General features: G+C 41.5%; 3 protein-coding genes and 2 long non-coding RNA genes across 14 annotated transcripts; 3 read left to right on the forward strand and 2 right to left on the reverse strand.

The window, feature by feature from the left end:
• The first annotated feature begins 15,378 nt into the window (after window positions 1–15,378).
• Window positions 15,379–28,826, forward strand: LOC115592051 (uncharacterized). Its single transcript, XR_003986056.1, has 2 exons — window positions 15,379–16,042; window positions 25,111–28,826. It is a non-coding gene; the product is annotated as an uncharacterized LOC115592051 (long non-coding RNA).
• Window positions 28,827–32,898: 4,072 nt separating this feature from the next.
• Window positions 32,899–48,417, reverse strand: LOC115592050 (uncharacterized). The gene is made up of 3 exons (XR_003986055.1): window positions 48,296–48,417; window positions 37,088–37,172; window positions 32,899–33,189 (listed from the first exon to the last, which is right to left on the reverse strand). It is a non-coding gene; the product is annotated as an uncharacterized LOC115592050 (long non-coding RNA).
• Window positions 39,124–41,710, reverse strand: s1pr4 (sphingosine-1-phosphate receptor 4). The gene is made up of 2 exons (XM_030434548.1): window positions 41,611–41,710; window positions 39,124–40,939 (listed from the first exon to the last, which is right to left on the reverse strand). Exon 2 carries the CDS (start codon window positions 40,782–40,784, stop codon window positions 39,540–39,542), a length of 1,245 nt encoding a protein of 414 aa, XP_030290408.1. The 5' UTR covers window positions 40,785–40,939; window positions 41,611–41,710; the 3' UTR covers window positions 39,124–39,539.
• A 297-nt stretch (window positions 48,418–48,714) lies between the features above and the next one.
• On the forward strand, window positions 48,715–111,966 carry myo9b (myosin IXB). 10 transcript variants are annotated; one of them, XR_003985914.1, is made up of 45 exons: window positions 48,715–49,140; window positions 73,395–73,615; window positions 73,721–73,940; window positions 74,280–74,789; window positions 86,606–86,700; window positions 89,741–89,803; window positions 91,833–91,932; window positions 92,274–92,374; window positions 92,770–92,899; window positions 92,985–93,074; window positions 93,404–93,520; window positions 93,645–93,779; window positions 94,253–94,374; window positions 94,520–94,661; window positions 94,780–94,975; window positions 95,498–95,573; window positions 96,112–96,204; window positions 97,673–97,786; window positions 98,586–98,625; window positions 98,742–98,864; window positions 98,973–99,053; window positions 99,445–99,555; window positions 99,668–99,793; window positions 99,926–100,075; window positions 100,202–100,362; window positions 100,446–101,648; window positions 101,874–101,949; window positions 102,103–102,212; window positions 102,988–103,106; window positions 103,672–103,865; window positions 103,970–104,077; window positions 104,189–104,359; window positions 104,459–104,500; window positions 104,605–104,716; window positions 104,856–104,929; window positions 105,531–105,723; window positions 105,819–105,947; window positions 106,588–106,693; window positions 106,828–106,959; window positions 107,521–107,644; window positions 107,895–107,945; window positions 108,643–108,758; window positions 108,843–108,994; window positions 109,104–109,155; window positions 110,271–110,416. XR_003985914.1 is itself a non-coding variant. In XM_030432912.1 (45 exons), the coding sequence occupies exons 2-44, from the start codon at window positions 73,458–73,460 to the stop codon at window positions 109,115–109,117; spliced, it is 6,468 nt and encodes a 2,155-aa protein (XP_030288772.1). In that variant the 5' UTR covers window positions 48,715–49,140; window positions 73,395–73,457; the 3' UTR covers window positions 109,118–109,155; window positions 110,271–110,454. The 10 variants fall into 10 exon arrangements, 8 of the variants coding, with proteins under 8 accessions (XP_030288772.1, XP_030288773.1, XP_030288767.1 ...); XM_030432912.1 differs by having other exon boundaries at window positions 108,843–108,982; window positions 110,271–110,454; XR_003985915.1 differs by lacking the exon at window positions 107,895–107,945.
• Window positions 111,967–114,971: 3,005 nt separating this feature from the next.
• Window positions 114,972–120,915, forward strand: use1 (unconventional SNARE in the ER 1 homolog (S. cerevisiae)). Its single transcript, XM_030434431.1, has 8 exons — window positions 114,972–115,130; window positions 115,975–116,024; window positions 116,176–116,254; window positions 116,450–116,602; window positions 116,852–116,867; window positions 117,010–117,040; window positions 117,245–117,407; window positions 118,794–120,915. The coding sequence occupies exons 1-8, from the start codon at window positions 115,032–115,034 to the stop codon at window positions 118,974–118,976; spliced, it is 774 nt and encodes a 257-aa protein (XP_030290291.1). The 5' UTR covers window positions 114,972–115,031; the 3' UTR covers window positions 118,977–120,915.
• Window positions 120,916–140,243: the final 19,328 nt, after the last annotated feature.

A 140,243-nucleotide genomic window follows, 5' to 3' on the forward strand; every position in this document is an offset into this window, starting at 1 on the left:
ATCGATTAAAGCAGCATGATTGTCTGTTGGCCTTTTGGGGGCAGCAGAATGAGCTGTAAGCACAACACTGACATATCAGAACCATGTAAAGCAAACATCTGCCTACTGAGTCATCCAGCAGACAAAAAGCGACATCAGCATTCATTTGGAGAGATGTTTTTGACAACTTGACAAATCTAAGTCTAATTTTGCTCTCTTTTAGCTCTTCCTTTGGTCTCTACCAACTCCTAAGGTAAATATTTGGCTCTTCGGCCTCTAAATGCTCCACTATGTTCATTGGCTGGTTGCTAACTTTGTTGTCTGATTCCTGCTGCCGTACAGATGGCGCACAGGGATTTAAGAGCTTATTTGAGCACTTAGATCTGCCTGATGCTGCTGTAAACAATGTTGATGAGAGCAGTGAAACCAAAACCAAAACAATCTGCTGAGCGATGCTAAAATGCTCAGTGGCGCTGTGGGGAACTGCAGAGTTTGGCGATAACTCTCTGTTGGTTTGTCACGGCAAGCAACCCCATTTACATTACATGTAGAAATTTGATTTGAAAGTACAAAGCATTAACCGTTGCAGCTCTTACATCTATATCAGCCGGTTATTACATAAAACATGCAAAGGCAACAAAAAGTTTATTTGTGACTGACTATGTTTACCTGTTTATATCAGTGACAATTTATTCTAAAAGTTTCCTCCATCCCTCTGAAAGTGATATTTACACTTTGAGTCATCACTGCCTCTGACCTTCCCCTCATCGTCTTGGCGTCCCCACCAGAGCGACCCTGATTTCTCCTCGACCGAGTAGGCCTTGCGTTCCTCGCCTGTACCTCCCTGTCATGTTTTTATCTGCCCGGCTGGTGCATCACAATGGACGCCTGTGCCTGCCGAGCTCCCTATGACCTTCTCCCTCACCCAGCTTCTCTCTCTCTCTCTCCCCCAGCTGAGCGGGAAGCTGCCTCTCTGGCAGCCTAATAAATACAAAAACAAATTGCGGCAGGTTAGAAGTATGCAGCGTTGGCCGGAGCTGTTAATGTAATGAACTTGGCTTCATGGAAATACGAGGCAATTAAACTCCCACGGTGCCTCCCTCTGGCCCAGACAGACAGACGGGGAGGGGGGGGGGGAGAGACCCTGAGTGAGAGAGAGAGAGACAGAGACAGAGAGAGAGAGAGAGAGAAAGAAATGTGAGTTTGACAGAGAGAATAGAGCCATTTAGCCGGCCCACAGGAGTAGGAAGTGTGCTGACTGTGATTGAGCCTAAACACCAATTAGTCATGAGGCCACCTCGTCCAGGGGTCAGGTCCAGCCTACAGGAGCACTGTCCGACCATCGCTCACCCTCCTGCTGTTTGTTTTGGTTGTTTGCCGGCCTGATTGGCCTGATTGCTGACTGATTGCCAGCCAGGTTCAAAGTTGTTCAGGTGCAGAGAGAGAAACAAGACTCAAGTGTCGTGTGCGTTCACATATTCAGAGCTCAATGTCTGATCAGATGTTCTTGGTGCAGTGGGCTGTTGCTTGTCTGACCATACGCTGAAAAGAAAAACACTTTATGATGCTACTTCTGTAATTATCCTGTTCTCACAACCTGATTATAAAACCCACAGCAGGATGTATCCAAACCATGTAGGTAAAGTGCATTTTATGCTGCAAACCAGTTACATCTACACGGTAGTATTCATCCTAATGTTACCACTTAAAGGGGTAGTATGAGGCCCATTTATTTCTTGCTTCATATTGATCAGTGGTGTTCAATATGAAGATTGAGCCAGCAGCTAGTTAGTCTTGCTTTGCATAAAGCCTGAAAACCAGGGGAAACCTTGTCTGGCTCTGTCCAAAGGAAACAAAATCTGCCCATCAGCATCATTTTATGGAGAGTTATGTGAACTTTTTTTTTGGCTGGCTGCAGTGACTTCCTGGAGTCACTGTGGGTTAGCCAAACATCCAGTTGGGACCCCAAGAAGTCACTGAACAAGACGAAAGCTGGCACAATACTCCCCACAAAACCACCAGTGGTTGTTTTTACACTCCAGTTTTTGTATGGATTAACCAAATGAGATATAATGTGCTAGTTAGCAGTGTTGTAGACAAGACCAACTGAAACCGAGACAAAGTCATGACAAAGACCAGTGTGTAATGAGACTGAGAAAAAAACAATACCACCACAATTCCCACTTCTCCAATACACATTAAAATGTGGAACATGCAAACCTTAGTCAGTCCTGAAACTAATCTGGAAAATCTACATTTGCATGAAAACACCCACAGAAGACAAATGACAATTCCTCTTCATTCCCCTTCTTGACTCAACTTGGTCATACCCCCCGAGTTTGGTTGGGTTCAGCCGAGGTAACTGTTGGTTTGGTTGTAGAAAACATTGTGGTTTGGCTTGAAGTAGCAGCATTACAAATGTACCGACATTGCTTACATGATTTTGCTTAAAACATTAAAATAAATAAGATTATCAACTCAATGTGAAGGAATACTAATTTTAATTTTAGGTCAACTATGTCTATGTATTGTTTTGAAGAGACATCTACAGAAGTTTGCACACTGACCAGCTAGCCTCCACAGTCCAAGGCCTCTGTGCTAGCAGTGTAAAACCAACCTCCCACCCACTGCTCTGAGCTCCCAATCTGGTCATACTCAAGTTAGCTAATTCCACCACTAGCTGCATGGCTAACTGAGCTAACGAGAACTGCCGTTAGCAGCAGTTAGCAGTTACTGTGGTGATATGCTGCCTATTTGTCTATTTGTTTTGAGTGTGAATTCAACAGGTTGCCAAGTTCTTACATTTTGCACTTTTCAGACAGATGTGACATAACTCAAATAAGTTAAAAACAAGTAACAATAAATTAATAAATGATCACAAAACTAGAGTAAGCAAGTTAAAAAAACCCTCAGCTATGAATTGTGGTTTCACACTGGACATAAACTGTGGTCTCCTGGATTAAAGTCCTGTTCTTGTCTGTTCCGACCGTCCCCCCCAGCCTCCTCCCTGCGCTATCTTTGTTGCTATTTATTCTCACTCACATGACTTCCTCCTCTGCTGCCGTAGTAATTACTTTGGCCACCAGAGGTCACTGCCTAACAACATCCATCAAAATTGGTCATAAAAGTGTTTCACAGTCGACCTAAATAGTTGTTTTCCTTATGACTCACTTATCAGCCACTTTCCACTCTATGTGCTAACTAGTTGCTTTCTCCAGCCATGGAGAATATGTGTGTATGAGTTACCCCTCTTCCACGGGCTTTAGATCCACTAAGCAGATCTCAAATCAGGATCCAGAATGAGATGTGGATCAGTCCTGTCAGGGAGGCCTGATCCTTGGGCTTTTGCCACATCTGGTTTGTAATTAGCTGTGCTGCTGCGAGGATGATGCAGAGGCTTGAGCGGACTGTTGGAGGCTTTATATTTATGAGGGAGGTCCAATATCTGCCAGCAGCCCATCACAGTCTGGTTGTTCCAGTGTGGTATCTGCCTCCTGAGCCACACTGTCTGAGATATTCTATATCATTCTCTCTTGGATGCATTGTTTGTTATGAATATAAATATCGGCCTGCGTTTGCCAGATGCACGAGAGTGTGGGAGGGAGAAGGAGGGGGGACATGATTGAAATTCTAGCAAACCTTCAGGAAGTAATCTGGACCGGGGCACGCAGGAGAGAGGGAATGGTTTCCGTCTGCTTCTGTTTGCTATAGCGCTGAGATTTGTGTGAAATGAGACTTTCTTGCCACATGGCTCTCTCTCTCTCTCTCTGAATATCTCAGCACTGACCCACAGTTTATCGATCTAGCTGCACACACGATATCAGCATTGGGCGTTAACCTGATCCCACCACACAAACACAGAACATCTGTGCTGCTGACTCTCCTAAAGCCAGCTGACCACCTCAGTGAGACACTGTGTTCACCAGCAGCATAAAGGCTATTTGGTCTGAAGGAGCTCAAAAGCTGCTGGCTTTGAAGCAACCAGGAAGCCGTTCTCTCACTCAGCACAGATAACACTCGAGCCTTAACCCAAACTCCGATCCATCTGCTTGCTGCACACAGGAAATTAAGAAAACGTGAGGAAATGAGTCAGGAGAGCAAAGAGTGTGAAGTTCAAACCAGAGCTGATGTGGTGTTTGAGTGAATCATGTCTTATTTTACACATAATAACCACAATATAGCTGCGCTTTATGTTTTCTGAAGTGTTGACAGAACTGACAATGTTGTTTTCGGTTAGGGATACATAGGAAACTTCACACATTTGCTGTATAATCCATTATTAGTGTGTATTCTTTTGTTTCTTTGCACTACCTCTGTCGCCTCATTGCACAATTTATACTGTTTACAACATAAGCAGACCTTTACACAGACTTACTGTGTGCACTGTAATGGTCTCTGCCAATTGTACACACAACTACCTCATTTCCAAATGCTACTGTGCAGAACAGTCCTAAACATTATATTGTTATTTACCACGCTTGTTCAGTTTTTTCTGTTTGTCCCTGTATTCGTGCTATTGTGTTGCATAAGAACAACATACATTGGAGTCAAATTTAGCATATGTGAACACATACTGGGCCAATAAAGATGATTCTGATACTGATCTACAATAAAAATAGATAAACAGAAAGCAATGACGATAGTATAATATATATATATAACAAAAAAGCTCAACTAAAGTTCACCTTCGAACTTATTACACAGTAAACTGTATCTTTAGTATGATGCTCATATCAAATTCCCCATGTGTATCCAGCAAAGTTTTTCTTTGTTTTTCCTTTTTAAGTGTGTTGTTTAACATATAAGATATGATATGTAAGAATTCTGCATTCAAATGTTGCAAAACAACTAGACCTTTGTTTTACATTCTGTTGAGTTGTGCACCTACACAACCCAAAATACCTCCAACAATGTACAAACAGAGAAATCCACAAGTTTACTCAAGGTAACGGCGTGTTTAGAGATTAAGATGTGACCTTACATAAATAAGATTAAAACAGCACCTTGTCCATGAACAGATGTTTCCATCAGCAATGAACTGCTCACCACCAGTGAAGTGAGTTTGATCATGAAGTCTTTATTCGCCCCAAACAGCTCGATTGCTTTACTGCACATCACCCATAAGGTAGCCAGTGAGGACACACAGAGGCATGTGTACCTGCGTGTTTACATACAGGTTAATCAGACTCAGATGTGACGGTGGCTGTTCATTCCTCCGGTAGGTCTGGCTCTGCAAATTCCAGAACTTGCCCCCAGTGAGGCCAAAACGTGTGCTGTGAACTCTTTGTTTTGAATTCACTTCCTAACTTCTGTAACATACTGATGTCATTATGCTACAGAAGTAAATTGGCACACCTACTGTATGAGCCCGCTTCACAGAATGAGTTCCTCCTATTTCGTCTCCTGTTTCCCATAAACATTTTTTGGATGATTTTGATTTTCATGTATATTATATATTCCACGGTTCAGTCAAACAATAGATTCCTTATAAAGTGGGTCGTGCAATACTTCACTTACAATTCAAATACATAAAATCCATCAACATCACGATAACAATAATCACACGTTAACATTCTTACTCTACTACATTATGATAATCATATTAAATGATAGGAGCCACTCTGTAATCATTCAAATCACACTGTGTGTTAATAATCATCTCGCCTCAGGGGATATGAGCTGTATTTTAAGGTATGCAGGGTGATGGTTATGCTCCTCTCTCCTTATGGCTGAATCCCAGATGAGGGTGTGTTGAGGGCCTGACAGCAGCCGATTCATCATCGCTCACAGATCATCCATCACCAGCGGCAGGCAGAGGAGCAGCGCTGGGCTGGGCGACAGCGCTGGAGCGTATGGGGAGCACTCTGCTCCAACTGCCCCACTGGGTGCTCAGCCCAACATGTGTTTCAGGGAGCTTCCTGTAGTGCAGCGCAGCGATAAGTTCAGTCTGTGCAATGCCCAAGTGTTGAAGTGATAGATTAAGGAAAACAGAAAATAGGCAGAGGTTAGAGGAGATCTAATAATGTCATCACACCAGCAGAAAGTTGGAAGTGCAATCGAAATCCAGAGTGTGAGAAATGAATTATCAAGTCACAATTTGTAGAACTGAGATTTCTGGAATATGTTTCAGTTTCCATCTGAGTTTTGAGTGTGTAACTTTACTAACTTTGGATCAAACAAGATAAGAAGGAACGTTTTTGGAAGAGGAATTGTAGTTATTGATGTTTGATCATGAAGCCCTTTTGTTCACTGGATGTTATTCTCAATTACATTTTTTTGTTGAACCTAAAAAAAATAAAAAAAAAAAACGCTTGAAAAGTTTAGTGACTTTGCCTCACAGTGAGGTTCAAAAGGCCTTTACCCCAGAGGTTATACCTCTACAAGACATACACCAGCTTTCACCCATCAGCCTCTTTATTTTCTCTTCTTCCATCCCTATTGGAAGTCTTCCGATAGCTGCACCAAATCTGTTGAATCTGTTGTGAATCTCCACTGTGCCCTGGCTTCAGTGCAACAACACGATTGGCTGATACGTTTCCCCGTCCCACCGTTATGAAGCAATAAAATACATTTTCTTTGGGGGGGGGGGGGGGGGGGGGGGGGGGGGGGGGGGGAAGAGGGGGAGCGGCATATTCATATACAACAGACTGTTCTATTCAAAAATCTGTAAGCGGTTTGACTCCTCTCTTATATTGTCTCAGACATAGTAGTAGTAACATTTTGCATATAAATAGAAACAAGACAGCTCGTGCTAGCAGCTTTGTGAGACTGTGCTTAGTCACAGCAGTGCTTTGAGCTCAAATGTGAATGTCAGCGTGCTAACATGCTCACAATGATAATAATAACATGCTGATGTTGAACCAGGTTTAATGTAGTTAAACATGCCAGCATTTGCTAATTCACAACGTACAGCTGAAGTTGATGCGAACACCTTTAGTTTTGCAGGTATTTCAACAAATAATTGGAAAAACGTATATACTGAGCTGATGAAGGCATTTTATGACAAAATACAGGAATCATCAGTTTATTCAAAACCAAACCGAGGAGAACACAAATGTCTGTAGGTTATATTAGATTTTATGGCAAGCCGTCCAACAGTTGCTCAACCTTTCACTCAAATACACAAGTGGTAACTTCTAGACGGTGATCATTAACATCAGAGAGCTCCATAAATGTCTCTACAGAACTTTATGGCAATCCATCAAAAAGCTGTTGAGCTATTTTAGTATGGACCAAAGTGGTAGACGGAGCATCACTGCCACCCCCAGAGCCATATCTCTAAAAGAGTCTGGTAATGTCCGTATTCATGCGTGCTTGTGTTTTACATCTTGTTTGTATAATATATATATAATATATTAAATATATATAAATATATACATATACTGCATGTGTGTGTCCCGGGCGTACTTCCCTGCCACCTGTCTGGCCGTCCGCTGCGTCCCCTCCTTTGATGCTGGGCGGTGGTGTGTCATCCAGATGTGGCAGCGGAGGAGCGAAGAGTTCACTTAGTCCCTGGAGATTTTCCCCCTGAGCCCCTCGCACAGGCAGGGCTGCTGGGAAAAACCATACAGCCAACATATGTGTGTGTCTTCTCTAGACTTGGTAGTGGTAGGGAAACCTTTTTGGATTCTCTGTGGTTCATTATCTTTTCTCTCCCCGTCTCCCTGGGCCTTTGTGTCCTGGTTCAAGAGTTGATTTTTATACATCTTTATTTCTTCATGCTGCCCGTTATCAACACCTCTTTTTTCATTTAGTTGTCATTAGTAACATTCATAATGCCCGGGGCAATGTTATTGTGCATGCTGCCTCCCTTTCCGTCCTGGAAATGAAACACTAAAATCTAACTGAACCTTGTTATTGTTATTAGTTTCACCTGTGCTTCTCGTGCTAGGACAAATCGAAACGGAACGATTGAACGAATCAGAAAAAGGTCTCGTATAATATGAAAAAGGTGTGTAATCTGTCGCATTAGGTGGAGCGGAGAAGTGAGCGTATTTGAAAAATGAACGCACGTTCGTGATAAGCCGTGCTACAGATGGCGTTGTGCTCGAGAAGTATGGGAAAGAACAGAGCGAGTACTCGAACAGAGCGCCCTCCAGGCAGCAAGCATCACACACAATCCCTCTCTTTAACAGCTTACAGCTAAAAGTCCCTGAGCTTTAGGGAACATATGTGTCTATTTTAACTCAAAAGAGTTGTGCGAGTGTGTGTATCTGTGTTTGTGTGTGTGTGTGTTGAGGGCAGCTGCAGAGAGGGTGTTCGAGCGGTCACCGAAGTCACCGACGCTACAAAAAGTGCAGCAATGACTGTATGATGTGCCTCTGCGGCAGGCGAGACTGCCCCCGGCTATATGATCTGAGTTCAAGCTCTGTCTCGGCAAGCCTCTGCCATGCTTCAAGTGCCCTTGAGCAACAAAATGAATCAACTGCGCTCACCTCCAGTGGTTAGGGAGAAGCGAAAGAAAAGAAATTCAGATAAATATCTCAAAGCCTATGAAGCCTCAGTCTCACAGAGACTGACACGCAGATATAAAGAAAAACAAGGTAAAAGGGAATGATCTACATTTCTGCATTGAGAAAGAAAAACAGAAGCAATTTAGATTTGAAAACCGTCTTTCATCAGTGTCGTTTTTCATCTGTGGCCATGTTGCTGCCCTGTGTGAAGAGGCGAGCTCTGGTTCGGTCTGGAAACAGGATGTGGGCAGGAGAGCTGGGCATTTGCCACATGCCATGGAGCCTCTGGAGCTCATTTGCATAGGTTATGTGTGTGTGTGCGTGTGTTTGGTTTGTAGCAATGAAATCCTTGTGTGCGCTGTGTGTCTGCGTAGTTGTCGATTGTCAGTTAGTGCGTGCGTATACTTGCAAATGTTGGGTTCATGCCCCCCTATGTTTGGTGAAATGCTTGTGTGAGTTTGTGTGTGTGTGTGTGTGTGTGCACATCAATGTGTGTGTGAATCAATGTGTGTCTGTGTATGCGCTCGTTCCCTCCCCCCTATTTCTTGCGTAGGCTTCTTTTCCCGGCACAGCACCATGCATGGCATCCCCGCTGGCACTGTCTTCAGCCCACCCTGGAAAAGTAAAAGACAGGCAGCCAGGCTGTCTATCTCCCTCCATCTGTCATCAGCTTCACCTCTCGATCTTTCCGCTCTGACAGTGTGTGGTTCGATATCAAAACATGAAGACAGTCAGGACAGGGGCGAGATCCTGCAAAAATATTTACCGTAACAAGTGAATAAATCATGTTCAAAAAATGCTCTTTTAGCAACGGATGGCAAAAATACACAGTCTGCTTGACATGGAGATGTGAGACTTTAATCAGCTTTAAGGCACAACAAGTAGACATTGAGAAATCTCACACTAGACTTTTATTATTTAATTATATGATCATATGAAAGGAAAGGTCTTTATCTTAGCTAGCATGTAAAGAAACACTTCAAAGGACAAGTACACCCAAATATGACAACTCAACTTTTCCAGAGCGTTTAGATCATTGATTGCAAGGTTTTTCTGCAAATATAAAAATAAATAAATAAATAGATACAAAATAAATAAAATGCCACTTCCAACTCTAGCTTTTAAACAAGTAGCCATCTGTGTCAGTTGTTTAGGCGAATGCTGCCATGATGTTTCACTGTGAAGCTCCAGAAACATCACCTTTGGGGTTGTAGATATTGACCTTGAAAACATCTTTTTACACAAAAATGTTCAAACTGAACCTAACAATAACAACCCGAAGACATGAAAATGGCTCTGCTTCGACTGTCATTTCAAGAATTTTTGCAATTACCATTAAAAAAAGCTGATCCCTCCTCCAGTATGAAACTAATATCACTCAACTGAAGTCACATTGGAAACATTACGTTTGCAAATGGAAAATGTTAATACAGAAGCATTTTCTTCCTTCAAACAACGCCACATCATTCAAACAGTGCGTGACATTGTTTATACACTATAACATAGTGGTATGTAACAAAACAGGATTCATTGCATGCAGTGAAACCACTCTTGCCTGGTGTTTCAGTGAATGTTCGGTTTTAGTCACTGAAAATGAAGGTTTGATCCCAGTCGGTCACCCTGCCGCTCTGCTTTATCCTGGCTCAGTGTGCTGGAAAGTCTGAATGATTCAGACCAGTTTAAACAAACAAATAAGCCCGAAGGGAAAATATGAGAAATACAGGCAAACATCAGCACCTCAGCTTGAGAAATGAGTCCTGATCGCAGCCTTGAAAGATGGCTTGTTTTGTGCTGAGACGGCAGCACCTACATGATCTATGATTAATGTTGTCATGCCACGTCTGTTTTCATCTTGTGAAGCTTTGCTCTCATAAGTGCTGATTAATTTTCTGTAGTTTTCAGAGTGGGCAGTTATTTCTTGCAGTCAGGCTCTATTTGCCCGAGGTTTGAGATATCCATCTGTGAGATTGGTCAGCACTTTAAATAAGTCCGGTGCTGCAAACATTGAAGGCTGTTGCCCCGGTTTGCAGGCCCCCCCCAGCAAATAAGATATTTGTAGGCGGTATTAAGAATGTGCACACAATCTCCCTGTGCCAGTGGCAGGAAAACTGTGACAGAAAAATCACCTCAAAACTGAAAAAACAAAGCTCAGAAATAATAACTCTACATCTGGCATATTTTTCCACCTTTAAAAACGGCCATATACGTCGTCAGTGCAAGCAGGTTAGTGTGACCCATATTTACTATTAATGTTAGGAGGCGACATCTAGTGGTCGTAGTAATTATGACATAATTAAAGGAGGAAATCAGGTGATGAAGCAGAGAAAGGGTGATGCAGCAAACGGCTCAAACAAACACAGGACCTCCTCCCAGTAAACCGCTGCTCATGTCCTGTGTAAAACCAAAAGTTAACTGGGAGTTATTTTAACTTAGTTAAGGTACTTAACTCACATCAGGAAGGTAATGTAACTTGTATGTAAATTATGTACCTATTTAATCCAACTACAGTCTCTTCTTGAACCTAACTAAAAGCCATTTTGGTGCCTAAACCTGAGCAAAAACTGATTTTCACAACGTTAACCACGTTAAGACAAAGTGTGATACGTCCAGCTGTTGTCGAGTTAAAATGAAGACAGATTCACCGACTACATTGCTCATGTCTTGCCTAAAAAATTGTTGAAACACATTTCAGTGAAATATTTTTGTTATAAACGAGAAAGTTTCCACACGAGCCTCCATGTTCATTCATTTCAAAATCACAGAGCAGAAAGCCCACGAGTGTCGCGTGTTGGTCGACATGCGTAGGTTGGAAGCGGTTCAAGCCCTGTGGACATGTGCCATCAGTCATATGTGTCGTTTTGAGACTCAATGGCAATCAGCGACTCCAGTCGTTTACTGAGGACATGTTCATTTGGGTTGTGTTCACCTGATGATTCACTTTCCTTTTATCTCTGTTTTTGGTCTCCACCAGCTCCTGGGAGAATTGTTTAATGCTGTTAAATGCTCCACTATATTCCCCAGCTAGTAGCTGGCCAACTTTCACTGCCAGTACAGGTTGCGTGGGCTTTCAGAGCTTTTTGTTTGTTTGTTGTTTGTTTTTTGCAGAAAACAACTGCCTGCTTCAGAAAATGGGCTCGATAAGAGCGGCAAGAGTGAACCAAAAGAATAAAGTCATGGAACCCAAAATGAAAACAATGATCTAAAAGACAGTGAAACACATCAAGTTGGATAATCTTTCTGTTTTGTAATATAAAAATATCAATTAATGTCGCTTTAAAGGTGCAACATGTAAGAATTGTAGTTGAAAACATTAAAAAACAAACAAAAAATATCAACAAAATGTAAAGAAATAACAGCTGTAATAACAACTTTATGTCAGATGCATCTACTATATGAATTGTGTTGCAGAGATAGCTACTGAAGTTAGCATGCTAACTAGCTAGAAGTCTCTATAACAACACTCCCCTGGTGGAGCTTATAGGACCAAAGCTAACTGAGCTAAATTAGCTTTCTAGCTAACGTCAGCTCCCGTCAGCAGCAGTTGGCATTCGCCTCCTTTGCATCTCAGAGACACATCTTATAACCACATTAAACCTACATTATCAGTATGGCTGGGCGCCATTGAAGTGAGAAAATACTGCCTTCCTAATTTGCCGTGCCTGTAGCAGGTCGTTTGTTCAGAGAGACTCGTGCATCAGTAGCCACCTTTGCTGTTGAGAAAGTAGTGGACCCATCCTGGAAGAAGACACTGAAGTCTAATTTCGTGCAGCGCTGTGAGTTATGAGACGGACAGACGGCTCCAAGAACATTGCAGGGGCTGCAGTTCTCGTCCCCCAAACTGCTTTTATAAGATATTATCTAACTTCAAAGAGAACACAAGAGTTTAATTAATGAATGTTATGTCTGGACATGTAATACTCTTTGATATACAGTCTAATCTCAGTTGCTGCCCTCTAATCATTTTAGATTTACAGCAGGGAGCAGCAGTTGGAGCCACTGGCGGCCATGACTGTACCTCAGAGCGGCATCATTTGGACGTCCCTGCTACTTTACTGTAAGTGTTTTGTTTTTAACTTTGTTGTTCGCATATTCTGGGGCACATTAATAGCATTAGATTTTACTTTTTAAGTGAAGTCATTTCACACAGCCTTTTCGCACAGGGTTCAGCAGTTTCTGAAGGCACTTCAGCAGGACAGGAAAGCTGTTTTGGACACACTGTTGTGGGGATAAAATTTGTGACATTCTACTTCCAAGACGCTTTCTCCGCTGGGCCTCCTGTCACTTTCCTGTGTCAAACTTAAAGGCCAAGTCCAAAACTGCTGCATCGTGCCTGCAGATGAAACACTGTCAGGCTTTGTTGACAGAGTGTTTTACTGGGCTGAACATATTGATGCCTGGGCTTTTGAGACACAAAGTGGATGTGACTGTGCAACCTCTTAAAGTTTACATAGTCAAGTATTTCTGTGCTGCAAAATCCTTTTCCTAAGAAAAATTACATACATGGTTTAATAATTTGACCTTAGTTTAATTGATCAGTTGCTCAATGGGCACAGATTGTCCAATCATAAGTTAGCAATCACAACAATTTCTGTTGAGCTTCTGAGTTCTCCACATGTTGAAGCGTTCCAAAAACTACATACAAGAGTCGCAATGTAAAAAATGGCTCAAACTGTATGTTCATCTGCTCTAATGTATGCCGCAATCGTTATTAATCTTGCTAACTAGCTTAATGAAGGACTGGGCTACATTTATTTATTTATTTATGTTGTTTATTTCGGGCATGTCAATTCATAAACATCACATTTCATCATTGTTCAAATAATACAAGACACATGGCCGAAAGGGAAAAGCGGGAGAAGCCAAAGCTTATCAAGTCCCGCCCCCATTACCCACAGGATAAAATCTTCATCCTGATCTTTTCTTGTCATTTGCATTTTACATTTTCTTTTTTTTTTTTTTTTTTTTCAACTTCTTTTGTTATGACCTTTGACAAAACATATTACAGCAGTAGCATACAGAGCTGAATTCAAGCTCTAGACAGTACATACAGAGTGTAACCTCCAAAGTGAAGGAGCACATCATTAACTAACTACATTTTTTTTGTGGCGTTGTAGGTTAGATTTAAAAAAGAACCCTTTAAAGATGAGCACATCCACAATGTAGTGTAGTAGTTCCCCACTGTGTGGAAGCCGATCATAATGCTACTACATAGGCTGTATTAGAAAGTAGGCCAACGTTAGCAGTTCAGTTGGGTTCGTTGTTCGAAATTAAAGTTGTAATTTGCAGAATATGGAATTTGAAGGTGGCTTCAAAAACAAAGTGCGCATCATATCTGACTGACAACTACTGCTCTTTGCTAGCTATCCTTGGCTGCAGCTAGCTACCATTAGCTAGTTAGCTCATTGCTCGATTAACCGTGGAACCAGTGCCCCGAGACTTTGAGGTGTCACCATCCTACCACCTTTCTCACATCTTACTTGGTGAACCGAGGATTTATTTTGAGCAGACCAGAGGCGATGTGGAAAGAAAAACCAAGACTGTGCTGGTGAGTTTTACAAAATCATTATATTGATAATGAGATAATCACTTCTTGCTGGTACAAAGTGGTATTACGAGACAGGATGGGCTGGAGCTCACTGGTTAGCGTGCTGACTTCAGTAGCTTTTTCCTGGGACCTGTTAGCTTTAACCTCAGTCATTTTATTGATACAATATCAAGTGCACATTTATGACCTGGTTTAAAATGAGCCTGCTTGACGAGGTAAAAAGTCAGTCAGAGACAATGAACCAAATGAATGTTAGCTTAAATAGCTAACTAGCTGCAGCTGATTAACTATGCTGAATCATTGCCTGAGACCTGTTGGCTTGAGCCTCTAATTTTATATGAATACAATATCAAGAAGACTGCACATTTATGAACTCTTTGATAAAGTGCTCACTTAAAAACACTTATATACAGTGAAAAGTTGGCCAGACACAAAGCTTTCATCAAAATCATGGAGCTAACCTTAGCTTAATTAGCTAGCTACCTGCAGCTGAGTTTAGCTGTCGTTTCCCTTGGCAAAATCGACGCAAAGGAATTAAATACCTGTTTGGAAAAAACAATGTTTAAAAGAAAAAAACCCAACAATTTCAAATGGTAAATCTGAAATTGTTTTAATTGAATCTTAAAAGGCTACCTGCTGAGCAATAGTAGCAACAGTAACTAGCTAGGAACTAGCAACATGCAGCCAATTTCAGTCGTGATATATTTTGAAAATATGTTTCCTACTATGTTATTATGGTTGTGAACTAAGTGGTCAAATGTTTTTTTCCTGCCTATTGTTGTTTAATTGATTCTCCTGCAGAGGCCCAGTAGACCATTAGCTCCGTAATAGCGGGTAAACATCTGAGACAATCACAAGGCAAACAGAGAAACACAATCGATGCCTCTCAGCCTCCGGAAATATGATCCTGCTGCACCTGGACTCCTTCAGAGCACCTCAGCACCTTTATGAAAGAGCCAAATAAGAGACAGTGTCCCTTTAAGGGATAACTCACAGAGGAAGAAGAAAAGCTGCAAAGAAGGAAGGAGAGGAGGTGTGTGTGTGTGTGTGTGTGTGTGTGTACGTGTACATGTCAAACTGATAGACACTTGTGAGAGATAGACAGAGGAAGAGAGAGAGAGAGAGAGAGAAAGGGGGGAAAGACAGATAAGGAGAAAGAGAGACAAAGACAGAGAGACACAACATTGCATTAGGCACTAAGAGCCATTCCTCGCTCGCTAAAGGCTAATGCAATTGCCACAATAAGAGTGTCTCAGCGGAGGCTGTAAAAAAAAAACTGGAGAGGGGAATGAAAGAGGAGAGGCAGGGAGAGAGGGAGGGAGGGAAGAATGGAGGGAGGTATAGAGAGGAGGGAGGGAGGAGAACTGGCAGCTCTGCCTCCAGACTCTCATATGGGCAGTGGATCTCTTGGGACAACTGGTTGAAAGTCTCTCTCTGTCTCCACTGTTACTCCTGGCTGTGTGAGTGGCTGAGTGGGTTGGTGCTCTGCTGTGTCTCCAGAGTGATTTATCAGGTTTGCAGGGAGGAGACAGAGGGAGAGAGGGGGAAACAACTCCGGTAGCAGGGCAGGCAGCAGTTACCAGCCTGCTGGCTGGCTGGGTGTGTTAACTCCACATCTGACCTCTATGGGAACAGAGCAGCCTCCAATCTTCTCCTCCCCTCCTGGCAGACTGTGGGAACAAGAGGGGGGGACAGATCTTGACTTTACCCCCTCTCTCTCTGCTTCTCGCCGGGCTGTCTGAGTCTGGGAAGCGGCCCTGGACATGACGAGAGAGGACAGCAGCTTTGGCAGCGAGACCTCAGCGGGAGACCCGGGCTCTGAGGATTGCACTGCCGACTGTTTCTTGGATCTGAAATGGCACAGTGGACACAGTCGTGCTGTCAGTCAGACAGCCGTGCAGTTGTCTAATCAGTCATTAGTCAGTCAGATGTTCAGTTAGTCAGCCAGTAAATTGGTCATAGGGGTCCTCCCTGTAGGGTCAACTCTTCCACTTTGTGCATATCCTCATCTGAACTCTGAAGTGACTCAGACTTACCGGGTAGCACAAACGGACCGGTGGGCATGGTGAGTGGCTAACACCCCTCTCAGTTTCTCACATGCTTTTTCTCACATTTTTTTCCTTTGACTCTTTTCTTTCTGTGGGTGTTGTGTTCCATTTCCCAATTTTATTAGTGTTGCTCTGTAGTGTGCTTCTCCTTAGTTTCCCATCCAATTTTTTTTTTCCTCTGGCAGCTGACTTGTGACAAACACAACATGAGACAACAGATACGATCAAAGCCTCGCTCTGATGTTATGGAGTTTGTTCAGTTTTCGTGGTCTAGCTTTGATCTTTCCGTGATGGCACTTGGGAGGACAGCGCATCTGTTTGTATGACAAACAAGTAGTTGGTTTTACAGCTTTCGCTGGCTCACTGCAGATATTTCAAATGGGTGGTTAATCTCGTTGTTTATGAGGGTCGAATGAAAAATAAATCTTTATTTACTCTAGGCTACTTTAGAGCGTAGCATAGTGGAATTTTGTTAAGCCAAACCAATAAAAACCTTGTAAAAGTGGAATGAACCTGCATTTGATTTTGATCTCTGTGAAAAAGAAAACAGATAATATTTCACACACACACAGACACACACACACACAGACACAGACACAGACACAGACACACACACACTCTCACACACACACACACACACACACACACACACAAACACACACACACACACCTGCATGACTCCTGGCTGCTGTACCAGCACTTTCTCTCTGCAAACTCATGACTGTGGGGGGTTTTGTACAATGCCATAATCTCACCACTGTTTGGAAAAGGAGTCTGATGTGATAAACTAACCCCTAAAGTCAAGTGCACGGAACATTTTTGGACAAATAGTTCAAATATTTGAGCGCGCTCCAAGGCTTTATCTGGGTCTGCTAAATCAGTGGAGTCGTTCCCATGTGTAAGAGACATGTGACACAAGGGCAAGGCTAATGCTTTAAGACAAGTTTGTACTTCTGGAAATACAGCATGTTTTATTTCAAATGCAGCAATATACAGGACAAAGCAACGACCCTGTAATAGTGAAACATAAAGGATTCTATAGATCTGCATTGAGTTGTGTTAATACAAATAATAAAGACTATCTTTTAGCTTCTTTTTGTGATTTTTTCGGCAGATAAGCTGTTTGAAAATGCAAACTTCGACTTGCAAAAATGCAAGCTTTGACGCGAAAGAGCTAAAATAAAAGACTGGCGGTTGACGAAGGCTAAACATTTGTCTTCCTCATGAGTCGGACATCTAAACCAACGCTAACACTGAATATAACTAATGAATAATCGCTCAAATTTGTCACATGGCCAGAAATACAATGCCAATGGGATGCACGTATTGCTGCATGTGTGAGAAGTTTAAAAAGACAATTCATAGAAACGAGTTAGCTGTAGCAATTTGACTAACCGACGTTATGTTGACGCTTAATTTCTGTTCATTTTGGGGGAGTTTTTCTGCCCCCTGGTGGTCAGATATCACTTAATTCAGCTTTAAAATCAGAACTCTGCTTCAGAACAGTCCAAACTCTGCATATTCACTCTCTGCGGCAGATGCTGACATGGGCGTTGTCTTGAGAACAATGAACAGATGTTTGCTATTTGGGTTCGGCTGCTAATTTTGCTGTCGTCGATAAGAGTTATGTGAGCATGAGCGCATGTCTCCATGTGGTGCATGTGCACCTGTGTGACTCCACAGTAGTTTGTGTGTGTGCAGCCACATGGCCTTCTCCTCTCTCATGGTTTGCCCTGCACTTTGTGTGTTCGCTGGTTCCCCTCAGATCAACTGTGGAGTGTTTAAGTGCACAGGACAGCATGGTCTCCCTCAGCCCTTTCAGCCCGGCCATGCGTCTACCACAGAGAATTTCTGTCTGAGCCGAGGCAATTACAGCACACATCCAAAGCCATCTTAGCCAGGGACCGAATGAAGGAGCCTTTGATAGGCCCCGACTGATGCATATTTACTTTTTACGACCAACCAAGTAGTAAACAGCTTGCCTTGTTGGCGCTGGAGCGAGACTTTAAATACAGGCCTGTTCACACACAAACACAAACGCAAATAGACAAATACTTTTCAAGAAATCACGAGAAACCCATACAGCCATCTCGTCACATCTCTGCCAGCGCACCACAGACATATCATATGTCTGAGTGACGCTGCCAGCTTGATTTTTGTTTGCAAGCGACTGATTTCATAATCAGGTTTGTCGAGCTATGCCTGGCTGTGGCTGGCTTTTTTTTTTTTTTTTTTTTTTTCAGAGCTGCAGACACAGCAGCAGTAGCCTCCAATTGAAGCCATGTGTGGTGGAAAAACAGGCCTCAGTTTGTGGAGAGATTGCATGCTTGGAGTGGGAGGGAGCCTGCCGGTTACAGAGGTCACAATCCGAACACGCCAACTCCTTTTGGTCTTCTCACACGCCATGCTGACGGATGCATCTCAATAGTCAGTCAGGAATCCCTCCCAATCCTCCTTCACGCCCCCCCCTCCTTATCTGAATTAAATATGACGCATCACCAGATCCTGCTGCAGCTCTCACCTGCTATTTTTAAAATTCAATTTTACAACTTTTGTGGCACCACTTTTGGATTCATGCACAACAAATAGAGGCGAGAAGGGAAGAACTCCTGATGAGCTTTTGTTCTCATAGATGATGCCTGAAACTGCCAGGACGCCGTGTTCAGGGTGTGCCACAAATAGAAAAAAAAAGTGGTTGGTTTAGTTGAGTCTGCTGTGAGACTTTACTAGAGTTAGCTCTACTGAAAGCAGCACTGGTAGAATCCAATGTCCTCGGATGAACCCAGCAGTCCAATGTTATTGTGTCTGTGTTTATTTCCATCACAGCTACGTCACCTCACAATCTTCTTTATCGTTCATACTTTCACCATCTCTTGTGTGTCGCTCTCTCTTTTCTCTACGCCTGTTTTCTTCTCAGGTCCTCTCTGAGAGTCTTTCCCCCCTCGTCAAAATCTTATCAGCTTAGCCACAGCTATTAGCTAATAGCTGAGATAGCCTCTACTATCAGATTCAGAGATAGCCTATGCCCGGCTTTAATGCAGCTGTGCCATTTCCCCTCATGGATTGTAATGGATTATGTTCCTGTCAGCGCAGGATTCTGGATCACTTTTTCATTTCTCCATTGTCCCTATAAGAGGTGAGTCAGTGCCTCTCTAAAGATAACACTCAAATGATTTAGCATCAAGTACTTTTTGACATAAAAAAAATCCCCTAATCTATTTAGTCTCTTATGTCTTGTTCTATTTCATTTCTAAGAAAAGGTCTGTAATGATTGATTTTGCATGAAATTACATCCAACAAATTGCATCAAGACTATGCAAAGTGGATTATTATTATTGGGACATGAGAAAAGGCTCCTGCTCCCTTCATCAGTTGCATGTGGGGGCCCGTTTATCTGGACTGAGTGATCTAATGAGCTAAATAATGAAGCTGGGGCCCAAAAAGCACTGGTAATTACTTTTTAATGCTCATGGGCTCCTTGGTTACCTGCAGAGGTGTGATTGGTTGAGACAGGGGTCTTGTTCTATCTCTCTGATCAATTCACTGTGTCCCAGGTAAAATATGGAGGTATACAAAGTCTCAGTGCTGTTTCTTCCTGATCAAACTGTAAGCTGGAAATGTCAAAGTCCACACCAACAGACCACCTCTATCAAACGGAAAACACTGCTCCTGAAATGTCTCGTCAGTAGTCTTTAATTCTGTTACTTAGTGACATCACTCTATGTCACCGTATCACACACTTGCGTAATATTTTGCCTAGCCAATAGTTTGGCACATAAGAATTGATTGAGCACAGCTGCTCTGTTGTTTGTAGCGCCGCTGGGTCAGACATGCGTGAGCTGACCAATCAGAGGCGACAGGGTTTCCCGGAGGGGGGCCTTAAAGAGACAGGAGAGTTTTATACGGAGGGGGAATGTAGAGCTGCTGTATGAGAAAACAGACGTGATTTTTGAGCATTAAAGCATGTGAACTTACTCTATGAGCACAATATGTCTCCTTTAAACAGGGGGAAATCGCACCCAATCGTGTCTTTTCATTAACTTCATTTGCAATTTCCTTAAAATTCACTTCATCTTCTGTCTGAAAACAATAAGAGATGAGATAAACTCTGCTTACTCACCTCCCAGTCTGAACTGTTACTGTATGAAATGGGAGTGCTTGTCAGAAAATCATCCGCTACAGAAATGCTCTCCTACTCTGACATCATAATCTGAGAAGTACTTTGAAGCATACTGACTCCTTTAAGGTGGGAGTATACTTGAAATGATCTGAGTAGTACCTCGGATGTGGAAAACTAAAGTTTGCGGGCTTCACTTGAAGGCAGGGTGAAAAGCGTGCTGTTACAGATGGGGTGGACACGATAATTGTTTAAATATGGAGATACTGCTGTCCATTTTTTAAAGGTCATCAAAACGTGACAGAGATCGTTATCTGAGAATAATACACCTGCCCAGCAATGGTTAAGAGGGCGTGAATGTTGGACTGTCAGTGTTGGAAAGTTACAGAAATGATCAGGAGAGGGTTTCAGACACTGCTCGATAATCCCTTGACGTCTGGTATGAAGGGTTCACTGTTCAAACCCGCTCCCTTTAAAAGACTGCGTCTCTGAAACAGCTTCATATTTCATCAGAGCTTTGCACGCTTTAAGGACTAGACAGTATGGCATCCATAAACCAGAGCTTTTCTAATGCAATTACACTTGATGACTTGCTCTCTGTCTCTCACATGCACCACCTTCTCACATGCCTCTATATTCTCTCCGTCTCTTGTTTCTCCTTCTCGCTCTCAACACTTTGCCTGCGTTTTGTGAGAGCAGTGTGACAAATCACAGTGGCACCGGTGTGCGAGATGCTGGGTGACGTCGGCGTTGGACGTCTGCGTTCACATGTGAATCTTACACTTGCGGTCGCCGTCACATATATCACAACATCTCCAGTGTACACACACGGCCAACTGCTGAGAGCAGAAATACATGTCAAACTGCTTTTCAGCAAATGGTGTGGCTTTGTCACCTTTGAGAGAAAGCGTAAGGCGAGCCAGTCACTGAAAACACAAAGAAGGTCAGATACGGTTAACGTTGCCTCTTTGTGCTCTGAGGATACCAAATGCCACTAGAGTTCGGTTTTATTTCCACTCTCCTCTCGGCCTTTTGCCCAACAAGCATTTCCTCCAGGCTGCGTGAATGAGGTCATTTTGTTCGGCTGCGAGTGCAAACGTAGCACTTTCTAAATGTGGTGACTTGTTCACACCTTCAGCCTCACGTACGATAATAACTTCCATCAGGCTCTAAAGTACGTTCATGTGGACTCACACAGTCCACGGACGTGACATTATGCTTTAACAAACCACAACCAAATGGCACTGACAGTCAAGTTGAGTCGCTATCGACGTATGGAAACCATATCAAACTGAGCAATCAGATTTTTCTTCCTTCTGCAGTGGAGTATTCATTTATAGCAGAGCTGAAACAATGAGTCAATTGACATAAAAACTGTTTTCAGAATTGATTAATCATTTTTTAAAGCAGCAAAGGCACAGTACTCGCCTTTCTTTGTCATTTTTGATAATTAAATGAATGTATTCGGGTTTCGGATTGTTGGGTGGCTAAAAAGTATGTTTTAATACGTCACATTTGGCTCTGTGAAATCATAATGGCCATTATGTCATTCTCATGACACCCTCGGCATGCATGTGAGTGAAATATTGCTCTCCGGCAGCAAACTTCAGTGGACAAGACACTGGAAAAGAAACAGACAGACATGTCATTTAGGAATGGAAAGAATCTGAAGATTACGTGATCAAAATAGTTAATGGGTCCAGTTCTTATCTACTGCACAGTATGCGTGTTTTGATGTTTTTTACATTTTTATTATCAGTACCACATCCTGCCTCCGTATGCCGCCATGCAATTCACCCTGCCTGCCAAAAACATGTCACATCACCTCACCATTCATTTAAACCTGACAGTAATGTCACCAATCAATTATTTCCTGTATCGAGCTTTCACACCCAGCAAACAAACACTGACTCACAGACATGTCAGAGGGCATGACCACTCCCTTTGATTCACTCACACTCTCACCATTTTGTTCTTTTCTTTCACACCTCAACTCATGCATATAAACGAACAACACACACACACACACACACAGGCATGGACACACAAGCATGGATACACACACACACACACACACACAGGCAGCAGGCTGGCGATCCCTCATTCCACTTCTCTACAACTGTTCAGCGAAGCACAACTTCACGTTCCACATCTCGCAACCTAGACAAACATATTTATTCATGATTCCTGTGCAGGGAGGGGCCGACTGTTATTGCTGGTTGACAGGCCCGACATATTTCTCTGTCTGGGAAGATTCTTCACGCCTTTGTTTGGTTATACAACTCTTACTGTGGCTCTACACATGAGCACCAGGGCTGTAGAAGACAGCCAGTGTCTTTATGAAATGAGGTAAAGATGCCACTGAGAGCGTGTCAGCGGACATGTGACATATTTATGTACCTGCAGGTATAGACAGGAGTAGGGCTTTGGCTTCTTAGACAGGCCTCGTGAATTTTCTTTGTAATTATGACTTCAAACTGAGCTGATGACAGTGCTCTCAGATGGGATCTATACTCCTGCAGTGTTGATTATAGACATTTGTCGCTCAGTCTCGGTCATGGATCTCACTGGAATTGGCACACACGTTCATAGTTCAGTCTGTTAGCAATCATTCCTGTATACATAATTAGAAAATTAGATAAAAAACACAAGTAATTCATCATTTTAGAAAATACACTACGTTTGCTTTCTGGCTGAGATATAAGAAGATCTACAGTATACCGCTCTCGTGTTTTGTCTGACAAATATTTGAGTCTACATCCTGCGGCCAGTTAGCTTAGCATATCAAAAAGACCGAAAACACGTGGGAAAAGTTTGCCTGGCTGCACCCACCCTAAGATGTTATATCATTTGTACAAAACCTGAAGTATAAAAACGACAAATCAGTTTTATTACCGCGTTGGGATTATGTGTTGGACCATTTTTTTTATGTTGCTCTGAGCAGTTCTCAGTTAAGCAGAGGAGACTGCCTTTAAACAGTGGAGCAGCAATGAGAGCTGGATACAGCGTCAGAGGTGCAGTCTTATCCATTATTATAAAAAGGTGCACGGTGGGGCATAAAGTTATTTTGGTCAGCCATGTTGTGGCCCATTGCTCACGCAAACTTCCACCATCTGAACACCGCTGCTGTTCGAATCATCTGCCTGCTGTTGTAGCTAATTCTGCTGATGCTAGCTAGCTGACGTTAACATCACTAATAACATCACTAGGTAGTTCATGTTAGGGCAGCACACTGTGCTGGGCACATACTATAGCAATAGGCCATTAAATAAAGAATAAAAAATGTCTTCCAAACTGGCAGCTGCCAAGAATATTGATCGCTGACAAAACACAGATATCAACATGTTACCAATGACAATATTGACAGTCACCAATCATCAGAATTCTTACACATAATAATGTATTTAAGTAAAAGAGATCATTTTATTCTTCGCCTCTCTAAAGCCTTTTGTATTATTTAAAAAAACCAAAACGATTTAAATTGTTATCAATATGACCTTTGCTGGGGATAGAATAATTTAATTGTGCTGCTCTTCTAGACTTTTTAAATGTTACCAGGGTCATTCTGATGCACTTAAACATTTATTCACCATTTTACAGCCGCTTAGGTCACAATGTCATCTTATGGGAAAACGCCTTTACGTCATGAGACTTTAAGTACACTGTTTGGCCACTGTTAATGTCAATTCAGATTCAAAGCTTGGCACTCTTCCTCAGGCCGTGCGTAACATGCAAGTCATGTCATTCCTGCCACTGTCAAAACAAAAGATGTTGGTAGTGTGGCATCATGGGAGTCGTGGTCTTCATTGTTAAACAACCGCCAGATTAAAATCTGTCTTTGTGACTCAGGCAGTTATGTTCACGGATGAGGTAATGCGTCTTGTTCACTTTCATCCTCACTCCTGGAAGTTACAGTGACAGGCGACCAAATGGAGCCTACCGTTACCTTGAATAAAGTTATGGATTCCTCTATGGAAATGTTAATTACACAGCACAACAACAAAGCTCATTTTCATGCAGAAATGTTACGTGTTATATCTTTACGTCCAAAAATGAGAGAGGAATGTAGTAGCTTAAGAAAAAATGATGACAGTGTTTTGAAGTATCGAAAGGAGCGACAGATTCAAGTACTTCCTAAGCTAATAAAAAAATCTGATCTGGATTTCCCTCCTGTGATGGAAGACAGATGTGGTTCCCCCATCATTCTGACTCTCAAATAAGTGCAAGGAGGCGATACGTAAAGTGATGAAGGAGAGACTGTTGAGACTCGGCCCTAACCTCCTCCTCACCGCTCAACAATCCTGTCATTATTCCTTTCCCACCAGGGTGGGCCGGGAATTTTCCTGCAAAACAGCATAAACAACAACAACAAAAGATAATAATACACGGTGACGTCCCAGTTTTTTTCAAGAAGGAAGTTGTAAAAAGTGCTCGAGTTTGTTTATCCTACGTGTCCCCTTGTGGACCCGCCCGACAACGTCATGCCATCTACAATGAGAGAACAACTCAAACGGACCTCTGTGACCTGAAACCACCCCGTTTAATGGGAACCAAAGACGAAACAGAACCATGTGCATTCGCAGACACAGATCTCCTCGGGGCACATGTACATTTAGAGTGGGAGTGATAATATGCAGGGGCGGCAGGCAGTTTGCCCTCGCCATTTTAAACAAGCAGTGTTTTCTTTTTGCTCCTGAGTTGCTTAAAACAAAACTGACCAAGTAGCTGGCTCTGCATGTTCTGACGAGACTCCTCATCTGCTGCATCCTGCTGGTCTGTGCAACAGAGAAGACTGCGGAGTCATTCTTCACATCCCACAAATGTGACGGTTTTTGTTACAGAGAGGAGTTGAATCATCTTTCAACCCACGGTAACCAGAGAGATCGGCCAGGGTGTAACGTAAAGGTTTTCTTTGGACTCTCTGACGAGTAATGTACCCTACATCTCTCTTTTTCCTCTCGCTTTCAGGTCACAGGTGCTCCACAGCTGCCATGGACGGAGACATCTGGAGCCCAGGAGGATGTTGGAGGGGACGCGGAGGGCATAGAAGGGCAAGGAGGTGCAGGGTGGATCCAGCCTCCGCCCCCGGCTGTGGTGGGGAGGGTTCCTGGCACCGTGATTTGATGCACAAAGAGAAACAAAAATCACATTGCCAGGGATTTCCACTCTTTCACAGCTCAGCAGGTGATCGTGTTATATTTCCAAAGCGGGATGCTTTTGTGTAGTCTTCTTGGCTGTTCTTATTGTTCAGTTGTGATTTGGACACTGGATGTTGCCATGGAGTCGGCGGGATAAATATTGGCGATGTTAGACGGATACTGTGATCTCAATGGACTGCGAGATTTTACTTGTGGAATCAGTTTTTCATACGGAAAACTGCAAAACAACATGTGCATCCCTTAAACACTGTCTAAATGCTTTTTAAGGCTGCAGTTACATTTTCAGCTGTCTAAAATTTAAACTGCCTTCAGTATTCTCCTCTTTCAAATCAGACAGGAAGTTGATGTAAACGCACCAGAGAGCCATACAGCTTTACACAATAGAACAAAGTTTAAGAGGGAGATCACGTTTCAGCTTGTGGAACTTAGATTTATAAACACAGACGTGGTTTTGATGTTTAAAAGATCCTCCATATGAAACACAATACGAAGCCTCGATACGGTAAGCGTCACTTGGCTTCGAAAGGAGCCAAACTTTACCAGTGAGCTGTCACGTAAAGGTCTGCGTGAGTCTCTGTTCCCTCAAAAGTCAGCCACCCACTTGCTAAAGGCACAGAGCTTAGCTAATTGGTGAGCATTGATCCCTGCTATGTGTTGTTCACAGTGGCTAAGTTCAGTGCCTGAGGTGAAATAGTTGATTCGACGGAGGGGATTTGTTCCAGTGAATGGAAAGAACTTGATGATCTTGGATATGAAAAAAAGGAGGAGGGAGGCGGAGAGGAGGAGAAGAATGAGGAGAGATTAGGAGGAGAGGGAGGGAAGGAGGCTGGGAGGAGGCGGGAAGACTAAATGTCCCATGTAGACACTGTGTCAAGATAAATATGTTGCTGTGGACCACATGCAGATCTTGTAGTGCAATACAGCGCAGACGCCTTCTTTTTTTCTTTTTCCTTCATTATTGTGTTTGCCTGAAGCGGCAACTGTCTTATCATTGCTCCTGCATCTGGCAAGAATCATCATGCATACCAAATGTGTTTTAAGGTGCTTCAGTGAGACAGTTTGACCCAGGTTTAATGTGGACCAGAAATTGCCAAAGGTTGTATTTCGATTTAAGGAATGTGGTGCTAAATGTCAGACCTGTTTGGGCATGCCCAGTTCATGTCCAACTGAGTTTGCTCAGGACTAGTATGCCAGTTTTTTGGTTGGCAGCCTGGATAAGAAGAAACCTCGATACACCGTGTTAGCTGTTTGATAGCTTAGCAACTAGCAGCTCTGTGTAGCTTCTCCAAAAAAAAACACCAGAAAAACACAAAAAAGCTCAAGCAGTGAGCATGGGCCTGTGGTAAAAGAGAAGCCTGCAATTTAAAGAGATGGAAGATTTGTGTGTCTTTAATGCTTTTTAAAACCCAAACATGAGTAAAAGACTAGAAAATTGACTCAACAGTGTGTTTATATTCTCTGATACATGCTACCACACTGAAGTTTGAACTCCAGCAGCCCCAGTCAGCATCACTCGAGCACGTTGGTTAGTCCTATACTCGCTTGTGAAAACAAAGTGATTGAAAATACCAACAAGTACGTTAGCTATACTTGCTAAAAAAAAAGGGTTAGCGTATGTTAGCAAAGTTTACATTTTTCCTTATCATACATTTACTTTGATGACCAAGCTACCTGGACATGCAGAGGGTACAGGCAGTGGAGCAAGAATATTTGAATAGTTATTGATGAATTATTATTATTGAAGTAATTAAGGTGATTAATTGAATACCCTTGAAAACTCAGATTTCTACTACACCTGATATGTCATGACCGCTCTTGAGTGGTTATGCTAGCTAGCTAGTACAGTATTATGATATATATACAATATTACAGTTCTCCATTCAAAATGTGGCAGATGGTCAAGTTTTTTTTCCTGTATTTCTTCTTTATCTGTTTCGGCTATTGTCGTAACCAAAGTCTAATATGAATAGCATTAACTTGGGGGCCTCTGTTTAACGTTGCATTTAAGATAGAAAAAAAAATGATGTTCAGATGGCAAGAAATGAGATGCTGCATTTTTCTTTTTCTGTCTAACAAATCACTAAGTTGACTAAATGTTAGTTGTTATTCCTCCACTTTGTAACCAACGTATGTGCCATGTGAGAAGAGAAAGAGAGAACGGTGTAGCAGCTGCTGGACTTAAAAAATTCACCTTGTTGTACATGTTTCAGATATTAGACCCTTTTGTTGGATATGAAAAAATAAAACAACTTAAGTATTAGCATGTAGATTGCACATTCCTTTGTCGAACGGAGGGATGTCCGGGCTGTGCCCTCCCGTGCCTACTGAACTGGTATCAGTGTTTTACCTGAAAACTGGCTCAGTTCAGCAGGAACAGGAGTGGAGCCCACTCACTAGCAGGATCCGTGCCCCATTTCTCGACCTCCACGGATCACACAGCGAGGCAACCCGGCTCAGATTCATTATCTCTTCGGCAGAGCTCTCCTGCTTAGTTGGCCACACCCTCCACAGAGCGGTGTGGGGCGTCAGCCTCGAGCCATTGGCCCTGATGAAAATCAAACCCGAGCCCTCCAACCTGTCAGATGACGGCACTGAACCCTGAAGCATATGCAAGGCGGTGCAGCTCCAGTCAGATGACTGTCCCCTTCTCTGCAAAGATATGAATGTTTCATAAGCAGATTTACCATTTTTTGCTTGATAGGTAGGCCCTGGCGTCCTGAGCCGCTGTGTGCATACTGTTACATACTAATGCAGCCGATCTTGTTGTTCTGCTCAGCCTTCATGTTTATTTCAGCATTCTCCCCTTGAAAAGGCTCCAAACACGTCCCTCACTCTTCGCCTATGTCTCTCTCCCTTCCCTCTGACTCTCTCTCTCTTTTCCTGCCTTTTCGGCACTGTCAAAGGACAGGCTGAATCGGGAGTTCATTGTCAGGTAATCCTGGTGAAATGTCTGCTATGCCTGTATAATTGATGTCACCAAGCAGTCCCCATTATCAGTGAATGGGAGTGTGTGCAACGCTGCTTCCTCCCCACTCTCCATTTAACTCGCAGCCACCAAAGGAAAAGTGCCTCATCTTGAAGATTTCATCCTCAGGGCAAAGTGGAAGCTCATTAGCAAGCATGATGAATCTGCTCTTATCCGGCAACTCCACTCATCACGGTTGGCACCACAAAATTATACTTCTGTTACTTTGAATGTCTGTGGATAAATGTTGCATTCAAACCTTCGAGGAGATCTCCCAAAAGAAAGGTTAGAGTGATGTTTTTTCATTCAATATTGACTTCAGGGCATTGTTTCAGCCAAGTGCTACCAAGGATAAGTTAGTTATGATAAGGATTAAGTATTTGATCTAACTGAATGTGGAAGACAGCGGTGCATGAAGTGCAATATTCTAAATGTCAGTACGTTTCAACCATTTGCAGCATGATTCATTTTGATTCTACAGGTGCAACCAGTGTTTCACTCCATTGCTAACCCAGCCATGATTATTAATGTAATAAAGTGTAAATGAGCCCCAGAAAGAATCCTAGCATTGTTTTCTATTCAAGATAGTATCACTTATCGCCCGGAGGGAAACATGTTGAAGCAGGAAAGAACAAAGGTGAAGACAAAGAAAGAAAAAAGGCAATCCAAGAGGCATGACGTAAAAGAGAGTGAATCAAAATAAATGGGAGATTATGTCTGTGGTGTCGGTGGGGTTATGTGTTTCCCAGTCATGATCAAAGCTTTCAATACTGAGATGTTATGAGGTCAATCTATGGAGTTAAGTAACCTGAGGGGAGTTTATATTTGTCATTGTGTATAGTCAGTAAAAAGAGTCAGTTCTCCATGAATGATTAAATGTTCATTTAGTGGTTGTTAGTTCCATTTTTGGACTAAATAAACATTTGAAAAAAACCTGTTGGGAGTATCTGAAAAATGCATTGTCAAAATGGGTAAAAAAAAAAAGGACTTTTAAGCTTATGAAATGTAGATTCATGGTTTCACCTAACACAGACCTTCCTGTCAGGAAATTAAAATCTCAGACAGTGCTACTAGCAATAGACACGTTTTTTTGTTGTTGTTGTTTACTACTGGACAATCACCTCTTGAGGTACAAAATTGCTAGGGGCTAGCTGGTTAGCATCCTCACTTCAACAGTAACACAATATCTGCAACACAATATATAGACGTATTTGTCAAAAACGTAATTTCTTCATATCCTTTACACTTTTGGATGTGTTAAACAAAATTTCCCATAAATATATTGCACCTTTGACGTGTCATTGTGAAGTAAATGTTTGCACAATGTAATGGCCATGGAGTAATGACACCATCTGTGTTTTAGATCGATTCCTTATAAACTTATCAATCACTATGCAATTTTGTCTGCCAGCTGGAAACGAAACCTCCAGAGACAATAATGGCTGACTGACTGCAGCCTGGCACCATTTCTACCTGCTTTCAAATCTCCAGTATAGAATAAATGAATGAATAAACTCACATTTTGACTGTTTTGTTGGTAATTCCTACTCCAAGGAAGGAAAATGGAAAACATTCCAGTTGTGTTTGTGACACTAGTAGTAAGTGGCTAATAATACCACTTGCTTAGGTGGGTCTTTTTCCATTTAAACTAAATCAGTAAAAGTTGTTTTTTAACATTAAAATAACATCATTTTGACTATTTACAGTATGCTGTCTGGAAAGAATGTTCAGGAGGGTGACTTGATTCATGATCTCAGTGTTTCTAAAATTTACTAGTGTGTAGATCGTGGTTTCCCTCCTGTCAGTGATGCAGCAGACGATTTCCGGCAAACTGCTCGAGGTTAAAGGTTCAACTTTCAATATGACTTTAACTTTTGCACTCGTCACACCCAGTTTCAGATGGCCTGTTTTGTACATTGAAATCAAAACCATGACAGCACACATTCTTGAGTTCTTGTAAAACAGACACACGTCCACAGAGCAGAGACGGGTACCCAGACCAGAGCCTCCAGCTCTCCTTTTAGTCTCCATAGCGATGTCAATATCCCTTTTATCTTCAGGCCTCAAAGGCTGACCAGATTTCATGATGTGGCTGCTTTATTGAGCCTGATCTCCTTTGGTTGCCCCCTCCACCATTCAATCAGCATCCGTGCGGTTCTGGCCCATGGCCGTGAGCTCGGCGGTGTAATTTGGTTTAGAGCTGAGCAGGAACATCTGTTCTACAAAGCTTTAGCTCCTTCCATTCCTCGGGCCTCATGGAAAAAAACAAGGCCGGCGGTGGGGCCTCTGCTGCAGCACAGGAGCTCCGAACCTGCAAGACACAACCTCGAATCGAAACCCTTTCAAGAATAATCTCAGCGCTGAGGGAAGATGAGTGACAGGCCTTCGAAATGCATGGTTCAAATGTGTGAGGTCATGTGGGATTCACAGTCGAACTGACAGTGATTAAGAAAATCCTTTATTGATTTCATATGTACAGTAGGAGGTTTTAAATACTGAGACAAAGTGTTTCATTCAGTCTGATGACTCGCATGGAAAAGATTTATTATGTGAATACAGGGTATGCACAGCTGTAGTGTTATTAGTATTATTTAGTCTGTGATCTGAGATCGCACTCAGAAGAGATGCGCATACATTTTGTGCCTGTGCCCAAATCCACATCAAGCTGGGATTTATGAAATACTGTCTGGAGCCAGTTTCCAAAAACAGTGGATTTATGTTTGTTTTTCAACTAATGGTGATATATAAACACCTTCAAACCCTGTCATTATTTCAAGGATTTCTTCAACACTTTGAGAAACATGCTCATTTGCTTTCGTGTTGTAAGAAGAACTAGAAGAATTTCACATCTTTTCAACCAAAACTTAAGCTGGAGCCAGGAGACGATTAGTTTAGCTTAGCAAAAAAGACTGGAGCCAAGAGGAAACGGCTATCCGGGCTCTGAAAATCACTTGTCAGCACTTCTAAAGCTCACTAGGTAAGTTAGTTAGCTTGTTTAATCTGTACAGAACCCCGAATGTTAAATGACTTGTGGTTTTTACTGAGTTATGAGCACCTGAAGTCTCTCTAACAGTCTCTTCTGTTACTGTCCTCTGACCTTTTCACCCATTCTGCATCAGGAATTCATTCAGCATCTCTCAGCAAGACAAGGTAAATAGAAACATACTTTGAATGTTGGTTATAGCAGCGTGGCTAGTAGATGTAAATATAAAGCCCGCTTTGCTGAAGCGTCATAAAGTCAAATTATAGACTGTCTAAAACATGGAATCTCACTGATGTCACCCAGAGGTATCTGAAGAGACACCGTGGAGCTCAGAGCGATGGCACCAGCTGTCACTGTCTTGGCAGTGCCCGACTCTTCTGCTGCATCGCATTGCACTCGTAACTTCTCTAACATAAACTCAAATCCCAGCGGTGTGGTGCCGCATATAGTGAACAATTGTCTTTTCTCTTTTCATCTCTTTTCACTTAATGTAGCTTTTGTGATGTAAAACGTTTTTTAAGTACCTTCGTTTGTTAAATCAGCTGCCTTAGATGCTTGTAATATTCACAGACTTGCCATACAAACATCCATTTGCTGTGGATAATATATTTTTTAAATCAGTGAGTTATATAAGAATTGTCATGAATGTGAAGACCAAAACTGTTTTCTTTTTGTACCAGGCTGTGATCATGTTTATCTCTCTGTAAAATGGGGCTCTATGGGGACTGGCACTTCCACACTGGCTTCATTTTTCAGCCCTGGAGGTTTCCATTCATGCTCACCTGGATCCACAATGTACCCTCTTCAAATTTAGCGGGGACCTTTGTAGCATTTTCTATTGCTCATTTCCTGTAATCTCTTCATTTTAGCTATAATAAAGGCAGAAAATGTCCAGATAATAACTGGGGATTACAGGATGTATTGCCATCATATTCTGGGCAGACAGTCATTATCTCCAGAGGATTTAGCCTGCTAACTTGAATGATTGATGAATTTAGGGCTTTGAAATATCTCAACTATTATTCAAACTGCCCTATACAGTAACTTGGTACAAATATGTATCCAATCAGCCTCTGTTGTATTTTGGCGGTATTGCTAATTAGCAAATGTTGGCATTTCTAACACTCTGAACCAAGATGATAAAGGCAGCAAAGATCATAGTCGCTTTTAGACATTTTAATGTGGAAATGTCACATCTTACTGTATATCTTTAGCATTTTAACACCTTCCTGCGAGCATGCTAGCATCGTGACGTTAGCATTTAGCTCAGAGCACTACTCTTCTTTATGTACAGTCTCACAGAGCTGCTAGCATGGCCGTGGTCTTATTTCTCAATGGGCCTCCTGCAGAGTCCCCCTTTTAAGAAAACCTGCATCCTCGCTTAAGAAACTTTTGGAAGCAGAATCATCACCCTTGGAACATCTTTCCCAACACAATTAGTTAAGTGGTCACGGTGCTCAGCCAAAGCACAGCACGAATTAGAGAGGGGATTAAGAAAAGAGAGGAAACCATGCTCACATATATTCCCAAGGTTGAGAGCAAAGTCACGGCAGATGGCCGTCATCCAGCCCACAAAAGAGAACTTGTGTTGTCTTTGGTAATTGTCTGCTACACTCAATGAAAAAAAAAAAAAAAACACTTCTGAGCGCTTGTGGAAATGTTTCATCATGTTGGAATAAGTCCTTTATTTAATATTTAAAAAAACAGAACTTGTATTGACAGTTTGTCTGCCGCCATCATTTTATGTTTCATAACTTCTGGCCTGTTGTCCTTTGTATCTGCTGTCCCACTGTCTCGCATCTGATCAAGAGGAAACCGCTGCGCCCAGAGATGGTGCAGATTGTAAGAGCCCGTCTTTCTCCACGTGTACCAACACCACTGGCATCAGAGTAAATCTCCCTCTGAGAACAGGCTCTTCTGCGCACCTCTGAGCTATTCTCCTGTTAAGATACAGAGGAAAAAATGCAGAACGAAGACAACGTGGCACTCCCCTTTAATTAAGGAACAACAGAACAGACTTCATCTTGCCCTGATCCCTCATCCTTCATTCCTCCTACTACTCTTCAGTTTAGAGAGTCTGTATAGGGAAAAACATCATTTTCAACTATGAATAAAAGCACATAAATCCTAAATCAGATCCACTAGCAACAGAGTAGAAGAGGATATTGTTCTCCAGCTGTCTTCAGCTGAGAGTTCTCATCCAGGTGCAGTCGACAAAAAACACACGTGACATAGAGTCTTGTGTGTGTGAGTGTTTGATTTTTTTTTTCATGGAGACATGCAGCCGTTACGCCCTTCCTGGTCTTTTGTTCTCCTTGTACGAGCATGATGTCAGCTGCCCAAAGGAATGGCAAACACATTGATTGATTGGGCATATTTGCACAGCAATTATTGATGTCTGACTGTGGAATTGGACGCTGTAAGGTAGCCAAAAAGGCAGGATCAGTTATGAGGAGGTTTTCTCAGGAGGTGAATCCGCCAGGTTATATAAGAGGAGAGTTTCCTGATGCGGCCCGTTGATGAAACCACCCTGTGTGTGTAAAATAAAAAAAGACTGAATAACGACTGAATTACCAAACGGACACCTGGATGTCACTGTCACTGTGGACACACAGATGAAATATAAACACCTGCACCTTGCACACACATAAACAAAGCTCTACTGTGCTCCCCCCTCCTGTGCACCATGTAAGCAAACAGGGTTTTTGCACTAAATCATGACAAGTGAAAGGTCATGAAAGATATAGATTGAATCTCTATGACCTAGAGGTAACAACAACAGTCACTTCCTGGTAGACAACCAGCTTTGATTTGCATTATAGAGATATGTGAAAACTCTGAACTTTTTAATTTCTGTGGTAATTTTCGGCTATAAAGATATTTGTTAAACATGGTGGTCCAAACTATATGACTTTTCTGCTGTTCTTTTTTGATGCAATGTGTTGTTTTTTTGTTTTTGTTTGGTAAATAAGTTATCCGATATAACGTAATTGTAAGTGTTGTATACAGTTGGCGGGTGTAGTTCGGTAGAAAGAAAATAATTCTTCTAAGGTCTGTGGATTATCTTGATTTCTGGATAGAGACGTTGCTGTCGAGTTCATTTTTTTGGCGCTTTGAGCCCCACAAGCCGAGTGCCGTCTAGGGGTAGACTGATTATCGGCCCTGGGTGATCATCATGGGCCGATGATGCCTATATATTGTGCTCTTTAAATGCTAATGTCTTAATGTAACAATACCCAATCAAACCATCTCTAACAGGATTTTCTCTATGTTTTTCTTTCCTCCATTAATCTGTGAGCAATCAGTAAAGAAGAACCCAGATCAAGTCGCAGGCTCTCTTGGACAGTGTTTCATTTGCATGTGACATGCATGCATGCGTGACAACATGTCAGCGAGACAGGAATGAAAATCTATCACCCTTTGTCTGAGACAAGACGCCCCTGTAATTTTAAACATTTATTACATTGTGGGAGTGTGTTGTCTTTACCTCAGCCCATACATTTTACTGTCAGTGTAGTGTAGTGAGCTTTGCCTCTGAGCTTGGCTTGTCTTATTAGTTTAGTGTCACTAACAGTTACGGTGCCTATATGTTTTTATAGATTGTCCATCCATTTCTGCCTGGTGTACACGAGTAAAGCCGTAGTGTTTAGATGAGTGGTTTAGACCACTCAAGTGGTTCGTTATCACTCTTTCCACAATGACTTAACGGCCACAATGAATAAAACCTTAAAGTTATTTTTTCCTTCAATCTGAGTGTAGCTGCTAAGCAGGGTGACTTTTCTTTTACTTAAGCTTTGCCTCATCATTATTTTGTTGCATTCTGCAGACTGAGCCAGGGTGAAAGTAGGCTAAGAGTGGACCTGGTTCTCATGTGATCTGTTCATTCAATTTAATGAGTGAGTCATCACCATGTTGTAAATCTCCAAATAAAGTCAGTGGACTGTTTCAAGAGCTGATGCATTTGTAGCGTCATTTAAGCTGAAAGGCCGGGAGCATATTTGTCTGGGGTTAATTTAACGTCCTGTGTTGCTGCTTAAGATCCATATTACCGTCTTACATTTTCTCATACCAGTATTTTGTATTGTATTTTCATGCATTTGCTATATTTTGTAATTTGTAACAAGATACTTTTGATGTATTTGTACCCATCTCAGACACTAGGAGCTCAGCTGAGGGGAGGGTAGGTTCAAATGAAGTTTTGGGGCCCAGAGATGGCCTGGAAAATCGCCTGAAACTCAGAAAAACGCACAGTGCTAAAACCTGTTCTGTCTTGTATCCCAAGAACATAAGGATGTGGTTATATCACAGAGAAGCAGATATTGCAGCAGGAATGGTTTAAGAGATCTCACTATTGACATTTTGATCCATATTTTTTCTACAAGAAACTGGGTCACTTGTTAAACAGCTTGACAGCTGCCCTGACAGAGCTGCAAGAAACTACAAACCACACACTCTGATGCTCACGAGAGGTTTTGGGTGGAGTATCCCTTTAAATCGATTGCTCGGTCTGTCAGCAATGCCACGTGGCATCTACTGTAAAGCTGTCTGAGTAAAATCTTTATATTACTGGCAAGAATGATGACGAAATTATAGGTAAGTTATAAAAGAGTGGAATTTCCCTTCACTAAATAAAAGAATACTTCAAACTGATTACAGTTTTTAACAAGCTGAGAAACAAAAACATTACTTTTCCATGATGATTAGAGATTAGGCAACACACATTTATCGACAGTTGTGTAAATGTGCCATCATTAGCCGGTTGGCTAACCTTTCCACTGCAGCCAGATTTTTAAAAACATATCCAAGTTGTTATGTTATACTCAGTTTTTGTGCAGCACACGTGCCATCGAGTTGTCGCAGTGCTGATGGCAACGTATCACTTTTCCCCCCGAGCAGCTTCTCTGCGGCTCACCCTCTGCCTTCCCCTCTCCTCAGACAGTACATCATTAGCTGTCTGCTGAACACCTGGAGGCAAAGCCAGCGAGGTAATTATTGAGGGCATAGCGACGTCTGCACGCAACCATCATTAACCCATCGTACCTCATTTAGAGCAGAGAAAAGGCCTTGTTGTTGTAAGGGGAGAAGGAGGGAGAGAGGCCTGGATTGGTGATCAGACCCTGACATGTCAAATATGATACAACAAATGTCTCTGAGCCTAAAGCTAATAAAGCCTGGAATTTGCTTTTGCTTTTTCATCAGGCACTGGACCTGGCTCTGCGCCAGGGCCTGGGATGAGGGAGGATTATCCCCAACTCTTAACTGTAAAGGTGCAGGAATTCATGAGAGGGGAACTCACACAAACACACACAAAACCAGCAATGACTTGTTTGCTTCCCCAGCCACTAAAAACAGGAAAAGATTTTGAGGAGAGCGGACCTCAGAAATCCTTACTTCTTAGAAGCCTCATGAACGACTGCAGAGACCGGATTTAGAGTAAAGAGTGTTTATGGGGCATATTTGTCTGAGTGTGTGCACATGCATCTACAGAACAGTGAGGTGTGCGTGTACATTTTAACTTACATATGAGTTTGTGTGTGTCTGTATATTATGTGCGCGCTTTCTGACCTCAGCTGCTGCATGGGCGGCATTTTCAGGTGAAAGGACAGAAGAAAAGTTTTTCTTCCTTTCACACCTCAACGCCTCATTTCCTTCGCCCCGTCATCACTGACGAGCCTGTGCAGCTCGCACACACGTCACAAGCGGGAATGCCTGCGTGACAGACTGACAGGATGCTGGAACGTCTCAAAAGCCATTACTGATAAACAAGTGAATTGTTTTTAAAGTCTGGATGGAGTTAGCGTGAAGTTGGGATAGAATCAAGATGAATATTTGACGTACCTTTCTGAGCAAATTGACCTTGTTGTTACTTGCTTGCATGAATATCAGATTGAGAAGACGTCCAGTTTTCCAGCTTCTGTTCGTTCTGAAACAACAATAAAAGACTGGTTATTTTCTTAGCTCACTAAAACTCACAGGATATGTTGTTTAAGAAGACGTTCAGCTGGTTTATCTAAGTGCAGTATTAACTAAGTGCTAATTAGACAACACAGAGAAAATCCCGATATCATGTCCGAGCTTTTTAAAAACACCCTCTTTAAGAAACTGCACCTCCTGGGGAGACGTGTGGAGCGGAGGCCATCTGAAAGAGAAAACTGGGCTCCAGCAGTCGATTCTCCGTGGACACTTTAGAGTAATGATCAGCAAATTATGCCAAAAGAAAGGAAGGATTAAGGACATTTTCACCATCTCACCATCTTGCTTAATCTCTTATCATCAGCATGGGCTTGTGAACATGACTCACACACACACACACACACACACACACACACACACACCAACCACAAAGTCTCTTACCACAGTACATCCGTTAACTATTATTTGTAATAATAAATAATTTCAGTTGTAAAAATACATTAGTCATTTATGCTGCTGACACACTATTATTTTGAGGGCTTTAAATGCGTTTCAGTTTTACACATAACGCATGCATTAAACTTGTGGGTTTTAGATTTTAATAGTTGCTCAAGTAAAAACAAAACTTTTCTTTTACATGCCATAAAACTGGTTTCCCGCTCGCCTGGGCCCTTCAGCGTTAAACGGCCTTAAAACATATTTTCTCAATCAGATCCTAACTCTGAACGCTTTAGTGCTAAAGGAGCACACGGTTTTCTGCACAAGAGGAATAAAAAAAATAAATTAACATGAAATATTCCTGTTCTTTGTGGGTTTCTGTGCATGCTTTTCTCACTGGTTTGAGGTGGGTGGAGTCAATGACACATATGGAAAATCTGAGCATTTAGCATCATTTGAATCAGAATCTGACAACGGTTGGTTGTTTGCTGATGTTTCCAGGCCATTGACAATCAAAATCAGATCAAACAGGCACCACCCTGCAACAAATTAGCCGAGATTTTCAACGGCGTTAAAAGCTTAGAAAAAATAATGTAGCTTAATGAGTCACGAAGCTCTAATTCTATACAGAAATGGGGTTTTTTGAATGTCATGAGATTTGAAATGAGAACCAGGCTACTACCCAAGTGTGAAAAAAGATTCTTCAGAAAGAAAAGCAAACCTGTTATACTGAAAGTGTGAACTTTCAAATCTTCAACCTTTAAATAGCACTCAGTATCAACTTCTCTCACCTAATGAGACTGCCTCTTCTTCCACCGATCTATAGCAGTGACTGTTTCATGAAATATATAAGGGTGAAACTTCCAGAGAGCACGCTCTGCAGAACGGCAGACATGATGGTTTTTGTTTTATGAAAATGCTACACAGTCTCACATCAAGACAAACAGTAGCAGAAGTACAGTATACTGAAGCTGTATAACTTACAGGTGCATGCTATCTGCTAAAGCTTATCTATCCACCCTGCCAGACTGTCATAATGAATTTATCAGTTAGCCCTGGCTTTGTGTGCCCTTGGGGCCGCACTCCGGGTCCTCCACTTCTCTGAGCTGAACTTTAATCAGTCATCTTGTCAGAAAAGCAGGGAGGGGAAGGAAGCCAGGAAAAAGCCTTTTTGGGAATCTGTTAGGAATAACAAAGATGAGCCTCTAAAACTAAAACCAAGAAAATGTTCTCTCACATGGTCACAAGTGTTTTGCAAAGCCTGCATTAAACTGATGAGTGAACAAAGATCAGAGATGAATATATGTCACTCTAATGTTGTTGAGTATGTAAAATTCAGATATCGTGAATTTAGGAATCTATCAAGCTTTTGTCTAGTAGTTACTGTAATGTTTACTTGCAGGATGGAAAAATCATGAGCACTATAAATCATCTGAACCATTGGCAGGAGCCAGTGAGGGCTTCAATGTTGTGTCTCCCTCCAGAGGGAGGCAGAGGTAGGTACTGAACAACATGACCTCAAGTAGAGAAAAATAAACTTTATTTATAATTTCATCAGTTGTACAAAACAGTAAAACATCAGACTTACACAAAATGTTAATGCAATACATGTTTATACATATGTCTACATAAATTTCCATGTTAACTCTTATATAAAAAAATAATTCTTGTAAATAAACTGCCAAAATATACACATTTTTATACACAAATATTTTTTTAAGTTTTATTTTGACAAGATAATAGAAACAAGAACAGTGCAACAACAGATCGATATGTTATAGAAAATCTGGCTATAGACAAAGTACTCACAGTGTGTAATCACTGGTGCAACTACCTGCAGGCAAAGCATCGAACAGTCAAACCAAAACTTGGAGGAAACGGTTAGACGTGTATCAGTGCACACAGGTTTTGTGTGCTTGGGAGGAGAGCACGTTGTGGTTTAACCACTTGAAACTGACAGGCAGCTGGTGGTGGAGCTCAGCCTGTATTTTTTGGGGGCCCTGCGAGGCTTGCTGGGCGTTGATGGTGGGGAGGCCACGCTCAGATTCCTGACCTTGTTAAAACTGTTTCTCAGGCTGTCCCTCCTGGTTTCAGAGGTGCTGCTGGTGTCCTTGGATGTGAATGTGTCTGGGTGACAGAGGCCAGACCTCAGGCAGCAGCAGCACAGCAGCTCTGCGATAGCCTTCCTCATGTCACTGCTGCCCAGGGCATAGATGATGGGGTTCAGGCCGGAGTTGAGGACAGCCAGTGCGATGCAAAAGTCTGCACTGAACAGCAGAGCACACTGGCGGGAGATACAGAAGAAATCCACCAGCAATAGCACAAAGAGTGGCCCCCAGCAGAGCATAAAGACTCCAACAATGGAGATCACAGTTTTAAGCAGGGCCAAGGAGCGCTTACGACTGCGCTGCGGGCCCAGCTGTGCACTCCTGTGTACGTGGCAGTAGATGGCACCATAGAGTACCCCAATAGCCAGGAGGATGATGAAGAATATGATGAGAGAGAAAAAGATGTAGGACTTTGAGTAGAGAGGGAGGAGGGTGGAGCATCCTTCCAGGCTGCACACACAGTTCCAGCCCATCAATGGGAGGAAGCCAATCACCATGGCCAAAAGCCAGCAGAGTACCACCAAGCCAAAGATCCTGTAGTAACTCTTCTTGGCTGACTTCTGGGGAAGCGGCTTCATCATGGTGGTGTAACGCTCCACAGCAATCAGTAGCAAGCTGAATATGGATGCTGCCAGTGCCACAAACAGCATCCCTTCCCTGAAGAGCCACAGAGCAGGGGTGAGGCGAAACGTCTGGCTGCCTGACAAACAGATGTTGACCACATAGGCAGCGCCGGTGATGAGGTCACTCAGCGTGATGTTGGCAATGCAGACATAAACCCAGCGTCGGCTGTTGCGGATGCGGGAGATGACGGCCACCAGCACCAGCAGATTCTCCAGGATGATGAATATACTGACGAAGAGGAAGACGGCCGCGGCGACACTGATGTGGTTCTGGCTGTTTGAGATGGTCCTGTTCTGCAGGCGGCCGGTGTGGTTGTAATGCCGCAGGATCACATGGCTGATCTCACTGGCTGAAGTGGTGGTGTCTGATGTGGTGGCGTTACTGGGAAAACTGGGTAAGTGGTACATGTGGGGGCAGGAGGAGGGGGAGGTGAGGGCGGAGAAGACATCCATACTGGGGAATGGGCTGGTCAAGATCAAGGCTGTGGGTGTGAACTGGCTGAACAGAGCTGGTACGAGCTGCAGGGGAATTAGTGTGAAACTCCTGTGATCAAACAGGCTATCGTCACACTCTAACCGCTGGAGCTCTGCCTGCGCACAACACACACCTGAGGAGGCGAAAGAAGAAGGAATAAGAAACAATTTCAACACAGAATCTACATGAAAGTAAAAAGAACACTCCCTTTCATAGCTGTGCTGTGCGCTTCCTCATTGAGGTGCTTTAAATCAATTTAAAGGGGCATCTTTTAAATGCCCCCACAGCACTCCACCCTCCTGTGGTTAACACAGGATGAGTGAGCAGCTGCATGGGGCATTTAAATCACCACATGGAGGACATGCGCACATTGTTTGTTACATGAATGCTGGAAAAATTCCTTCTTAATAGCTCCTTAAAAATGCTGACTAACTTAACACATTATATAATAATAAATAGTTGCAAAATAGGCAAAAATATCAGTTAGTTAGTTTTCCTATTTTTTCCCCAAAACTCACTAATTAATAAAAAAATGGCAACATGAATACAAAACTTTCTTTCAAGGTTCATATTTTTTTAAATCTAAATCTTAGACAAAAACTATATACTATATAGAAATATTTATTTTTCCACATCGAGGAACACAAGAGTTAAGTGGAAATTCTGAAAATCTGTTTAAAAGATAAAATAATTTACATTGCATTCAAATGTTATTCTATTATATGCTGATGAAATCCATTACGGATAATTATCATAGCTGTGGAGTGAAGTGCATGTGAAGTAAGTGCAGAGGAGGGTACTTACTCTGGCTGCTGGTGATGATGCTGAGTGTGTGAGAAGATACAGATTTTGGCAGCACATTTTGATGGGGAAGTGAGCCACACAAGGTTAGGTAGTAAACACCCCACCCAAAACACGCCACACACACACACACACACACACACACACACACACACACACACACACACACACACACACACACACACACGTGTAATGCAACAGAAAGATTGCAGTCACTTTTGTTCCATCACCTTTTAAACAGTGAGAACTTTTAGGATTTCACAGTTGCCTTCAACTATAAAATTTCCCAGTCGAAGAAATCAAAATTGCTAGATGAGCACCGTCTATTTCACAAAATCTGTTTTATTCTAAAGGATATTAAACCATTTTCGTCCAGTTTTCTTGTGCACGAACATCACGTTTTCGCAGCACATCCTGCAGAATTTCATACAACAGCACATTAAATCCAGTTGCTCAAGCTGCACTCTGGTAACCTATACGGGAAAAGGCTCTTTCAAAACACATGCTGCCGTACCCAGCCAGTATTAAAGGACGTGACTCAATGGACATGTGGCAATCTCACTTGCACCTCCGAGGCCTTGGCACCTCGTCAAGGTTATTACAAAAGCCTTAAATTAGAGTTTATTTTTCTCAATATTTCTGAGAAAGAACAAGTGCAAAAACAGGAACTCCCAATCAGATGGAAATGTGCCCCTCCCTGTAGATAGGAGGTTTCATACGTCTCATCGCACAGCTGTGGTTGTTGGTTTGTGCTGACAGGCCACGGTCACACTGTTCACTTCATGCTGTTGATGCCACCATGCATGGCACACTTTACAAACCTCCAAACACATGCCATAAGATAGGCATTGAGACCACGACCACTTTCAAATCAACCATGAACACATAATATACTGAGAGGCATCTTGTGAGGCATCTTGCAAGCACCAAGAAAGTGATGCCAGACCCCAAAATCAAGAAACCACTTACTTAAATATGAGTAAAACCAGAACACATTTGCCCTTCAGAGCAGAGTTTTCAAAGAGCCACAGTATGATTATATATTCAAAGCTTTCAGCAAAATAGGCTCTAATTGCATCACTGCACCATAATTATCATTTATCAAATGCTTCAAAAGCATGCTAAAAAGGGCCAAATGAAACCTTTGAGAAAACTACAATCATGCCAATACCTTATTTTTTCTCCATGAAAATATTGTTTTAATGCTCATAGAAAATATTAGTTTAGAAATAAGAAAAATTGCAAGTGGGTACTAGCTGTCATCTTCTATCTATGTCCATCACAGGTATGTTCCTGTGGTTTAACTCAACAGTTCTCCAGTGTGCATGGTTTCTCCATTTAAGCAAGAAAGGAGAACACGTGTAAAGACAGAAACCCTACATAGGTTAAATATAACTTTGAGGGACTTGACCTACATTATTTAGAAGCAACGAGATGTGACATTCATGGGCCGTTCCCATGAAATCTATGGAGATCATTTCTAGCACAACTTCTGCTTTTCAGTCCTGACATGTAAAACAAACTCAGACATGCATACATAATCTATACAGAAAATACTGAATATGAGATAGATGATACGATCGAATTATGCTGTTGCGTGCCTGCACTTGTAAATACAATGAGGAAAAAGGAAAACACAGTTTTCAACAACAAGCCATTGCAACTTGAAGTGTTAACAACACCCACGACAACTGTTGAAAACGCCCTTACTCTGAAAATACAACTTCAAACAGCACTGTAACCACAAAGTGCGTATTCTAAACCACAAGTGTGTGTGTGTGTGTGTGTGCACATGCGTCTGTTTGTGCCTTAACCGATAAGCAGAGTCAGCCCTGTAGACTTTTACTGTAGTGGCTCTAAACAACGTCTTGCTTGTGCCCCTGAGACAGTTGGGGACATTTTTGTCTAATGATAACCCCCCCCCTTTTTAAATGTATTTGTTTATCCTGGTCAGCGTTGACAGGCGTTGTCGTCTCGTAATTTTTTATTGGTTACATTCTTTGATTAATGTCTTCCTTTATTTCTTTCTCTGTTTTCATATTTACTGTTCTGCCCTCTTGTTTTAACTCACGTTAGACGAGGCTTCCTTGTGTGTGGCTTTACTGTTGACTGATTATTCTGTAATATTGTCTTCCTGAGTTTCCTGTTTTGCTTGTTTGTCAAAGAACTCTGAAAACTCTGTTTTAAAAGGTGCAATATAAATCAAGTTTATTATTTAAAGTGTCCAATTCAACTGCACTGTATGGAGGAAACCTATACCAACATGCAAACTCTAAAGAAAATCCCCGGAACACTACGTAGGATTTAAAAAAGGAAATTTATGAATGCAGAGGGATGTAGGGGTTTAAATTAATAAAACTGAGTGTTTGTTGCTTATTTCTTCACATATTAACATAAAAAATTGGATCACTTATGAGATATGATCAATCAAGTGACACAAAACTTAACATGATCTTAAAGATGACGTCCCCTGTTTTTAACATTAAAATACTATCAACTGTGAGTTATTGCTCAAAGTCTACAGCGTCGCTTAAACAAATGGTCAGAAATGTGTGAGGCCGCTCAGTACTTTTCCTGTAACAAACACATGTAGAAGTGAGAGTCTTTAGTGAGCAAACATTATGACAGGGCCAGAATTTTCTCAGTGTCAGCATTTAATCAGTGTTACAAAGACTTCATCGTGATGCAATTCCTTATTTGTTTTTGTGTTCAGCTTTTGTTATTTGCTGCTCAGGTCCAAGCATGGACTTGGCCAAGTGGTGTTAATGTCTTCAGACCCACCTTTGTTTTTTTATGTATATTTTGCATACCAAAATGGAAAAGTGAGACGATAAAACAACCAAGAACACTGTGGCTAAACTGCTGTCTGTGTGTTCAGACAGCGGCAACAGAGGCCTTTGAGTGATTGAAAACACCTGTTGCTCTCACTTCACTGACTGTCTTGCGTTAAGATCTGAAGCATTGAGAATAATCCACTAAGTAAGCACTGCACTTCTGTAACACTGTTGGACTCTACTGGACAGTAAAACGTAGCATCAGAATGAATGGAGCAGAACCAGGCACTGCGTCTTTTTTATAACGCACATTCTTCTTCCTAGTCAAAAATTGGTGCGTACATTTCTCACAATACAACTCGACCCCCGATAGTTCAGTCAGCGATTCGGGCAGATCGGGCAGAACCCCAGATCTTTTCATTTTCTTCTTCAAAACCAATCAACACCGACTCAAGTAACATCACTTGAGGTCATTTATTAGATTTTGTGCAGCTTCCTCTGGGGGCACGAATGGCTTTACACATCTTGTTTCCACATATGAAGTCGTTTTCCCCAGCAGATGTAAACAGACTTCGATGTGTAAAATCGGTGGAGTTCCCCTTTTAGGTTTCACCCCAAGCTGCGCAGCATGTCCCAGTTACATGTAATTCAAGATTCTTCAGTAAATTCAAGCTGCATTTACTCATTTGCTGACAACTTGTGTGCAAAAGAGCTCCACAACAGGCTGACTTATAAGTCCTGTCGTGTAAGTCCATGGGTGGACAAATATGTTGCGCAGAGTTGGGTTTGTTCAGAAGTTTGCAAACACAAAGACAGGGTGGATGAAAAACAAGATAACCCAGCTGAAATCCACAATTACAAAGGCTGGCAACTAAAGGCAGGCAACAAAAGCTGGTTCGGGTAACTCAGAGAAATGCTCATACATAACTCAGAGTAAACCCTAAGGGCACGGGGGAAGAAAGCCCGAACCACAAGACGCATGATGAGCAGAGGCAGGAAGACACGAGGAGCAAAACAGGACGAGGAAACAGACGTGAAAACACAGAAGTGACACGAGGATGAAAACAGATGAACTGACAACGAGTGAAGGACCACACGTGGACTGATGCTGTGTGCCAGACAACCACGGAGGTCTTTATTTCCTAGTCTAGACTTCCAACTTTGGACGTCAAAGCGTTCCAGGTGCAGGACACCAAAAGTGAGCAAAAAAACTTATCTGACAAAACAACAACATTTAGTTTCTTAGGCGAGTGTACAGATGAGTGAACCCCAGCAGTGCGGCCTCACACACTAATACTGGGGGCACCGGTCGGAATGAAAACCTGTAGACTGTTGGTTCTCTTCAGCATACATCACCCTGCACTGCTGTCTTATAAAAAGGTGTTATAGCCTAGCTACAAGAATGCACTTTGCCTACTTATACAGCCACTGCACCACCAGCTCTTTCACATTACACACAGCCACTTGATTTATTGTTGATATGAAAACAAAATTCATGATTAGTGGCACTTTAGGCATTTGGGGAAACCACATCCCTTCCTGTTGTGGGTCTTTGACATCAACTTCCATTGTGTGTTCAAAACAACAAACACAACAATCATGAGCACTCTGTGGTAAAAGGAAGCTGGAAACGGTTAAAATTGGTTATGGAGGCAATTATGGCCAATTTGTTGGAGAAATGGCTGTTATGATGTTACTAGACCCAAAGAGAAAAAAAAGTCATTCTAATCTCATGGTTGAGAGGTTAGTGGTCGCAATACATAGCTATTTCTTATGTTGACGCCATTTGACAAACTAACAGATTTGTGAAATAATCGGTCTCTTACTAATATGGTTGCCTTAGCATCCTCTTCCAGTCATTGCAGCTACTTACAGTACTTGCAGTGGTGTACAGGCACCATCTGGTGGCTATAGAGCAGTATTACAGTCATCACATGCACAGCAACACTGTGAGACTGCTGTAAGGAAAAAAACAACTGAAAAACATACTTAAATTATGAAATGCCACAGAATTACTTTTGAGACTTGTGATTGGAGACTTGGAATTAAGCAAAGATTGTAGATATACATTGAATTATTTACATTTTACTGTTCTTTTTTTTTAATTGAATTGTTGATAATGATTTCACTTCTTTATCTCTAAAATGTATTTGCTTATTTTGCTTTTTGTTGTTATTGACTTCTATTTGCAATGTTAACAATTTCTTAATGTCTTATTTCAATGTATTTCTTGTAAAGCACTTTGAATTGCTTTATGTCTGAGTGGTGCTCTATTAATAAACCTTCCTTGCCTCTGTGTATTTTGGACTTGGAGGTTTTGCATACTGAGGAAGGTCTTCTACCAAAACCTGTCTATGCAGTGAGTGTCTGATGTCTAATAAAGTTTGAAAACAGTAGTTCATCTGAAGGGTTTACTGGAAGGAGGAAATACTATGAAAACAGGGCTGGATTAGGTATAGAGACAAATATACCACATAACAAACCAGACACAAGAGTAAGGCCATAGGTATTTTAACAATTAATTAGTTTAAGATAGTCACAGCGAAACTTGACTTACAAAAGCGTAGACATTAGCCAATAAAAGTCACTAAAAATATTGCTACTTAGGTACCATGCAATTTAAGTGCATGAATTTGACTTCTAACAGGTTATTTTAGGTATAAGATATGATTCTTGTAAACATACACATACATTCTAAAAGTGTGAGAGTACAGAGCTAAATACATAGGCCTTAAATTTAGCCCCGCAGTAATCTTTTTCTTAGAATGTTGTTCAGGCAACAAGGGCTGTTGCCAGTAACCAGCATTGATAATAACCATGAAATATTGAAATTGTGTTAATAATAGACATTTGATAATATTGTGTAAATAATCCAGCGCCTCTTTTATAGTTTCTGTTTCTTTCTGTTCTCGCATTGTTCTTGCCATTATCTGGCAGCAATGCACCTTAACACTGGTTGCCAACCGCCATACAGCAGTGAAGAGAAGAAGCTGCGGTAACAGTTAACTGTTAGCTAGCTGATGTGTGGCATGGATCTGGTGTGTGGCTGCTACTCATTGATTTACTACTGCTGTGCAAAGTCATGTTGAAACAACATACATTTATGGTCACACAGACTCTCTCCAGCTCCCTACACTCCTAAAATGAATGTTATTCATTTGACAAAAAAGGACAACACACAGTAAAAAAAACAAAAAACAGTTAAGATGAATTCGACTGAGAGCATTCTTTTTCAAAATGTCTCTCTCTATACCGCGATAATATTGTTATCATGAGTACTATTTGTCCAGTAAAAGTCTGATATCATGACAGCCCTAAAGAGTGCTGTAGTCTGTAGTCCTAAAATCGGCTAGCATTTTTGCACAACCGGATCCCTCATCTCACAGTCAATTAGTTTTCTTTATTGGTTTTCAGTTAAACGCTTGATATATTGTCTGTGTTTGTTCTACAAAATAAAAAGCATCATTAAATATCACACAAATCAATTATAAAGCGCTTACGCATTGCGAATGTGATGGCCCCTGCTACTGGTTGAGTGTGCAGTATGGTTATTGTAACCCTTTTCCTTGTCTATCCCTGCAGATGAAGCTTGAACTTCTAGTGATTTCATCACTCTTTGAGTATGACAAATATGGTGTTCCATCTGTGAAGATTATCTTAACAATAAATGGAAGTATCATGAACTTGTGTTTGACACCGAGCTTATTTTCAGCGATATTCAAACATTCAGTTTTTTTGTTGTTAAGGGAACCAGGGCAAAGCTAACTTCAACGTTGGCCTACAAAAATACGTCATGACTGCACTGCTCTTTAGCAACATGTAGCTAAGTCGCCTCAGACATCTGACATTAGCATTAGGCAAACATACAAATCAACAATCAGCAAACAGCTATAATACAAAAAACAAGTACGTACACATGGCTGCGAGAAGGCCGCTGGGGAGAAAGGATAAAATATGTACTGCCAACATTTGCCCCAAGAAAGATGTGACAAAATGGTGGCCGTTAAAATGACAGTTGAACTAAACTGTTGGTGAACTGTGGCAGTGGTGGTCTCGGAAAGTTCCACTGAAACTGAAAACTGCAGGTGGCTGGATCCAGATTCAGCGCTCTTACAGTCGTTATCACACAAAACCTGGAAGCTATCGCACACTATAATCAATTTTTATCTCGTTAAATATAAAATACATGTGTCTCCATCACCAGGACTTTTGTGCAAAGTGTAGTACCACCGTTGTAATCCTGAAGGGGGCGCTGTTCTTTAATAAATGTCCCGGAGCAACAGGGTGCCTGCATTGAATAGAATCTGGCCGGTGCCTTTTTCCTCAACTTTTTTTTTTTTCACCGCTCAGACTGCTTCTGTTTAGGCAAAGAGAAAGGAAGTAGCGACAGGCTAGCATGTTAGCCGGTCCGCTCTTACACAGTCTGTCAGGAAATAGTGGACTTTTGACCCTAGTTTATTCCACAGGCCGTTCTTCTTTATTTAATACAAGCCTGTGAGTAGGCTCCGGTTTTTTTCTTCTTCTTGTCGGTTCGTTTTTTTTTTCTCCCCTCCCTGGTTTTCAAACCTTCAAACTGACTCAACCGGGAGCTTTGTCTTATCTGTCTGGGACTCCACTGTTGTTAGCCCGGTTGGTCACTGTCGGTTTCTTCAGAGGAGGAAAACCCACCACGAACCGAAAAAAGCTGCGACTTGGTTGTTATTTATTTTCCCACCAGTCGAGGATTACACCAAGACAATGAGAAGAACAGCCGGGAAAGGTACGGTAAATGCTGTTTGTTTGTGTGCTTGGTTTTGTGCGAGCGTGTTCCTTGAACCAAAATTGTTTATGGCAAACTGGTTGAATTTATCGACACAATTTTGGTTTCCTGTCGGTAACGTGTTTAAATTTTTATGACTCTCAGACGCTGCATTGACAGAGCTGTTGAGTTATAGGAAGTTCTTCTGAAGTAGCACTCTTGCTCGTAACGTGTAACCCTTTTGTCATGGGAGTCTTTTTTTTTTTTTTTTTTTTTTACGTCTCATTCGGAGCTAAAATGGAGCTAGCTTTTTACTAGCTTTACTAACTGGCGGACTGTCAGGATAAAAAGTCGATGGCTGCATGTCGCCTGCTCGGTCAGCGCCACAGTAGCATAGTTGCACCTAATGTGTGAATGAGCTGAGAATGTAGGCTGACTTGTTGCAGTGCTGTGTCCTCAGGCCTGGCTGATAATGTGACTAACCTACATGTTAGTGAGGTGGCTGTTTTCTTACAGTCAATAAGACTAGTTTTCATTTCAGGAAAAGCGCTACAGTTTTTGTAGTCTTTGGTCTTTGACTTAAAGCAAACCAGAATAGTCTAGAAGAGGGAAACTACAACTTATCTAAATTACCAGTGTATCATAACTGTTATTATGTGCCTTCCATGGGCACAATTTATGGCTGAGTACAGCCTTGATTGTCAGTGATGGGAGAAGTAGCATAATGCAACAACAACAACGATGCTACATATCTATCTGTCTATCTTTAGATATCCATCTATGGGGTGGATATCTAAAAATCATGATGTGGCTTAAATGCCGATTAATGTCATGTCATAACAAATGTATTCAAAAACACACAGATATGACCGTCCTGTAGCTGTTTCTTCCATAAAGTAGCACATTGACCAAACCTTAACACAATCTTCCATGCAGGCTGCAGAGCAGGACCGAGCTCTCTCTACATGACTAACGTCTGGGTGGTGGAAAAAAGTCATCATACATAGGAACACTAAAATTACACACATATGCACTGCACTCGAAAGTTCCTTTCCCACTATGTTTCCCTTTTTCCATTTTTCTGATTTAATTTAGTCTAAAGACACTGTTGTGGTCTTCCAGTGGCCTTATTAGCAAGTTGTTTCCTCATGGTGAACATGTTGCACTTACACTTCCTCTCTGTCACCCTGGCAGCTCTATGGTTTAATGAGCCAAGATGTTGTGACCCAGGCTTTCATAAATGGCTTTAAAATTGTCTAAAGAGTTGAAACTTCTAAATATTCACCTGCTGGAGGGTTGAGGGATGCCTAGCACATATACTGTGACCCTGCAAAAGAACTAGGTCGAGCATTGAGCCTTATTGGGTAAAATTACCTATCTTATTTAATTTTATTTTGAGTTCATTATGATTGTAGATTTAGGTTAATTTCTCATCGGTTAACTATCAGTAAGAACATCAACACTTTTTTTGTATATTCATATATCTTGACATGCAATACTTGTTTTTTATCTTCCTTTATATTTTTTTTCCTACTCACTATGTTTACTTTAATGCACAAAAACACCAAGTCAAATTACTCAAATGTGAAAACATAGTAATAAACCTGATATCATTCTTAACGCATATTAACACAAATTGTTGAATAAATAGGTATGGTAATAACAAAGACCCATTACAAAACAGTCGGGGACCAATTTCCATCAGATTTGATCAGATGCAGAAAAGCAAACCACAGCTTATCAACTACAACGCATCTGCAGTGGACATAAATGCAAGTGACATCTCATTACAAAGACATCTCATTAAAAAGAAGAGCACAGCCGGACAGTACTTAAATTAAGTCTTCAAGGCTAAACTCATGAAGTGACATCAAACAGAATCTTGATTTCATTTATGCATCATTAACTTGCATGTCTGTTATTTATATTAATTCATAGATGTAATAGCCAATAGAGCTATCAAATATAACTTTGATGAGCATTGCAGAATGATTCTGTTGAAAGACTGTATGTAAGGTAATCAATGACAATAAAGATGATTTGACAGAAAATGCCACCTTCATCTGTAATTGGTAGTGACACAGGAGGCATGTGAAGGTGTAGAGGATGTCTGTGCAGCACCTGTAAGCCCACTGGTGGTGGTGTAGCTCTTGCCAACTACACTGTGCTGTGGACCAAGCATCAGCATATTCAATTCAATCGAGGTCCCCATCTGTCATATTCAAAATCTAATTAACATTTCAATCCCTCAGAGAAAGCTTAACTGTCAGACCCCGTTTATTAAAATGCTTCCTGTCTCACAGTTTCAATTATAGTTACTATTTATAAATTTAAGATAGGGCAGGTAGCTGAATACAGATATTATACAGGTATGATCAAATGATGATGTACTAGAGATGTAATATTAAGCAAAATGTGTTTTTCAATTCACATAACTGTCCCATTATCTCAAAATGATTGCAAACAGAAACCCCTCAAATTATGTTGCAAAACAGCCAATTTAATCCTATACCTCCTTAAAGTTCTTTGAAATACTCTGACAGACCTCAGAATAGCTCTCTGCCATCTTTGAAAGAAAAGTACCATATGGTCCGTTGCTAATGGTTGGTACTCTGCAAACCCTGCAGCAGAGCTGACAGTGGTTGAGGACAAGAAGGGGGATGGGGGAAGGAAGACCAATTATGTCTCCAGCTCAGCCTTGAGTTGTAATTGGTCTACACATCCTGGCGGATGCAATTGTGTGAAACTGCGGATGAAAAGATAATTGCTTCAATCATAGCTGGGCCAACATTTCTCAGAGGAGAGATTCAAGGGTTTTCTCAGACTCAGCTTTCATATTTAGATTTATTGCATTTATTTAGAGCCACTAAATCCTACCTTGTGTGTTATGAAATATTAATTTCCTCACACACAGATAATAACCCTATAAATCAGCCATATGTCAGCAAAGCTTTGTGTGTTTTAACGGTCCACAAAGCTGCTGGTGTTATCTACAGGGGCTGTGTCCTGCTTATTGTAGTATGCCAAAGTTTTTAATGCATTTAGGCCTGTAGCTGTTTTGGATCATCGACCTGAACCACATTAGAGGAACTTAAGATGTTTCCTTATGCACTGCTTATCAAGCAAGCTGCTCTCTGCCGTGACACCACAACCATAGTCAGCAAGACAGTTTATAAAAATTTAAAAATCAACAATGATTAAGACTGGTAATGAAAAAAGACTGGTATTTTTACATGGTGTTCTTTGGTGTATTTTGGTAGCTAGCTTTAGTAGAGCATTGTATTTTTAGATGAAATCAGCAGTGTGTAGGCTGTTTAGCGTTAGTGAAAGCGTCTTTGTGGAGGCTGCAAAGGATCCGTCAACACTTCTGTCTAGTGTCTATCTTATCTCGCAGGTTTTCAGCATTAAATGTGTTGTGGGTTTCTGAAATTACATGGAAACTCCGTTTTGTTCCTCACAGCTTTTGTTGACTCATTCAAATGGAAAATAAGGCCAAATTGATGGCTGTCTGATATGCAATATGTCGGCTATGCCAACCACACTGCCATTTTGTTTTGGTTTCAGTCAACATTTTGTTTTTTATACACAAAACCTGCAGATTGTACGAGGTTGTGATTGTGAAAACACAAAATATTGATGCAAAATTTTTCTTTAAGTATTTTGTGTGTTTGTCTAGTTCAAAGCAAAGATGTAATTTGTGTACTGTGCAGTCACCCTGTTCATGAGTTCAGTCTTGAACTTTTTTCAGTTACTTTGTTACTTTTTTGGTTTTTGCTTCAGAATATGACTAGTTTAGGTCTCTTGACAGAACAAGGACAGAATAACAGCTTGAGCCATGGTGTGCTGTGGCTGCAGAGTCCCTTAGCAGCATGTGCAATGTCTCCATGTGCAGTTGGTGTACTCGATCAAGATAATAAAGGCCACCTGTGGAATGACGCATACACCTGCAGTCACATGGCCATGCAGAACATCCTAAGTAGGACAGATAAATCGGTTAACTCATCTATTTAGAGACTTTTCTAATCCAAAAATAGTTGAAAACGCAATATGGCTAGTGCAGTGTCAAAATTGAAAGAAGCCGCAGTGAGCTTCATTGAATAAGGTAAAATGTGTGACAAACAACCTTTTAATGACAGACTGTAGTACTGCAGAGATGCCTCTGCAGATGAGAGAAAGCATGTTTGGTTGGTACAGACCTCAACAAATGTGATGTCATCATAATTTGAACCCTTTTCTTAGTTAAGTTAAATTGAATTGTGAATCCTATTGAAATTGCAATATCAGCCAAAAATAATAATATGCTTTTTCTTTAACCCTTTTATGCAGCCCTATCTGATTATGATTTCCAATTTATTGTGTATGGGCTAAATGTAAATGGCAAGAAAGAAGGGAATTAACACAAATGGCATAATTAAACATTGGCTTATGATTTTGTATTTCTTAGTATGATAGTTTCCATCCATTTCATGCACTGTAAATATTGAGAAACAAATGTTGACAAAGTGTCCGTTTGTCTGTTACTACATAAAGCATACTGAAGAGGTGATTGCCATTTGCCAAGGGCTTGGCAAAGAAAGTCAAACATGTAGTGGCTTGTGTTTCTACTACCTCAGTGCTCATCAGGAAGATGTCTGTATCATACTGTTCCTAACACTGCTGCTCACGATCACGACAATGGGCTGTGTTAGGTGTCATTCTGCATTTTATAAACCCGCAGGCGGATTCATTATTTAATATAGTGCAGTATCACTCAGAAATTTTAATCTCCATATCTTTTCATAACAAATGTTGACAGCTGTTTTGAATAGAAACTAGAGATTCCCATCAGTGTTACCTTCTCACTCAGTAAAGTGAGCTGGATATGTGTATGGAGACAGGAAGGGGTGAGTGGAAAGAAGGAGGTCAGAAAGGAGAACTGGGACACCAGTATGTGTGCATTTGTGCATGCTTTTGTGTATGTACAGTGTGTCAGCGCTGTGTGCAGTAACGTGAAAGGAATGCTTTGGGATCTGCGTTTCTGTGGCGAACGATGGGAGAAAAATAGTCTTGCATTCTGCAGAAAGCTGTTAACTGAGCTTTGCAGTGTGGATTTGCAATGACCTGTATTTTGCCAAGAGACTGGACCAGATGGAGAAAGTTTGCAGTCTGCGTGAGCAGTAGACAAGGAGAGGTAAAGAGAGGGAGAGTGGTGAGGTTTTAAAGTCATCAATTCCACATACTCCTTGGTAACTTGGCTCTTTCAATGTGGCGAACTGAATTTATGAGCTTTAAAAATAGACCCAGCAGTAATGATAGGGTATAAGTGAGGAAAAGGCAGACCCGCTGTTTAGGGATGGCCTACTTGCAATGCATTTGTTTGTTGTGCCTTTATTGCGGGGTCCAAACACATCCAAGTCAAGATAATTGGGATCAAAGCTTGATTGTGATGATTATGCTTATACCAGATCTGCCTGTTTAGATTCTGATTGTATGCCCAGTTATACGCTGAGCAAAAGTTTTAAGCAAAATGTACAAGTCAAGAATTTTCCACAGTGAAGTGAAAAGTGGTTTGTCAATGTCACAGAAGACATATTTTAACCACTTAGAGACTGATTGAGCAGACTGATTTCATCTGACATTTAAGTTAAAAGATCTACATCTAAAAACTTGATTGTTACTCTCTTCTAAGTAGTGACATCAACAATGTTTACCTTAGTTCTCATCACATTCAAAGGTATGGATTGTGAAGTGAGAAATAACAAAAATAATCCAGTTTTACTAGTTGTGCTACACACAGTGGCCCTTAATAGTCAGAGATTATTATTCTATTTTGGAGTTGGAGTTGGATTGAGTTGCTCTGTCAGTGATTTTGTTGCATTGGCTTTCACTCCAGCAGAGACTCCTGTGGTTTAACATCTCCCAGTTAGAGCCTGCAACTTGTAAACCAAATCTGAGCAGCAGCCTCACAGCGCCACCAAACAAAAACATACTAACTATCCACCACAGATTATGACATCTTTTGCACAAGTCCAACAAACTACTTTGTTGAAGTGAAAACTTGTTCCAACTGTCAGTATCACTGCTGGTCAGTGTATGCAACCTTTTGCACAAAGTGTACCCAATTTTTGCTTGTATCTCACATTTCATGTCTGACGTATTGCGTTGAAACTTTTCTGTCACTCACTCCCTGCCCCCTCAGCTGCAGTGGTCACCCTCAGGAAGGAGAATGTTGATGGCTGTGGTGAGTGCTATAACCTCCCCCTCCATCCTCTCTGTGGTCACTGATCCTGTCCCTTGGCTCTGGATTATGGGCAGAGAGAGGGCACACCCTGAGGCTTTATTTGCTGTTGCTCTGCTTGTCCATATCTGAGCATGACTGTCTAAAAGGGATCAAAGGCATAGTTAACAAGGGCCAGGAGGAGAACCTGTCTTTGGTATATCTCCTATTATTGTTACCCTAAATGTCTGTCATAACGACATTATGATCAGTTCTTCCAACAGCAGAAAGCTGAAAGAAAGTAGCCCCAAGTGCGTTTTACAGGTTTGTTTTTTTTTTTTCAGCTACATTTTTACTAGGAAAGTATTCCCTTTAGCAAATTTAAAACAGGCATCACCTACCTAATTTCCCCACTGGATCTTTCAGAAGTTACACAATTGCCATACTGTATCAGACTTCGAATCCCTGTTAGTTGAGGCAAATATATAGGGCCCTATGATTTCTGCGATCACGGAATCGCGGACAGAATCACGGAATTGGCCGATTAAAACGCAATCTACTTATTAACGCGGAATATCATGGAATTTGACATAATTTCACTGACATGCTGTTTTCGTGTGTAAGAGGAACGTATGTCTGGGGAAAACTGCACGGACGATTCATATAATCGGCATATAATACCAGAGTTACTGTTAACTGCTGCTAACAGTAGCTGCTGTTAGCTAGTTAGCCCCGTTAGCCACAGCCCTCTTAGCTGACTCTGCCTGGGCTGGGAGCTCAGAGGACAGGGGGAGGGTTGGGTTTCCAATGCTAGCTGGTTAGTATGCTAAGTTGACATAACGTCACGAGTATAATTTCTCATTTTGTTGGTCATCTTTGCTATTTTTAAAAAAATATTTACAACTTACATTTTTTAGAACAATTTTGATATGCAAACAATTACAGGATCTGAGTGAGAGCTGACCATGTTTTTATTAAATGAAACCCAAAATATACTACTGTATGAAGACATGATGAAGTCAAAATGTTTTTGATGCACTTTAATGTACTGTACGGTACAGTATTGAGGAAATGTGTTTGTCACCTCAATAAATTTAAGGTAATTTCTATTTAATTTGCGCACATTTTAGTCATTTACATTAAAAACACACAGTTTTTGGTAGTATAATAAGAGTAAAAGGTAAAAAAAAAAACCAAAAAAACGGGATTCCCAAAAATTAAAAAAGAAATTTGGGAAAAAGTAAAACGGAATTTGGGAAAAAATAAAACAGATTTTATAGGGCCCTAAATGTACACATTGCACATTGACTTTGTAATGACCATTGACCATTGTAATGACCATTGAAAATTGAAGTTCAGGCTGTGATCTCTTTTTTCAGTTCATTTGCATTTTCCACATATATTATGCATCTGCAAATACAGAGAAGAAAGAGTTTAAGAATGAACCTGAAGTCTTAAGACTCTCTGAAGTGAATGAAATGGCATCTAATCTAATACTTGGTCCAAAAACCTCTTTTAAGGGTGTAAGTGTATTGGGAAAAATTGGGTAGGACTTAACATCTTGGGTTGAGAGGACAAATCCAAGGAAATGGACTCAAACGTCATTCATTACTCACTCATTCTGAAGTTAACTGAGGGAAAAATGAATAAACGCAGCCAGGCAAGGCGGTAGAGAGGTGACAAAATATTCCCATTATATCTGCCAGGGTGGAGTGCCAGTGTTACAAAGGACAATGGCAAAAGTGGCACAGAGTTGGACTTAAGCATACAAAGTCCATGCAGCGCCACTGGAAGCACTCAAAGTTTGTTGTAATTAGTTCTAGGTGTTTTTAACTTGAGATGATTTTATTTTTAATTTTTTTTCCCTCTTATGGATTCATTCAACAGGAACAGAACAACAGGGCGAGAAAAGTGTTGACATGTGGCAAAGAGCGACAGGTGCCACCAAGCCACTGTTCCACCTTTGAAACTTCATAGTAAACTTGGAAATAATGTCTTCATGTAACAATAACCATTAACATAACTAAAGGAAGCTTAATCATTTTAGAAAATACAATTCCTCATAATGCATAAATGCTGTAATTGTGATTGATGTTTTTTCCACTTTTTCACTGGTCAAAAATCCCACTTAAACATCAGGCTTTTGTGTGCAATGGGAATGTGTAACATCTGCATTTACAACCAGGTTAATTGACACATTTTTTTAACACCTCGGCTCGGCTTTGATCTAAATCTTAGACGGTCTGTTCAACGACGTTTTTATTGCTGGACGCAGTGTTGGAGGCAGAGCCCCATTCATTCCTATTAAAGCTGCTCAGTGATGTTTTGAAGTTGAAAATGTTTGACTTCCTGGCTATGAAAATACCTACCGGGAATGGGGTCAATAGGCAATTTTTGGCCAGTATACCCATGTTTACAAAAACCTGTGTAGACCCATTCATTTTGATGGAAAAGAAGCATTGGTCTAGAGCTGTCCCAAACAATTTTTTTTCAAATGATTAATCTAGCAATAATTTTTTCGATTAGTCGACTAATCTAACGATTAATTTAACGTTACATGACCAAACAAAAGTAACGTAGTAACTGTAACTGTCGTTGGTAACTTACATGAGGGAAAAAATACTGCAGTTGTAGGTGGAGCAGCATCTGTCCTCTCGCCTGTCCTACCAACTCTTCATCACATTTCTGCTCGAAAAACAGCGTCTGTCACCAGCAAAAACCTTTAACTCACTCAAGTGGTTGTGCTGATAGAAATCACCGCGATGGTCAGCCCTTCCGACCGAGACTTCAGTGAACTTTCCCCCAGAAAACAGCCTCCGTCCCTGCAAGTGACAGAGTCACGCAGCGACCTGTTTATTGATGGTGATTGTGTAATAATGTAATTTAGCGTGAAAAACGTAACTCTTTCACCTTCCAGGATGTTTAGGGGGCGGGTTCTCAATCACCTCACATTATAAACGGTCCGCGGGTTTAGATTGACAGGGGGGACACCTGGGAAACACCCCGTCGTCATCCTCATGATGTGTACCGTCACGTCTCTTTAGGAGCGGCAGCGCAGCTTTCTGTGTGAATTACATGGCGGTTCGTCTTTATTCCAGCGGTTCTTCGCTCTGTGTGAATGACCAACGGCGGAGAATTTACGTACCGCCGCTGCGGCGTTAATGCAGCGTCTCTGTGTGAGAGGGGCTATTCTCAGCCACCAGAGGTACTACCACTTCCTGTTTGGGACGACGCATCGACGCAAATTATTCATGTTGACGAATTTATGGCGTCGATTACGCCGACTACGCCGATGCGTCGTCCCAGCCTAACATTGGTCTTGACTGACAATTCATGACCAAATATATTACTACAATATTGTTTGGGCATCTATCGCTCTTTGTATTCAGCAATAGGTTTGAACCTTGTCCCACTCTTCAGCTCGATCTTACCAATGGATGCCATAAAGGCTGTGGAGAGTGACAAGAGAAGTGAAAGCAAAAAAGCAAAGCACAGAAAAGTACAGACAAGGGAGGCACAGATGGGGGAAAGAAATGGAAAGAAAGAGACAAGCTGAGGGTAGAGAGAGAGAGGAACAGTAGACCTTGGCCATGTGCTCCATATTGGCTGGGTTCTGCTCTGTTCTGTTTGTTTTTGCTCTATTTATAACATGGCGTCTGACTCTTGGTCACTGATGAATGACTCCATATGTAAATTACATTTCATCTGACAGAAATCATTGAGGATGTCTGGCTCAGGTAGAAGAGGGGCGGTGGTCAGTCATGATGTGATCCGTACAGAAGAAAAGAAAGGGGCAGTAGGGGAAATGCCTTTTGAAAAATAGCTTCAGTAGTGTTGTTTCTTACTACCAGTAGTTATGTTCATCACTTCAGTTTCTGTCCAGTCCACTTCTTTTAAAATGATAGTAGAGGGGTGATTTAGAAAAAGGTTGCCATAGGCCTAGATGTTGGAACGACGTTATCCTTTCTAAGATGCTTATCACCTACTCTCTAGTTTGTGGATCTGCCAGGCCACCCAAACATAATCAGGATACACCACAGGGAAGATGGTTTCAATAGATTATATTTGCTGCACAGCATATGATCCTTTGTATGGTCAGAATGTCTGAGATTATGCTTTTTCCCCTTTGTTTCTCCCCTTCATCACACTTTCTTCAAATTTTGTAGCCCTCCTGCTGCTATTTGTCCCACTATAAGTTTAAGCAGAGGTCAAGGCACTTATAAAACATGGTGCCATAGAATATAGAGCAGAGGCTTTAGTTTGTGATAGCTATAGGTTAGAAGTATCTTCTCCTACCTATTTTTTTGTCATTCATGATAGTGAGTAAATGGTCTTTGTTCCTTAGGTTATGGACTGTTGTTTGGACAAATGAAGCAGTCTAAAGGCAGGAACACACTGGCCCAACCATTGGACGTCTGAAGCGTTTGGGGAGACTTGGACACGGTCAGGAACAAATATGTTCAGTGTGTTCAGTTGCGTTGGAAGCTTTCGGAGCCGCGCAGACGTTGTCTGCTCCGATTAAACATGCGAAGTCTCGCGCAGAGCGTACACGCTACTGTGGAGCTGGCAGCACGTCGAAGCAGTGTGTTGAATGCAACTTTTCTGCCAAACAGGTCAGACAAGAGGCAACAGAGTGGTCGGATAAAGGCAGTTAGCTGTTGGTTTGAGTCTGGGCGGTGTGTGGGGGCCTTAAAGATGTTACTTTAGACTCTGGGAAAATTGCAATGAGGATTATTTTAAAAAATGTCCACACTTCATAGACTAAACTATTAATTGTGAAAATAATCTGCGGGTTAATCGATAATGAGAATAGTTAGCCATACCTTACTACAAACAAGCCATTTTGAGATCAAGATTTTTTCCCCCTAGGAATTAAAGAAAAGTGGTTGTGTTGCATGTGTAACTGGCAACAGGAGTAAGGGATTTAAAATAAGTATGAACTTTGGGCAGTACAGTGACTATTCTGGTGCTACAATGGAGTCATGTGTTTGGGAAGTGTTGTTATAGCAGGGTAGCCCACATGAGTGAGCGTGTACAATAATCCCCTCTGTCTGCCTCTCTCCCTTTGCTTCCTTTTCTTCTCTTCCTGATTTCTGCCTGCAGCTGCCCCACATCTCCAGATGACATACTGTATGTTTGTGTGTGTTTGTGCCTGTAGTTTATCACGCTGGCTGGGAAGGAAGTGTTTCCGTCGCTGGAGACCATCCTGAGCAGCCGCTGCTTCTCTCATATCAAATGCACCTGAAATGAATAAACACATTGTGCAAATATTAGCATTTATTCAGACTGTCTTTTTGATGCTATGAGGAGCAAACATCTTTAGGCGGCCTGCTTTATCAGGCGATGAACACAAAAACATGAACAGGACAGTTAAATCAAATCAAATCATATCAATCTTTATTTGTATGGTGCTTTTCATGCAGAAAAGTAGCTCAAAGTGTCTTACAGAGATTAAAAACAACAACAGAAAAAAGAAGCCCACTAAACCATTGCAATTTGAATTTGAAGAACCTTTGTTTTAATTTCCACAAACAAAATAGGCATAGACATGAATTGTCTGAAGAATTTTACACCTCACTGCTCATTCACATATAAAAGAATCCATCTCACAATCTTTGTTATGAGTTCAGCTTAAAACAAAACCAATAGAAACAACCCTTGTTCACATAAAACCAACTTCCTTTCAAATGTCAGTACTTCCTTAATTAAATCTCCCATTTCAGCATCTTAAACCCACATTGATGTATACTCAAATTGCTTATTCGTTTGACCAGAACTTTAAACCCCAAAGACATTTATTTTACTATCATACAACACTGGGTTACAGGCAAATATTCCCATTAAAGAAAATGGAATCAGTGGGATTTATGGACGATTGCATTATACTATAATGGTATCTGTAATACTAAGGATGAACATACAAGTGTCCTACATGTTGCCATTGTACTGTGTTTATCCACCGCTGCTCTCGACTAGTTTATTAGTCCAACATGGCTTAGATGACTGGACCGGAAAACTCTGCGGAATCCCTAGTCACCACCAACCAGCGTGGTATCCCAAACAGCCAATCGGACTCAGCAGAGCCTTCTGGGATGCATTAAGTCAGACATGCTATGGCCTCACTTGTCTGATGTGTTTCATGTGGATGCTGCTGCTTTGGATCTAGAGTTTCGGCTCATCAGACTGATTGAAAACATATATTAACCTCAAGGATGAAAGGACCTCGGGATGTCAGTCGCTGCAAGGCAGACCTTCAAGGCTGGGATTTTATTTGTGGAGAATTTGCATGAACGTTGTGCTCTGTTTCAGCCCTCTTTTTTTTTTTTTTTTTCCCCCATAGTCAAGGAAGTGAACTGGCACCTCTTCAGCTACCAGTCCGTAGCTGGATTTGTGGTCCGTAGCTGGATTTGAACCGGCCACCCTACGGTCACCAAGCCAAGTCTCTACTGATTGAGCTACTGCCGCCGCTTTGCATGAACGTTGTGCTCTGTGTCAGCCGCCTGCAACATGTTTGAGTGGTTTGATGAAACGGAACACAAATATTTTGTGTTGTATTCAAATCTGTTTTGTTGGTCTTTCTACTGTGCTTGCTGCCTTTGGGTCTTAGTGGCAGAATAGTAAAGGGTCACTGTGTAAATTAAAAACACCAGGATATGATATTATAATAAGTAGAGTTCCTTCAAGACTGAGCTTCTCCTCTGCTCACTGTGGCTTGGCATCTGGACTGAGTTAAAGCAGCGGTGCCAAATGTTAGGCGGTGGGGAACAGAGGGGGGTGACCAGCGGGAGGTCAAGGGGAGGCATTGGAGGGTAGCATTGGTGGAGTTTCTGTGAAATACATGACAGGAGAGATGGCGGTAAAGAGGCACAGTTAAAGAAGCAGTTGAGTGGTACAGCTGAGGTAGACGGGTGGCGAGACATGAGAGAGTATTGTAAGGCTGTACTTGGGCCTCTTGGATTACTGACCTGCTGTGAAATGTACATAAAAAAGGAGTTCATAAAGCTGTGGCTAAAACTAGTGTTTGATAGCCTCAAGCAAAAGTGGAGCGAGCTTATACAGCAAAACAAGCAGCCATGATCTCAGGTTGTTTTAAAGTAGGTTATCCATTGTGTTGAAATGGTCTGCATGTGATTCAGGGTCATACCTACCTCCGAGGGATGTCAAATGAACAGCGGCCCGCTTCAGTTTGTCAATACACGACTCAGACACATGATATTTGGAGTGGCAGATCAATGGAGTGTACTCAGATGGCCGTGTTATAATTGATTAGAATTGTCCATCGCAGTTTAGGTAATTCATTGTGACAGACAGCTGGCTAGCTTGAGTTTCGCGATGGTTTTAAAAACAAGCTATAGTTGGGGTGCGGGTGATCGCAAATGGTGGTGTTTAATTTTTGAGAGTTTGGCTTAAATATATCAACTGTGATGTCTTTATCTGCACTTCATACTCTTTTCTAACAGCTAAATTGTTGCACAGAAGAGGATATTGACCATGAGCTTGTGCTCCATACTGAATGAATAGGGTAATATCAACAAGTCAAAGACTGGATCCCTGTGGCTCCTCTCTCCTTTATACTCTTCTTTAGACGGAGGCAGCAGATGCTCCTCGGCTCTGGTTTTATTGTCCGTGGCTGGCCAGCCTGGGAGCTGACTTAAATACAGGGGGGAGGAGATGAGCTGTTAGTGCCCCTTTTCTTCCCTTTCCTTCACTCTCTCTTCATAGTTCTCTCTCTATCTGTGTTTGTCTTATTGAGCCCAGTTGGTGTCTGCTGGATGAGTTAATTCCCTGATTGAGGTTTTAAACAAAAGGCTGCATCTTTGAATAGGCCACATGGCTCTAGTGGGAGGGCTCTGATCCATTCACAGCCATTTTGGGTGCATCTGCACTTCCTATAGAGCCTCAACTGTGAGGCTGATTTACCACCACTCAGCAACGGGAGCAATCTTTATCACACAAGTCTGAGTGCATTTATGAATCCCAAAGAGAGCACACACACACATGGCCGTAAGCCACAGGGAGCACTCATATGTACACACACACACACACACACACACACACACACACACACACACACACACACACACACACACACAGAGTGAATCTGTACTTCCCTTTGCTTATGTCTCTCATTGTGCCTAGAGGACAATGCAGCCTGCTTTGGCAAAGAGCCAGCCCCTCTCATCTCCATTAGGTCATGCAGAGAGAGTTGTAGTGGTGATGGATACTTCAGTGGCCCCAGCTCTACTTTCCCTTGGGAGAGGAAAGGAGCTTGGTCTATGAGTCTATGACGTTACAGCCTGGCACACAGATGTACCCTAGAAGTATAGTACGTGGACCTGGGGATTTTGAAATGTTTGAAATCTGGTGTAAAACAAAACGTTTCTTCAGCACAGATGTTTAAATGGTTAACCTCCCCAGCCCTACGAAGCCTTCAGCGGGCCCATCATTACAAGCACATGTTGTTGGAAGAAGCAGCATATTAAGCCAACAGAGCTTAATTTGAGTTCTAGTCAAGCGCTGAGGATTTTTAAAGATGTCAGAAATAGCTTGCACAAAGCCATTTAAAAAGCGACATAGGACATGGTATCAATGTGATATTGGCCAAAAAAAATGGAAAAGTGTATTCTGTATGGAAACTACTTGAGAGGGAGGGATAATGCTAATTTTTCACAGACTTCCTTGAACCATCCCTTGTTACTACATGCTCAGAATCCCTCGTCTCTACAAGTACACCTACTTTGCTCATCCTTTGTGAGTCAGATCCAGAAGTGTCTTATACAACACTCATGACAGGATTTTGTAGCCCTGCAGTTACTCATTAGCCATATTAGTGCAGGGCTGGGTCCTCCAGAGGAAAGTTGAAGGGATTCCTGTTTTTTTTGTTTGTTTGTTTGTTTGTTTTTAATTCATGGTTATATGTCCAATGAAATTAAGAAGGACAAGGACTCAATGTTGTTGTGCAGCCCTGCGTGACGTCTCTTTACCTCGTTGTCTTTCGCCCTGATTTTGCTCAGTATGTTGTTTGTGTCAAACTTCAACTTACAAGGCTAATGCGCACAACATTTTATGATACAGGGGGCTTGCTGACTCAGGCTCTAGTAGCACACTTTCATAGACATAATATACGTAGACGCCTCATGGCGTGCTGGAACGTAATCCTGCGTCGCCGCCATCTTGGTTGGGTCTCCTCACTCTAGGCTAGCACCAGAGTCAATCGGAATCGACGGAGAGCGAGCAACTATGCCCGTATTTTGTGCAGTTTACGGTTGCAATAACCGGAGTAGTATTGTTACCAGATCGCGGAGGATTACCTTTCACAAGTAAGATTTTTTTTGTTTTTTGTTTTTTTGTTACAGCGCCCTGTATCATAACTAAATCTCTGTCATTTGTAACCCCGTGAAAATCCGGTAAAAATTCATGGAGTTATGATTATTGTAGTTGGGGATAGACCTTCCTCAGTAGAAATAAATGTAGGGGGTGCACATTGGGGACCCATCCAAGATGGCGGCCGCGCTGATACGTCAGCTCCAATAGACAGCGTCAGTCTATGAGGCATCTACGTATATTATGTCTATGCATACTTTACTCATGATACATTCGTCTTTGTTGTTTTTACCAAAACTATTTTTATTGATTATTTCCTCAGGTAAGTAGGTTAACCATTTTTCATCTGGGCTGGTGGTTTCATTTCAAACTCTAGGCTCTCTTAAACCACAAATTGCTTCCAGTATTTGTGTGTTATGGTTATTTTATTTCTATTTCTAATAGAAATTACTATAGAATTGGAAATAAAATGCCTTTAAAAGTATCCATATGATTATATAATTTATGATGACATAAATATATGATGCTGAAACTTAGTTTTCATTAGTGATTTATCTCATTTCATGTACACAAATAATTTATGTATCACTTGGTCTATAAAATGTAGGAAAAAAGTGATAAATGCCTGTCACAATTTCCTGAAACCCAGTGTTCCTTTATTTATCTTGTCCATCTAACATTTTGAAACCCAAAGATATAAATCCACAACCATATCAAACAAAGAAAAACATATTTGAGAATAGGAAATATTAGCCATATTTGTTTGAAGTAAGAGCTTTATTGATTCATTGAGTATCCAGATGGTTGCAGATCTATTTGAAGATTGACTCATCAATTAATTGCACTAGAAGTATATGATTTATCTTAAATTATCGACCCTATGTCCTCTGTCTACCAAGTATTTTTACAGTTAGTTAAATTTTTTAAAGTAGAAGAATGTTTACATCAGGGTTATAATCGAGTATTCTTTTGTTTTTTAACCTGTTTTTAAACCAAACAGAATGATTTCGTCTCCAGATCTAAAGATGGTGTGCATAAATGTGGGGGAAATGTAAACACACTATACTATAACTTAGCTTTACAGTAGCCCCTTTTAGATAGAAAAGGTGGCACATTTGCAGCAAGGTTAAGGCTGCAATCTGCTGTCTTGTCTGGGGTAGGTGTAAACATGTGACGTGACGTGAAGCACGAAGTTGGGCGTGAACAGTGACGTACAACATATGCGTTGGAAGAATATTTAGGATATTAATATATCTAATATATTTAGAAGAAGAAGAATTTGATACCAGTGTCATTAATAATTGCTACGCAGCTTCCCGCTCAAGGCCAGCGGGATGCAGTATAATCATGAATGGCCACTGCCTCGTCATGGGTGCCTCCCCCCGCCGTGGTATTTAATGTGGCGACACTTGATAGATTTACTTAATCATAGACCTGTGGCCCATATTCTCAACTCCTTCCGCCGGTGTTAAATTGGCGGATTGCTGCCCAGTATAAAAACGGCTAGTGATTGGCATTCCTATGTTCAAGCTGTTGCCATGTTGAGACTGGTCACATCCATGATAGAAGCAGCTTTTAGTTCTGACTCATGAGATTTATCAGGAGTCTAGAGAGGAATGTTGGGAGTCACCATATCTTTGCTGACTTCATAAATTACTTCCTTTTAGTTCTCCTCTTTATGTTCATGTCCGTATTATAGTGTGACGTGTACAGCAAGAGGGAGACAGAAGAAGGAGGTGTGAGAAAGAGAGTTAACATGGGGATATTCCAGCTGAAGTTCATCGACCATCTATGTGTCAGTGGGTCAGTCACTTCCTGCCAGATCATACAGTCAGCTGCTGGTGTCTCAGCAGTGACTGGCTGTCCTGTTAAAACAGTCTATATATAAATGTGTACAAGTGTGGGTATGTGTGCCAGTCTTGGGAAGTCCATTAGGAAGTAAATTTACTGTCTGTGGTACAGCCTAAGAGCATAACACTCGAGGCTTTCACACATCTCGTAGCGAGTTTATAAACATTACAACAACGGGCCATATAAAGGCAAAATATTTCTTTCTCTCTCCACTAATTGGCACTCTAGACTTACTACTGCTCCTCCCCCTGTCCCTGTTCTCTCTGGGTGGAGCTTTTCTTTGAAGGTGGGTGAAGAGGATAGAGTAGGAGTTGGGAGACGGTGAGTAAGAACTGGTTGGCTTATTTCACCTCTGTCAAACAACTCCTGCATTTACTGCCAACTCTAGCTTCAGTTATAATGAAGTTAGAAGAGGGATTCTTTTATGCCAGGGCTGTACAGTGCGAGCATTTTACTCGACCCCCCAGACAACTGTCTCTATTAGTTCTGGTCTGACAAAGGATTAAAAATCATACTGGCGCGCAGTGGTTAGAGCGCATGCCATAAACGCAGCCGACCCCGGTTCGATTCCGGCCGGAGGTCCTTTGCTGCATGTCACATCCCCCTCTCTCTCCCATATTTCCTATCTGTCTACTGCTTAATAAAGGTGTCTATGCCAGAAAAAATCTTTAAAAAAAAAAAATAGGGCAAAAATACTCGGTGTCATACGGATTTGACAAAAACCTCTGTTGCGCTCACAATACGACTGTATTCCCCATTGAGATCTCTGTCTGCATGTAAGGGACAGACAGACTGTGTCCTCCATTGTCGCCTTTTGTCATCTGAACAGCCATAAACAGATAAATTCTTCCTCAGCAGTGACAACCTCCAGTGTAGCGATGTAGCCATGTTGAATAATGATATAATTCCAGTAACGTTCTTTTCACAGGACAGGATACACCCCCTGGCATTTTAGAGAACACTGCGCGGAACAGCGCTTTGAGTGGAAATGCCTTTGTGAATACTCGTGTGTAGAAGGCGGATTCGAATACAGCCCTTATTTTGCAAATAGACTTGACTGGTACAGTACGGGCTGTTGAATTCATTATACTCAGTTCTGTTTCCTGTTGTTGATAAATTGCCTGAGTAACATAACTGTGTGTAAACTACTCATTATTTTTCTTAGTGATAAATGTATAGTGGCATTAATTTATTGCAATCCTATTCTCCCTGATTGGATAATGAGGGGTTAGGTGGGGGTTAGTGAGTCCAGTGGGGATGAGTGGTACCGCCTTTAAGAAAATGTCTTTTTTAAAGAGCTTGTTAGCTGTTAATGCCTCCTCATGCCCACAGTAAGCAGCTAAAAAGTATCTCTCTACCCTCATCTGTACCCCTGTGCTCTTCCCATCAACCCACAGTAAGCAGCTAAAGTGCCAGGCTAAGCCTACGCAAAGCAGACAACCCCAGATCTTATCTGAGGAATGCTGGGCATCCCTGCAGAGGATCTCCTCTGCAGGGAGGAAGCTGCATTATCTCAAAGCCTCCGTCTCCTTTGATTGTCCCACGGGACTCTCTTTTCTGTCTCACTTTTAGATGTTTACCTTTCCCTCTCTCAGCCTCTGCTTCCGCCTTCCTCTCTTCTTCTTTGTTTAGTTTTATCTCTGTCACAACCTTTTTTCCTTCTGTTTTCTCCCCACACAGATTCACCTGGCAGACAGATACTGTAGCTTCTCTCTTTTGAAACTAGTTGAGAGAGCAACTCAGGAGTTAAATTGACAGATTTAAACCAGGGCTTATGATGGAGGATAATGATGATGCTGTCTTTTGTGGTCTCTGCAGTTTTGCATGCCATGGCATTTTACAGGCTTGCATGTTTTTGGGACTGTGGTCAGCTTGCCTGGCAAACGCACAAGCTCATGAGTCTCAAGTTGCTCTATTTTCCACTAATTCTCGACTGTGACCTAAATGTTTCCAGGGTTGGCTTTGTTTAGATTTGGTCCATTGTAGCATGTAATGGCCTTTGTTCTTTTGCATGTGTTAGACAACAGATTCCTGTTATTGCTTTTCATAAATATGTACAAACAGAAACTGAAACGGATAGATAATGTTCATGTTATGCAATGTAGAGGCCAAAAGAAAAGTGTCTGAAAGCGGCTTTTAAGAATGCAAAAGTTCAGTGGAGGCAGTTTTATTGGATAGATACTAGTGTTGCCTAGTGTTGTTGGTTTTCGGGCATACGCTGAATGCCTTGCCCACCGCTGTGTTTACGTTTTAAAAATCAGTACATAGTCAGACGACAGACACTACAATTACAAACTACTACAGGCGTCTACTCTATGCAGAAGCAGCACCAGCAGCACAGCAAAGAGACGCCGGAGCAGACTGATGATGTTAATGAGGGAAAAAGGAGTTTGTTACTTAACTGAGAAGTAGCAGGTGTGCAACCTATTTCCTGCAACTCTTCATCAGCTGCTCTATGTTCCCTGACTCCCAAATAATGTATAAAACTACTCTCTGACATACAATATATAAAATTGATTCACTGTCAAAAAATGCAGGAAAAACCTGCTTTATGAATGGTAGCAGTGCTAAACTTAAAATATAAGTCAACTCGTGTTTCACCAGTTAAATGTTTTTGATGTGATGCTGAAGCTATAGGAAATGTTCAGTTTGCACTAGCAATTTTAGGTAAAATAACAGTATTAAAATTGCTCTTCATATATTTAGTGTCTTTCCTTGTAAAAAGCCAGTGTACTGGGATTACCGGTGTTGTCATGAGCTTATTAGTTTCACAACACGGCTGCAATCCTAGCAGATACATTGACCACTTACTAACCAGAACCATGTGGTTAGGTTTGTAATGTGTTGTTGGTTATTCTTTCTAAAAATATGAAAGTGTTTGGTAGGATTGTTGTGATTACATCTTAAACGTCAAAATTTCCACCTTAAGACGAATAGGAAGAGACAACAATATCCTTGCTACCATTATGCAATATTGCTCATGATTGAAATGAGCTATTCTCTTATCTGAGCTAATTTGTAACACGGGTACTTAGTATGTCTGTGTGTATTATTCCTGATAACTCCACATAACACATGAGCACAATTGGCTATATCAGTCAGCGGAAAGTTTGAGTGAAAACAAACCTTCTTATTGTGGAATGGAGAACTTGATTTCATAATAATACATGCAGATGTCTCTGACAGGCACTTTTTCCTCACACTGCTTTTTCAGGCATATCTCAGACTATAACATTTCTTGGTTTTCAGCCTAAGAAAATAAACTGTCTCTGCTCAAATGATAAATGTGATAAACTGGAGGACTCGATGCTTACAGAACTCGACCTGAGATCGGGTAACCAAAGCAGTGGAGTCTGCCTGCCATAAAGTGATTTAAACCAGGTTTCTGTTTCCCCAAGAGGGACTTACAGTTTAGACAGCATGCATTACTGATGCGAAGCCATGCTACATGATCCATCATTAGACTAAACTTTACCCAGCTGCTGTCTGTGTGATTCACACTCAACTATAGATCACTATTCTACATTCATTTGTGTTACAGACATCCTTAACCTGGATCATATTACTTTAGCTTAAGTCCGGCTGGAGGTTACAATGAATGAATGCAGAAATACATGAGCACTTTCCAAAAGTTGAGAATCCATAATGTTGTTGACCGGGTTTTATGTTCAACAGTGATGATGTAAAGCTGTCATCATGCCAGCCTTGCAAAGTAACCACACCAACTGTCAGTAATTTGGGTGTAGGGTAAAGTGAATTTGCAGTTGTACCAACATGTATGATTGTACAATGACTTGAGTGCTAATTACAGAGCACTGTTAGCCCAGACGATTTTCTACTGATGCTACTGTACAGTAGATTGTGCTTGTTAAAAATTGCTCCTCCAACATGGATGAACCCAACTGCTCTCTTTCTTTTATGTGTACGTTGCAGAATGCCATTTATTCATGTGGAGTTACAGACCTAATCTCCGAACTGTGATGTTGCTCGGACAAGAACAGTCACCTTTGTGTAGATGTCTGCTGGTTGATTTGCAATGCTGAGATGTGTGAAATCCTTCATGTACTGTCTTGCTTTGCTAGCATCTTTCGGTAAACTCAAGCCATTAATTTCTTTATTCTGTGACCCAACAGGTAAATTAGGCCCCTATTCTTAAGTGAAAGATTTGTTATTAATACGTGAGATATTCTTTTAAATAACGTCATGAAAAACAAAAAAGCAGTGGTTTTCTGCCCAGAAATCCTTTCAAACATTGACATTGGTTCTATTAATTTGTACGTAAAGAATTTTTTTCTTTGAAATACAAGAACATGAGACTGTTTTACAAGGATGTATGATGGCAACTCTTGTTAAGCATTAACAGAACAGCATGTAAACATTGCTGTTGAATCTAATCTTTATACTAAAGCTTGACCAGGGAAACTTGATCTGGGTAATGACTGCTCATACCTTACACTAGAATTGGTCGCATTCAGTGGAAGGATGTACATACTGATGCATGTTTTTATTACAAGCCACATCTATTGATTCTACTGATTTTACACTGTCAACCACAAATTAAGTATACTTATTGGTTCAAATTTAAGCCTGAAAACTGTCAGCCTTGATGGCCCATTGGTCATTTCTTAAGGTTTCCAAGATTAATTTGATTATCAGGTTCAAAATCCAAGTTCTATTCCCTTCGTTCCACAAAAGAATCGTAGTGTTAAGGATGTTATGATTCATACCTCATTCTCGCAGCCTGAGGAAAGAAGGTGCTCCGTAGATTGGTGGTATTGCAGCAGTTACTTCTGTTTATTATGACAGATGGCAGCAGGCTGAAGAGACTGTGATTGGGGTGGGTGTTGTCTTATAGTATCCTTTGGGGTCTGTGCTGACACCTCAATTGACTTAACATAAAACGGTTACATTTCTCAAAAGAATGGCTGCTCGACCTTGTTGACACCTATGAGTTTTGTGGCACAGATGCCAGTCATATGATACATCAATAAGAAATTTGTCCTCCCCTTTTTAGTTTATTGTGGATTGGTTCATAAAAGACCCTGATATATCTTCAAGGCAGCCTCAGCTCAGTCAGGAAATCAGTGATATCCGTAGTATGGACTGAACAAACTTCCGCTTTGTTCTCAGTTAATGGTCTGCTTAGAGCTCTGTGATGTTGTAAGACCTTTGGTGTTGAGACGTGGCCAAGCAGAGAAAACTGAGTGGGGAAAGAGATAAGTTGTTGTGGTGAAAATTTTCTAAACACTTCATCCTGCCACCAAGTTGTACGTCATAAAACACTGTAGGTGTCTTGTCTGTGAGAGTGAATAATGTGCTATCATTACACCATTTGTGGTTTACCCTAAGTGTTCTCTGTATTTGCATCTTGGTTGCTATCATTGAGCGGAAGGGTTCAATTTCTGTGCAGCATCTGCAGCTGCAACCTTTGTTAAAGTTTCAGTGGCATAGCTATTACAAGTAATATGATAACAATGCACTGCTTACAAATGCACTGCAGTGTTATTAGATTTGAGTCATTGCCAGCACTGATGCACATGTTTGAGCCCTGTGTCCTGTCTACTGTGCTCACAAGAGCAATAGTGATATTTTGTTGAAATGGAAGTGCAGTTTGATTTAATTTGACCGGCAGATGAGTTGCTGTTGTGAAGTGTATTTTTAGATGTGAAACCACACACTAGTAACATCCACTCCATTTACACACACAGAAAAAAAATATATTTAAGTTCTAATCTATGATTGTTTGTTTGTATTCTGTACGTCACATTTGTTGCTACATTTTAATATATATATATTTTCCTTTACATTTTGAGAATTTTCAGTTTGGTTACTTGTCACATTGTGAGAAATCATATTCTGTTTTGGCATTTGTTGAGAAAAGATATTTTAAGTTTATCTGAGGATTAAAAAGTTTGAGGGATCACTTTAAGCATTTTGTGGAAAAGACAACACCTGCACTGACATCGTATGTTAATCACCACAGCTAATATATTGGTAGCTACTGTAAGAAACCTTTCAAGAATGTTAACCAAGCTGGGACCAAGCTGTATTCTTCTACATAAAAAATAGGGAAATTTTGAGCATGTGAAGTTGTGATGAACAGTCTTGTGAGCATAGCCTCGCATAGTACAATCTCGTAGTATAGCAGTTAGCACATCACACTTATCTTAGCTGAGACGCAACATGAGGTGCAGTCAGGATTTCTCACCTTACAGTATGTGATTTCTCAACTGATTCTCATTTCAGTGTTTGGTATATGAGAATAGTATTTTTCTATGGGTAGAGTTGTAACATACTTTTATAATACACCACTGATTACAAAAGAAAGGGCTTTAGGCAAGTAAATAGCTTGACAGGAAACAGGCCTCACAAATGACCTGTTCTTAATTCATAAGGCCTGTATCCTGTCAAACTGTCATAATTACTTGTATAGGCCTCTTTTCTAGGCTAATATAAGACACCCTGCTCCAACAGAGCTTCATCATGCTCTGAATGTAAATTTAGAGGGTCAAATACCAAGGATGAGCTTCCTATTTGGTTTCTTTGTTTGAAAATCAACTATTTTGTTTGCATATTAAAATGCTCACTCAGAGCTGCAATGACGCATTGTTTAGGCTTTTAGAAAGCTGCAATGCTTTATATTGGAAGCTGTTCACTATCTGGGCTATCCTACTTTGTTTCTACTGGCATTATACTAGTGCTGAGTGTTTTTTGGAATAGGATAGCTAATTGTTGGCGTGAGAGTCAACCCTCTCTCTTTCATCCCACATGTTGTAACTACAGAGTTCTCTGCTGTGCCCTTAGAAAGCCTCTTTTTATCATGGTCCAGTATCAATATTATAAGCATGGATGTATAAAAGTAAACACAAATACTGTCTCTGATCAATTAAGCTGTCATTTTCAGGTGCTGTGTGGTGAGAGGGAAGCAGTGGGTGCGGCATGCTGAGGCCACTCCCCCTGGCTCAGGATGAGTGTCATAGATGGCGCTGCCACCATGGCAACGAATGCAGGTGGTGGAGGGGGGGGAGGTGGGCCAGCTAGCCCTAACGATCACGATGGTCGCTCATACCTGCTCCAGATCTACCCACGGTTGGCTGCTCAGTCCACCACCTGCTGTAACCTCAGGTAAGAGTGCCATAGTATTAAGACTAGAAAAGTAGCATCAACAATTAATGTCCAACTACGATGTTGTTCAATCAAAGTTAGTAATTCCTTTTATTTTTTTATCAGGGTGCAGAAAGATGCAACAGCAGCCTCAGTGATCTCAGATGCTGCCACGGCACTGGGGCTGGACCCTGGCCGCATGTATGTGCTAGCAGAGGTGAAGGAATGTGGCGGGGAAGAGTGGGTGCTAGAGGCCGGAGACCTGCCAGCACAGAGGTTTCTTCTGTGGCCTCGAAAAGCCCAGGAACAACACCCTCAGAGCCTAGGCTTTTACTTCTTACTACAGGTAGAGTTGTTCACTTTGCAGTCAGACTCTGTGAATGTCGAGCACTGAGAAATGTCTTTCCACTTTTTGACTATTGCATAGTACTTCCTTCCGCTTTTTTCATTTTTTTTTTTTTTTTTTTTTTTTTTTTTTTTTACTTACCTCGATAACACACTACCTGCTAATGATGGAAAAATACAACAACAAAGACCAGTAAATTAACCACAAACAAAATGTTTCCCATTATCATTAAACTTTAAGTTATTATGACTGTTTTTTGAAAAACTCAGAGAACCCAGAATGTTTTTAAATGTCTCAGTTAATTCAAGATTTTAATCTCTTTACCTGTCCATGCTCCAGGAGAGGAACCATGATGGCACTATTCATTATGTCCATCTCCCATCTGTGACTAAGGAGCAGGAGGCACAGCGGCTAGCTGCCAGGGGCTTCCTTCCCCCTCCACAGGACGACTTTGCAGACCTCTGCAATCTCCCCATCCTCAATGAGGACAGCATATTAAACAACCTGCGCACACGCTTTTACAAGAAAAAGATCTACACTTATGCAGGCAGTATCCTCATTGCTATCAACCCCTTCAAGTTCCTGCCCATCTACAATCCTAAGTACGTCAAGATGTACGAAAACCACCAGCTGGGCAAACTGGAGCCACACATTTTTGCTATCGCAGATGTGGCCTATTATGCTATGCTCAGGAAGAGGATCAACCAGTGCATCGTCATCTCTGGGGAAAGTGGCTCAGGCAAAACCCAGAGTACCAACTTCCTGATCCACTGTCTGACTGCACTTAGCCAGAAGGGCTATGCCAGCGGGGTGGAAAGGACCATACTGGGAGCTGGACCGGTCCTGGAGGTAAGATGTTGACATGTGTGATGGGAGGATTTGACTCCACCAGTCCCTTAAGCTGGAAACCAGAGTTTTTTTCCCCCTTAAAACTGTTACTTATTTGTAAACTAGCGCAACTCATAGTAAGATCATCTGTGGTTTAAAAGCCAGTGTCTGACTCGTATTTGGGCTAAACAAAAAGAAGAATGAAAGGTTCTGTAGATTGTGTCTGTCTGATCTGTTATTACATTTCACACATTTATTTTCTCCAGCGGCTCAGTGAGGTATGAAATGTAATGCTCTTTTGATTAAATCATATCCTGCAATGATGGAGCTTCTTCAAAAGTGACTCATCCAGTTGCTGTGGCATGCAGACACAATTGCAGAGGATGCAAAATACACTAAATTATATTTTGAGATTATTTACTGGGACAGTGATTATCTCCAGTGCAGTGGTTATGAATGATAAACCATCCCGTGAACGTATCAGATCTCACATAGCAGTTGGCAAATGTATTTTCAGGCTGCAACTCCGTTGAACTTCCGTGCGTGGGCTGGGCCAATGGAGCATATGGAAGTGTGTGCATTGCACAGGAAGTAAACATAAAGACTATGGTCTGCCCAGAAAGAAGAAATGAAAAAGAGGATGGGAAGTTGCTTTATTAACCCTTCATGAGGCCCTTGAAAATGCTGTGTAAATCTAGACAAGATAGTGCTGTTTGTTGTTTTTTTGTTTCTTTGAGCAAACAGTGATGGTTCTGGTTAGTTGGTCTTGGTCTCTGATTGTGTAACAGCATGGGCTCTGTTTTTGACCACAGTAATATGACAATGTGAATTTCATTTGGAGCTATTCTTAGCCAATAACTGGTATTTCTCTGTTGCTGTTTCGGTCAGGTGACTGTGCTTCTCTTCCTGCTTTCCATCTCTGAGAAACTAGATGCTTGTACTGACTTGCTCTGTGCAGCCGCTGAAAGGACAGAAAAAAATCGAAACTACAGCCAAACTGATACAGAGGGTTTTCCTGAGGTTACTGATTTTAATAGCTAGAGGGAGAATATCTATGAATATATCATGAAAAACGAATTATTTTTCCACAATATTTTTTTATCACAGCAGTGAATGTTTGTTCAAGGCCAGCTGGTTGATAATTATGTTGCACAGTTTTCAGGCCTGATTCTTAACAGACAGAGCGACCAACAGTCTGTTCACTGGAATCATATGGACTCTAAACAGACACAGAGCATCTCCCTTGCTTAACCAGAGTGAACAACTACCTCACTAATGCAAAGAAAAAGGTTGTGGTTATGAGGCAAAACACACCACCACAATATAGATCAATCCTCACTCAAACATTCACATATTTTGGGTTGTTAGAGAACCAAATATGCAGGCATATGTATTTCTGGGCTCCAGACTAACTTTTTATAAAGGTTGTACTGGTGTGCAACTTAATTTCTTAACACATAATGTAAATGATTGTGTGAGGGTTTGTTTAAATTGCAGCATATGCAACAAAAAGTAACAATAACCTCAACTGTTTAGTGAGGATTAGGCACCTTTGGATAGGGGTCAGGTGGAACGTTTTTTTGGGGTCTGAGCTGAGCCTTTAAGGCTCAGGGACAGGTGAAACCGGCAATGCAGCATTATTCATTAAAGAAAATTAATCAACAGCCAAATTAAAACTGAAGGTAAGTATTTATAAGGTTGTGATTTCTCACAATTTCTCTTGTTTGCATGGAAAGAATTTAGGAGCTGTACATGGCCTGGTCTTACACAAGCACATACACAGAGACAATGTACATGTACAAGATGTACATAAAATCCTGCTAAATGCAGAAAAAATAAAATACAGAAAATGTGTTGATAGGCTACTAATTGTTCAAAGGCAACTGTCTACACAACCAGTTGTTCTCAAAAGAAGATTTTTAAAGGCTATTTTTCTTTTTAAAATAGACCTACTGAATACCAGCCACACTGGTGCGACCAATAAAAATGTTTTGACACACTTCACAGATTTTTGGGTGCATGCATGAACAAATAGTCACATAGTTGCAAACCAGAGCCCTGTATTTTTTTAGTCAGCTGTAAAAATACTATTGTATGCTTGGCATTTAGAAACAGTTTCTGTACAGGGTGCTACCAGTCTGTAAGGCTTCTCAGGGTATCCTTATTCCAAATACAGTTAAATAGCCACGGCTCATACTAAACTACAGCTCTGTGTTTGGTGACGAACAAGGCACATCCAAAAACATGCAGACAGGCAGACATCTGTTAGCTTTTACATTGTTTAAAAAAAACAGTTGCATCATGAAAGGTAAGTTATCACAGAGTATTGAGTTTAATCCCTGTGCAACGTGGCAAAGAACAGAGTTGACTTCATTTAGGTCAGTTTTCATCCCTGTAATGAGAAATGGGGTCTCCTCCCCTCACACATATGGAAGAATTTACCTCTGGTCAGACCTCAAGCAGACTTATTATTGTGAGCTCATTTGCAGCTTTCATATTACTACCACTGCAAAGCTATGGTCTAAGCAGTAGCTCATTGTGAGTGGTGTCTCACATTGTACTCTGCATCCTCCATCACTAAGTTTATCTCCACTTACATATTTTCAACTGCCCTGCAGCTCTGGCTCATCTGAATTGACCATAATGTTGTGTATGTTGGGTGTACTGAGTGGCATGCAAGTGTGTGTCCTCAGGTCATATTAAACTTTTGAGGGTTCTTCTTGTCAGCGTTGTAGTCTGGATTTTTGTTTGATTTGAGAGACGTAGAAAACTAAGATGAGAAGAGATAAAATGAAGTTCCGCCTGAGGCTGCAGGGTAAATATCAGACTGGGATGCCTGCTTATCTCTGCACAATCACCTGAATACCATGTGGACAAAAAGCAGATATCCCAGTACTTCAAGTTTCAGTTTAATAGCCATCCTTGGTGTGGGGAACTAATAACTCTCAGTTGATCTGGAAGTAAATCTCCTCTGCACATTTTTCTGTTTTATTTCGCAGTAGAGTGACTAAAAATAGACCCTCAGCCAGAAAAGCTGTATGTGGAATGTGGTTTACTCAAAGTACAAAACGGTGCTGAGAAGCGAAAAACCTCACAATCTGTGAATTCACTGGAACACACAGAATTCTGAAATCAAACGAAATTAAACAGAATTGGCCACAAGCTATTGGCTTGAGGCTTCATGTCAAGAATAGGGGGTGAGCTGCCACAACAACTTGCAGACACAGTGTATCCATCCATCTCGGTCAGACCCTCTGACTCAGTACTGGAACCTTCACTCACAGAACTGCTGCTGCTGCTTCCAGATGCATTTGAATAAGTAAAGCGTTGGTCCCTTGATGTGTGTCAGTCTGTCAGAGTCTTTGGTTCTGGGCGGTTGATGGAGGGAGGGGGGAGGGGCAGGAGGGATGAAGAGATTTTCCCCTCCATCAGCAGAGTTTTGGTCCCTTTGGCAGACACACTGCCACTCTGCTGTTCACTCCTAGAATGGTGTGTGTGTGTGTGTGTGTGTGTGTGTGTGTGTGTGTGTGTGTGTGTGTGTGTGTGTGTGTGTGTGTGTCTCTGTCTCTGTGTCTGTGTGTGTGTGTGTGTGTCTGTGTGTGTCTGTGTGTGAGCCCAGTCTAAAGTTGTGGTTGCAGCGGCAGACAGGGAGACGTGTTCGGTCTTTGTTGGCCTGGTCAGTGGAGGAAGTGGAAGTTGGATTCCATCTGTGACCAGTCAGTCAATCATCCTGGCTATTGAACAGCTGTACATTCCCTCTGGCAGCAATATTGCATCTAAATTTACCTTTTACCCAGAAATGTAAACCATAAGCAGAGACAGTTGCTTTAAATGTTTTTCCACACTGTTATGGACCTCAGAGAAAAGTTAGTTTATGTGAACAGATTCTGTTTTGACAACAGCCACCAGGCTCTGCAGCACATTCATAAGATGGCTGACATGAAACAAAAGTCGCTTTACAGAGGAAGCAATAACTCCTCTGAAATGATGTCCCCTGCAGTTTCTCATCACACAAATGGTCTACCTCTTGTGGTTCTTTTCTGACAAGTACCAGTCAACGCATTACATACGGAGTACTGCTATCTTTAGACATGTGAACCAAAATGGAGGAATATTTACTGACATAAAAGGATATTATTTTGCTGTTTTTTTGTCCTAGAAGCTGATCAGGTTACAGTGGTGTGTGTGTGTGTGTGTGTGTGTGTGTGTGTGTGTGTGTGTGTGTGTGTGTGTGTGTGTGAGCTATAGGGGAGGTCTGCAGGCCTGGGTCACACATTTTGAGGAGATGAGATCATCGTTTGTGGTGCTGGACTGAGTGCTATGTTTCTGGCATATTGAATGGCTCCAACCTGAAACCATGTGGGAAGCCGCTGTTCTACTTTAATTCATTGTGCCACTTCATTCTATTCTATATTTTTGTTTTCTTTTCTATTCTTCAAATTTCCTTCTTTTGTCTTGAAAATAATGCAGGTAAAGAAGAATTTGCTTTTAATACATTGTGCAAATGTTTGAACAAATAAGGCTGCTACCTGCAGGACAACTCACCAGCTCTCACTGAGTATTTCACTGAACTGGTCTGACTGGATTATGTTATGTAGTTCTTTTGGTGTTTCTGTTTTCATTTGCCAGGCTTTGAAGCCTGTTTATTCTAAATGCAGACAGGGCCCTCCTCAGTTGTAAACAGTTGGCGAACACAAGGCAGGCAATATATTGGATTCATGTGTTAATAGTAGGAAAGTACTGCATCAATCAAGTTTATCTTGTCCTGTTGTATTTTTCAGAAGACTGTTACACCAATATTCTCTTGATATGCTTATAATAGGTTTGAAATACACTACAGGGTTCTCCCCAGACGGTGGAACAGCGGCGCTGCGCCGCTCTACCGCTCGGTCAGCGCCGCTATACTCCGCGCGTGACAGTGTCGAGCGTCCGTCCGTCCGCCGTCCCCCGGTTGACGGCGATGAGCGTCCGTCCGTCCCCCGGCTGACGGAGTTGATGACCGGCTGTCCGTACGTCCGTGTCTCCCCCCCCGGACTGACGTTGACGAGCGGTCGCCCCCCCCCCCCCCGGACAGACGGTGCGCCGCTATACAAAGAATTTCTGGGGAGAACCCTGCACTAGATTTAATCATCCCAGATGGATTGCAAGTTATTTTTGTAAAGTCGAATCAACTTTAAGTGGGTTTTGGGGGGGAATTTTTTGTTGATCATTTCTGAACAAACCTACACAATCAATATGGAACCAAAAACCACTGATGACTTTGCAGCCCCATTGCAGTTTGTCAGAGCATTGGACGTTGCATGGGAAGTCGGAAAAGCATAAAGTAATGAAAAGCCACCAGTAAATGCCTGCCGTCACCCATTATTGTTCTGTGTAGTTATCTTGACAAATGTTCATCTTGAGTGTAAATAAATTAAGTTGCTTTACAAACAATTCTTGTTTTGCCAGTTTAAACTTGAAATGGGTTTTATATTGCTTTCACAGTAGTCTCAAAAAGCTCTTTAAAAGTCTCAATTTGTCAAAACCCGAGAAACCCTAACGCCACATGGAGCTCTATCCATGCTCTTGGCAAGTTGACAAGTTGTAACCTCTGAGGTTAAGACCATCATAGGACCTAATAATGGAGTAACAGGCCTGAATGGGTTCAACATTGCCACTCTAGTCTGTGCAACATTATAAATATCATCAGTCAAAAGTGACTGAACATTTCAGGGTCCTCCAAAGATGAAGATGAACTATATAATAACATAATAAATAATAATACCACTTTCTAACATGAAAAAGCTGTTTGGATACGAAGCCTGAAGGGTTTCCTTGGTCATTCTTATATATAAAAAGCTTTTGGTGTAAATTATGTCAGTCATAACCTTTTTGTGTCCTGTCCAGTCAGTTGCATTGCTGATGTAATTGGTGAGGAGAAAATAATTTCCGCATGAAACGATTTATAGTTGAAGCCAACCCCTATGGTCTTTTATTAAGTCCCCAGCCTCTTCCATGCCACTCTGTCTTACCACTTCAGACAGGAAGTTCCTATCATCCGGAACCCTTTTTAACAGGAAGCAGCTACGACACGGGAAGTAACAGCAGTAGTTCTCCCTGCAGCTAGTTCAGGACCTTGAGGGGTGTGGATACACCAAAGTATTGTATTGTTGTTCAGGAAGTGCAGAGGAGTAGCTGGCCATTCTGTCTGCTGAGCCATTGTTTATCTCTTAGTTATGGGTTGCACCTCTTTATTCCTCAGCTATATTTGGTCAGGCTGGGTGGCATTGTGTAAGAGTCTGGGAAAAGCTGGCATTACTGAGTTTTAGTCACTGCGTCATGCACACGTGTCATTCATTTCGCACACACACACACACACACACCCTTACAGTATACAAAGGCTTTAGTGTAATCACACCATTCAGAATGATATTGAAGACTAGAAAATGCTCTTCCTCACAGGCCAAACACAGCCTACATGTAGCAGCATGCTACAGGGCACTTCACGGTCTATTCATGGTACTCTGACCACACCACAAGCTGAAGTTTGATGTGGTACCCATGTAGACATGGGTGGAGCTGCTTGAAATGAAACACCAGACCACAAGAGGAGCAAAACTGGTGCTCAAAAACTTTATTCAGACTATTCCAACTTTGTACCTCTTACATCTTCATTACTTGACCCTCTGCTATGTATGCATCCAGACAGTAGACCAAATAATTTGGACATTTCTTGAAAACACAGAAATGTCTAGATTGGTTTTGCAATTTTTTCCCTGTTCTGTCATAGGTAACTGTGGGAAGATGGATGAAATGGTTAGGTTTTTCGACAAGTTTGCTTTCTGCACATTGTACCATATCCTCATTTGTGAAGCTGCCACTCTGAATGTTACTCTGACACTTCTCAGCACAAATCTTACAGAAGAATCCTTTTTCTGCCGAGAAAGCCCAAGCGGGAAAGAGGGCAGTGAAATTAAAAGCTAGAAGTAAAGCCGTGCAGCACCGCTGCATACGCATTCATTGTGTCCAGCCTGTAAGACAATTCAGCAGTCCCATAGGTGGACATTTTACATACAGAAGGGGTGAACTTCATCAACTGCCCCAAATTGTTAAGGTTGCAGAAAAGTTATAATTTGACTGACTCTATTGATGCACAGTTGTAGTTCAAGTTGCTATAGTGAATTGCAGCCTTATGTTCAGTGGTTAGTTGGGTAATAAAACATGATGTATACTCTTGATGGTGAAATGCCTGTGTGGTCTGTGATGTTCAGACTAAATACACCTCGACCATTGCTGAAATTCTTGCACTAATATTTGAATTTATTAAGTAATACATTTAAAACTGTGTGCTCCACTGGATTATGGTCAGTGCAAAACACAATGACTCCTTTGCGACCTTGTCAGTTTGTGACAGCTGTTATTGTTTTTCAATTCATTGTATGTGTATCAGTTTTTAGATGTCTATAAGTATAGATTTGCATGCACTGGATTATGAAACTGACATTTGGGGTCTTTCCCTCTGTTGAGCTATCTTTGTCTCATATTGTTTTTGTTTTTTGATTACATTAATATACTTCAGAGTTAGCTCTTTCCCATGTAGTGTTTACAATATTCTGTTGATCTCATGTGCAACTAGGCATTTCACAGCCTTTCCCCTTAAGTTAGAGCATGAAAGTGTGTGATTTGCTTACCAGCATTTGCTAATAATGAATGTTACAATCAACCATTGAACATTGATAAATGCTTTACTGTGCCAAAGGTCATTTGTAACATTCACAGTAGAACACAGAAACATACAGTTATAGACAATATATAACATTGTTATGATTTAGCTATAACCACTATTGTCATTATCATTTCATTTATAATGTTTGCCTACATTATAATTGACAAACTTCTCAGAGACCAAAGTAACATCATTGTGTGTGCCATTTTTGCTTGATATATTAAATAATGAATCATTGGTTGATTTTTTTTTATTGCTGGACTTTAAGGATGACTGCAAGTAATTGTTCCTATAACAGAGAACAGTGTCATGCCATTCTCCTCAACATAAGAAATAAAGAGTTGAGAAATGATATTTGTTTGCAACTTCATACAGTAAATTCATAAAATGGTTCAGTAGAACTGCATTCATTGGAACATTCTCTGTTATTGAAGCACTAGCCCCTCTGCGCACTATTGACACCATCATTATACCTCAAAGAATAAATTCTTTGTTAACGATTCTGTTGAGTTAAGCTCGGGGGTTTTAAATGTAGTTGGTGGGATATAGTGGTGGCTTGAAGCAAGGCCAAGCATAGAGGGGGAACTTTGTAGAGACATGGTTGCATTCAATCACTGCCAACATCATGTGAGCTCACCATAGCACTTTTTACATTCATACAAGACAACAAACAGTGATTATTTTCTCACTAAGTACTATTGCTGTTTTTCCTTAACATTGCAGCCACCAGTCATTATATTACCCTGCTGCTTGGTTCTCCAGTTTATATACTCTTCAATTACAGGTTAAACTTGAAGGCTTCAAGGACATGACTGATATAGTTGTGGGTGTAGCTGAATGAGTGAGCCTGTCCATCTAGAGGTTGGATGAATTTTTGCTTGTGTGCCTGCTGTTGCCCTCTGAGAATGTGGGAACTGTCTTTGTGGCAGTTGGACTATTGAGAGTCTTTTTGTGAATGTATCCATGCTGAAGTGAGGTGTCAGTGTCGGGGCCTTGGCACCGCCTGTGGAAACGTTTAACTGAAGCTCTTTTGAGCAACTGGACTTTAAAGGATGCAGCAGAGCCTCACTGTCATAGTCCTAGTACCCAAGCACCAACTGAAAGTTTGTTAAGGTTTGTGAGTATAGAAGAGTTTTTCTTTTCTCTCACTTTTGTTGAAAGCATGTTCCTAAAAAAACATGTACTAACTGTATTGCTCTCCGATCATCACAGAAGTGACTTATAGGAGCTGCTACATAAATGTTGAGGGAAGTGTGACACTTATGAGTCAACACAGCAGACTTAAATTAGTTGTTTCTGTGAACATCTAATCATGTATACAACATCAGGCTGTATCCTTACATAGATCTCTCATGTTTGCACAAGTTTATGCCATGCCTAAAATGTAATGCCTTTTTAGAGTATATAATTTATACTTTCATGTGTCTGATAAACAACTCATAAACTGCACTATTATATTGACACTCCCCAAGTTTGGTTTGTAAGGAGAAGTGTGTGTGTATATGAAGGGGCTGAATGGGGATGTGAGACTTAATTTGGGTAGGTCTGTCTCTGTTGAAGTGGAAATGTACAGGAGACAGGGCTTCCAGAGAAGCCTGCTCACCGCAGAGAGGAATCGGCTAAGACAGTGCTATACGTCACAAAAAGATCACTGGATATGCAGACATGTACACAGTTCCAATGGCCCTGCTTTGTGTATGTCCCCCTCTCTCTCTTCCTTTCTCTGCTTTCACTCTCCCTTCCTTGTTTTCCTTCCACGAACTCCTTGAGAGCAGCCCCTATTTCGTAAGAATACAGATTAGGCCACGTCTTTTTCATGGACACGGTTTGACAAGCTGTCGGTCCGCTTCCCCATACCTGCTGAGCCTCCCAGCCAATCAGATCGTCTGCTTGTGGGCAAGTTCGAATACGAAAGATGCTGTGACATGTTTAGCATTCCCTCCATGGTTCAGGGGAGATTTCCCAAGGTTTTGTGTTCCTTGCTGCAGGGTTTTCAGAACAGCACTGGACACAGTGGGCAGCACTGAGAAGTAAGACACTTGGAGTGTCAATGCCAAAACACACTTGCAGACCCTTAAACATGGAGCACAAGTGATGGCATTGTTTAAAACAGGCAACACCTGAATAAATAAATGTACAATTCTACACATCACATATCGGCATTTATACAACCAAATACGCACAGAATGATACCAGAGTGGTAGTTTGTGTGTAAAAAAAAGAGAGAGAGAGAGAGAGAGAGAGCCCAGTGATAAGCTGGATTTGAGCCTTGTCTGAGGAAATGTAGGTTAAGATGAAGGTGGATCATTGTGGTCACGGATAAGAGACAACTGCGTCTGTTTCTTAATTCACTGTAAAGCTACAACTCTTGCCTCATATTTCCCTCAGGTCTCAAAAATGTTTCGGAATCACATTTTGGTTTAAAGTTTTAGGTGCACTGAGAAAGAAGGTCGGTGTAAAAAAATTAAGAAATAGATCTACTTGAGCAGCAGAAATTTAAGTAGGCCGACAGTCCTCCATCCCAAAGAATCTCTTCCTCTAACTCTGATCAGCCCCAAGACCACTGTATCGAATTCACCCTTCAACTGCTTTGGGAGATACAATGTGACTCCTATTTAACATTCACTGAATCAACTTCCCCTGCGGTGGCCTTTTGTTAAGTGTGTGTGTGTTTGTGTGTGTGTGTGTGTGTGTGTGTGTGTGTGTGTGTGTGTGTGTGTGTTTGTGTTTGTGTGTGTGTGTATCTGTAACCATGTGAGCATGTGCATCAGGAAGAAAAAGAGAGTGCTATTCTGTTACTGTATCAATGCAATAAACAGAGCCCCTCAGAGAGGCATGGTGGCTGGGCTCTGTGTGCCCATAGCTTGGTTGGCATCTGCCTGATGTCTGCGGAACAACCCTGGTCCTCTCTGTGTCAGTTTCTGGGGGCCTCATTTATCATCACTGACCTATGCTGTCGTTCTCCCTCTTTAACTCTCAAACACACACACACACACACACACACACACACACACACACACACACACACACACTGAACAAGAGAATGAGGGAAAAGGTCTTGAAGAGAGGAAAGAAAAGAAAGAGATGGATGGGGGAGAGTGAGAGGAGGGCAAGTGGGGACAACGAGCTGCAGATGCTCGCCACCTCCTAAGACCTCCAACATATAAACACTTACTCCAACATATATACACTTATGCACTCAGCTGCTGCTGTTTAAAAACAAGATTTAACCTTTTGACTATCTAGTTTCTTTGTTGTCATGGTGATTTGTTATGGTTGTTGTTGTTGACTTCAATGAGTGCGCTGATAGATGAGCTCGCCACTCCCAGATTGTGTTGCACCCAACAGCACTTCCGTTTAAAACTCAACAAAGGTCACAGTTGAGTTTCAAAACATTAACAATCAGCAGAAAGGGAGCGTAAAATTCTGGGGCACAAGCAGTCAAGTCTTAAAGATTTGAATTAAGCCTTATATGGTCACCAAGACACAAGTCTCTGGTGCAGAATTGCTAACAGTCCTCCTCTTAATGTTTTAAAATGGTGTTGTATTTCACATATATCATTGTTTTATTTAAAGGTACCTTGTTATACTCATTGTCAGGTTTATAAATAGAAGATGTCTACATAAAATGTTTACACACTTTAATGTTCAAAAACACATATTTTTTTGCAAACTGTCCAAACTGCAGCACCTCTGTTCACCCTGTGTATGAAAGCTCTGTTTAAGTGCCTGTCTCTTTAAATCATTCCTCTTGGTCTGCTGTGATTGGTCAGCTCTCTCAGGCCTGAGCACGGACCACCCACCATGTTTCTGCATCAGCTCTGCCGATTATTTTGCAGCCACTGCTGTGTTGAGGGCAGTGGCTGTATAGTTGTGACATCACAACCTTACAGGAAGTCCTCACTGCTCGTTTGAAGGCACAGAAATACAGGCCGTTTGCATTGCTCTGTGGATTAACATTTGATACTTTTACTGGATTTATATTGCAACTAGACCTGCTTTCTATACAGAAAATACAGGAAAAGATTAATATGAATTGAGTAGAAACATGACTACAATGCACTGCATGTTTTTGACCTCATGCCCTTTTAACTTACCCTGTGTTTCTGTCCTCTCCTGTCATCCCTGCCAGGCCTTTGGGAACGCCAAGACGGCACACAACAACAACTCCAGCCGCTTTGGTAAATTCATCCAGGTTAATTATCTGGAGAGTGGAGTGGTCAGAGGGTGAGTAATAGCGGGTGCATGCGTAATTTGTTTTTGTTTTGTGTGTGTGTGTGTGTGTGTGTGATTGTTTACAACCAAGCACTTTCAAGAAGAACCCTAACCCTAACCCTAATTCCTTGACATTGCCTGTCTTCATTTTCTTAATATGCATATACCAGTGTGTTATTCTAAACCCAACCTCTCCCTCCTTACACGCCTTAACCTAATATCTAATTTTACTTGCTTCATTTCGACTTACAGTTTACTTTGGTTTCTCTTCCGTGCCATTTCCTTTCGTCATTCTCTTAATATGCCCATACCAGTTTTTTTTATTCTAAACCCAACCTCTCCCCCTTTATTGCCTAAACCTAAACACTTAGGACATATTCTTAATTCTAAGCCCAACCCTCACCCTTCTCTTCTAATATGGCTCATGATGGCAAGTGGGAGATGGTCTGGGGACTAACCTGCACCGGCTAGTGCCTTTCCTCTTTCTCCCACAAAAACTATGTTGTCGTTGGCCAACATAGGGCGAGACTCTGAGTACATTCATAACCCTCACACAAAGTCAAGTCACGTGACTTTGTCTGCACTACAATGCCATAAAGGGACATTGGAATTATTGTTTTTAAGTTGTATATCCCCATCAGCATCCTCTAGACCCACTACCTTCCTCTTTGCTCTTTTATGACTGGTCATGTGGATCCTTTTCTGAGCTCTGTGCGTGCGTGTGTGCGTGCGTGCGTGCTTGCGCATGTGTGTGTCTGTGTGGACTGAAACTTTCAACCACTAGCATGTCCTTCCTTTTTCTCAGCAGTCAGACTCTGGTTAGGTGCCGCTTCAAAGTCTGGTTAGCCATGTCACTTCCTCATTTCCTCATCAGGAGGGGGAAACCGCTGCTTAAAACATTGTCCTAAAACAAAAAGACAACATGTGATGATATGATTGTGGAGAAGACAAAAGCTGAAGTGCTGCAGAAGAACATTCAGTACAGTATTCACAGTAGATACTGATAGGATAGGATGAGATGTCTAATGCTGGTGTTATGCAAAATACTTGTAATAGATATTGTGATTTGAAACATGTAAAGGCCAGCTGTGACAGCTGCTTAGCTCCACCATCGATGGGCCTCCCCAACCGGATTATCCCCTAATGGCACCAGGTGTCATCATGCTCTACAGAATTGGTTACCCTCAGATAGGTCTGTAATCCAATCAGGAGAGTTGATTTTAGCTGACTGATGCTTCTGTGCTGCAAAGTGAACCTACTTAGGCATGAAATGAATGTCAGTAAACCAAAATATTTTGCTTAGTTTGTGTGCTAGTGTAGTCTTCTGCTTCACTCCAGTTAAGTGTTGGACTCAACAGCTCTGCTCTGTAGACTGAACAAGGGCTGCCTGTCTATCTCTCAATCTCCAGTAGCAGCTATTCATACAGTCAATAGAGAAGATTAACAAAAGGAAGGCTGCTGTTCGGCTCTGCTCTGCTTTCTGAGCAGACTAACTGACAGACGGGATATTTTTACGCCCTCTCTGTCTCTCTCTCTCTCTCTCTGGGTCTCTGTCTGGCTAATCCATCCTCAGTGGGCTCTGAGCGACACAGTGCAGAACTATAAGGAACACACATTTTAAAGGGGGTGTAAAGAGGAGGTGGTGTGTCTGAACATGAACATGTAATCAGTTTTAGGTCTCTGTATGGTATGTATGTGTTGTGAGACTTTTCTTACTTCTCTGGAATATGCTGACAGATTTACTGTATAGCCAGCATGCCAGTGGACGCCTCTTTACTTTTTGAAAAAAAGGCTCCCGTCAACATTCCTGCAGACATGTACTGTTGTGAATTAGATCACCTTACATAAACATATATAAAGGGTTGCAATGGTTTGAGATTTTCATAGTATAATAACCATCTCAGTGAATTAAAAGTAATAGTAGTAGAGATGGTAAAATAAGTTCTTTAGTGAAGCAGCATCAAATAGTAAAAATCCAAATGGCCTGCATTTATTTCAATATCCATACAAGTTTTAAAGTCATTGACATCATCAACACCTGAACAGAATGCCGGTATCTGGTTCGACCTTGTTCAAAGGACAGCCCTAATTGCCTGTGAAAGCCTGTCAGTTACTCAGGACACATCACACGCTGCTGTCCTGTCAAAAACATCTTGAACATGCTTCATTAAAGATTTATCTTTACCCTTTGTAAATTGAGGTTAAATGATATTTATGGCTGTATCTGTGGCCATGACATGTACAACAAATCACACGTCAGCATCTTCGGAATGTCTAAAAATTGAACTTCTTGCATAGAACGTGCAGTGCAGACTATTCTGAGCAAAAAAGAGAGGGGGAAAACAAAACTCAAACTAACAGATGATTTCATAAGATGTATGAACTTGATCCCAGTTAATCTGTCTATAGTCGTGGCTGCAGTTTTAGCAGATTGACGCAGCTATGTTTCTCACAGCACAGCTATTCTTAGTGTGTCATGAGTACTGGCGTCAGTGTTGTTTTTGCCTGGCTATAGAAAAAAACAACTCTGACTTATAAAGTCTGATTTAGACAACTTTATGGCCTTGGCCTGGAGTAGTGCAGAAATACCACTGCTTTAACAGTTGCATATCTCATGACTACAGAGGTCTGAAAGGCATACCTCTACTCCTGCAGTAGCCTTCAGGTCTCCTACGTCCAGCCATACCATAACAACACAATACAATAAATTGACATTGGCACGTGTGTGTATTTTGCTATTTGGCTCGTGTGATGTGCGACAAACCAGCTGAGCGTTTCTGAGCGCTTTATTTACTCTTTGATTCTTCTAACCATCTGTCCTCCCCATCCCCCATTTTTTATTGCCAGCCACTTTTACAAATGACCAGAAAACACACACACACACACACACACACACACACACACACACACACACACACACAGAGGGACGGACGGACTTAGATGGAGACAGAAAGAGCTGTGTGACCTTTGGTGTTAAGTGATTCAGCCTCATTGTTTTTCTTCTTCCTCCACCGTTTTCTTGTCCTCTTCTTCCCCCCTCTTCTGTCTCTAGGGCTGTGGTGGAGAAGTATCTCCTGGAGAAGTCTCGTCTGGTCTCAAGAGAAAAGAACGAGAGGTGAGTAGAGACAGGAAGGGTCTTAACCCGTCACCCCTACTGACCTTCATGGGGCCCTCTGTACAAACATGAGAAGGCTCCTATGTTTGGATATGAAGTTCAGTCGAGGGCTTCAGACTTCAGATTTTGGCTTTACATCCATCTGGCCAAACACTTACTCACCTATATACATGGATTTTGTAATCCAGAATCTCTATCTTTATATACTAGCCCCCTACATGCTTGACCATGTAGATACAGCATGCTAATACTAATATTAGCTGTGTGCCCCTAGTGAGCTGAATGATGGTACCCATTGATATCAAAGTGGATCGATATATCCACAAAAGTTGGCATGCTGATGGGTAAAACATACTTTAGATTGGAAACTGTGTTTTCTGACAATGGTTTTATGAAGTGTTCCCATCCCATTTCAGTAATATTCTTTATACAATCATATTTCACGAAGTAGTGAACCTGCTCCATCCTTGCTTGTGAACTACATGAAAATTGTACTTGTATCACCTGTTATTCTGAATTTTGACAAGATTTAATTTGTTACTGCAAATGTATATTGTTTTCAAACACTCATTTATCAGTTGATCTCTATTCTAAACACGTATTTCTTAATCTCCACAACTATCCCAGTCTTGCGTCGATTCTGTCCAAACTTACTTGAAGCATGTTGCTATTATCAAATTCCAAATAAGCATATATTTATAAAAAATCAAATAATTGATGTTGATGAGATAAAACATTAAATACAATATAAGTATTTGTACTGTTTTCAATTGAATATGTCAAAGATTTGCAAATGTTTTTGTTTTACGCAACACACCAACTTTTTGGAATCGGCTTATATGCTGCGATGTTGACATTTGATAGGACATACACAGCTCATTGTAATATAGTCTGGTTGTGCCTAATTTTAATGTGACAAGTGTTTTTTGTAAGTTAAGAATTAGCTGTTGCTTTAAAAAAAAATGAGAAAGAAATCATCACTCTCCTGAGAGGGACTGCCTCACTCACCATATTACTCACTGCGACAGTCAGACTGTTAGTCTGCTGCTACTTGTGTGGCTAATGTGCAAACAAATATCTGGCAATTGAAAAGTACCTTCACTGTTGTTTGATTTGCAGTCTCAGTGTATTACTAATGAGTGTGTCAGGAGAAGAGAAAGATACCTTTTGGTTATGTATAGCTTTAACTGTTACATCAGTGAAACTAATGAAAAATGACTTTAATGTGAATAGTTTCCCTATTGATTTGTAAATACAGTGAAACTATAGCCATGAAGTGGTATTTGACACAGGGAGGCTATTTTCTAACTATACAAGTCTTTATCAGAACAAATTTAAAAGTAGAAAGAATAAAGATAAAGATACACACTCATGGGGCTTAGTGTGATAAATCACAATCTGCCACTGACAGCTCAGCTGAAGCAGATGATGCCTTGTACAAAACACACTGTAGCTGTTTTGAGTGTGAAGAGCGTTACTTAGTCACACTTCCTTTCCAGATTCTCCCAGCTAGTTTATGAAGCTGTTGTCATTTTCTATTAAAAAGCCTACATGTGTAACCTTCAGGCTTCTGTTTATCACCTAGCCTACAGTTGCTGTTGACAGTGCGTGTTCCCTGTCTAGTCAGGGAGTGACTACTGTATGATGTCATTGTTTCTTAGTGATAAGTGTGGAAACTCATTACTCCCCTGTGCTTTTAATCCACCCATCTACCTACCTGCCCATTGATAACACGAATGGAAAACTGATATGAGCATCACTGAGCTCCAGATATTGTCTTCTTTCTATTAGCTTTTTAAAATATGTTGACTCTTTGATGGGTTTATGGCTCAAACCCCTATTTGTTACCATTAACAAAAGCTCATGTCCATTAATAACTATTCACCAGATAATAAAACAAACAAATCATGGATAGATGCACAGAAGAATTAATAAATCTTTATTCAATAGCACTTAAAAGAACACATTTTTGCATTAATAACTTGGTGTGTAGAACAGGCTTTTAGGACAATGTGTGTTGTTTTTCCAGGAACTACCACGTGTTTTACTACCTGCTGTTAGGAGCTTCAGAGGAGGAGAGGAAGGAGTTCAAGTTGCTGCCGCCTGAAGAATACTTCTACCTCAAACAGGTACACTGCTGCCCATCCAGCAGTTTATAATCTGTCCCTTAAATCCTAACAGCCCCCATGTGTGTGATTTGACCTTTAAGGTAACACTGTAGCTCAGTGTGACTGGACCCTGCATTCATGAAGCCTGTCAAGCTTCTGAATAAGCTGCTGTATACACTCCCAGCTTACTGCACACATGTGTGCTGCATATTAATGAAGCAGTCTTTGTTCTCTCTCTCACTTTCTTTGTCACCCTTCGGTTAATTCACATCTGTTCTTCACCTGTTTGTGTGACCATTTTGCTGTACTTTTCTCATCTTTAAACATTTGTTTTCTTATAACTGTCTTGTTGTTCCATGTAGCAAAACTTTAAGATAGAAGATGAGGAGGACCTGCGGCATGACTTCGAAAGGCTGCAGCAGGCAATGGAGATGGTTGGCTTCCTTCCCGCCACCAAGAAACAGTAAGTAAATCAGTGAACATGCTCAGTATAGTGAGTGTAATGCAGAACAAATTCAGACAAGTTGAAGGGATTGTATTGAAAATGAGATCCTGAAGAATGTATCAAAATATATGTGATATTAGTCTGATTGAGTCACATTACCAAAAATATAAATTACAACAATGAGACCTTTTCAAGCATCCACAGCACAACAGTAGCTGGATCTAATGGGTTAATGTAGCAGAGTCAGTGTGTAGATGCAGCTTAACACAATGCTTCTTCTCGGTTTATTAGATATTTAGCATTAACAGATAAGATTAAAGAACAACATGGGTAACATTGTTCACACATTTGTTTTATGGCTGCATTGTTGCTGTTGGCTTTCAGTTTACATCATTACTGTGGCTGCATTGCAGGATTTTCTCTGTCCTTTCGGCCATCTTGTATCTGGGCAACGTGACCTACAGGAGGAAGTCTACAGGCCGAGACGAGGGTTTGGATGTGGGACCACCAGAGGTCCTGGCCACGCTCTCTGACTTGTTAAAGGTAACAGATGTGTTTGTTTTCATGTGCCTTCATGCTTCGTAGTGTGTGTGACTGTCAGCATTAACCTGTGTGGGTTCCCTCTCAGGTCAAAGAGGAGCTGCTGGTTGAGGCGCTGACGAAGAGGAAAACGGTGACGGTCAATGACAAGCTGATCCTCCCCTACAGCCACTCTGAGGTAGGCGTCTCTGTAACCTGTCATTATTATAATAGTGTCCAAGTGCACACTCATCCGTGGCCTTGTTGTTAGTCTGCTTCTTCTTTGTGACTTTCTGCTTTTTATTGACCTACAGCAGATCTCTTCTTCCTGTCAGTGTGTTATGTTCAACGTTATATTTACTCCACACCCTTCTTCTTTTTCTCTTTTTTTTAATCAGTTTGAGCCCTCATTTATGTTTGCTTCCGTCAAACTTAAGTTGTAATGTTGTCACCTTTCTTCCCCTTCTGTTGTGTTTACTGAGTTTTCCTTGAAATACCGTGTGCATCATCCCATCTTTCTTTCATCAGGCCATCACAGCAAGAGACTCCATGGCCAAATCTCTGTACAGCGCCTTGTTTGATTGGATCGTCCTACGCATCAATCACGCACTGCTTAACAAGAAAGATATGGAGGAATCTATCCCAGTGAGAGACAAACTCAAGCAAACACACAACAGCACAACTCTACATCATTCAATGCTATCATTCAAAGTATTACTATTTTTCTGATAATGATTGTTTGGTTTTTGCCCATGCTCTTATTTTCCAGTGCTTGTCCATTGGTGTCCTGGACATTTTTGGGTTTGAGGACTTTGAAACCAACAGCTTCGAGCAGTTCTGTATCAACTATGCAAATGAGCAGCTGCAGTATTATTTCAACCATCACATCTTCAATCTGGAGCAGGTGAGTGGTCAGGCTTCATCCCCTCACCCACCAAACCTTTTGTGTCTCACACTGAATAAGACACCATGGAATGACTTGCTCCCCTATGATTCAAACTTGGAACTATGTTCTCTGCTCTTTGTTTATAATAATGACTGCTTAAATGATGACTCACTCAAGCATTTCCTCATCTGTAAAAGGAAGGGGAAGCTGCATGCTAGTTTATCTTATCCCCTTGAGTTCTAAGTGACAAATAAAAGTGAAATTTAAGTTAGAATAATGTAGGTATTTAGTCAAACTTGACTTGCGTCTTTTAAGTATACAAAATAAAAACAATAACTACATCTGTGCTGGATGTTTTTGAGTATTTCTATATGTGCATTTGAGACCAGTTTGTTAAATTGTTAGGTAAAATGTTCAATAGGGGAATTGCTTGATGACTTGATTTCACCAGTGAGCTGATTCTCCAAAATGTTCTGTCTTGCCTCTTCCAGGAGGAATACCAAGCAGAGGGAATCACCTGGCACAACATCGACTACACAGACAACGTGGGTTGTATCCACCTCATCAGCAAGAAACCCACTGGCCTGCTCTACCTTCTGGATGAGGAGAGCAAGTAAGAACAGTTACAGACAATTCATTTATATCCTTATCGTTGCGAGTAGAGTTTAAATTTAGGATTCAGTAACAGCCCATTAACCTCCTCCTTTTTTCATATCATCTTTCTTTCCTATTTCCTTCAATCTGTGCCTGTACTCCAGCTTTCCCCATGCCACAGATGAGACATTATTAGCCAAATTCAAGCAGCAGCACCAGGGGAACAAATACTTTGTCCCCACAGCAGTCATGGAGCCTGCCTTTGTAATTCGACACTTTGCTGGGAAAGTCAAATATCAAATCAAGGTAAGGATGATGGAAAGTGAGGACATCAGCTAACAAAAGCCATTGGAATTGGATTCGACACTTGAGGATGGGCTGATTGTTCAGTTTGTAATGTTCTTGATATATTCACCCTCACCAGGATTTCCGGGAGAAGAACACAGACCACATGCGTCCAGACATTGTGGCGTTGTTGCGGAGTAGTGACCGTGCTTATGTGAGGCAGCTCATTGGCATGGACCCAGTGGCCATGTTTCGATGGGGCATCCTGCGCGCCACCATCAGAGGCCTTGCTGCCTTTAACGAAGCTGGCCGTGCCTGGGCTGCCAAAACTTCAGGTACATTATCAGTATAAATTGAAGGTTCAATTGCTAAGGCTAAACAAAGACTGATATTGGCATTTCTATGTATTTCTTTATCAGTAGATCGATCATAGCATTTATTTTTTTTAAGTATTGTACACGATCTGCATTCACCCCACTTGTGCAGCTTGTGCCACTGCTTCAGAGGCCTGCAGTTTCTATGCTCTGTAATTAGCCTTTCAGGTCAGAACACAGAGGAATATGGATAAACGTTAGGCTTTATGAGAGTTTTTCATTTTCCGTGCAATTCTCACTCCTCTAGACTATTTTTGTGCTCTCAGACGTAGTCCACTGACGTAGGAGCTTTTTTATGTGGATTAACAAGATTACACTTAGTTAAATTAAATTTAGACAAATATCAAAACAACAAAAATTGCTGCGGTCATGTGAATCTGATCAACCTTTGTTCTACTTGAGGGCTAATTTATGATTAATACATGTTTGGCAAGTTTAAATCTGTATTAATTGTGTTTATGGTTTTGTTTTTGTTTTTTTTAGGTGTTGTCCGTCCAGCCTCCAGAACTCCCTTGGGAGAGCTTAAGAGATCCAATGCCCCAATAGACAGAATGTACAAGTAAGTGATATGCAAACTTAATATGAAACGATGAAATATGTCTGACTTGGTCTTTGTTGTGTTTGGACTGCTTTTCTAATTATCGGGTCTGTTTCCTCTGGAGGAATCTGTCTGTCAGCACCTGTGGACTTGGACACAGACAGTTGGTGGACAATAACTTTTCTTTTATTAAACACACACAGATTGCTTTAAGTTGGATCTATATAGCAGCTCATATGATGTTGCAACGGTTTCTCCACTCACAAACTACACAGCATCATGTTTCCTGTCCCAAGCTCATCGTTGAGGGTGGAGGAAATGTTTAAAATGGTGAACTGTGGATGTCCACATGTCCTGTGGTGCTGGATAAGATGAGGAAGGACAATGTCAGACACTTAAACTCTGTTCAGCTGTTGTATCTAAACTTAATCCATACAAAAACACAACATTGTGATGTCACCCTGACATATGAATCCTCCTTCATCACATCTCAGTCACCCATATCCCCTCCACCTTTGGTGACCCCAGTGTGTGCGGTTCTCTCCTCTCCCCTCCACAGACGAGCGTCTATGCTCGATTTCTACTTTGATCACTCAGAGGAGCGCCCTCTTGAGGCCTTTGAAGACATCTTTGCTAGCTATGAGAGTAAGAAGTAAGTGAATTTGGTGGACAGGATGAAGGGATGAATACATGAGGCCAAGCAGGAAGGAAATGTGTTTTGTTTTGGGGAATAGATATTAGTTTGCTCTATTTTCTGAGTCTGCTCCCATCTAAGAAAAACATCAGAATCTCTTTAAGCTATTTGAATCCAAACCATTGTATCAACTCAATTTCATCAAAGAAGGTCCACCTTGTTAACAGTAATGGTTAACTGTAATGTCTGCTTTTTTAAATATGAAAGTTGCGGAGGAAGTTCAGTGCAGCGACAGTACAACAAAGTTGCCCTTTACCTTGCATTCCCTCACTGTAATCCCCCTCTTTTTCTGTAGCTGCGATAATCTCTCCTTCCTCACATTTATTATTCTTGCTATAGAGCACAGGAAGGTGTTTGTGCTGGCTTACTCTGATTAGCCACTTGGATTATTCACATCAACTGTGGAGCTGTGGAAGCACACATGTATTCATACACGTCCAGACGCCTCAAGTCAAATAGACAAAAATAAAAGGGAGCTTTCTCAGAATTAAACCAAACCATGAGGAATATTTCTGCATTGTTGGGCCATCTGAATCTTGATCTTACACCTCCTGCTTTCAGATCTAAAATTACTGGGTTGTTTTTTTACAGACCAGGACTTGAACTGAGTTGAACTCCTAAGCACATTATTACAATTATTAAATCATCCATCCCCCAGCAGATCTGTAAACACTGAGGTATAGAGGTCAGATTCACTGTGACTCATTTTGTCCATCCATTCCTTTACTGCCTGACCTCTGTTTTCATGCTCAGTCATGGTAAGTATAGAGAAGTATTGCATGGACTAGCTCGGGGACACAGAAAGTTCCCATATTAACACCACCAGACCAGTGTCTGTCCAGTGTAACACCAGACCCAATAAAAGGAATCCAACAGCCTCACTAGTAACAACTTACAGCCGCACAGCCAGTAACAACCAAGCATGGAAACAGACGGCCAACCACGCTGAACATCAGCTCAGCTCTGCATGTTAACTACCACAGTGGCAGGGATATGGTTGTGAAAACAGCCCTCTATGTGTCTTTGTGTGTGTGTGTGTGTGTGTGTGTGTGTTTGTTTCTGTTCTCAAAAGGTGGTATGGCAGCATGGTTGGGTGGTCTAGCGTGTCTTGTGGTTTTCGTGCAAACAAAAATGAACAGTGGAAGATACATTTTGTGGGTTATTCTTCATGGATGAGCAGTGCATGAAGTTCCTCTTGATATTGGACCCCCAGCCATCCTGCAGTCTGTGTGCTTTTCTTGGGTAACTGCGGTGGTGCATTTTCTTTAAAGGTGGCGGTAACAGTGGCGTTCAATCACTCCCAGCTTTACGGTTTTTTTTTTCTCCCTTTTCCTTCCTCCTTTTGTCGGTTTCCCCCCACCCCTTACTCCCCCACTCCTTCCCTCTCCTCACTGTGTGTGTGTGTGTGTGTGTTCGGTATAATTAGAGACATGCATGCAGAGATCATCAGCTCCATTAAGAACTTGCAGTTGGATGGTGAAGACCCTCGCAAGCTGCTGCAGTCCTGGGGACGCCTCCGCTTCCCTCGACACGTCCTCCAGTGAGTCTGCAGACAGACCTGGTGTTGGCTTTTCTCCAGATCAGTCCAGTCGAGTTTGGCTCCGACAGAACATTCTCCCATGAAGCTTTTTTTTCCAAGAATAAATTCAACTTTCTTCTAACTGACCAGCCACGTTCAGCCACCAATAGTTGTCACATTTACATATAGCCACTTTCTTCAATGGATCATTACCTTCTAATGTGATCTTATCTAATGAAAAACATCAAACACACTTTTGCTTCATTAGCAGACATTACATTATCAGCTGAGAATGTAGATACTATCTAGTTTTCTTGAAGGCTAAAGCTGAAATGCCTTAAACACCTTAAGCTGCATGAGCATCATCAGAACACTGCTGGCATGTGAAGTCTTTTGGAACATCTCTTCAAAATATGTCCCAGCGGCATGTTAGGAATTTACAGAAAGTTCTACAGCAAGAGAGAGTCTGAATATACATTTATGGTCCTTTGATGCAGTGATGCTGGCAAAAGAGCATGTCTGTCCATGTATGTTGATTCTTCTAACTGTTTAGTTACATCCCATCTCCTGCAGCAAACTCCCTTTTCCTCCCCCTCCCTGTCATCCTAACTCTCTCACTCATGTATGCATGTCTTTGCCCGTCATTTATCCTCCCTTCCAGGTGCAACACTTGATTTCATCACTGATTGACAGCGCATGAAGAAGTCATGCCGTCCGTACTAACCCAGCTTCACACATTCCATCAACTACTTGTTCCATCCACCTGCCACAGACCGTTACCACTTCAGTTACTCACCCTGCATCTTCTCCTTTCCCACAGAAAACAGAAGACCACCAAGCAGAGGCAGGTCATCCCCAAGGTAAACCTGAGGAAAGACCTCAAGCTAAGATAATACACAGTTTAAGTCATATATAAGTTTGACATCATTTTTATGTACAATTAGGAGATACATTTTATTGTCTTCTCTCTGTGCAGAGTTTGCTGGATTCTCGGTCACTTAAATTCATTGTGAGCCTGACGCTGCACGATCGCACTACGAAGTCCTTGCTCCACCTGCACAAGAAGAAGAAGCCCCCTAGCATCAGTGCCCAGTTTCAGGTAACATCACTTATAACAGTTTACACGTCACACACACAAAAAAGCCAAACACATCCTTCAGCAGGAATCCTGAATCTTGAGTAAACCCCTTTTATTTGTTGTCTGCAGACATCTCTGACCAAACTCTTGGAGACTCTGAACAGAGCGGAGCCTTTCTTCATTCGCTGTATCCGCTCCAACGCTGAGAAGGTAAGACTCTGTTATTTTAAATGTCATGTGTGATTTGTTCTTTAGTATCTTTTCAAATCCCTGGACTGTTTAATTAACTTTGTTCCAGCTTATAAAAGAGAAATGTTGTGTGTAAATTGATGCAGTGTAGTCATATATCTTATACCTCTGTTAAACAAATCTTTATACTGCTGCATAATGAAACTACGGGACTTCAGGAAGGGTGGTTTTAAGATCAGTATAAAATCTGTCTAATGACAGTTGTCACAGAGTTTGCTACCCTAATCAATGATATCCAACATCTTGGACACAATTATTTATTATGCTAATGAAGACCATTGTTTAATTGATTGGTTCTCTAAATTGTAAGAGAATAACTGAATGTACCTCTTGTGTCCTTGTACATGAGCAGAAGGAGATGTATTTGGATGAGGCCTTGGTGGTTCAGCAGTTGCGATACACAGGAATGCTAGAAACTGTTCGCATCAGGAGGTCAGGCTATGGAGCCAAGTACACATTCCAGGTACTGTAAAGTTAATCCTGCCATTAAATACTGGGCAGTAGTTTTAACCATTTCATATCGACAGCCTGCTCATTTCTTAAGTTGAATCATCTTTGTTGTCGTGTCCCTGCAGGAGTTCGTAGAGCAGTTCAGGGTTTTGCTGCCAAAGAACACCACCGCCTTCAAAGTGGACATCTCAGAGCTGCTCAGGAATAAGATGGGCCTGGATCCCACCACGTACCAGATAGGAAAAACAAAGGTACGCCACTAAACTCTTGTCATTGCTCCTGAGCTTTATTCCTTCACTACACATTATAGACCTTGTTTCATGTCTACGTTTGCTCCTATTCCCTTCCGTTCTTGTAAATTCTGGTGTTTTGTCTATGTTCAGGTGTTCTTGAAGGAGCTTGAGCGACAGAAGCTGCAGGACACTCTGCACAAAGATGTAATGCGTAAGATCATCTTCCTTCAGCGCTGGTTCAGAGCTCGCCTGCAGAGGAAAGAGTTTCTGGACATGAGACAGGCAGCCATCTTGATTCAGGTAAACACAGACACTGCAATTATTTTTGGGGTGTTGTGTCAGTGTATTATGTTTATGTGTTGCGTTCCCATTTTAACATTCAGGTGAGAACTATAGTATAATCTTTTTCCATGTCCTCCTGTTTAGCGTTCATGGCGCAGGTACTGCAAAGAGGAGCAAAGAAGACGGGCAGCCACTCTGATCCAGGCTGTGTGGAGAGGGCACAGACAAAGACTAGAGAACCAACGCAAAAGACAGGGTGCGACCAAGATACAAGCCCTAGTCAGAGGACACTCAGCACGCAGAAGGTAACACAGAAACACTAAAATTTCCTGTCTAGACCAAGTCATAAAATGTCATTGTTAAAAATGTCATATCTTGTGTACAACAGGTGCCATTCTCTGCGTGAGGAGAAACAGAGAAAGGAGGAGGAGGCTCGGAAGAGGGCAGAAGCAGAAGAAAGAAAGAGGCGGGAAGAAGAGGAAGAAGCAAGGAGAAGAACAGAGGAGGAGGAAGAAAGAAGGAGGATTGAAGAAGAAGAGGAAGCGAAGAGAACAGCTGAAGAGGAGAACGCAAAGAGGAGAGTAGAGGAAGAAGAGGCTGCCAAACAAGTGCAGGAAGCAGAAAAAAGACTGCAGAGTGAGCCTCAAACAAGAGAGGATCCTGATATAGAGCTGGTCACAGAGGAGACGCTGGATGACAACCTCTCTGTCCAGGAGAGAGAGGAGGAGAGAGGAGGAGAGGATAAAGAGGTTAATACAAGCACACATACAGAGGAGGAACAGGCCAAGAATGAAGACCAGGAGAATAGGGAATTGGATTTGGAAGCCAATGGTACCATGGCTGAGGCTGGACCCCAGCTGGATGAGAAAGAAGAAGAAGAAGAAGAAGAGGAGGAGGAGGAGGGGGAGGAGGAGGAGGAGGATTTGGAGAACCAAACACCAGGAGAGTCTGATTCAAAACCTGCTCTGCCCTCAGATGAGGTCCCCTCTAGTGCACTTACACCCTCATCAGTAGGTGAAGAGTCAGGTAAACAGCCTCCCAGGGATACCTCCACACCTGCAAATGCTCAACAAAAGAAAGTACGAACTCCAGCTGTTAACAGGGGCCCGTCGTCCAGGAGTCAGGAAAAGAGGGAGCAGAGAAGACGAAGAGGGCTAGAGCACAACCAGAGAGAGACTGAACGAGCCTCGTCCTCCTCCTCAGCCATCAGCAAGGAGGAAACATCCCTACTGAAGAGCAAAAGTCAGGAGACCTCAAAGTTAAAAGAGCGGACAAACAGCAAGGAGCTGGACCAGTACACCTTTGTGCCCTGGAAAATGAAGGAAGACAAAGGAGGGAAGAAGGAGGCTAAAACGTCTCCTCCTTCTGCCGGTCCTATTCGTCCATCTACATTACCCCTGCCGCCTGCTGACTCTGTGCCTGAGAGGAACGGTCTAGGAGAGGGTGCCGGGGCAGTGAACCTGCATCGCCGTCCTGGAGCGATTAAGGAGAAGCCAGAGAAGTGGAGGGGGAGGAGGAGTGATGGAGATTTGTCTGAGGGAACCAGCCCTCCTCCACCTCACAACAGGGAGGACAGGAGAAAAAAAACGCTGTACGTCTTGTGTTTTGGTCTCAGATCTACCCTCATGTTTTGTCTCTAACAGATGTTTTTAACAATCTTTGGTTCTTTTTGGCATCATTCTTTTTAAGTATAAGAAATTAACACAAGATGTGGGCTTGATTATGTGGCTGGGAAACTCCCTTGCGCCGAAACACAAGTATCTTTAGTGAAATTGATATGCATCTTAATTCTAATTATTTTTCTGTTTATCTGCAGGAGTGAAATGGCCTCCTCATCAGTTGACAGTTTGTCTCCAGGTTCTGAAGGTGCTGGTGCAATTTCAGCCAGAGAGGTATTTTAACTGTTGATCTGTTGTTTTAGTTCAGAGATTTTCAAATCTAAACAGTTAACATTTTACATCAGTCAAACATTTGTTCAAACTTTTCTACCTATACAGTTGCTCTGTCAATACCTCATCACCTGGAAATTGTTCTCTGTTCTGCAGCTGATTTCACCCTCAGAAAGCCATGCTGATGGCCCAAAGGGAAGCTCCATCAGAAGAAAACACCAAGATGGTTCTGGTCACGGAGACTCAACACACTCCACACCAGATAGGTACTGCCCTGCACTGGACTGGCCATTAGATGATTACACTCATGACTAGATGCAGCAAAAAGCATTTTGGTCCATATATTAGTTTGAAAGAAGATGATTGAGATATTTCAAGCACTGGACAATGTCACCAGTAGGCCAAAGATGCATTCTGTCCTGTGATCAATGCTGAGACAAAGACAATCTCCTTCACAGTATATCAGCCTCAGTTTCATCTGCTGGAGTTAGAGTGTTCATGGGAAACTCTTTGCCTTGTGTAATCAAACTATCCTCAGCTCCTTGTGTGGTGTTGCGCGTTCACAGCCGGAAATTCCTGATAGCTGAATTTCCCCTGAATGGATTTTTATAACTAAAATGTACTGCTCAGTCGCTTGGCCAGAGTTTTATCAGAGGAGGAATCAGATGGATTATTGCTTTGTTTTCAATTTGTTTTGTTGGTATGGCGACGCTCCTGGAGCAGCTTGAATATATGGCACTTGAAAACCAGACTAATTAAGTTATGACAGGATTTTTTGAAAATGGGACATGTCATATTTTTGTTTCAGTTGTCTGTTTTGCCTGTTGCCAAGAAACAAAACGGAAGTTACAAACAGGCATATGAATAAGAGTTCGAGACAAACCTTAATCCGCTGTTAGAAATGAATCTGTCCCACAGAAAAATCTCTTCCCTGTATCCAGCATGACTATCAGTCCACCACTATGAGTCATTTTAGAGTCATGCAACAGTTTTACATAACAAGCTTTGTGAATATCCTTCGTGTGTGTCTGTGTCCTGCAGGCCCAGTGGTTTCTTCAGCAAGATTTTGAAAAAACGGCCACACAAGGAGGCCCAGACTCCAGACAACGGAGAGTTGACACTTGCTCAGATTCTCAATGAGAGGCCAACAGGAGGGGAAGGTAAATAAAACAAACAAGACTGTTTAGTGTGTCCTTTCGAAGATTTATAGGATTGACTGGAGTAAAGGGATTAACTTCCTTAATGTGATTTGTAAAACATGAGAGTGCTGTTAAAAACTACCAAACAGATTACATTTCATCATCAATAATAATTTTTGTGGTTATTTTGAGATCAAATATTGAGGTCAATTACATTTTATCAGCCAACACAAACTGCACCACAGTGGCTGGACTGCTACAGTCCACTTTTATCACTTCACAAAGAAATGCAAAGAAAACACAGGTGGTTTTTTTTAACGCTGCTATCCTCAGGCCTGAACTGATCCTGCTGTTTGCTTTCTGAGAAAATAGTGACCCGTGCAGGATCAAGCTCTGTGCTAAAAGAATAACTTTACCCTGGGTTTTGTTTCCTACTCGGGACTTATGCATACTGTATATTTTGCATTAGAGGTTTGACTTAAGGGTTTACAGACGTGGTCCACCTATCATGTGTTAAAATGTTCTCCTTCTGAAATAGATACTACTTTGTGATGATGAATATGAAAACATTGTCTCTCCACTTCAGCTCCAGCGTCTGCACATCTGTCTCGGCCTCTTTCACAGCCTCAGGGGGATCGTGCCGGGAAAGGTTTGGGCCGCAACCCCACCATCAAGATCAGTCGAGCCACACGGGTGTCAGAGCAGTGGAACGCCTCACTGGATCGGGAAATCACCAACGCCAATGAGTTGCGGCACCTCGATGAGTTTCTAGGCAACCAGGTGAGTGAAAGATAGCCAGATGTTCACTTATTGAATGACGTAATTATCTTAATGATCTTAATGACCCCCTCTAATATTATGTTTCGTCTGTGTTCTTCTTACAGGTCAATGATTTCCGCTCAAGAGGGAAGTCGCTGTCAGCCACAGAGGCCATCTTTGTTACAGCCACCATGCAGTTCAGAGAGAATATCAAAGCCATGTACTCTGTTCAAGTAAGTTCCCTGCAGTGACATAACACAATTTATCATAAATATCGATGAAAGGTCTTCCTCGCCACCCTCTCCTCGTCCTCATTTTCTCTTCTGTCCTCGGAACTTTACCAGAAACCCACCATCGGCTACAAAGGTCTGATGACAAGCTACCAGAACAAAGTGATCCACCTGGCAGACGACAAGCAGAAAGGAGAAATCCAACTTGTGGTCAACCTCTTCCAGTCAGTGCTGGACGGCTTCATCAGAGGAGAGATGAAGAAGGAGGAGGCTGAGCCTGCAAAGGTAATTATCATTATCATTCAATCTGATAATAATGATCTATGTCCAGATATATTCAAAAACATAATGTATCCATGATTACGCTTTCTGTGTGTTTTTCAGCCTGCTAAAGCGAGGAAGAAAAGGAGGAAAAAAGACAAAAGTGTAAGAATGAAAAGTTTATATTTACCTGTTTTTTTCACCTTTGTTGGTTGAATCTATTTTGCTTTTTTCGTCAGTGATTTCTAAGTGAGTGACTGTCTTTTTAGATGGAGAGCCCTCTGGATCACAGTTTCGTCAACTATCAGGTCAATATTATGCAGTCATGTGACCAGTGTAGTTCTTACATCTGGGGAATGGAGAAGGCCTACATGTGCAGCTGTGAGTTAAACCCTCAAAAAACTTTGTTCCTTTTTTTATGTTGTTTATATAATTTTCTTTTTTTTATATTTTAAGTATATATCTGCACCAGACCATAAAGACATGGTTGTGTATTGTTCATTGTCATCTTGTTTTGCAGATTGTAAAATGGTGTGTCACAAGAAGTGCCTCTGCAAAATAGTCACTGACTGCTCCACCTTCTGTGCCAAAAAGGTGTGTTTTTATTTTTAGAAGTCACCGGCCTGGATTTGTGATGTGCTTTTGATTTATTAGAGCTTGGAGTGGTGCTTGGCTTTTTACCGTATAGTTTAGAGAGATGTCCTACTTGAAGCTAGCCTCATTTCCTCTCTGAAAGATGACAGTTACTATACTTATTGTATCTGTATTCTGAAATGACTAACTATAACAGCACTGGAAAAAATTAAGCTGCTTATAATAAATGGCTAGAGAAGCAATGTCAAAGCCTGATGGGGGTGTAGCTCTTACAATATAGACGACAAACGTATTTATCATGTTACAGATATTCATGCAGAAAAATACCCTTCACAACAAATTATGATGAGAGAATAAAGCTAGTGGAACAGTGTCTAACAGAGCAGGACATTAGCTGTCTGTTTATATTTTGTTAATATATTGAAGTGTTCCTTAAGAATATCATGAAAGTCTCAACATAATATAAATTCTAAAAACAGCAGGGTTCCACCTGCTTATAGTTAAGTAAAAGCAGGTGTGTGTGATAATCACAGATTTTGTAGATATGTTGACTGGATAAGTAGACTTTTTACTGACCACTGCCGTCTGTCTAAATCCACAGAGTGACGAGGAGTTTGCTGGTCTGCACTTCGGGGTGCGAGTGTGTCATCTGGTCAGTGATAAGAACCCAGTGCCCATGGTGCTGGAGATGATGCTGGAGCACGTGGAGATGCACGGCCTCTACACCGAGGGCATCTACCGCAAGTCTGGCTCCGCCAACCGCATGAAAGAGCTGCACCAGCGTCTAGAGACCGGTAAGACCCTATCTGTGTGACATTTAATGAAACATAAAAACTCTGTCATGGCTCCTTCATTGATTTCTTTTTTTTTTTACTCTTTATGTGTTTAGACCCCCACCTGGTCCACCTCGAAGACTATCCCATCCACACAGTGACGGGCCTGGTTAAACAGTGGTTGAGGGAGCTACCAGATCCGCTCATGACCTTCACACATTACAATGACTTTCTGCATGCAGTGGGTGAGGAGGATATTCCCCACCAGGGGGCAGTGTTTTACAATAGACAATCTGTGCTGGTATTTTCTTTTCAGTGTTTCCTAATGTCCGCTGACAGGACTGTACATGATGTAAGATGTATGACATGTCAGGTGAAAAACCTTTATAATCAACTTCAACTTAGTTTATTTAAAGTTCACATCACCCAAAGAATCTCTGTACACGTTACAAATCAGTAAAAGAGGCAGAGGTAATAAGGGGGGAAGTAACATGATAATGCAAAGACACATACACGTATGTACGTACTCATCAAACACAAATACTAAGGTAATAGTGTTTACAACACTTCAAGGTTGAGTTGAGTAATTAAAAAAATGGGATCATACAGTGTAGTCATAACACAACATACATTTTTTTTTATCTGAAGGACGATTAGTGTTTATGTTAAATCAAAAGACTGCATTATATAGGCTACTGTAAATACTTCTTTTAACCAGAAAGTAAAATCCCGTTTTAATCATTACAAGATCTGAGTAAAAAATGAAATAAAAGTAAATAATAATCATAATGGTAAGGATCAAAAAGAAATAAGGTGTAAATATGCAGAGCATTTATTTATTTATGATTTTATTCATAAATTAAGTTTTTTTTCTCCTCTTCATAGAGCTGCCAGAGAAGCAGGAGCAGCTTCATGCTGTATACAAAGTGCTGGAAGAGCTTCCCACAGCAAACTTCAACACATTGGAGAGGCTCGTCTTCCACCTGGTCAGGTAGGGATTCTCTCTTTGTGGCCTTCTCTGGTACCTGTTTCGACACATGAGTAAATAGTTCACTGAAGTCACAACATGGACTATATGTACATGCAACTGAAGTACACGTTTATATCCCTTGAATTCTCTTATAGGGTGTGTAAAGATGAGGCTCACAACCGCATGTCTCCTAACTCGTTGGCTATAGTTTTTGCCCCGTGTGTCCTGCGCTGCCCGGACAGCGCTGACCCACTGCTCAGCATGAAGGACGTTGCAAAGACAACCACGTAAGACCGTCATGAAAGCAAACACAACACATTCTGCACGAGAGTTATTATAGGGATTTTTTAAATTAGTTTTTATTTGGTTTTTAATCCAGTTTAGTTTCAGTTAGTTTCCAGAGAGAATTTTCTAGTGTCACTATAGTTTTGTTGTTTAAAAATGTTTCAAATTAGTTTAGTTTTTATTTTTTTCAGTATTATTAATCATAGTTTTTCTCATTATGATATGGGCAGTAGTTGTTGGTGCAAAATTCAACAGATTTATAAAGGTATCAGAATACAAACACAACACTTTGTGAAGGCAATTGCCTCAGTCATGAAGACATCATTATCTCAATAAACGTATGCATCCATTCCTCCCCAAGCTTGTTATGTTGACAAAGTTGACACAAACATCATTTCCTGTATATTTTCTATATTATTTTAGATAGTTTAGTAGTTTCAGTTAGTTGCAAGTCTAGTTTTATTGTATTTCTGTTAACTTAAATGGTTTTTAGTTTTTAGTTTAGTTAACCATAATAACCTTGATCTGCACACATCCTGTTTGACACTTTCCTTCGCCTCTAGGTGTGTAGAGATGATCATCAACGAGCAGATCAGACGCTACAACGAGAAGATGGATGAGATAGAGCAGTTGGAGTACGCTGAAGCTCTGGCGGTTAACCAGCTCAAACTCAAGCGACAGAACACGGTGAGAAACAAAGTGCTGCCTCGCTCTGGATCACTTTTTGGCTATTTAATGCCACTTCATACCATGGCAACAACATCAAATTTGTGATCGTTGCTCAGCCTCATGCCTGGATTTAAAAACTTTACCACTTTCACTTTAAATAATATTTTATTATATTATACACAAATTAAAGCTTTACAGTAACCCCAGTGTCAGATGTTGTTCTCAGGTTGCATGGGTAACATGGCCAATGTTCCTTGTCTCTCTGTAGCACTACTGGCATTTACCTCTCAGGTTCTCAGCTCCTTACAAAGGAGTGGTGGTATGTATCCCTGAGTTCTCCTAGTACAGTAGATCTAATAGTTGTAGTGTGTAGTAAGGTGCCATGTAGAAGCGCCTGTGCATGGCATGTTAGATGTGGGTGACACTCTGGCTGTTTTTTTTATTCATCCTTCTTGCCTTTTACTCCTCCTTACTAACTGGTCGTAGTTTGCATGTCGCTGTTTGCCGTTATTCTTGTTCTCTTTATGAGAGGACAAGGTGGTACTGGGTTGGTGTAGTAATAATACTTTTGTATGCTGACATTAAAGATAGTAGTGTGTTATGATTTTTTTTTTTTGTGTTATTCCCATGTCTTCCTGTCTTTTATTGAAAAAAGACTATGTCTGTGAAAGTCATGTTATATTTGTCATTGACTTGTTCAATGTTTCTGGATTGTGGTGATGTGTCTCGTAAAGTTTATTCTAGCTGTTTGCATTTGTTAACCCCTCACTCGATTTTTGTTTTGAAGAGGTGGATGTTGATGTGTTTACTAGCTTCTTTTGTATCAAAGCATTTCTTTTTTCACAGTTTCACAGATGATGTGCAGATGCATGAACCATCCAGCCTCTTCTCTTTTCCTCACTAACAAAATCTCAAATCTATTTCAGATTTGGGTCAAAATCATGTGTGTTTTGTGGCCCTTCATGTTTATTGTGTAATTATCTCATGAGTTTGTAAAATGATTACCTCTTCTGCAGGTGCACGAGAAGGTCAGTTCTGATCTGAGCGTGGTCCCTGAGAACGAACCTCTGGACTCAGACACAGAGGCTGAGAAGAACTTGGTGGAACGCATCAAGTCCATCAAACAGGAGAAGTAAGGATGCTTTCTATATTATGATGTAGGGTCCTCCTTCAGTCTCTCATTCCTTTGACGTCATTGTCATCTGTTTCTTTGTAGAGAGGATCTGGCGTGCCGGCTGCCAGAAATGGAGCAGCCTGGTTCTGACCAGGAGAACTTGGACTCCGAAGCCTCGCTGAGCTCCGAGAGTCTTTTGGACGAGCAGCAGCGCTCTTCTGTCCACAGCTTAGAGCCTGAAGGTCAGTATTAAGGTACAGTCTGGCCTTTCTTTCCTTCTGCCTGTTTGTCTCACTCACCTGTGGGTTTCTGACCAGACCACGGGGCCGCTGGGTTGGGCCCTTCCTGTCTTTTGTGGTGCAGGTCTGGACCAGTGATGGTGATGGGCGGTGACGTCTGCTCTATAACCAAGCAGGTTGGAGGAACAGCAACCGTGTTTGTGTGTTTGTGTTTGTGTGATCGTGTGCATACAACAGCACACCCATGGATGCATGTCAATGCATGTGTGGCACAGAAGCATGCTCAAACTTCACCCAAATGAATTAATTGAACATTTGGCACAACATTTCCAATTAGCGACTGTATATAAAGATGGATGACACATCTCCACTTCCTCCCACAGAACAAAAATGAAGCCAAAACATCCTGGTTATAAACCCATCACGACCTAATTCACAGGCCTCATAATCTTGAGAAGAGAATTAACATTCCTGGCCTTTTTTACAGCCACTTCCACACCACTTCAGCCTTTTGAAAAAAAAAGATAGTTTGATAAATCACAACCTCTTTTCATGCATGTGTTATTGAAAACATGCACTGATGTTAAAATACAAATCACTTATATACATTTAAATAACTTCTTCTATGTCCGTCTTCCCATTGAAGTACATTTTAAGTCTCCTGTTTGTCATTCCGATTAATTTTTAATCTGATCCAAAAAGAGAGAGTGGCCAGGTCACACAGTGGTGTCTGAAACTGTGAGTTTTGTGTGTCATCTGAGCTCCAGTCCTCCGGGCACTGTGGATTTTTGATGCGTTCCATGAATTCTTCTAGATGGAGCAACACCCCGCCTGCCGTCCAAAACTCCCTGATTTACAAATAAAGCAGTGGATGTACAAACAAGCTTTCTTGTGTTATTCAAAGGTGTACTGCAGATAAAAACAAATAAGTCAATGACTATGGAGGAAATCTGCTAATTAATTAGGCGTCCGTAATAAAATCTTCTTCGACCTATGGAGGGGTCATGACTTTCTGGGAATGACTGCCATAGCCAGCCACCAGGGGCAATCAAGATGCTTTGCTTCACTGTTGGAGAGCTGTCACTTTGTCCCTCTTTATATATAGTCCATGTGTCAAATCAAATGTATGCCTAATTATGCCTGACTAAACGTACCTCTTGGTAGAAAACATGGTTGCATGATCTTCCATTGGTCTCTACCCTCTCAGAGTTGGTGTGTGAATTCAACAAGAAGCTTTTAGGAAGATATCATCCTCTTCCTCAACTTTTCCTCTGTCCTCTCTCTCTTCCAGGACGAAGTGGCACCCAGCTGAGAAGATTCAAGCCAGTTTGTCCCCCCAAACCACCAGACCTGGCTCAACGACCCAAAGTCCCTGGTGGACGCGTCTCTCTGCCAAACCTGACCCATGCTAGCTCCTCCTCCTCTCTGTACAGCTGTGCTTCTTCAACCTCCGAATCCTCCAACACCTCCTTCAGGCACCCGCTGCAACGCCGCAACCCCGTCATCCCAGACACAGTTAAACTCCCTCCGGGCGTCCACTCCCAGTCGGCAGCTTCCAGTCCAACTCAGACGCCTCCTGGAAATCATGCTTTGAAGTACTTCAGGAGAAGAGAGACTCCCGGCCGCCGCAAAGACAGCACCCAGTCACTCTACATCGACGGGTCAGATTGTGACCTGTTGTTGCATTTCTCCTCATGCCCTCCCTCCGCTTCCTCCTCCTCCACCTCCATCTCCGTGGTAACACCCTCTCCTCAGAAACAGGACACACAGGCCTCGAAGGGCAAGAGACGTTTTTCTGACCCAGACATACCTTTTATTGACGATGATGTCTGACCAAGACAGAACAGAAAAGATGGTGAAGAGTAGACAAAAGTAAATGAAAAAAAAGGACTCGTGGAGTGGCTACAGATAAGGAGAGGAAAAGAAGAATTCACATACAGTACAGAACATTTGAATGAAAATGAGTGATGAGTGACACAAAATGGAAGCTGTTCTGCTCGCTATTGTCAGTGGGAACCAATCAAGGAACTGCAAATATGTCTAAAGTCTTGTTGTCCTCTAGGACAGTAGAAATCACCGGACACTTGTTGCCAAGCACCTTTTCTACCATTTTAATATATATTGTGGTTGCTGTTGATGAATTCAGTTGGGACGGAGGCATGTTTTCCTGCAGCCTCATATTATTGGACCAGCAATTTTTGTTTTCTTTCTCTTGTTGTTTTCTTTTTTTTTTAAATATTTGTGCTAATGCAAGGAAATATCACAGGTTCCAGCCACACTTTTCATTTCCTAGTTCTCACCATGAGCAGAACATGCTCCCTGAAATGTTAGCTAGTGCCTTGGTTATAATGTACAGTCTGTTTTCTTGTGTTAGGTCATGGCTTACAGAGGGAAGGAAGGGTTATTTAGGATAAAGAGAGGGTACCTTTGTCTGTTTCTTTGAAACAAGGACCTACAGTAAACATGCACAATGCAACTGTTGTACAGGTTCCTCGTCACAACGGCTCCACCTTTACCTCCTTCACCTGTCGCACAACAAAACCCCCCCCCCCATTAGGAAGTAATTTCCCCACATAGCAAAGGTAAATGGGAGCAGCACACGCCACTTTTTTCCTTTTGAAACCACAAAAACACAAAGCTTTGACGCAACAATGTGCCACAATGTCTTTAAAGCCCAGCGGTCATTGAACTCGCCTTCCCCTTTTCTAAGAATGGACTTCAACTCAGCTGTCCCATACCTGCCGTTCACAGTAAACTAAATGAGCAGGTTCTGCTGAAGTACAGCTCTGGCCAACTTTGTATGAAATGTAATACTAATGTTCCTCTCTGACTGCTGTTGAATGATGTGTTAGTTTGTCTGGAAATATGAGGACGATGTTCTGATATGTAATGTGTAACAGAGAGTGTATGGTTGGGACTGAATGACGTGAACTGTAATGGTTATTAGTATTAACGTGACAATACAGAACGTGATGCTTGTAACGTCTGCTGCTGTGTGTTTTCATCAGGTTTCACCTTTGATACAGTGAGTAGATAATGGGGAAAAAAGATACAATTGCTAGTAAAGGATGCAGGTTAGCTATGAAAGACAGAATCTGCCAGAATCAGAAATAAATAAATATGTAAATGGATCAATAATCACATGTATATGCCATTAAATGCAACAAAAATATAATTGCAAATAAATATAGTTATTAAGGAATTTATAAATAAGACAAAATTAATAATTGAATAGCATACTGATGTATTTATTGAGCCATTTGTATATTTCTAATTTCCGCAGGTTCGGTCCTCCATAGTAATCTACTTTATTGATGTAAACTCTTAAAACACAAGAGTTCATTATAAATAAGTAATCTCTTACAAAAAAAAGTAGCACATTACCACCAATATTTTGTCAGTAACACATTCACAGATTAATTACATTGAATTAATGTGCTATATATATTGTTATATTAAGACAGAAGAGGAGCACCTTATAGTTACTTAATCAAAACTGGGGTAAGTTGGTACGAAGTCTTTACATACAAGGAATTTGCTTTGGTGTATCGGTGCATAACAATAAACAAAGTATGAGAAAATATAGAATAAAAGATAAAAGTAGGTACTGCAAGTCAAAAATCATAAATAAAAAAAAATAGGAAATTGACATTGACATGAAAGAATTGTATATAAATATACAGAAATGTGTGTGATATAACCATTATTAAAAAAATGTTAATTAAAGCTACTACAAAGCGTTTACCTGGTTATGAAAATATGCCTCTGTATGACCGACAAAAGAAAACAACACCGTCAGCGGGAACACTGACATTTTCTATTTTGTTTTTTTGCCTGCCACCGGGTCCGTGTGCAGACTGGTTACAGTTGCAGTGAGAAGTCATTAACCAGGTAAAGGAGCAGAAGGAGTTTTATCTTATTCTATTATTTTATTTTTGACATAACATCTTGTCGTTCTGACAGTGGGGAACATTAGTTTGGTCCAACGGAGCCTCCAAAATCAACTAAATGTGAAAGTTACTTTTAGTAGCTTTTAGTCTTTTTTTTTTTTAAGTCTTTAGTTTTTTACATCTTCAAACAGCTGCATCACCATCACACAGGAATTCCTTAATAGAAACAAAAATGGTGTCACTGATGGTGTTAAACAGTTCTTGTACCATATGATGAAAATTTGACATTTCGGCTGCGTTCCGAAGTTTTTCGTGTGAGACTATAACAGCTATCACAATATTTTATGTAGAAATGTTGAGATATTGTTCTATTAACTTGAAACTGAAGGTTTGTCTACTTCAAATGAAAACGTTCATCATCACCAGCGAAGTTGCAGCAGTGACTTAATGAACATGATGTTGTCTCAGAGGTAAGTAAAGAATTGTGTTTTAAAAGGACAGGAAAAGGAGTCTGATTTAAGCACACAAGAGGGCGCCACTCAGCTCTGATGTTGGAAGTCGTTTTTCTTAAGTAATAATTCTGTTCAGGCTGTCGTGCAGAAGATCCTGAAAGCTTCACTGATATGAAAATGACTCAGTGTGTTTTATTTTCATATTCAGTTTGCCTTTAGTCAAATCTACAGTAGTCAAATTAAAGTTTCTGCATTCCTAGCGAGTCGGTTCGTCTACACTGACAGACCACACACCTTTTTCTCTGTAAAATGTACTCCCTACATTTCCTAATTTGAGATAAATGAAGCGCAGGGAATGGCTTAATGAAATAAAACTAATCTGTGTTTTCCTCAGGCCCGTTCAGGTTAGTTTTGTGTCACACATACAGCAGATATCCTTAATACGCTAAATTTAAGGTTCTGCACGCCCACACAGCTGTTTTCAATGGCTCTGGCTCATTACATCATAACTTAGATTTAAATTATTGTAGCTATGTTAGGAATAATGCAATGTCACTTGTTGCCATGTGCTGAAAACATTGACGGAGATGTTATTCGTCCCAAACAAGGTGCAACAAATATTGGGATATAGTATTATTCAGTACAATATTAACCTCCAAATGACATGCATTTAAAACATTTTTAAAACACAAGTAATGAATGAAGCAAGATGGATACAGTATACCGTATACAGTATGTACCTGGAATCTCTGACCAGATATCACTAAATAACATGTCATGCAATATGACCTCAGTTCAGTCATTGTAATTAAGCATTACAGTTAGTGTTTTCAGAATAAAGCCAGCAAGAGGACTTATTGAGCGAGCATACAATATTCTGTCACATTCAGGCTGTACTGGACACCTTCTCTGGTCCATGTCTGTAACACATTATGAACACATTTATAATGTATTATAATGTGTCTATAGCGCTGCGTGTATAATCATAGTTAGAAGCAGTCAATACTTTGCTGTCATTGTTTGCTTTAAGTAAAGTGAAAAATTACTTTATGTCAATGCAAGAACGGCACACAAAACACTTTCAGATTTTACTTATTTTATTTACGCGTTACACTGCGATTACCACCGCATTACTTATTTACTTTATATCAATAATGTCTTATAATGTATTATTATAGACAGGCCTCGTACATGTTCTTATTTGTTTGTCGTTGTTTTGTTTGGGCGGCTTCTGCAAATAAAAAGGACCACTAAACTTATTTTTGTTGGCGTAATTGTCTTTTACATACAAACAACATTACATACTATATTAAAACTTCATTTTCATGACTGGATAAAATAAATGAACACACGAAAAAAAACACTGTTTTAGTTTGTAGTTTTAGTAGTTCGGACTCTGCCAGCTTCCTAACTTCAAACTGTTTTCTGGGGACCTAATTATGCTTTGAGCTTCTTTGTTCAGTTATGGGAAGTGGTATAGCAAAGTAAGTGTACTGTTACCTCATTAATATTGAAAATGTTAAAATTCTGAGTTTGAATTTCAACACAGTTAGAACAGAGTTAGTAAATATGGGTTCACTGTTAGAATGAGGTGCCACAGTGAATTTAAACAGTCTAAATGCTGGTTGGGCAGCCTACCCTTAAGTCCCGCCCACTTCCGGACAGAGCCATTTGACGTCATCCTGCAGCGACGGTGCGTCAGCCTCAAACATGGCTTCTAGGTTAGAAATAAATTTTATCAGACTATTGTCTCGCTGTGAATCTATAGCGTCGGAGAAACGAGGAGAAACCGAATGGAGACTAGAAAAGGTAAGACCCGATGAACACGGAGCGAATGTTTCCGTTCAGCGCCGTTTTCTCTGACCTTCGCTAGCTAAAGGTAGCATGACTGTTGTTGTTGTTAGCTGAAGCTGCGAGCCGCTCCGTCTGTTAGCCACGTCGTCACTGAAGCCTCAGACAGGATTTTCTTAGCTGGTAGCCTTCACTGCTGTTTTGCTCCCCGACACTTAAAAAAACAACAAAAAAAACATTTAACTATTGTACGGCTGACTTGTAGAAGTTTGTCCTTGCCGAGTTAGCTTAATGTAGAAACGACACAAGTTACTCGTTATCAAACGATACACAGCTCTTCAACTGCAAACCGCATTAAATCATCGAGAAATCATTCAGCAAACATGACAAAATATGTACATACGCATTCGTCTAAACAATCCAAGACTATGTGTAGGAGGCACACACACATCTAAACAAATAAATAATCAGAAACGGTGCAGCAAATCTAAGCCATAGCTACGATATCCCAACCTGTCAGTTTACAGTTCATTTGGTGCAACATGCCTGCAGCAACTCAACTTTATGAGGATAAAATATGCAGATTTTAATGGTTGGGCTGTCGTGTCTGTATTGTTTTGTTTAACTGTGTTATCATACAGTTTAGCCTGTATCAACGAGTGTGCCTTAACAGAATCACAGCCTCCAGAATGACTGTGCAGTTGTTGTTGTTTTTGTTTGTTTTTTATTAAAAAACTGACCATTACCAACTTGATAATCTATAATCTATTACATATATTACATTTGTGGCATATTGATTAGTTATAGTTTAAATACAACTTCCTAGTATGGTAAAATTACTGTTGTGTTTTCTCTCCTGTAGTATGTTGGTGCCCTGGAGGAGATGTTGGTGGCTCTGAGGAAATGCCACAGGTAACATCTCTCTTATCTACCTAATGTATCTTAATGTTATTATTAGTATTTATTATTTATAACAGACAAACTGCAAAAGAAACTAAATGCTTTCAATACTTGCTGACCGCCCAACGTTCTGACACGCTATGTAATGCATTTCTTTTTTCAGCAAACCCACACAAGAAGTGCTGACTGAATACACAAGAAAAGTTGACTTTCTGAAAGGACTTTTAGAGGCAGAGAAACTGGTCAGTGGCAACCACTTTTAAGATTATTAAAATTTTCGATCTAATGTGTATAATAATGTGTTGTAGTTACCTCAATATTAATCACATTTAACCAGCCGTCCATTCTCTGTGTATCTTATTTCTTATGTGTCGTGACCTACACATCCTAATTACCTCAAAACTTGAAACACTCATGTCTCTCCTGTTCTTGTTAAGTCTTCTCCAACAGAAAAGGCTTTAGCTAATCAGTTTCTCGCTCCCGGGCGAACGCCGACGATAGCCAATGAGAGGATGCCTGCCACTAAAACTGTCCACATGCAGACGAAGGCCCGCTGTACAGGAGAGATGAGAGACGAGCTGCTTGGCACGGTAGGATGAGGTGTCGACTGTTGAGTCAGTGTGTGTTGTTGTGCATTGTTCTGCTCCACCGCCTTCACCAAACGGTCAGCTTATAACTGGTTTGCTGTTTAGAAGTTTGACATTTTAGCCTCTAAGCTAAACTGTATTTTACCTTTTGTACTATTGTGATCACTTTTTAGTTTTCATAACATAACTGTAAATATCCGGCTCTACTAATGAAGTATTTTAAATCCAGTTTCTTCTTTTGTGTCTTTGCAGGGGAAGTCAGGCAAAGGTATGCAATGTTTCTGGAATTTGGAGGATTCTTGAATTCAGCATCTGGACTAAAACTTATACATAAACACTCTTGAACACACTATTCTTCTGATTGAGAACGATATTTTTGGAGGTTGATGTTCTCCTTTATCTCTGTACAGGCACATCAGAAACAGACCTGCGGAACAGGAGGTAAAGCTGTGCAACTTATTTATTGTCTTGAGGAGCTAAAGGCTGTTATGCTGTATTTCTTTACCTGTACAAAATAGTGTAACACCCAGTGATGGCTTTTGAAAAAAATCAGGCTTCATCCTTTCAAATCTGTGCGGTGACTGCAGTGCTTTGGCTACATGTGTCAGAATCAGAATGTTAATCGGTCCGTCTCACCTCGTGCAGAGGGCTTCCTCTGGATGAGCGTCAGTCCGCTGCAGAGCTGGAGGCTGTCCTGCAGCACCACCACAACCTGCAGGAGAAGCTGGCAGATGACATGCTCAACCTGGCCCGAAACCTGAAGAACAACACGCTGGCAGCACAGAACATCATCAAACAGGACAACCAGGTAACCACACAGAATTGTTATGAGCTAGGATGATGATATCTTGTATACCTGAGCCTAACGGGGACCAGAACAGTTTAGGCTTATAAACAATGCAAACAGCAGTGGAACACATGTGTAGAAGCTTCTTCTTTGTGACGAGCCACTGTTATTAATAATATGTGACGGGGGATGTTGTGTTTTAAAAGTAGCAGATGGTGTTTAATGTTTAATGCGGCAGTCCATTACAAGTCGATAAATTCTGAGTATTCCCGACATCCAATCTAAATGAGTTCCTGTGCATCTTCAAGGGAGAACATGGATGCCTGCAGGAAACAGGTCTTCGTTATGGAAAGTCTCTGAACTTCACAAGCAGCTAATGAGAACCGACAGCGGCTGATTAGACAGATTAACACACTTTAAAAGAGACGGGAGGAGTAAGCGAGTGTACCACATCTGTATAAAGACCTCTTTTAAGCGTAATACATCTAAGCTTCACAAGACAAACACTACATGAAGTAGAAATCGATGAAATTAAATTCTGCTGTTCTCTGTGTGTCCTGCTATATTGCTGTGACTGACATCAGGTGTATTTATGACCGGAATGAACGTTTGCTGGCACTTTTTCATGTCAGAGGTTGTTTTTGGATTGCAGCATAAAGCCAGGGAAGGCAGAAGCATGCTGGAGGTTGCATGGGTGTTGTAATGAATTTGAAGACAGTCTGTTGTAAAAAGTACCCAAATGTCACTCTTGAGTCAGAGTAGAAACAAGGTGTTAAAATATTACTTGAGTAAAAGTTTCAAATGATCGGACGTTAAATACACTTGTATATAAAAAGTAATTTTCGGGCAATTTGTGTACAGAAGTTTCAAAACTACAAGTAAAAGTAAATAATGTATATAATAACATATGCCATGTAGCCGATTGTCAGCCTGGTCGACTATTAGATCCAGTATTCAGCCTTTTTCTGATTGTTGTAATTGGTGTTTTGGTTTGAAACAATACGCTGCTTTGGCTCTGATGCAGCATGTGATCCCCATCGAATATATGTAGTATGAATATGGAAATTCTCAAGGAATGTACAAGTACCTCAAAATTGCGCTGAAGTACAGTACCCGAGTAAATGTACTAAGTTAGATTCCGTCACTGTAATTTACTGACTTGTCTCTTTCATTCTCCACTTCTGTGTCGATGACTTTATCATCAATGGAACAAGTGATATTTTTTTGCCAGCGTGTTTCTGACATGTTCCCCTCCTGACGCCACATGTTTTAGCTTGTTCTGTCCACATGTGAGCAATAAGAGACATATTCACAACTGACACAAAAACCCTCTACATGAAATCTAGTGTAGTCTGTGACCGTGATCTTGATGTTTACATCATCCGCTGTTTGTCCTCTGCCTCCCAGACTCTGAGCCAGTCGATGCGTCAGGCGGACATGAACTTTGAGAAGCTAAAGACGGAGTCGGAGCGGTTGGAGCAGCACACCAAGAAGTCCGTCAACTGGCTGCTGTGGCTGATGCTCATCCTGGTCTCCTTCACCTTCATCAGCATGATCCTCTTCATCAGAATCTTCCCCAGACTCCGATGATGAACGTCTGCCAGTCCTGAACTCTTTAGTCCTACAGCCTCCTGTGTTTACAGAGCAGTAACTACATAGGCCTCATAGATCTATACAGCATGTCTGTAGTGGTCAGAACCAAAACCAATTCAGTTTGATGAACTGAAACATTTGCACTTTTTGAAGCTGAACATTTAAAATGTGGTTTGAAGCATCAGTATTCCCTTTTTTTAATCAGAGCAGAACATGAATGGAGGTGAAGAGCTTCTTGTTGGAGGGCATTTGGGAGCAGCAACATAGTCTTAAAACGCAGACAGCAGCGACTGAGCCTTAATTATTTTACTCCCTCATCAGGTAGGCTACTAGCCATCAGCACATGTGTGTATGTTCTTACTTTGTGGGACTTTAAATCATTTTCACCTTGTTGTCTTTATCTGAAAGAGTTCACGAGCCGTCCACCATCTACTATATTGGCAACAGGTCCAACCCTGTGTTGAATTAATTTAATGCAGAGTGGAAAAATAGATCAAATAAAAACGTTACCTTTACTATAATGTCCTCTGTTAGCATTTATAAGCACTACGTACATGCTTAATAAAAAGGTTTACAACACACTACAATCACATTTTTGCGTTTACTATAAAGGGTAACTCTGCCAAGTTTACACCTTAAAGTGTGTTCACTGGTCTTGGGAAGTACTGCATATATTAAAAACGGAGTATAAAGCCTTTGACTACAGTGTCTAATTTGCATTGTGGGTAATGTAGGCGGCAGGTTTTGAAAAGCAGTCCACTGATCTAGATTTTTCACTTGAAGACTGCTGCTCGTACACACAAAGCGATACCTTTTTTATTTCACGCCTTCTTTCTTTTTAAATACCTGGCACCTTCTTTACCCACAATGCAACTTAGCTACTGAGTGACATCACTGGAGGCAATTTATCAGATTTCATGCATTAAGACTGGCAAGCACACTTTAATGTGTAAAATTGATGGAGCGAGCCTTTAAAACACAGTCTTTGTCATCAAATATAAGTTCTCCTATGAAGGCATACTTTATTCCAACTACATTATCATTCACCGTCTCTTTATACACCAGCCTCCACATACGAGAGCCCTCAGGAGGAGCTGTAGTTGGAAAATACATCGCTCAAGGTTTAAATCTGTCACAGACTTTGTGGTAGTTTTGTTTACGTTTTAAAGTAGTGCTTATAAATGCTGGATAAGAGGGTTAAAGTGAAGTGGTACCAATTGTTTTCACAAATTACAAACCAGGTTTCAAGTATCAGTGTAATTGTTTCATCATCTGTTTGAGTTTGGAAGCATTCACTGTGCGGAGGTGTCGAGCTTTGAGCTGTTAGATTTGTTTTTGTTTTTTTTAGTTGAATATGCCCCAAATCCCCAGTCTAGTCCAGTTCGTTGTCTGTGAGTCTGTATGTATAGATGGTCGTGTTGGTGACGAGGCTGCTGATGAAGTGTTTGGTTTTGTTCTCATCAAATGACTGTAACCCTGTAGAAACATTTATTTCATCTAGAGCAGCTGTGTGTGTGTGTGTGTGTGTGTGTGTGTGTGTGTGTGTGTGTGTGTGTGTGTGTGTGTGTGTGTGTGTGTGTGTGTGTGTGTGTAATCAAATTAAATTAATTCCGGAAAAGTGTGAAGATGCTAAATCTGAACCTTTTTAAATAATGAGTACTCTGTGTGTGTTTTGGGAGCTGTGTATGACACCTTTTTCCTCACAAACCAAACTGCGCCCTCTGTCTTCCTGAAAGCGCCCGCTGCAGTGACCTCATGTGGCCACCGTGTGTCGCTCGTATCATTTCTTATCCGAGCAGGTAACAACCTCCATGACCCCGATGGCCCTGATCGAGCCATGAATCCTAAATTAATCCCGCTACCCATTTAGCAGTGATCTGAGGATTGAAGTATGGCTAAATAAAGGCAGTTGGCCACATAAAAAGCACACAGCGACCATCTGTGACTCATCTTGTGCATTTGTCATTTCGCCTGATGATACTTGACTCTCGCAGCTCTGAAACAATATTTTTCATGCAAGCAGACACACTGAGAAAGCTCCACAGGTTAACATTCCTGGTGTGTTGTCGGTCTGACTGTCATCTGAGGCCCGTGGAGGTATCTGGCTTGTCCGGGCTTGCAGCTCTGCCCCCTGGCCCTTCCTCTCTCCCCCTCTCTCTCCCGGCTGCTGCCCCACCTCACGGCTGGCTGGCTGGCTGGGCCTGCCGTGTATTTTAGGATCCCTGGGGGGTATTTTGCCTGCTGGAAGCCGAGGTATGCAGGCCACCAGGAGACCAAATGAGGTTGTGTCACTGTGGAGGATCGTCATCCCTCAGTTTAATCACAGCTGTTTGCGCCTCCATTCTCAGGCCTTTGCTAATGCTTCTCTGAGGCTGCAGCTCTGCTTTTGAACTCGAGCTGCAGTTACATGACTTCATCAGCGGTGTGGTTTCTCCTTTCATTATGGTTGCGTTATCCCATCAGCTGAAGGAGGCTGTTTGGTTTCCTGCCGGAGTCTGGCATGTGTTAAGTTCCTATATTCAGCAAGCGCCTCGAGATGTTTGGGGCTCATTAATGGCACTTTTGAACTCTGACCCAGGAGACCTGAATGAATTCCTTCCTGCTTTTTTTTCCCACAGGGACACTCTGAAAATAGTGTTTGACACTATGTGCTAAACATTTTTGGCAGAGAAGTGCACCATTGTGTGACAAGACACCATTTATTTAGCAGAATTATCAGTATTCCGATCTATTTAAGAGCAATAAATCAGTGTAGAATTACTTCTCTATAAATGAAAGTCCTGCATTCAGAATTTTACTCAAGCAGAATTACGAAGGTGAAGGTACAAGGTAAAATGTCATTATCAAAAATAAATAAGTACTCAACATGCCGCAGAGTGATCAGTTATCCAACACCACATCATTTATTAGAAGTGGTAGCTTCCTACTGAGCAGCCTCCTGTACACACATATGGTATGCTGATATCAGCGTATACAATATATACGTACTGTACATGAAAAAATAAGTGTATTACTTGAACATGTACCTTTGGTGCTTAAAGGATAAGTTCACCACAGCACTGAAAATTCAGTCTTTATCTCACCCTCACACCGATGGAAAGTCAGGTGAAGTGTCGTAGTCCGCAAAATATTTCTGGAGCTTCACAGCAAAACAGCGTTCTCCTAAACAACTGACTGATGACACATGACAAGCTGTACTGAGCCATTATTCTTTGAATTTTGTCTGTTTTTAAAGTTTTAAAAAGCTCCAGAAATGTTGCGTGGACTACAAAAACTACACCGGACTGTCCGTGGGCGTTATGACTGAATTTGAATTTTCTGGGTGAACCTTTAATTACATTTACACCAGACACTTTAAGACTTTTACTCAACTAGTGTGACTTTTTGGTAACTTTTTACAAACATGAAGACAGTATATATATATATTTGCATGATCTCTCTCCCCCCCCCCAAGCCAGTTCCAAGTGGTATTATTGGCCCCTGTGTTGCGAAGACAACTTGATCTTTCCTTTTTTCCTCAGAGACACAAATTAAGATGACACAGGAGAAAGTGTGTTCATTCAATCATTTAGTGTGCCATAGAAATGCATTTCCAGTCAACCTTCCCTTTTCCGGGTGGCCAGTGGCAGACAAAGCTGTACTGTGTAATCAGCATTTACTTCATAACGATACGCTGATGCAGAACACTTGTGTATTGACAGTTTAACAGTTTGTAACTTTTCCTTTTGCTACTACTTCGGCCAGAGTTTCTACATTTCCACACGAGAGTTGCAGACATCTTTGAGATAACGTAACGTACGAGGCTTCTTCAAGTGAGCAGCAGATGGGTTGGTCAGACCCTTTAAGACATGCTGTCCATTGTGAAAATGTAAATGAATCAAAGAATCACCATTTAGGAGGACAGCTGGTGAACAGTGAGCACAGTTCGGTGTCATACGGATGATACTCGTGCCTGTGTGTGTGTGTGTGGTAGTAGTGTGCTTTTAATTGGTTTGATCCCTCTAAACAGCAGAGAGCAGAGGAACAAATTGTTAAGCATGAGAGAACCTCCATCCTCTCGGCGCTGCGCTGCGCCTGTTAAACACCACAACACTCCACTCTTTTTAATTTAGTTTTTGGCTGCAGCTACAGGAGGATTTGGGTTGCCTACAGAGATGAAGGAGATTTTTTTTTCATTCATTTTCTCTTTTTTCTTTTTTCTTTTTTTTCCATGTACTTCCTTGAGGGAGCAAAAGGGTAAAGAGGGCTTTTCTTCCCCCCCCTTGCTGAATCTTTGAAGGTGCAGTGATGTTAAGGACTTAATGGGAGCGTAAAAAAAAGGCTGCACTTATTAAACTCACGATGTGAGTCACTATCTTTCACACACATACTCCCATTCACGGGAAACTGACGTGCTGCCGTCTTTTCTCTCAGTCACGGAGGCACCAGAACTCATACAGTTTACAGTTAAATCTCAATGAGACTTTTCTTTTGTCGACTTGCTGCTTTTACAGTTTCCAGCATTTCTTTATCTGACAGGGATCTAAATAAAAGTCGGTCGACAGTTAAAACACCAGGGGGCAATGATGGAAATAAGCTCTGTTTTTATCAACCTGTCACTCATACAAATAACAGGAAGTTGTCAGAACACCAGACCAAATATGCCGCATTTAATCTTTATTAACAGAGCAGTTTTTGCAGTCTAGCTTCCTCTTCTGAAGGCCATATATGTCATTCCATCCCATAGCTGATGAAGGTATTTTGGTATCTGCTGACATCCCACCAAACTACGGAGCACCTTCTTTCCTCAGGCTGTGAGACTCATCGATTTATCCTCCGCTCTCTGCTGTATGAAGTCATTCTTTTTTTCTAAAAAGGGACTACGCTCAGTTCTGTTTAACAATCATGGTGTTGTAAAAACAAAAAATGAAAGAGGTAATAAAACAAACTCACACAAACGGTCCCCAGAACACTTTTTGAAGCTACAAAAATCGGTACGGTTCGCCAGATATAAACAGTAAAACAGCTTGAAGTTGTGTCGTTTAATAAGCTTGTTTTGGCATAAGAAAATCAGTCAATGAAGATCTTTCTCTGGTTGAAATGTGTTCCTCAAACCTACACAGTGCACCTTTAAGGTAGCTACCTTTCCTGTCACAAGTTTGCCAGGTCGTAAAATAATCTGAGTATGTGACTTCCATCTTGTTGTTCAAATCCCAATTCAGACATATGTTGATTATGTGAAAATTAAGAATGCAAAACTACTTGAATTAAGAATAATGTTATTATATTGAGTGTATTTCATGATTACTGATGTGTAGCAACTATGATCTCAAGTCACCTGATCCAAAAACCTGCACTGTCTACTTATTTCAAAGGGATTCAAATTAGGCTTCACACAAGGGTATCTGTATTCTGTTAGGGAATAAAGATGTGATTAGATTACAGACCATTTAGTAAATAAAAATGGGATAACTGTTCTCTTTAAGGTAATCCAAATGTAATGGAAAGTAATCAAGTTAAATTACTTTTATATTGTACTTGGATGATGTTACTGACTCCATTTTTTAAACAGGTAATTAGTAGCTGTATATGAGTGTGAATGTTTAAAGTAAGTGCTTATCAGAGCCTACTTATTTCTGGACTCGACAACTTATTTTAAGACTTCTCGTCATATAAAATGATCGCACTGCGCTGGCAGATACATTCACTCGTTTTTAGTCCGTGTCTTCTCTCGTCGAGCTTTTACTTCTTGTATTCAGACAGTTCATTCATTGCAGTGAGCTCCTAATCACAGCTGCACCACTGTAGATCTCAATCTCTGTCTTCCATGCAGGTGCTCTGGTAGTTTCTCTGTTTTCAGTTTACCGTTACTGTTTCTCCCAGTGTGTGTGTGTATGTGTGTGTGTGTGTGAGAGAGAGAGAGAGAGAGAGACAGTGTGTGTCTCTGTATCTCTGTCTGTCTGTGTGGTTGTGTTTTGTCTTTGGCTCTTCCTCAGTCTGAAAACCCTAATGAGGGTACCTCTCAATGCTCTTTCTCTCGCTCTCTCTCTCACACACACACACACACGCACGCACACACACGTACAGCCGTGTTGTGGCAGCTCTCTGACTGGAGGGTTGAAGCACCCAGAAGGGCCACTTTCACCTCTCAGAGGGGGACATCACAGATAAAGCACCCAGCCATAATAATACTTCCTTGGCTGTGTGTGTGGTGTACCTGTGTGTCACATGTATGTTTGTTGCCCCCCAAAGACCTGAGCCATATATCATTCCCTGCAGCCCCCTGTCCGCCCTTTATCGCTCCATATTCGCAGCCTAGTGTCAACATGTGGGTTAATGCACTGAACCTTCCAGCCTATTTGTCAGGCAGCGTGGCGCTGAAAGAGTCCCAGTGGAGAAAAAAAGCCTCCCTGCTCGTTTGCGCTCAGCCTTTGACGTATGGAGCCCAGGGAGCACTGCTGCTGAGAGGCTTCATCTCTTGGCTCCGTGGTCCTTCACCTTTTAGTGATTCAGGATCTCCCCGGCGAGCAGGAGCGAAGACGGCGGCTGCAGTGGGTACTACGTGAGGCTCTGTGGCTCGGTGCTGGGAGGCTTGTCTGCCTCCTACAGCTTAACATAAGAGCAGCAGACTGAAATGTGCAGTGTGCAGGATTTAGGAGGATTTATTGGCATAAATGGGAATAAAAAGTCATAATTGTGTTTTCTTCAGTGTATAATCATCTGAATGAGCCTTTTATATCTGCGGAGGAGGCAGATCCTGTCCCACCACATGCTTCTACAGAACGGTCAAACCAAGCACTGGCTGTAGAGAGAGCTTTGCGTTTCTTTGCAGATGGGATCCTACACACTGGACCTTCAAATGAATCGTCCGACATTTCTGTAAATGTGCTCAGTTGACAAGAAGAGGTATGTATCACTCTCATGGTGGACAGTCAGTATGTAGCTGGAAGAAAAAGAGGCTGAACAGCTCGCCAGGCTCCGTCCAAGGGCAACAAAATCAGTGGCAAATTGACACTTGAGATGCCGACAGCGGACACTCCAGGAGGTTACTGCTCCTGGCTAAGAAATAACCACATGTTTACACTTTGGTGTGTTGATTGTTGAGCTTTAGAGGTTCTGGCAGGCAGATTTTGTTACATTCACCTTCAAAAGCTGCAATGACTAAGTGGATCATCAAAAAGAATTTATAATCAGCTGCTACTTTGATAATTGATGAAAGTTATTTATAAAGCAACATCCTCTGGTTCTCAGGATGTGAATGCAGCATCACTGTTTTGCTGTGACGCCCCAGAAATATTTTGTGGACTTCAAAAACCTACCAGCAGAATGTTTACTTTTTGGTGAACTCATCCTTTAAGATGGTGTCTCAAACCAGAATCAGGACGGAGGTAGGAAGTTGCAGGTGGCCTGGATTTATCGCCTGTTTTTCCTCGGAGTGGGCTGAACCTCTGACTGGGAGTTGCAGCTGAGAAGAGGGAGGAGGCCTTGAGGGTAAAAACTGTCAAGGACGTAAAGGTGCCTTAGACGATATGACACTGGAACAGGGCCTGGTGGTTGAGACCTCAGGCTCCGCCTAAGACTGGGGCCAAGGCTGGGATGTGTCCTGGAGGGTGAGGCTGGTATGTGGGTCTGATGTGTGGGAACCAGGCGCACCTCTCCTGGGCCCCCTCAACGTTCTATCAAAAGGGGCCCGAGCCGCCGCAGCAGGTGCAGGCCCCTCCTGGAACAAGGGAGGCTCCTCTGGGAAGCAGATTAGGTTGTGTGTGTGTGAGGAGTGTGTGTATATTTTCTGTTTTTGCTTCGATCTATCAGGTTTTTCACCGAACCTGTTTTTTTTTTTCTTTTTTCTTATTTTTAAAAACAAAATGCAAATGAACAAAACGCTGAAACTGCCAAAGCGAGTGAAACTATTCCAGAATCTGATATGAAAGGAATCAGATTCTTGTCAGTGTGTGTGTGTGTGGTGTTGATAAAAAGGATGAATCCTTGGCTCAGCTGTTATTTGCGAGGATGTTTGAGACCAAGGTTTCTTCCAAGGGTAGTTTCAACGTCATCCATCGCATGTTTTGTCCGCTGAGTGTGTCTGTCAAGGCCAACCAGATGGTCCACAATTAACTGAAAATACCAAGGTTTTCAGACACACGTTAAATTCTCACTGCAGCGTAGTTCTTCACAATTCTCAGTCACAAAGGGTTTTATCTGGCAAATCGTACACATTTTGTCTCAGTTTTCGACACAGGAGGATAAAAGTGGAGTGGACGCTGCTCTCCTCACCGATCCGTCATATTCCAACTAATCCGGATCAATAGTGATGCTGCTTGTTTGCTTGTCAGACTGACTCCAGCTCTTTGTGCTCAGCTATTGATTATTTTTCTTCCTCTGTTTCTCCTGTCTTGTTAAATGACTGGATGTCTCAGACGGGAAGACGGGGGAAGAAGATGCCTATAGTGAAAATCTTCAGTTATAAAAAAAGGTGTTCTTCTTCTTCTTCTTCTTCTTCTTCTTCTTCTTCTTCCTGGGCAACAGCTCATAAGCTACTGGAAACCAGCAAGACGAAATTGGACGAGGGAGGAAATATGGAGCGGACTTTGTGTGTTTTCTTGTGTGTGTTTTCACCGGGCTCATTCTTGCACACACAGCAGGGCGCCTTAGTGCATAGTTCATCAATGGATCAATGGCCTGGATCCTCCTGCAGGGTGAGGTAGGATATTCGATGAGGATGCTCACTTTGCTCCGATTCCCGGTAAACCTCTGCGGTCGCTGCACTGACCTGCGTGTGGAGCAGGAAATGTGCCGTGTTATTGGAAACCACCCCGACATGACAGAATTATAGATACAATTGATTAATACATTTCTACACCAGCCAAGCAACGAGTCACCACATGCACCACATCCTCCGCTGACGTACTGATGGACAACGGTGAAACTCGACTGAAGCAGTGTTTTGAGGAGCTTCACGTTTGCTTTTCGAAGCGAACCTTTTTTTTTTTTTTACTCCACTTGTATTTAATTTGCAGATTAAATATAATTTGAGCAGTTAATCATGTAGTAATGATTTGTTTCAAGTGGAACAGTAAAACGCTGCTTACACATTAATCCACTAGTGGCAGCAGACCTAAATATATAACACTAGAGACCATCTTGTCAGCCACGACATTCGACAACATCAAGGACGTTACAGTAAATCTGTACACAGTGTTCACTCCTATGAAAGTTGCTAATCATTCCATTTTGTGGCCGCTTCTCTCGCGGCGTAAGCTTCTGAGGGGGAGGGGCAGTCTATTTTGGCCCCAGTGCGTCACGTGACGTCGTAATTGCTTGGTTTGGCTACTGCGGAATTTGGCTTCAAAGGCCTGGCTTGGTCAACGTGTTCTGACCCCGTGATGACTCAGTAGTAATCAATACACTATTACGCGAGACCACACCCATCTTCGAACCCATCCTTCATTTTTATCCCAACGACGCACCTGTGAAGTTTGGGACGCCATCACGTGACCAACATCTGTACACAGACAGACAGACAGACAGACGAGGTGAAAAGGCTTCATAAGAGTAAACATTAATAGTTGTTAACACAGTGTTTGTGACGGCGGTGAGATGGTGAAGTCTTTCTGGGTTCGGCGTGAAGATTGTGGTTCTCATGAAATGTCACGTTGGCCTCGACTGCTGCTCCTGTTACTCTTTCTCATGTCGTATTCTCTTGCCATCCTTCTGTTTTTTATTTTTACCTGCATCGCCCATCTTCCTGCCTACCTCCTTCCCTCTCTCTATCCGCCAGCTCTCCCCCCTGTGTCTCCCCCCTCTCCGTCTCCGTCCATCTCATACTGCGGCACAACGACGAGAGAAATGTCAGCTGAATAAAACATTGCGTGTGGGAGGCCTTGACCTGCAGCTGAAATGCTTAAGCTCAGCGGTTTTTTACTTCGCAGCTCAGAGATTTTTGGTTAAATCCTCTCTGTGGCCTCTGCAAGTCAGTGGGATGATAAATTGTGAATAACTGTGCTGTTGCTCATGGAAGGATTTCTCCCCGTCTTCTAGACCTTCCCGTTGTTTGAGCTCCGGGCAGGTGATGCTCGAGGATGTGTGGGAACACTGACAGAGCTATTGATCGTAGTTCGGGGATGCTTAAATATGCCAGCAATCTTTATCAGCGGCAAACACACAGGAACTCCATGTGGCTGAGCGTGAAAGAGGTTGAAGTTGGGGTCAAATGTTTATGTTGTATGTAAATGTAAATGTTTTTTTGTTTGTTTTTTGTGCTTGTTCTTGAGGCCCTCTTCACCTCAGTCAGCTACTTTTGTTGACCATCAACACGCTCCTCATCATCAGATCTGGTAGAGTTCAATCAAAGGTGTTGGCCTCCCTGGCCCACATAGCTCAGGGCTTCTGATGACTTGGATAACGCCAGACGCACTCTTTATTTAGATGTTTACATTTACATTTTAGGGCATTTGGCAGACGCTTCTGTCCGAAGTGACATACAGTAATTCATACATACATCTAACAACTGATGGTGGTGGCTGCCATGCAATGTGCCGACCTGCACATCAGGAGCAGTTTGGGGTTGAGTACCTTGCCCAAGAACTTCGACATGCAGACCCAGACCAGGGGAATCGAACCAGTGACCTTCCAGTAACAAGATGCCGGCTCTATCCCCCACCAACTTCAGCTGTCTGGGAGAATTCTGTCGATGTCAAGCTCCAGAAATGTTCTTTGGACTACGAAACGTCCCCCGACTCTCCATCAGCTTGAGGCTGAGCAGATGATGACTGAATTTTTCATTTTTGGGTGAACTGTTCCTTTAGCCTCCACCTACCAAAAAATGACACGCATCCAGTAGATGCAGGGTCATGTCCTGCTAATACAGGTACAGCATGTTCCTCATATCACCTGCCTCCAGGCTTGACGGGATTGGTTATTTCTGCACACACTCCTGAATATTTATGTCCTAATTTGGGCTATTTTTCTCTCATGTTTGCAAACCCGGGGTTATTTATAGTGACTAGACACACTGTACTCTCACACAGCCAGCCCCTGTCAGTCATTGCACACAAACACGCACTTGCACTCTGTCAAAGTAAATGACATTACATCGCAGTAATTCTAGATTGCGTAACTCTGAAGCCACAGTTTGTTTGTTGACTCCCAAACCCCTCGCTGAACTTTTACACTCATCCTACTTCCCCCGTCCCCCTGTCCTTGTGAGAACATGAACAAACACTGTTTTTTATTATTGTGGGAAGTTTGAAGACACAACACAGTGCCTCCCCTCTTGGTTCCTCCCATCCTCTGCTCGCGAGAGCGCTGGGCCCCGGGGTCACGGAGCAGCGCCGTGGTCAGTCAGGCCTAAGTCACAGGATGTTGAAGTAGCATGCCTCAGGGCTGTGGCTGGAAATAGGACTTGGGAAGAGCGAATAGTTAAAGCCTTGATGTCTGGCTTCCCCACCTCTGCTCCTCCGGGATGGAAAGAACAGGCCACACACACACACACACACACACACACACACACACCTCTGTCAAACAACTGACAAGGGCTTGAGGCCAGAGCTTCATTCCACAGGCTCAACAGCAACACTGAAAGGCAGGCAGAAGAGGAACCTAATCAAGGATTTTGTCAGCTTGTTTGGCAGCCATGTTGCTTCTAATTTAGTTTGGCAAAGAGCCGGTTCACTGGGGGGTGGGGGTGGGGGGGAGTAGCTTTGCAGGTGTCGGGCCATGCAGGTAGCTATCAAGAGCAGCAGTTTGACTTGGCTGAAACCGCCGGTGTCAGGAGCGCTTTGATCCTGTCAGAAGAAGTAGTTCTCACCTTGGCTGTGGTGTTCGCAGCGTCCAGGATGGGTGGTGTGCAGCCGGGCCTGTTTCCTCCGTAAACACTAATACAATGCTGCTGCATTTATCCCACAACCGAGCCTCGCTCTCAGGAAGTAATTAACCGTTTCCCCTTTTTTCTTTTTTGGTCTCAGTCGCTCCATGTGCCGGAGAGAAAATACGTCCTGAACTCTGACCTGAATAAGAGCCTCAGCTTTACTTTTCTATTCGTATTCATAGGATAAGATTGTTTTTTGTTTGTATTCCTACTTTCTAGCTGTACTGTGTTTGTGAGTGTTTTGTTTTTGCGTTCTTCTTTTTCCTTTCCTTCTTCCTGTCTTTAAGCTGTTGAAAATTTGCTTCTTGCTATAAACACTCCGGGGTTTGTGAATGATTGTATGTTACTGTTACTGTCCACGTCAAATAAATAGATAAAACAAAATTGTGACATTGATTGTTGAAAGCAAAAGCATCTTAACAGCATGCTTGCACTTTTGAACAAGGGATTACATTCATCTAATAAACATTTCTGAGCTTGTATTAATGTCACTAGTGCAGTGCCCGTAAGAAAAATTTATTCCTATATAATATATATATATATAATAGAAAAGTGGGAGGTTAAGTAGCTTTTTCATGGATGGCCAAATGAGGCTGTGTTTGAAGGTGGGACGTCAGGGATATTTAGGTTTGTTGTGAAATCCGATATTCCAGGATATAATTGGCTGTTTTTGACTATTTTTGATTTTGCCATTATATTTCACCCTAAAAACTATTTACTTGGTGTCAGTATTTTCAGCACAACCTCACATGTGTGACCGTACAGTTATTTTTTCATTTTGACATACTGTATTAACACAATGGACATAAAATCACACAAAAAAACATAAAATCCGAGTAGAAAAAGTTAATTTTTTTTTTACTGTGAAAACCACAAATATGTTTAACAAACCATTTTTTATTACTTATAATGCAAAAATAAATTGTTGTTTGCTAAATATGTGAATACATTTAAAAAATGCACAAAGTTATATGTAACTATTTACATTTAAATGCAGGCAATGCTCAGGTCTGCCTGAGCTCCTTCCAGCTGAATTAAGAGCTGCACTGCCTGCTCCACATTCAGCTTCTTCTCATTGTTTTGACTCATTAAACAAAAAAAAACGACTCCACTACACACTAAACACACTACACCAAACACTACATAACACACTAACTATACACTCCAAACTGCTAAATGTCACAAATCTCTCAACTCTCAATATCGCTGTCTCTACACTGACCGTCGTTGCCTGTCAATCATCCGCCTAGGTCCCTCCCACAACTTCCTGTTCCTCAACAACCAAACTTGCTTCTTGGACACTTTCGTGACAAAAGCCCGTTTTTCCCGTTTCTTCCTGCACCAGACACAAAGCAAACGTGATGGCAAATGTTCGTGAAAAAGCGTGGCAGACATTATTTACCCTAAGTCCGGTTTTGGACGTGCCGGTGGGTCCGGTCCGTCGACTTGGGAGGTGGGCCGTGTAGCTAGCGGCTAGCAGCTAGCCGCTAGCTACACACGAACATCCACAGATTCTGATTCCACTCTGTTGTCCGCGCATTTCTGGATCTTTCGTTTAGTCTCATTAAGCCACAACAGTCAGTTTAGATGCACAGAACAGAACAGAACGGGACCGAACCGCCGGCAAAATCCCGGTCCAGCTTGCGCCGCTGCAGGTATAAATCCGCTTGTTTCTTAAGGTGGGCTCTGCAGTGATTGGCTCTGGTGCGCACGTGACTGTGGTGGCTCCAATGGACAATGCTCGTGGAATTTGTAAAGCATTTATGAAATAATTTATTAACAGTATCATTGCAGTCCAAACAAATGCGAAGTCGCACACTCTTGAACCACGCAGCAGCCATGTTGAAACTCTCAGGTCAGTCTGATCCTGATCCACAGAGATATTTGAGGAATACACACACACACACACACACACACACACAGACAGACAGAGATTCCTTGCTTTTATAGAGAGATTCTTCATATTACCTTCATGCGATTACATTTCTTTTCCAAAACTACAGAGTGGACGATGAAATCTGAACTGGTCGGTGAGTGTAAAAAGATCTGAAGCAGGAGAAGAAAACAGACGTTATTTTTTTTCTTTTTCTTTTCTTTTTAAAATTTTTTTTTTACAAAGAACAGTCATTCATTTATTCATTTAGATATGGTGCTTTCAGGGATATTTAACCCTTGTGCCCTCCTCGGGCATTTTTGTACATTTTTCTCAACTTTTTTTTTTGATTTAGCGATCATTTTGGCTGTGTTACAGCTTGTGGCATGGATTTTTGTAGGAACTCTTCTTTTTAGTCAAATGTTTGAAATCCATTGTCTTTTACTCTTACATGTCTTTTATTTTCCTGTAATGCATTTTGCACCCTCTAACCACCTTCGTGGCAAAAATGTACCCGCACAAAATCTGCCATAAAATACTCATACATCGATATTTTTTTCTGCTTTTTTTTTTGCTTGAATCCCTTAACCAACTTGTTCCCTGATCAAAATGATCAAATATTCAATAATTTTCAGGATTTTAACCCTTTAAATGCCAGTTTTATTATTTGAATTACAAATTATTTATTAAAAAAAAATACACAAAAAATTTATTATTTTCCATATAATAAGTAGTAAGCTGATAGGGCTTTAGTGGTGATTAAAGTCTTTGATATATCAAAGATTACCAACAAAATTGATTTGATTGCATTAGTATGACCATTTTCCCATTGTAGGCCGATGCATGAAATTCTTGTATTTTTGCCAGTTATATTATGGAGCCGGGTGACTACCAGGGCCCTGTGTGTGTGTGAGAGAGAGAATCTGTATGCATGCACTGATCACTTCAGCGGTGAAAAAAGGTCATCTTTTGAGGAATGTGTTTCATGTGTCTTTGAAAAGGTGCTTGAGTGAAAACATGCCTTTGCTGTTCTCAAAAACAAAGCAAAAACAACGGTTAGTGTGTTTATGCACCTGGCTGCTTTCACAGCCAAAGATAAACATGCAACTTGTCTGAGGGGTCATTTCATTAGTGAGCAGAGAGGGTGCAAAAATGAAAAGGCATTTCAGAAGAGAAGAGGCATTAGAAATGGTCATGCAGCCTTTATCTGACAGCAAGCTGCAGGATTCATCAGAGGAAAACACGATCTTCGAGGGGGAGTCTGACACAGAAGGCTCACTGGAGTCTTCCACGTCTGTGAGTGCCTCTGACCCATCCTCTGAGAGTGAAGCGGGCACTGAGGATCCTGTCCATCCTAAAAGTCAGTGGACGGGCAAGTGTGGTCTCCATCTCATGCTGAGACTCTGTGCTACATGCAGGCACCCACCGGCATGATGCCAGGGCCCATGGGAGATGCAATATCAAGAATCCATAATGTAGCATCATCTTTTGACCTTTTCTTCACTCCTGACCTGATCCAGCTCATTTTGCAAATGACAAACTTATACAGGAGGCATTCAGTGTCAGGATGGAGTGACGTGGCTGCCCAAGAGATTCGGGCATACATGAGACTTCTTATCCTGACAGCGCCATTGACCAGCTCCACTAGAAGGAGAGGTGTGTGCTGGTTGTGCAGAGGCCTGAAAAAGAGGTCTTCCACCACCAAGTGTGCATTTGTAGGGAACACTAGGTCACATGCTGCAGGACCACACACACACACACACACACACACACACATACACACACACACTTTGAAACTTCCTTTCTGTCCAGAAGAAGAAGAAGAAACAATAACTTTGATATTTCAACAGCAGCTGTAAACTTTTATTTCATTTAACCCTCAGATTACACACACACACACACACACACACACACACACACAAGCACACACACAAACACACACACACACACACACACACACACACACACACACACACACACACACACACACACACTATCCATGTATCTGTTCCTCTCAAACACACACACACACACACACACACACACACATCGTATATTCAATGCCTGGATATTTCTGTTTATATTTCATATTTTGTTCATATTTCAAATGTTCTATTTTGTTTTTTGTTGTCTAAATTTCCAAAGTTGTTGCAGTTTGCACAATAAGGGTTCACACTGATGAATCAGATGTTGATTTAAAAACATTTCACACACACACACACACACACACACTGGGCCCTGGTAGTCACCCGGCTCCATAATATAACTGGCAAAAATACAAGAATTTCATGCATCGGCCTACAATGGGAAAATGGTCAAATCTGGTGAAATACATCAAAAATGTCAAATATAACTACTTTTCTTCAAAATGGCATGCTGACATTACAGAATGCATGGTTTTATACTGTAATGGTAGTGAGATTAAAAAATGCGGTTTTAATGGAAGTCAATGGGGCATTTTTGGCCACGAAGGTGGTTAGAGGGAGTATCTGTTACTACATAAAATATACTAATGCAATCAAATCAATTTTGTTGGTAATCTTTGATATATCAAAGACTCTAATCACCACCAAAGCCCCATCAGCCTACTACTTACTATATGGAAAATGATACATTTTTTGTGGGTTTTTATAGATAATTATAATATAACTGGCATTTAAAGGGTTAAAATCCTGAAAATTAATGAATATTTGATCATTTTGATCAGGGAACAAGTTGATTAAGAGCAAAAAAAGTAGAAAAAAATATTGATGTATGAGGATTTTATGGCAGATTTTGTGCGTGTACATTTTTGCCACGAAGGTGGTTAGAGGGAGTATTTGTTACTACATAAAAAATACTGATGCAATCAAATCAATTTTGTTGGTAATCTTTGACATATCCAAGACTCTAATCACCACCAAAGCCCCATCAGCCTACTACTTATTATATAGAAAATATGACATTTTTTGTGTTTTTTAAAAAAAATATAATTGATAATTCAAATAATCAAACTGGCATTTAAAGGGTTAAAATCCTGAAAATTATTAAATATTTGATCATTTTGATCAGGGAACAAGTTGGTTAAGGGATTCAAGCAAAAAAAAAAGCAGAAAAAAATATTGATGTATGAGTATTTTATGGCAGATTTTGTGCGTGTACATTTTTGCCACGAAGGTGGTTAGAGGAAGTTTTTTTAAGGAGGGCACAAGGGTTAAATCCTCAGAGTGTTTGATTTTTTTTTCCATTCATGGAGGACACAGAGGGTCATTGTAAAGTCCCTGTGACGCTGGAAACATGTAGACCAATTCTAGTAGTAACCCAAAATAAAATGATGACCCGAAACATTTTTTGCATGATCCGTCTTCTTTATGTAACCACTCCACCCGGTTCAAAGAGTCACTGATAACAAATGTCTGCTGTAAGAATATAAAAAATAGTCAAGCATTATAGTTTATTGTCCTACGTTCCTGGAGTTTGCTCTCCATACTCTAAGACCAGCTACCAGTGACTGCAGTTGCCATATATTAAGTGGAAACCTTTGTGGCTTCGACAAAGTTCAGTCGCCTCTTTCTCAACTTTCTCCAGCGGAAATGTTTCTAAGAACTGAGCTGTTTGCACGCACGCTGTCCCCGCCTGTGTGTCTGCACGTGTGCGACTTTACATGTGAAAGGAAGCAACAAAACAACAGTGCCCATATTCCCAGTGTGACGGGAAGTGTGAGAGCCCCACTTTTATGTTATGCAGCGCACACTGTCTTCCTGAAGGCAACACACCTTTTCCCCCCTGAGCAGTGCGGTGACAGTGACCTGACCTTGGCTGTCCGGTGTATTTACCGGGCCTCTGCCTCTGGATCTGTTGCTCTCACTGTCACTCCGACAATATATGGATAAAGCTGTCACTGACACATCCTCTCCGGAAGGGATTTCAGGTTCAAGCTCGCCATGCAACGCTCCTCCCCGGCTCCTTATCAATGATAAAGCTAATCCTTTAGCCCTGCACATGGCCTCATGGCTCTGTGATGCACCCTTCGGTGTGAGGAAAGGAACAAATGGAGAAGAGGGGTTGGGGCAAAGGAGGCGAAAAACTAAATAACACCGATGGAGGAAGGAGCGAAAAACAGGAGAAGACAGAGATAGAAGGAGAAAGAAATAAATTCAGAATTGTGTATTTTAATGTGTTGATTAAGAGCAGGTGATGGGAGTTTGTGCACAGAGAGCGAAGAGTGGGCTGCAGAGGTGACCTTGACAGTCTAATCAGTTTACAGATAAGTGTGTTGTGGTCCATGTGTGGGAAAAACACGGCCCTGTAGGATGTGAGTGTGACCCAGGGTTAAGTGTCTTACACACAGACCGGGGGTGAACGACGCACAACACACATGATGGAGTGGGCTGTAACAGGGGCGGAGGCCGGGTTTACTGAAGGGTCCTATAGTTCAGGACACTGTGACAGATAGAGCTGTCTGAGAGAGGAAGTCAAACCTTTCCTTCAGAAAATAACCTGCTATATATCTCAGATTATCTTCGGAGAAATCGCCTTGTCAGCGCTACGTATGGAACCAGAGGAAGTTCGATGTCAGGAACGGGGTTATGTGTCCAAACAGTAGCTTCAGGTCACGTTTGCTTCACAACATCAGGAGCAGCTTCCTGTTTCACAAAGCTGCAACTTATGATTAGATTTTTATTGGTGTTGTTTATTTTATTAAATTCACCATCGAAATATCCACATGAAAAAGGCTGGAACATTTTTGGGCATTTGTGCTTGAAATCAATTATGAAATTGATGCAGATTCATTTTCAAATAAACTCAAGAACCAAAAAGTAATTAACCAATTATGGATTTATCTTTTATTATACGTGTAAATTTTTCTGTTTTGTTTTGTCAGTTACAGACGAAACAAATTGTCAATAGTCAGTGAGTCATACTGGAGTATGAGTAAAGTAAAGACATGTGTGAAAATATAACCAATGTAACCATGCACAGCTCTCTGGTCCGACCTGAAGCCGAATAAAGTCACCCTATTGATATTTCTTGTTCTCTCTGCTTTATTTGCATATTTTTTGGTATTGAAGTCATCTAAAATGAACAGAAAGTAATCACTTACTTTCATGTTGTGATACTCGGATTACTGTTCACAATGGGGTGACTGGTTCTCAGCCTGGTCAATAATCTTCTTTGACTATCGGAATCAATGTTTTTTTGCCAATAAAATTAATTTATTCAAAAGTGCACTATCTTTGCACTAGCTCTGATGCAACATGCAATCTGTGCCGATACTAATAACTACAATTATCAAATAAATGTAAAAAGTAAAACATCTGCCTCCAAAATGCAGTGGAAAGAAAGTATAAAGTAGCAGAAAATGGCAGAGGTGTGAGAGCTGACAAGTACAATCACTTCATTAATGTACTAATTTCTGAATTATTGATTATTTTCATTTCCACTCATTGCACACCATCTTCCCAACATCACAAGACCAAGTTCAACCTGTCAGTGCACATCACACACCGCAGACGTAGAAGGTGTGTCGTGACTATCTGCGGTGACACGGATGGCACTGGACGAAGCCGGCGGAGCTGATTCTGAGTAGCAACATATTCCGCACCCATGGTCTTGTTTAGGTGAACTGTTTGGAGTGGTTGGCTCTAAGAAATAATACTTTCAATTTTATACTTTGAATACATTTCAGAGCCTTTACCTAAGAAAGAAGTTGAATCATGACTTGTATTTGAGTAAAGGATGTGTGTACTCTTGCCACTTCTGGAAAAGTACCTCAAAAATGAGTACAGTAATCGAGTACAAGTACTAGATTACACTCCATCCCTGTCAATAATGAATTTTGAACTTGTGTAAAACAGCTTCTTAAATTAGTCAATGATGAGCTTTGATTGATAAGTGACCTGGTGCTTGGTAGAGGCTCATAATGTAACCATGTGCTTGGTATTATGCATCTCTGTGAGCATGATATAACTCCAGGATTGCATGTGTCTGTACATCTAAGTGTAAAGCTGTGCTTTCTAATCATCTCTTCCTCACACACTAATAAATCAGTGAATCTGAAGCCCTGTGGAGAATCAGTGTGGAAGGAGAACGTGCAAACTGCTTTGAAAATCTCCTAACATGTGCATGCATGACTGTCCACAGTCTGACTGACACCCAGTATGAACTCTGCTTCATAAATCTCTGGTAATGCATATCAAGTGTTTAAAGATGGCACGGTGTACCCGCCGTTACAATTTCATTAGTGGCCGAGATCAGACAGAGACGGACTAACGGAGACAGAGAGTGCAGACGAACTGAAGCTCCACGGATCAATGTGACGACCTGACAGGCAGCTGTTATCAGCGTGGATTATCAACATGACTTGTGTGGTCTGCGCGTGAGATTTATCGGATCACTGAACGCACCATTGGGCACATAATCAGAGCGCTGAGCTGGCGGCAGTGTTCTTTCCAAAAGCTTTTCTTCCTCATCAATGGCTTAGTCTGACGTCTATAGTCAGCAGGTTTCCTCATCTTCCTCAGAGGGGTCTGCTCCTCCTCTTCACCTGAATCACCAGGGACCAGCTCGGTCCACTTCACGCCAATATGGAGCTTTATTCGCCCTGAAGGGAAGCTTGTGTCCAGATGCTCAATGTGTATAGCAAGTCACACTGATACACACTGAGGACTCATTTGTTATTTCCATTTCTTTAATTCAAGTTGTTTGACTGTGTGTTAGGGGGAACACAAATCTGATCATTCGTAGTGTCATCAAAATACCAAAATATCGAAACCTATGAATTCTGAATATGTAAAACAGTTTCAACACTTATCTTGGACCAGCTCACTTTCCTGTTGTCTCTTCTTTATGACAGTGAGTTGACACACACCTCTGCTGCGTCCATATAGGCCCACCACCTCTCTCTCTTCTGATTATGGTCAGAAGTAAATTCATCTTTAAAGAATTCTACATAATCAACAATTTTATGCCCTCTATGTTGTGTCGATTTCCCCCCATGGTATCTTATACTGATAATATTCAAGGTGATAATTAAGAAAGGCAAGTATCGTGACAACACTGATCTCATGTCGTGTTGTTGTGTTAAGATACCTACTATCTTCCTTTCTTTGCTTATCTCAATTCTTTTTCGCTTTTCCTAAATTGTATTATTTTGTTTTTATGAACTCAAAGGAATATCGATCAAACTGGTGTTGGTTAATTCGTTTCAAGAGCGGCTTTTGAAAACAACGACAATAAGAGTTCATAGCGGTAGAAAATCGACAATCTTGCAGCAGAGAAGAACACAGAGACAAATCTACATCATATGTGTGATTCATGGTGAAACTCAAATGGGATCAAAAAGCTATTCCTCTCTCTCCATTCACCACCGCACAAAGATTTTCTGAAATAAGGTCCCTTGGGGAAATCGGAAGAGGCTCTTTATAGTCTTTATAGTCTTAAACGATGTGACGAGAAAAGACTGTTGCAATAAAAGAAAATAACATGAATAATGTCGTCTGTCTGCAATTCGCTGTGCAGAGTTCGGATGGAGCAGAACTGGATGAACTTGGACCGGGAACTGATG

Source organism: Sparus aurata, chromosome 11 (assembly GCF_900880675.1).
Source record: "Sparus aurata chromosome 11, fSpaAur1.1, whole genome shotgun sequence".
Lineage (NCBI taxonomy): Eukaryota > Metazoa > Chordata > Actinopteri > Spariformes > Sparidae > Sparus > Sparus aurata.

What these genes read in the sequence shown, in the direction of transcription:
- s1pr4 (XM_030434548.1), bottom strand. Translation starts at nt 40,784, where the DNA reads ATGGATGTCTTCTCCGCCCTCACCTCCCCCTCCTCCTGCCCCCACATG.
- myo9b (XM_030432907.1), top strand. Translation starts at nt 73,458, where the DNA reads ATGAGTGTCATAGATGGCGCTGCCACCATGGCAACGAATGCAGGTGGT. An exon ending in GAGCCAAGTACACATTCCAG is followed by an intron (nt 99,556 to 99,667) that starts GTACTGTAAAGT and finishes GTGTCCCTGCAG; the next exon opens with GAGTTCGTAGAGCAGTTCAG. An exon ending in GGACACTCAGCACGCAGAAG is followed by an intron (nt 100,363 to 100,445) that starts GTAACACAGAAA and finishes TGTGTACAACAG; the next exon opens with GTGCCATTCTCTGCGTGAGG.
- use1 (XM_030434431.1), top strand. Translation starts at nt 115,032, where the DNA reads ATGGCTTCTAGGTTAGAAATAAATTTTATCAGACTATTGTCTCGCTGT. An exon ending in TTTTAGAGGCAGAGAAACTG is followed by an intron (nt 116,255 to 116,449) that starts GTCAGTGGCAAC and finishes GTTCTTGTTAAG; the next exon opens with TCTTCTCCAACAGAAAAGGC. An exon ending in ACAGACCTGCGGAACAGGAG is followed by an intron (nt 117,041 to 117,244) that starts GTAAAGCTGTGC and finishes CACCTCGTGCAG; the next exon opens with AGGGCTTCCTCTGGATGAGC.